This window comes from Malaclemys terrapin, chromosome 13 (genome assembly GCF_027887155.1).
Source record: "Malaclemys terrapin pileata isolate rMalTer1 chromosome 13, rMalTer1.hap1, whole genome shotgun sequence".
In the NCBI taxonomy this organism is placed as follows: domain Eukaryota; kingdom Metazoa; phylum Chordata; order Testudines; family Emydidae; genus Malaclemys; species Malaclemys terrapin.
Genome location: NC_071517.1, coordinates 24,310,647 through 24,454,825, shown reverse-complemented (window position 1 = coordinate 24,454,825; position 144,179 = coordinate 24,310,647). Strand labels below are relative to the sequence as shown.

General features: G+C 47.3%; 1 protein-coding gene across 1 annotated transcript; it reads right to left on the bottom strand.

Moving 5' to 3' along the window:
- Positions 1 to 51,857: 51,857 nt before the first annotated feature.
- On the bottom strand, positions 51,858 to 129,007 carry LOC128847881 (protein shisa-6-like). The gene is made up of 4 exons (XM_054047616.1): positions 128,981 to 129,007; positions 128,406 to 128,920; positions 111,549 to 111,709; positions 51,858 to 53,188 (listed from the first exon to the last, which is right to left on the bottom strand). The coding sequence occupies exons 1-4, from the start codon at positions 129,005 to 129,007 to the stop codon at positions 53,067 to 53,069; spliced, it is 825 nt and encodes a 274-aa protein (XP_053903591.1). The 3' UTR covers positions 51,858 to 53,066.
- Positions 129,008 to 144,179: the final 15,172 nt, after the last annotated feature.

The window sequence follows — 144,179 nt, the reverse complement described above, 5'->3', positions numbered from 1 at the left end:
CTAGACCATATTAAACATAGTGATCATCGAAATCATAGAAATGTGGAACTGGAAGGGACCTTGATAGGTCATCTAGTCCAGTCCCCTGCACTAAGGCAGACTAAGTATTATCTAGACCATCCCTGGCAGGTGTCTGTCTAACCTGTTCATAAAAGCCTCTAATGATGGTGATTTCACAACCTCCCTAGGTAATTTGTTCCAGTGCTTAACCACCCTGACAGTTATGAAGTTTTTTCTAATGTCCAAACTAAACCTTCCTTTCTGCAATTTAAGCCCATTGCTTCTTGTCCCGTTCTTAGTGGTTAAGGAGAACAATTTATCACCCTTCTCTTTATAACAGCCTTTATGTACTTGAAGACTGTTACCATGTCCCCCATCGTCTTCTCTCTTCCAGCGGAAACAAACCCATTTTTTTCAGTCTTTCCTTATAGGTCATGTTTTCTAGACCTTTAATCAGTTTTGTTGCTCTTCTCAAGACTTTCTCCAATTTGTCCACATCTTTCCTAAAATGTGGCACCCAGAACTGGACACAATACTCCAGTTGAGGCCTAATCAGCATGGAGTGGAGTGGAAGAATTACTTCTCGTGTTTTGCTTAAAGCAGTCCTGCTAATACATCCCAGAATGATGTTTGCTTTTTTTGTGTGTGTGTGTGTGTGTGTGCAAAAGTATTACATTGTTGATTCATATTTAGTTTGTGATCCACTATCGCAAGGGTTCTCAACCTTTTTCTTTCTGAGCCCTTCCCCCCCCCCAACATGCTATAAAAACTCCATGGCTCACATGTGCCACAATAACTGCTTTTCTGCATGTAAAAGCCAGGGCTGGCATGAGGGGGTAGCAAGCAGGGCAATTTCCTGGGGCCCCACACCACACGGGGCCTTGCAAAGCTAAGTTGCTCAGGTTTCGGCTTCAGCCCCAGGTGGCTGAGCGCAGGGCCCCGGACTTCAGCCCCATGCAGTGGGACTTCAGCTTTCTGCCCTGGGTCCAGTGAATCTGATTCTGGTCCTGCTTAGCGGCCCCCTGAAACCTGCTCATGGCCCCTCAGGGGGCCTCGGGCCCCTGGTTGAGAACCACTGCACTATAGCTCCCAGATCCTTTTCTGCAGTAGTCCTTCCTAGACAATCATTTCCCATTTTTTATGTGTGCAATTAATTATTCCTTACTAAGTGTAGAACTTTGCATTTGTCCTTACTGAATATCATCCCATTTATTTCAGACCATTTCTTCAGTTTGTCAAGATCATTTGAATTCTAATCCTGACCTCCAAAGTGCTTGCAACCCTTCCCAGCTTGATATCATCCACAACCTCTATACGTGTACTCTCTAAGGCCATTATCTAAATCATTTTTGAAGATATTGAATAGAACCGGATCCAGGACAGACCCCTGCAAGACCATACTCGACATGCCCTTTCAGCTTGACTGTGAACCATTGATAACTTACCCTCTGAGTATGGTTTTCCAACAGTAGGTTCATCTAGCCTATATTTATGTTACAGAATGTGGCCTGCATGAGTTGGGGACATGTAACGGAGGTCAGAAGCTGTCCAGTGCTTCATTAAACTCTTTTCTCCATGGGCTCAGAAGAGCACACATGGCCAGTAACGACCTTTGCTTGGCATTTTGATGGGCCAGACGTACAAAATGTACATTTGCATACAGATAAGTGGCTCTAATGACTATCCTGTAAATGCCACATGTTGTCAGAATGACTCCCATTGACTGCGTCTGGCTTTGGATCAGGCTCTAAAGGAGAGATCTCCAAGGCATGAAGAGCAGTTAGGTGCCCGGTTTCCATCAAGGGAGTTGGGCACCTAAGTTCCATTTTTGCCTTTGAAAATTCTCCCCCTAAGTTCCTGAGCTGATCATTTATTTCAGCACCCTCAGATGGACAGTGCTTCAGAAGAGCCCAGTGTTGTTATTGTCGAAGGAATGTCAAAGGAAGACTTGAGGGTCCTGCTGGGGAAGAGCAAAGGGATTCGGGAGGCAACTAGTATTTGCAGGGTACTGCATTGCCAGTGGACAGTGTGATTTCAGAGGTGGTGAAATAGCTGTTTTCCCACCATCATTCAATCCAGTTCTCAGAGAGCTCTAGATTCCCGAGATTTTCAGCCTGTGTTTTCCATGCTGGCAGGTATATTACCTGGCCGAGATCACTAACTAAATCTCAATGGTTGCTATTTCTGTGTTTTTCCATGGGGCCAATTTATCTGATGATTCTAACAACACAAACCTGCAAACATGAGATATGAATGGATTTGCGTGAGATTCCCTTTCTCTCAAGCTGGATGCCACAGAGAGGACAGATGGAGCTTTGTAAGATGTTTTTTAGCACTATTACATGTGATTCATCAAAGCAGCATTTATGGAACCAATAACATTTACTCAGAGCCAGGACAGAGAGGCAGAGCGTCACAATGTGGGTAGCTTATAATTGCACGTTTAACTATGTTTCATGCGTAAAATCATGTGGACTGTTTGCTTTGAAATATGCCACAGGACAAAATTCGCCTGTAAAACTCAGACAAAATTTTCTGCAGATCACATAGAATTTGGACAAACCCAGGCTCAGTTTCAAATGATCCTGGGATTGCCTTATGGCTTTGCTTTGAAATGAAATAAAATTCACGGTTGTGGTATGCAACCAGGAGAACCTCAATTGTTTCAAATGGGTTTTGCTTGGAGGTTGAACATGAAACAGAAAGCAAACTTCAGGTGGTAAGAAGGGGTGTGTGTGTGTGAACTCCAAATAGTGTGAAACTAAAGGAAATGTTTGCATAACCCTATGAACCCAGAAGAAACTAATGAGCTTTGCTCATCCCCCATTACTGTCTAAGAGCCATGCAGGGCACAACATTAGAGAACAGGTTAAATAAGTCCCAGAACTAATCCTAGATGTTCACCATGTGACTGCAAAAAGTGCTGCTAGTTTGCATAAGAGAGGACTTCTTTTTTATAGAGAGTGTCTGCAGCTCAATTTCCTGGTACTAACAGGATAGGTCAGACTGAACACAGAAAATGCTTTCTTATATGTAAATGAGGGATCACACTATTTCATAGAAATAACTACAGTACTAAGAAATTAGCAAATGTTTCCAGATCTTTGTTGAAGGCAAAAAAACCCCTCATCTAATCTTCCTGAATAAAAGTGACAGTAATTGAAAGTTTGAATCTATTCCCTAATGAGTTTTACTGTTGCATTGTAATTAATAACTACTTACAGCTAAGAGAACATGATATCACTTCAAATTAGGACGTTGCTTATAAATGTGTTAATATTTTTGCAGAATGATACTTAAAAATCATTATCTATTGCTCTTGTAATAATCACCTCCATAGTACGATGCATTAATAACATTTTAACAGATGTTATACAGGTTATTTTGCAATATACTGTTGAGGGGCAGCTGCAAAGGCCTCTGGGTCTCCCTAGAAATGATCTCATGCAGGATTTTTCTTGTCTATTAAAGAAACAAAGGCAGGCAAGAGCAAACCATGCAAAAGATCAGCCAACATGTAAACGTGTATTGCTCCTCAGAGATCCTTGCAGTGCTAAGACTAAAGCAATTCAGATCCACAACAGTGCCTACATTCATCTAGCCTCACTGAGTGCTTTAGGATCTAAGCCAGCTCCCATCAAACTCAAGTTGATTATTTTAATTAGCTTTGTTTCCAGTCAACCCCCTTTTTGCTTGTGCTTTCTGCTTATTATGGAGAGTGATTTAAAAGTTACCTCGTTAACCCAAATCATGGCCCAATTAAAAAGTCCAACATACAATTTTATATTTTTAACATCTTGACTTGAAATAATTAGCACAAACTGTACAATAATAAGTCCTAGTCATTATTTTCATCAAGTCTTCTGTGGCATTATGCAAATTAGCAAGGATCGCTTGCAGTTTTCACTTCTCACCTATAGATGGCACTGACCAGTTTTAGATTCCATTCAGGAGCCTGTTAACGGAGTGCAAGCCACTGAAAAGTAATGAAAAGGCACAGACTGCGATTTAGCAGAGAGAGCACTTAGGGTTAAGTAATGACTGCCCAGTGTGGGAGCGGATGCAGGGAGCCTTCTCACTTCTCTAGTGCCTCCAAGAATTAAGCAGACCCTTGTGGCTAGAAGTGCTCTGGGAGGGCTACCTAGAGGCTGCTTGGATGGAGGGCTGCCAAGTGCAACACTTACACTTCAGGGTGGGGATGTCATGGGATGGCAGGGGTGCAGCCACACCCTCACCTTCCACCTGCTGGCCTATGGCCATGTGGAGGGCAGGTTGACCTGCAGCAATTACTGTGTTCAGCATGGCTGACAGCACACCTTCCAAAACCAGGAGTGAGGTCCCCCCAAATCACGAGATTGGCACAACGTTCATGAATTAGTTTAAAATTACAATTTTTTTAAAAAAATGTGCTGTTTGTGGAGTCATTAGGGATCACATTTCCAGCTTTCCTCTGCCCCCAGTGTGCTTCTATTTTTAATTGACAGATGAGATTCTTCCAGAGTCAGAGGACTCCAGGTGCTGGGGCTTTAGGCAAACCACCGAATACTGTACTGTGAAACTCCGGATAAAATCGGAAGTATTGGCAACAGAGAATGCTCCCCCAGAATCTCTGAGGCATCACTCTCCAGGGATACCTGCTCCGATTGTATTCCTCTGTCCTGCCCATCCCAGCATGCTGTACTCACAGTGTCACACAAAAACCTTTAAAATGCAACCTGGATAGAAAGCATCTCTGCAAAACACTCATAGACTGGAGCTATTTTTTACAAACACCAGCTGGACACGCAGCCGTGCAGCACCCAACACAATGGGGCCCCAGTGGCCCAACAAGGAATAATAGTAGTGAATGGCATGCCATTTGCTGCAGCTCCGAGAACAAACTGGAAGCTCTGTTTTTCCTCTGGCTATCACGCCAAAGCGTGGTCTGTCTGTGGAGGAGAGTATACGGCTGAATGGGACAGATTTCTCCGGTCCTAAAGCTGGCACGTTTGACATGGAAAGGAGTAGAAGGTGGAATTAACCCTGCCTTCTAGCAGTAAGGGAGCACTGCAGAGACTCTAGACTCAGGCAGGAGCCAGTCGACAACATGAGATCAATAGTGCAGAGCTGCCTTCACATCTCATTCACATAATGAGAACATGGGAGCAGGCTCACACCACGGAGAAACATGAAAGCCAAGCATATTGATCACCTAATAAATCTCTGGCAACCAGCTGTGCTGGCAGCAGACGTACAAGGGCTGTGCTGCAGTCAGACATGAGATAATGAGGAAGAAACACTGACTCCTAGACCAAGTGGGCTTTGTTCCTAGGGAGAATTCCTGCTTGTCCCAGCTCCAGCTAAGATGGTTCGCCGAGGCTAATAGTGATTGTGGTTTTAAATGGCTGACTCTGTCTAGTAAACGATTGCTGTGTGACTACCCCAACCTGCTGCATAGAGCCAGTCAAGGAGTGTCAGTGCAGCATGAAGCATCAGGAGTTCAGAGCCGCACTGACGGAAGGGCCCACAGTTACATAATCTCTGCTTCACTTGGGCTTTGCTCCACGATTTGCAAAACATGTGGCATACAAGGTAAGAGATACATTTCGGATTAATACTGCTATGTGCAATTAGCCAGGCAGGGCAAGGCAGCTTCGGTGCGGGTGAAAGCAGAGGCCTCAAAGCATCCAGGACAGACTGCAGCAAAGGCACTGGGCTGGCTGCAGTTTAGATATTTAGGGAGTGAGTGAGATGGGCAGGGCTGGTTTAAGGAGTCTGGGGAGTCCCAGCCAGATTAGCCTCTGAGCCCCAATGCAGCATTGTTGTGTTTGGAGCTTCATGCCATTACTAGTCTTCTGTCTCATCAGTCTCTCTCCACTTTCCCCAGGGCCCCCCTCATCCTCTCCCTCCCCAAGACCCCACAGGCTCCCCATCTTCTCCAAACCCAGCCATCCCCGAATTCTACAGCCTACCTAGACTCTGCCGCACCGCCCCCGCCTCTGCCCCCTACCTTCTGTCACCCTAACCCCAGGGCTGGGGGAGACCAAGCGCCCAAACAGACCTGTCAATTGAAGTCTCTTGTGGTGCATGAAGCCGCCGATGGACCCCGCCCCACGAGGAGCACTAGCTCCCCCCTCCCATTAAGGGAACAATAAGAGCAGCCCCCACATGCAGAGACCTGCCAGCAAAGAGGCGCTCAGGCCTACTGGTTGTCAATGGCACCCACCCCAAACAACGCCATGGAGAGTTTCCCTGCTTGCTGTGTGCCTAAAGGGGGAGGGGAGTGGGGCCAGAGCCAGCCCTCCCAGCACTGACCCATCCCCTTCTCCTTGGCTTCTTCCAGAACCCCTGGCCTCCCGGTCTCCCTCGCCTCCCTCTTGACCCAACCCCGCCATTGGTCTCTCCTCATGACAGTGATATGGGGAGGGGCCTGGTAGCCATTGAGCAGAGCTGCCAGCCAGACAGGCCATTGCTTATTAACATAGAAAACAAGAATCAAAGCAAAGTAATGCAATCCAGTGTTATCGCCCGGGGGATCTTGCCTTAGTCCTCATCTCCAGGACTTCGTGGTCCACAAAGCCCTTCTTCCAGAGTTTCACAGCCAGCTCTTCCCTACAGCTGTCCTCTCCCAGGTCCTTTCCTGTCCCATGTCTCTCTTCTCTGCCCCTCTGCTTATGTAGGAAGATGTAGCTGTGGCTATCCACTTACTTCAGAGATTCTTGCATCTTCCGCTGAAGCAGCTTGCTGGCCACTGTCAGAGCCAGGATACTGGGCTAGATGGGCCCTGGGTTTGAGCCTGTCTGGCAGTTGCTACATTCCTCTGGCATCCTTTAGGACACATGACTGGAAGAAGGCTTGTGACTTGCAATGACAGCTCCCAGTTTTAAAGGGCTGTGTGTATACACATTATTAAACAGTCCTTGATTACATGATCACATAGTATATTTTCTACAGGACCCCTGCCTTATTCAGTGCACAGGACGGGTGGTCCTCTGGGGATGAAGCAGGTTTGGCTGTGTAGATAAGGAGGCTGTTGTCCGTAAGACCCCTGCTTCATTTATTGCAGAAACTGGAATGTGTGAGTAGATGAGGCAGAGGATTGCAGGAAAAGAAAGGATGGTTTCATTGTTAAGGCAGTTGAATGCTACTCTGCAGTGATGGGTTTTATCCCTACCCTTGCTACAGAGCACCTATGTGATGTTAGGCAAGAACTTTTACTAGTAGTTAAGTTGACTGAGGCTGAGTTTTGAACTTATAAAGTGATATAAAATACTAGGCTCTCTGAAAAATCAGCCCCTACATATCTCAACCCTAATTCTGGCACTTTTTAACTTGTGTGCCTGACTTTGCAACCTTACCATTCTTTCTTGTCCCTTTAAAAGTCTTCCTGCGTTGCAGGGGATGATCTGTCTAGCAAGGTGTAGTCAATTGAATAATACTTAGATCCTGTCAAACAGATACTCAGTCCTAGCAGAACAGGAGGAATTTTAAAGGCAACAGAACTGTAGCTCATGTGAAATGAAATGTCATGCAAATGTAATTAAAGTACTGCATGTTAGAACTGGATTTATCAACAGCTATTCTCTGTTCTGCAAATATGTTATATACTGGCCTTTAGGAATGTGAGGAGTTTAAAGGGAAAGTGGAGTGGCCGATGCTGGAGTGAGTGGTCCCACTGGAACAAACTCTCACTGTATCTGTCTCACCTGTGTCTTCCACAACAAATGGTATAGGCCAAATTCTGCTCCCAGTTACAGCTATTCAGTCCCATTGATATCAGTGGGGTTCCATGGGCTTTAAAAAGACAGAGTATGGCCCATCGAGAGCCATTTACTCCAAAAGGATCCAATGATCCCATATTTTGATAAGGACTCCATCTGGTATATATTTTCTATGTATAATATCTATATATTTATTAACTGTCATTATTTTACCATGTACTTACACATATTTCTAAAGTACTTCTCACTGTCATGAAAGCTCAGCCTTAACTCTGCTCCCTTGTGCTTAGGCCTTAATATAGGGTCTCACATTATAGCAATAAAAAAAAATCAATAAAATTATGTCAGTAAATGCATCAGATAATACAAACTTTAATTTCTTATTCTACCTCGTGTACAGTAAGTTAGAGTACTGTACCATACAGCTTTTAGTCTTGCTTTGTCTTTTAAGTCTAAATGAGGTCTACAGAACAAGTCATGTTGGAAGAAATAAGTCCCCATAGAATTTTCCAAGTCCACCCATGAGAATGCAAGAGCTTACTTTACAGTAAGAAAGCTCGCTGGATTGGGTACCTATCTGAGAAAGGTAAAATTAGTTACTAGAACAGAGGTCGGCAATGTTCGGCACACGGCTCGCCAGGGTAAGCACCCTGGCGGGCCGGGCCAGTTTTATTTATCTGCTGACGTGGCAGGTTCAGCCGATCGCGGCCTCCACTGGCCACGGTTCACCATTCCGGGCCAATGGGAGCGGCGAGAAATGGCGCAGGCAAGCGATGTGCTGGCCGCGGCTTCTCGCCGCCCCCATTGGCCCAGGATGGCGAACCGCGGCCAGTGGGGGCTGCGATCAGCCAAACCTGCCGCATCAGCAGGTAAATAAAACTGGCCCAGCCCGCCAGGGTAAGCACCTTGGCGAGCCGCGTGCCGAATGTTGCCAACCCCTGGATTAGTGGATAGAGTGCAGGTGAGGCAGGCGAAGGGACATGATAAATACATGTGTCACATATGTGACATATACATTAGGTATGTAGAGAGGGATCAATAAAGAGTGCTTTGTAAGTTCTTCCTTATACAGCATTGCTCCTTGATATAAAATTCTCAGTGAATAATCTGCCATTTCCTGTCTCCAGAGAAGTCTCTATAATGGAAGTGCTTTAGAAATATTTATGCCATGTGATGAAATGGGCTATGACCATTCCAGCAAACACACACACAAGGGATAGCTCAGTGAGGGGGAGGGATAGCTCAGTGGTTTGAGCATTGGCCTGCTAAACCCAGGGTTGTGAGTTCAATCCTTGAGGGGGCCACTTGGGGATCTGGGGCAAAATCAGTACTTGGTCCTGCTAGTGAAGGCAGGGGGCTGGACTCGATGACCTTTCAAGGTCCCTTCCAGTTCTAGGAGATGGGATATCTCCATTAATTTATTTATAAGCCGCTCCAGATACGCATGAGAACTTCAGTGGCTTTTCGAGCTCAAAGGAATTGTTCTAAGGTTCCCTTCCAAAGGAAACTGGTTCAGCTCATTATTTGCAGACAGCATCTGTCACTTTTTTTTATGCCAGTGGGTGCTGATCATCCTCAAAGAACACTGTACAAATGTGCAGACTGCTGTGTGTTGAGAGAGGTCTGTTATATCAATTTTCCATTTGAAAGCAGCAATAACAGCAAATAAAGCCAAAGCCACATGACACTGTTGCTTTCACTGATGCCCTTATTCTAAACTAAAGAAGAGCAGCAGGGGAGATGGTGTCAACATTTTTTTTTCTTTTGGTCAACCAAACCAAAAAAAGGGCCTATTGTAATAACCTTATGAAATGCAAAGCGTCGTAGAACCATAGGGTTAGAAGGGACCGGTTAGTCTAGACTAACCCCCTGCCAAGATGCAGGATTTGCAGGGACTCCTGGCCACTTCTCTGGGACTAGGCTGCAATATCCAGCAAGAATACAGGTACGATGCCCTAACGTTGATCAGAAGAGAGGCATTTTACTCACTAGACAAGTTCTGATTCCCCCCACCATCACCCCCCCCCCCCCCACACACACACACATATCTATTCATTGTTGTTTAAGGGCATTCGCCTATTTGCATTCTGCCCACCTAGGACAGATCCACCTCTTCAAATGAAGGAAGGGCCACTGAGCCCAGAAAACAAGATTCCCTCGGACAACAAATGACCCTGAAACAGGGACAGGAGTGAGGTACCAGTAGAGCTGGGGGACAGTTTTCAGCTGGAAATTTATTTTGCTGAAAAATGCAGATTCAGGTCGACCGAAACATTTCATAAATTTGTGTCAAATTTGCCAAATTATCAAAAATAATAAAAACCAAGGAAATGCAGAAAAATCAAAACGTTTATTTTTGATATTTGACATTTGGATTGAAAACCACTTTTGTTTTGAAATTTATTTCAATTTCATATGAAAGTTTTTTTAAAAAAGCATAAAAGAGTAAAAAACAAAACAAAACATTTTGTTTGACCCCAAACAACTTTTTGTTTCAACTTTTTCGGTTCAGCCAGTGAACCAAACTATCAATTATTCTCACAGTTCTAGGCACAGAAGGGGGACACTGAGCAGAGAACCCCAGACAACAATTACTGCTCCAGGGGAAGGTTTAAGGGCACTGGACTGACATCCGTGGAAGCTGACATTGGGTATAGTCGCAGGGGCTGGTCAGAAATATTCTTTATCTGCCCCTGTAAATTGTGATGAAAATGAAACATTTTTTGTTTTCATCAAAATTTTTCTATAGCTATTTTTGAATTTTCATAAAAATACCCAAAAACCTGAAAATGAACTTTTTTTTAAATTTTCAGCTGTCAAAAATTGAAACATTTTGAAAATGTTTCAGTTTTTGGCAACTGAAAGTCAAAAAGCTTCATCTGGTTGGGTAAAAGGTTTTGGTTTGACTGAAAATGTTTGCCCAATTGGCTGAAATTTTTCACTTTTGGTCACTGAAACCCCCAAAATATGAGTGACTTGGGGGGTTCAGTTTTTCTAATAGCCTTAGAAATGTTGTTGAAAGTTGATATTTCACATGGAAATTCCGGAAGGGGCCGCCTTTGTGGGTGATGGGGAGGTCAGTTAATAGATTCCAAGGCCAGAAGGGACCATTGTGATCAGCTGTCTGACCTGTCTAGCACAGGCCACGAGACTTCCCCAAATAACCCTAGTCCTTGGCCTCTCTGGCAAGTCTGCCAAACGGTGATGACATCAGAAGCAAATTAAAGCTGGGTTCTCTGCTACCATCATTGCAGGGGGTGTCCTGAATGAGGCGCTCCAGTGCTGGCCCTCCAACCTGCCAAATGGTGATGGGTACCAGGCTTTGAGAGAAGAGGAATTATGGAATGGCAAGATCATTCTCTTCCTCCAGGCAGATGGGGAAAGGACCCCCCCTCCACTCTATGGGGGTTCCAACCTCTCCTTCAGGCTGCAAGTTCCTCCTCAATTGTGCTCCTTCAGCCTCCACTCCCAGCTGTTGCAGAGGGCTCCCTGGCCTGCCTCCTACCTCTCTGCAGTGACAGAAGGCAGTCAGGGACTTGTTCTGTGTAGTGGGAATAGCAGAGAAGAGGGTGGGTGGGAAGCAGGCCTTGAAGGGGCTGCCTTGAATCCCTGCAAGGCTGGGGGCCGCTCATCTCATCATTCACTCCAGCCAGCTGTGGGGGTGTTTTTTGTGACAGGGAGATTTGTGAGCTGGAACCTGACTCCAAATCATGACAGAGATTTACTGTAGCACTTTGCTCTGTATTCGCACCAGATCTAGCATGCTACGCAGAGACATGCTCCTCAGAATGTCAAGGGACCTGCATGCTACAGGAAGGGGTGTTGGGGACTCAGTGGGTGACACACCAACCAAAGGTAAGGAGTGCCAAGTGTCTTGGCCTATGTCCAACTCCCTCTGCTATGTTAGTTAGAGAGCAGCAGGTTGTGAACACTCTGACATCAGAGGTTCTGTTCCCAGTAAGACAAATACTTCGCAGGCAGACAAAATAAGCACTGAGCAGTTTATTCTGTGGGGGCTCCTCTGATGAGCCCATAAGAACAGAGCTCACCTCGGGTTGTTTATCATTTAGTGGCACATCTGGTATAAGCAATGTCCTGGCCCCAAGCCTTCCCTACACATACTATTGTGATGGGTACTGTGCAGCAGTTGGGTGCAGCCCTCCACTCCAGGGCAGTATTTCAGAGGTGCCGTATACATAATGCGTGAGGTGCGTTGGGGTCTTCAGGATCTCAGCAATGTTAGGAGTGTACAATAGTATTAGCACCCCGAGGTGGCTTCAGTGATCTCTTCATCGCTTGTCAGATGGTAAAAGGTGCAAAGCAATTTGAGAGTCATCAGGTTAGGACACAAGGTGACATGGCTGACAGCTAAGATGGTCAGATTCAGACTAGGGTCAGCATGCAGTTCATTGACCTCAGAAGGAGGCCAGGCTTTCACCAGGGAGGAGAATTTGGCCCACGGTATGTTCACACAGAGCGCTGCTGTGTAAACCATACAATGGAGCACAGACAGGAGCAGCACAAGGAAGTGGACGGGCTATCAAACGGCAGTTCTTTTTTTAAAGGCAAAAAGGGGAAGAACAGACTGTCTGTCTCTGAAGTAATTACACCAAGAGATGGTTACAGCTGTATAATTGCATGGTTTGTGGTTACATTTGTCTAAATATTTGCTTTGTCACATCTATGTCCCAATATCACAGGCTCATCCCCATCATATGGCACCAAAATACTGTACCATGATGCTTGGAGGTAGTAATATTATGTGCTGCCATTTTGTGGGTGGCAAGGTTATTTTGACAGGTTTCAGAGTAGCAGCCGTGTTAGTCTGTATCCACAAAAAGAACAGGAATACTTGTGGCACCTTAGAGACTAACAAATTTTAAGGTTATTTTGAGGCCAATTACCTGTCCTGAGAGCTAAACTCAGGGTCTCCATGATACAACCAAGACTATTCCGGCTGGAGTAAATTTTGCAAACAGAGGGGACACCAAGAGCACCTTACTCTTGTGGTGGCTTTTCCAACTCTACCCATTTATTTTATTTTATTTTTTTATTTTTTTTTATTTAGGAGTGCTAAAGGTTTCTGCACCCACCCCAAAATGCCCCTAGATAGGCATCTGTCTGGGTAAAGGTTCAATGTTCTATTATTTAGGGGTTTCTCTAGTTACTGGCTTTGCTTGGATGATCACTGACACCAATGGTTTTACATAAACTGCTGTTGTGTGCGGATTATTTAGTAAGCATCTGATAATCAGTGCATACTGGAGAGCAGGACTGAGTGCTAGGGAGGAGGAAATGGACAGAGAGGGCATGTGCCTTGGCACAGCTGGGAGATCTGGCCTGTAGCTCCAGGGCATCTCTGATTTCCCTGTCAAGACCTATTAACCAGAACAAACACATGGGGCAGCATTCACTGTGTGAGGGCTGTGTTGTGTGGCCACATCTGTCAGAATCACAGTGCTGACTTTGACAGGACCATCATTAATTTTGATTTGCCATAACGCATATAAGAAATGCTGTGACCTGGCCATGAATATAATTTCTCCCTAAAGCTTCATGGTTTGCTACCCATTTGGGGTGGGTGTAAATTTGTGGCGTGTCACAGCATTTAGCAAACAACCATAGTGACTGTCACAGTTTTGTCCTACAGTCCCCTGCACATGGAAGGTAGAAGATAGACGAGGAGAGGGTTACAGATGTGAGGGGAAAACAGACACATAATGTTAGAACATTTGTGACAGATGATGCAAAGACACTGAAAATCAAATGCACAGCTACAAATTGGGGAATAACTGGCTAGGAGGTAGTAGTGCAGAAAAGGATCTGGGGATTATAGTGGATCACAAATTGAATATGAACCAACAAAGTGATGCAGTGGCGAAAAAGGCTAAGATCATTCTGGGGTGTATTAACAGGAGTGTTGAGTGTAAAATATGGGAGGTAATTGTCCTGCTCTGCTTGGCACTGGTGAGGCCTCAGCTGGAGGACTGTGTCCAGTTCTGGGTGTCACACTTTAGGAAAGATGTGAACAAACTAGAGAGAGTCCAGGGGAGATAAAATGATAAAAGGTTTAGAAATCCTGACCTATGAAGAAAGGCAAAAAAACCCTGGTCCTGTTTAGTCTTTAGAAAAGAAGACTGAAGGGAGACCTGATGACGGTCTTCAATATATTAACAGCTGTTATAAAGAGGACAGTGATCAATTTTCTTCCATGTCCACTGAACGTCAGTGCTGGAACTAGGAGTACTGGGGGTGCTACTGCATCCCAAGTTGAAGTAGTTTCCATCATATACAGGGTTTACAGTTTGGTTTAATGGGTCTCAGCACTCCCACTAGGACACTAAGTAATTGGCTTAATCCCTAGTAAAGAAGATTTAGGTTAGAAATTAGGAGAAACTTTTTAACTATAAGGATAGCGAAGTACTGGAATAGGTTACCAAGGGAGGCTGTGGAATCTCTATCACTGGAGGTTAAACATCTGTCAGGGATTGTCTAGGTTTACTTGATCCTACATCAGTGTGGGGTCATGGACTGGATTAGCACTTGAGGTCCTTCCAGTCTTACATTTCTATGATTCACCACTAGCTATGCACTGAAAATATATGAAGCAAGAGGGCCTAAATCTTGCGTAGTGAGATTTATAAACATGAATGGACATTAACCTAACAAACACACTCAGCACGTAGAAAGGGTTGGTCTAGATTCTCTTTGGGTTTGTAAGAGGGTTTGCTATCAGGGTCTGCCAAACCACTCTGGAGACTTTGAGTCCAACTGAAGTCAATAGCAAAACTCCCACTGACTTTAATGGAGCAGGATTTCACCCTTGGTAACCGAGGGGAGGCCAAGAGCATCTTATTCATGGTCTGTGCCAATCTCCATGTAACGCTACCACCTCAGATGTTCTGCAGATAGCCCTCCATGCACATTGCTAGGCGTGTACACACACACACACACACACTGTTTACTCTCTGTGGACTGAGTCAAACCTTGAACTTAACTAAGCCCAACACTCTTTCTGAGGTTGTAAAAAGTTAGATACAATCATTTTATTAAAATAGCTTCAATTTTTGCATCTCACTCCTCCCCTTCCTGGTATAGCTGGGCCTCGTGAGGCTGAAGTACCATGAGGAGGGCAGTTCTCAAGTCGTTCATACATCACTAAGTACCAACAAGCTGGCCAGTCTCTTCTTTATGCTCATTTTCCAAAATCTGTTTATTTTAATAAAGTAGCTTCTCCTCTGAGGCCAGATGATACCAGCATAATTCAAGGGCAGAGGGCAGAGCTAGAGCTAGCTCTGAGGGAGCTAATCCTCAGGGAAAGATGCTGAATGGAGAAACTGAGAGAAATATCTGCGTGAATTCAGTCCCAGCTAGACTGTGCCATTAGCTCCTGGGTAGACAGAAGAATCCATGTTCATCACTAACCACAGTAGCACAGCTACCCAGAAGAGTTTATGGAATTAACAGATCACTGCCTTATCACACTTCTACCCATTGGAGCTCTTATTGTACCCAGATTTGGCTTGCAGGTCCCTAAAGTGACTTTAAATATCCTCACTGCCGAGCTCCCGAGAACAACTGTAGAGCAGACTAACCATAATGGTGGAACCCCACTTCCGTGAAATATAGATTCTCACCCCAAAATGTCTGGCTGTACTTAGCCCATGAGCAGACACTGCTTCCAGAAACTAGTTTTTGCTTTGACTGAATTGTCAGTTCCTTCCTTGAGAAGGCAGCGACCCCACAGATGGACAGATGATGTCAGTTAGCAAGTAAAAGGGGCAGGGATGGAGGCATCAGGCATGTGCAGGCATCAGGGGTTTCATTATCTTCACCTTTTAATATGGAATATCATCCTATCTGGAGGAGCAAAAGCCATCCAAAGTGATCAGGCCTGTATAGCAAGCAAAGCCAAAGGCAGACTGAATGGCATGTCAATCCCAAACCCAGGGCTCTGCTGTCTGACACAGAGCGGTGTTCACATAGAAAAATCATTTCCAATTTGCATCAGTCACACTGTTAAAATGCATTCAAGAAATAAAGAGTCCAAGATAGGAGGAATGAATCCTGCCTCCCATAACTACAGTGTGAACGTGGCTGTTAGCCTGGCCTCAACCTACTCATCAACGCACAAACAACTAACTCTCCTGGGAAGAAAGGGGAGGGAATCCTACAAGACCAAATATGTTATGTCTCAACATTTGCTGCTCTAAGGAGGAATTCTGGGCATCCGCATGAAGGAGAAGCTAAGACCATCCATTCACAGAACATCCACAGTTACAGAAAATAAACCTTGTAAACAGTCATGCTTCAGGTTGTAACTGCTGGAATTTAGGAATAAACATCCCCTGGAAACATCTCCTTCAGGTTATTCTATAACTGCCAGTTTGGAGGTTTCTTGCCCCTTCCCCAAAAGCCGCTAGTACTGGCCAATCTTAGAGACAGTAAACTGGATTATCTGGACCCCTGCTCTGATTCAATACTGCAATTCTTATAAGCGAAAAGCAAAGCAAAAAGGCCATTCCAAGCCTAAAGAAAGAGTGCTTCGCTGCCAGGTCAAACTTTACACTGGAACATCAAACTGCCCCAGCCAGTGAGTCCCGTGGAACCCTGTGTTGTGAAATGGGTCACCTCAGACGAATAATGACAGAGTCTGACAAATCTGGAACCCCAACCCTGGCCTTTGACCCCATCTTCCCTTGTCTTCCATTTGATTCCCCACCCCGGTGCCATAAGTGGCAATTCAGTCTTTGCTCTTTGGCCTTATGGAGATCCCACAGGGTATTGCTGTGACGTTTTGGAGACCTCTGCAAATTAGGAGGGATGATTCTATCTGTGCTTTACCAGCATGCATGGAGCCATCCATGGCTATTAGCTCACACTACAAAGGGTTAGATGCTCTGCAGGGGATTTCCAAAGTGCTCAGCACTGGCCTAACTCTGCTCCCAGTGACATCAGTGGGAATTTTACCATTCGCCTCAATGGGAGAAACATTAGGCCAATGTTCAGCCAACCTCCCCCACTCGAACGTGTACTTGGTTTCTTTGGAGTCTCACACCAGATTCGGTGATCGCGAACCTGCATCATTCATCCACAGTCACAATTTGTAAGTGACATCACACCTGGAGGTTACCCTTTTTAAAGCTGCCAATCAGTTAATTATATTGGAAATCCATGTAATATATATTTATGCATAACACCGTTACGCAGTAATTACAGCTCTGTTCCTAATCAATGTTCAGCAGTCTTCCCACATGACACAATTTAATATTGAGGTGAGATTAATCTTTGCAGTAAATCAGCTCTGCAAAATTGCCATGTCAGCCTGCAACATATTCAAAACAATTGCCACTTGGCTCGTTTGCTGGAACTTTACTGGAATAACCTTGTGACAACAAATAAATGAAACTGGGACAATGTTTTATGAGCACAGGGTCCTATTGACTGTGATGCCAATTGCTCTCCATTCCTTGTGCAGACTTTGCAAGAGATGTGAGGTTACAGTTTGGGGAGAGGTGTCAGATCACACATCATTTCAGACATTCATCTTTTGGAGGAAATGGAAAATGGAGACCCACCTTTTGCCTTTGATTCTATTTTTTAACTGCGTTTGAGTTATTAAATATATTGTATATATATATAAAGAACAAACAAACAAGGGATCTGGAATATTTAGCCAGAACATGGGTTATTTCCAGTCTAAGCAGTTACTATCTGCCAAACTAAATTCCCTTGGCACTTTCAGTTGAATAGAGCCCTTCTTCACTGTTTGTCTTAAACTGTAGTATCAGTGTGCACTGTTAAGCAGCCGCTGTTTCCCACCCCACAGGTGGCTGCACTTCAGGTAGGTAGGATGATTGCTGTATCTAAATACCATACTGATTGTGAGGTGCTTTTAGGATGAAAGTCAGTGTATTATGTAGCGGGGCCACGGTCACAAGTGCCTGTACTTCAACCCAAGCTCAAACAAGGTTACTGTTACGGCCACCAGTAAGTTCTGTTGCAAGACATATCTGCCTATTGTTCTATCTCTGTATATCCAGGTATTTATATTGCCTCATCATCGTAGTACCTGAGTGCCTGCCAAGTATTTATAAAGAGAAAGAACAACAATATTTGTTATCTTTTCCTTCCCAACCTACAGGAGAAAGAGCGCGATCAGTTTATAGATTCTTGTGTATTTGCTTTTTTATTTGTGTGTGTGTGTAAAAATGAATGAGCGTGTGTCATCACAAGTGAATGTGTGTGTCTGTGTGTGAACCAGTGGTTTGTGTCTGGGATGGCACTGAGCATATGAATGAGTGAACGATTGGGAGTAGTACTGTGTGAAGACATTATTGAGGGAAAGCGAAGTCAAAGAAATGTGTTTGCATTTAGTTCTGAAAATGTTTAGTACCATGGTTGTTCTTATCTTTTGTGAGACTGAGCTCCATAGTTTAAATCCAGCTGCTGTGAAGACTGTCTCCTCCGTAGGGCAGTGTTCCATGGTTTTGGCAGAATATAGCTGTTCAGAGCAATGGAGACAGCTAAGGCTAATCCCATAGAGGGCATCAAATATCAGGACAGAGATCTTGGAGTGAGGTGCATTGGCAGAGTGCAGTGCATGGGGTGATGGCGTGTGGTTCAGCAGACAGGTTGCTGTACTTTGGGAAGCTTTATCAAGCGAGGTCTTTGTCCAATAGGGTGCGGTGCGACCTCCCGGCCAGTTGCAGGTGGAAGTGTTTTGTGTTGCCGTGGCTATTTGGACATCTGACAGCAATGAGGAGTTGAAAAGGAGCCAAAGGCTGTGGAATGGTTAACTGATCTGAGCGGAGATATCATCAATATTAGGGGATGTTGCAAAGGAGGCACATTTTTCAAAGCGCATCCCTCTTCTCCCAGCCCAACCTCGGTCTGCTCTGGCTCAGCATTAGACAGGAGCCAGCTTTGGCACTGGTACTGAGAAAATTGGGAGAGCTAAAGGAAATTCTCTAAAGGAGTCTAGTAAAATGACCTTGAATTTCCTGAATAGTGCTGAATAGTGCAGCAGCTACTGGGATGAGAAGATGTCTGTCTTGTCTATTTAGACTGCAAGCTCTTCAAGAACAGGGGCTGTGTCTTCCTCTGTGTTTGTACAGCACCCAGCACATCGGGGCCCTGCTCCTGATTGGAACCTGTTCTGCTACTATCATAAATAATAATTCATTCTGTGGGCTAGATTCTGCCCCCACTTTTGCCTCACTGCATTCAGTGGGCTTGCACGGAGGTAACAAAGGGCAGAATTTGCAATTGGAATCTAGGGCCAAACCATCCCTTCCCGTATTGCAAGACATGGAAGGCATGTGAGGGAGTGGAGCTATTGGGTAGAAAGGTGCTGTGATCACAAGGTCAGTTTTCGAAGTGGCCCTGTGCTTTACGGATGGTGTTGCTGTTAATGTACTGGAGTGGGACTAGGAGACCTGGGTACGATTCCTGCTTCTGTAATAGATTCTCTGTGTGGCCTTGGGCAGGTTACTTAATGACTCTGTGCCTCAAGTACCCAGCTCCAAACTGGGCATGGTATTCCTGCCTTTGTCTGTCATGTTTATAAAGGCTATGTCTACACTACCCACGTTACAGCGCAGCCGCGGTAGCACTGCGACGTGGGCAGAGTAGACACACTTTATTGCCAGGGGAGAGCTCTCCCAGCGATAAAGCACCCAGTCTTTCAGCACTAAAACTTTTGTCATTCAGGGGGATGTTTTTTCACACCCCTGAACGGCAAAAGTTTTAGCGCTGAAAGTGGCAGTGTAGACACAGCCTTAGATTGTAAACTCTTTGGAGGCAGGGACTGTTTCGTCTTATGTGTGCATACAGCACCTTGCACAATAGATCCTGGCTGGGGCCTCTAGCTGCTACTGCAATGCAAATAGTTAATAATAATAATAATGATAAGTACAAATGGAACCTTCCTTAGGCGAGAGCCACTGAATAATTCTGTGCTTGGCCTCTATTAGCAGAATCTTTCCCCAGGGTTTTATGAGGGAGGCTGATCATATATTCTGCTTCTAATTTGCAAGTTGGTGGGTGGCATCTGCAGACAGGCCAGGGTTCCTTCCATTTACATCAATGCTGCTGTCAGTTTGGGATGCTGCATCTTACCTGCTGGGAATAAAGATGTAAAACCCACCAGATATGGCTGGGAGACTGGTAGGTGGGGGAAGTATCCCCAAGCTGCTTCCCTGCAGCCTGTAATGATAACCATCCCCCCTCTGCACCTGTGTCAGCACAGGCAGCTCTCGGCCAAGGGAGTGGAGCAGCTCCCAAGGAAGCAGCTGCTGCAGTTCTCATCAGTTTCCCTTTTCTGAAGAACTGAAAGCAGGGGCTGTGAGTAGAAGTGGGCAGGGGCTGTGAGTAGGAGTGGGCAGAGGCGAACATCAGGCTCAGTCCCTCCGAGACGCAACCGCTAATTCATGCTGAGCCATTTCAAACACCGAGACATCCCCTGGGAATATCCCTCTAGAGCAGGGCCTCAGCCCGCCGCAGTTTTGTTCTTGGAGAGCAAAATCTCTGCTCCCTTTGTTGGGACTATTTGCTTAACTGAGGGTCTGGGCACAGAGAGTGGAAATAACCAGGTTAGGCCAGCATCTGCCCTGCCATCCCTCATGGCAATGCTAAATTGATCCAGCACCCACCCAGCCTCTCACGCAGCCTTGGTATCTGTAGCTTGGCAGAGAGACACAGGACTTGCCTGATTGGATCAGATTGTGAATCTGACCAGTCTGGGATCCTGCCTCTGCCTGCATTGATGCTCCACAGCAGAGTACAGGGGGCTTGCAGGAGTGATATTTATTGCAGTGCATGAGTAAATGGAGAAGGCTACAGCAATGGAGAAGGCTTTGCACGAATGGAAGCCTCTTGGCCCTAACTGCAGAGCTACCCTCTTAAGCAGACTCACCGTACAAATCGCACTGTCACTGGTGATAAAACTAGCTCTGTGGTCACCAATATATTCCTTTGGTAGGGTTATTTCCTTGGGGCCAGCACTCCCCAGAGAAAAGCCCCTGCAGTCAGTGGGGTAGCTGGCTGAGCAGGGGAGGGGTACAATATCAACAAGAACCTCAGCTTTTGGCCCTTTAGGAGTAAAAATAGCAGTTGATTTTAATAATTGATTATGATGATTATTTATTTGTATTGTGGTAGCACCTAAGAGCCTCACTCCTGGATCAGGACCCATTGTGCCAGGCACTGAACAAAAATACGCTCCCTGCCCCAGAGAGCTCACAATAAGACAAGAGAAAACAGATGGAGACAGGCAGACCAATGGGGGAGCATAGGGACACATGATAGGTAGGATGGGGAGAGGTCATTAAGTTTCTTGACAGTGAAGACAAGTAGCTTTGGTAGCATAGGGAAGGGGGAGCCAGCGGAGGGATACAAAGAGAGGAGTGACAGGGTCAAAGTGATGGGCTAGGAGAATGAGTTTAAAGCAGCATTCTGAATGGATATGAGTAAGGCAACATTGCCTTTGTCAAGGTCAGAGAGAAGGATGTTGCAGTAATCGAGACTTGAGATGATGAGACCAAGGCAGGTATAATTCTACTTCCTCATACAACATCTGTTTCTTCCATTAAATAGCTCTTTGAGCGGTGTTTATTGTAGAGTATCTGAACACACAAGTGCATAGCTTCCTTCCTTCTTCTGTTCTTGAGTGAAGTGGGTTTCAATGAGGTTAGGCTGGTGCAGCAGGGTTGTCTGCTGTTCTTTGAAGGCCGTTAACAGTTCAGATTTCTAAAGATGTGCTGATTTCTGCCAGTGCCTTTTCTCCAGGGCTGTGCAGGAGACCAGAGATCACAGATAAAGTGAGTGGCCTCTCCTGGAGCTTCAGGGTACCAATGAGCATGCCTCTCAAGAGGCCACAATGTGGCACACTCAATGTGTGAGAACAGCTGAAAACGAGCGACACAGAAATTATTCCTGTAGGACACTGAAAATGCTCTGGGGAGGGCTGGGCAAAACATTATTGTCAAAACTTTTTTCAGTGGAACCAATATATATATATATATATACACAAAATATAAACTATATATATATATATATATATATATATATATATAGTTGGCAGAAAGTGTCTCCTTTCTTTGAAAATTTTCAATTTTTCATTTGGAAACTGACACCTGCCCCCAATCAATTCCCCGCTCCCCCCAAATTTTAGCAGTTTTTTTACTCAATTTTTTGGTTTTGGTTTTGGTTTTTCATTTAAAAGTTGAAAATTTCTGTTGAAAAAAAAAAAAGCCATTTTCTGGACAGCTCTAGCTGTGGGGTTCTGTCCCTTAGTGTCAGTAGCTTTGCCTATAGCTTTTATGATCCTACATTTTTCATGTAAATAATTATTTTTCCAACAATAAAAGTGTGAGGACCCCAAACGAACATGGAAGATGGTTAACTTGGTGACTAAAAAGAGGAATGGGAGAGGTATGGTAGCGGACTAAGACTGTGTGCTTAAATTGAGCAGCTAGTTGACACACTGGAAGCTGTCCTATCTTATTATCTCTGGTGTAAATAGAGGATTGTGCAAAAAACCTTTATTGGAAGTGCAGTATCCCAACTGAGCAAACCCTCTGGGATCAGGACAGATTCCGAGGGCTGTGGCTGGATGCACAAGCTTAGAAGAGAATTAGCATTTATCTAGCATCACCTTCCCCATCCAGATGGGACTTACTGTATGTGATGGCACTTCGTCTCCTTCCCCCCAGACAGCAGGAGAGCCACACCCATACATACCATGGACAACCACACTCCACACAAATACCTGCACCAGAGAGACAGAGCCACCCCAGGGGCATGCCCTGCACACTGCCGCTTCCTATACAAACACACGCTGCACACACCCCAGAAGAAGGCACAGCCGCCCCAGAAACACACTCACCACATCCCGTACAAATGCAGGGCATGTCTACACTAGAAATGCTGCAGCGGCGCCACTGTAATGCTCTCATTTAGACACTGACTACTGCTACAGAAGGGGTTCTTCCCTTGCTGTAGTAAATGCACCTCTCCAAAAGTTGGTAACTAGATCGAGAACTCTTCTGACTTAGCAGGGTCTACTCTGGGCTTAGGTTGGTTTAATTACATTGCACAGGGCATGACATTTTTCACATCCCTGAGTGATGTAGTTAAGCTGGCTTCACTTTGCAGTATAGACTAGCCCACAGTAAAATTAAGCATGGAGAGCTGGATCTTGCTAAATGAACCCAGCAATTTCTGGGCTTGTTTTTCTTTCGCAGACTGCAGGATCCTATTCAACTATAACTCTGAATCTAGGATCCTGACTGATAACACTTTGATTTCCTAGGGTGAAATCACATAGACTCATAGACTTTAAGGCTAGAAGGAACCATCATGACCATCTAGTCTGACATCCTGCACATCACAGGCCACAGAACCTCACCCTCCCACTCCTGTAACAGACCCATAATCCCTAACGGAGTTACTGAAGTCCTCAAATCATGATTTAAAGACTTCAAGTTACAGAGAATCTACCATTTACACTCATTTAAAGATGCAAGTGACCCGTGCCCCACACTGCAGAGGAAGGAGAAAAAACCCAGGGTCTCTCCAAATATGGTGGAAAGTTAGACACTAAGCATGTGGGCAAGACCCACCAGCCGGAAACCTGGGAAAGAATTCTCTGTAGTAACTCAGAGTCCTCCCCTTCTAATGTCCCGTCTCCAGCTGTTGGGGAATATTTGCTACTAGCAGTCACAAATCGGCTACATGTCATTGTAGGCAATCTCATCATACCATCCCCACCATAAACTTATCAACCTCAGTCTTGAAGCCAGTTAGATTTTCTGCGCTCACTGCTCCCCTTTAGAGGCTGCTCCAGAATTTCACTCCACTGATGGTTAGAAACCTTTGTCTAATTTCAAGCCTAAACTTGTTGATGGCCAGTTTATATCCATTTGTTCTTCATGCCAACATTAAATAACTCCTCTTCCTCCCTGGTATTTATCCTTCTGATGTATTTATAGAGAGCAATCATATCTCCCCTCAGCCTTCTTTTGGTTAGACTAAACAAGCCAAGCTCCTTGAGTCTCCTCTCATAAGATAGGCTTTCCCATTCCTTGGATTTTCCTAGTAGCCCTTCTCTGCACCTGTTCCAGTTTGAATTAATCTTTATTAAGCATGGGAGACCAGAATTTCACACTGTATTCCAGATGAGGTCTCACCAGTGCCTTGTATAATGGGACTAAACTTCCTTTTCTCTACTGGAAATACCTTGCCGGATGTATCCTAGGATTTCATTAGCCATTTTCATGGTTGAATTACATTGGCAGCTCACAGTCATCCTGTGATCGACCAGTACCCCCAGATCTTTCTCCTCCTCTGTCTCTTCCAACTGATAAATAACCAGGTTATAGCAAAAAAAATCGTGTTAGTTTCTAAGTGCATGACCTTCCACTTTGCACTATTAAACTTCATCCCCTTTCTATTACTCCAGTTTTCAGTCATCCAGATCTCCTTGTATGATATTCGTGTCCTCCTCCGCATTGGCAATATCTCCCAATTTTGTGTTATCCACAAATTTTATTAGCACACTCCCACTTTATTGTGCCAAGGTCATTAATGACAATGTTAAATAAGACAGGTCCCAAGACCGAGCCCTGCGGAACTCCACTAGTTATCTCCCTCCAGTCTGCCAGTTCATCTGCCAGTATGGCTCATTGTAGTCTCCTCTTTAACCAGTTCCTTCTCCACCTTCCAACTCTCATATTAATCCCCATATTCTCCAATTTAACTAATAATTTCCCATGTGGAACTGTATCAAATGCCTTGCTAAAATCCATATAGATTAGATCTACAATAGTTCCTTTGTTTAAAAAATCAGTTTTCTTCTCAAAGAAAGAGACCAAGTTGGTCTAGCATGATCTATCTTTTGTAAAACCATGTTGTATTTTATCCCATTTACCGCTTACCTCTCTGTCCTTAACTACTTTCCCTTTCAAAATTTGATCCAAGCCTTTGCATACAATTGAGGTCAAACTAACAGGCCTGTAGTTTCCTGGATCCCTTTTTTCCCCTTTCTTGAAAATAGGTACAATGTTAGCAATTCTACAGTCATAGGGTCTGACCCCCGAGCTTAGCGATTCATTAAAAACCCTTGCTAACCTGGCCAATATCTGTCATTGATGAAGGGTGGAGAAGAAGTTCCTTCATCTCAGGATAGGTCAAGGCTACAGACCAAGGAGGGCTGCATGGCAAAGTCCAAAGACATGCCCATCAATTTGGCATTACTGTGATCTCCAGTGCTTGTGCTGAGCACTACACCACACTGACCACTCCAAATTAACACTCGCTTATCCAGTGTGTGCCAAATATCAAGCTTCAAAACCAGCTCACCAGTGAGGTATTTGCTTTTAGTTAAATATTCCAGGTATCCCGAAGTACTTTACAAAGCAATGTGGTAGCTACTGTGACTGAACTCCAATGCCTGTGCAGGCGAATGAAGCAGCCATTCTTCATTTGGTGGCTGCACTCATGTAGGCTTGAACCCATGTTTTAATAGGGGAGGGAACCTTGGTGAGAGCCCCAGGTCCGTCCCTTTACTGAAGAACCATGAGAGGTTTACCTTCCATGTGATGCTGTCCCCAGAGATGGGCAGCAATTACCTGAGTTGAACTTCTCCTTTGAAGGACAGCACTTCTCTCAGTGCACTGGTGCCCTCTGCCAGCACTGCAGGACCCCATTGGGGAGATTGGGTTGTCACACAGGTTTATATGGTTGGCCTGCACACACTCACTTGGATGCCTCTGCACACATTTGGCAAACGGCCTGCAGAGAAGAGTTCACAGTGTTTGCTAGGTAACTCCATGCACTAATGGTTCTGTCGGAAGCCTGAGGGTATCTATTACAGCACCTCTACAGCTCAGGCTGCGCTGTCTCTCATATGTCGTCTGAAGTGACCATATAGCTAAGTGACATTGAGTTGAAAAATCTATAACAAAGAATGCCTTTGCTATCCATCTCCAGGAAGTGTTAATGTCATCTTTAGCTCTTATTCGTGCCAATTAGGGCAAAACCCCTTGGAAAAGGACTAGATATATGATGTCAGCAAAAGCTGGTGTGTAGCATTTTGGCTGCTGCTCCGAGACCAGGGCTCAGACTCATCATTCATATTGCCAGTCACAGAGGTGCTCCAACAGTTCCATGTGGACAATGCTCATTTTAGTATAAACCTTGGTCTGCTGAAGCTGGCAATAAATCAACTTCATAATGAGGTGAAGCTGCTAGCGGAACGTTCTGTAACTACATAGACAGGGTCCAATAGGCTCTATTAGGCAAAAGAGATGTTTGATCTATGGTAAGTCTTCTGGGAGACCTTGTAACTGGTTTGCTCAATAGACAGAGCAAGATAACTTGGGATACAGAGAAAAGTTTGGTTGCTTTAAGAAAATTCAGTTAGAAATTTGCAAAATCTCTCAGCAGAGAATTGAGACAATAGCTGAAAACAAACAGCCGTATTCAGTAACCAATACTTTTGTTTTCCTGGAACAGATGGTGCTAAGTAAGAATGATTTTGAATTGACATGGCACCTTTTGTGCAAGCAAATCCCCAAGTTCCTTATAATGACAGTATCACAGAATCTATTTCCTCTTTTGGTAGCACAGGATGTGGCAATGATGGACATAAACTAAATATCCAGCCAGATCACCTTAAGGACCTAGCTAGAAATCAATCTCAGTGACACTCGATTTGCAAGGAGCGTATGTCCCTGTGGAATTTGCCATGATGCTCATGTTGATGATAGCACAGGGTAGCCCCAACAACATACTCTGTAGTGTCTTACCTGGTCTAGTTTAAGGATGGAATTGGTATTTCTAGGGATTTCTAGATATTATAGGGATTGAAATGCCCAAATCCCTTTAAATTTAATGGGAAATGAACATCCAGATTCCTTAGGCAGCTTGGAAAATGGCCATTGAAATGTCTCCAGAGATCAGATTTGCTCTCAGAGGCTATCCCACAACATTCTACAACTCCTCAACCTCCTCTCTTCTGTCCCTGCCCCACTTACTCCTACTCCCCTCTGCCCTGTCCCCCCACCAGCTCCTCATCCCCTCAGTGTCCTAGTCAAACTGCTCCTTCTCTTCACTGCCTGGGCCACGGCAGGGGAAGCACAGACAGCACAGGAGAGACAGTCTCCCTGCTCTCACTTTTGTTGCCAATCCAGCCCCTGGCTGCCAAGAGGAGCAATTATAGAGAAAGCCCTGCTCATCCCTGTAGCTCTGGGCTGGAGCAAACTGGGTCGCTCTGTGGGGATGGTGGATATGCAGTGCAGATGGAATGGTCAGGGAATTTAGCTGTCAAACTCTAACAAATCTCTACTGAGCGTGTGCAAACTGAGATTTGTCAGATGCTTGTAACTTTGCCAAATGTGATGTTTTTTTCATGGAGTGGCACAGGGTGCATCCCTGACACCAAGTTTCAGGTCCCGGCATCAAAGCATGGAGGTGCTGGAGTTTCTCAATGACATTGCTGTAAGAATGTTTTAATGGGCTAAACAATGTATTTCCCCCCCAATTTCACTCTCAGAATTGCTGAACCATTTTAGCTGAAACTTTCCAAAAACAGTCAGCCTGAGGCAGACACCCAGCATGGGGAATTTCAGCACGAATGGTTTACGTTAAGTAAAGTTATAAGCAACTGAAAAGATGGTCTTATAATGGGAAGTGTTAGGCAGCCTTAGCTGCAAGTGTTGTTACAAGCCCTGCCTACAATTTCTCTGTCCTCCACAGTGATCGCAAAGGGGTGTGAGAAGCAAATCAGCAGCAGCTGAGATCACAGTCCTTGAGTCATCCTCCCTGTGCAGAGTAGGATGGCCTAAAGGAGCCAAAGCTCCAAGATTAGCAACATTCAGCCCCCTCCACCACCAGCATCTGTCCCTCCAGCTGGCAAGGGGCAGTGTTCCATCAGCAGGTGTTACCAAGCCTCCCGACTGAATACTCAAGGCAGTTGTATGTCCTGAGTCTGTCACGTTCCTGTAAGGACTGGTGGGGGGAGGTGTGGAGGCTTCTTGTGTTCTCTTCCCCCACCCTGGGGACCAATGCAAGGCAGGCCCCTCCTGTGAGTGTAATTAACTACTCTCTTTTCCAGACCATTAATACAGATGTGAAGTGAGATGGGAGCTGATGCTGACCCCTCGTAGAACTCCATTACAGCCCTCCTTGTTAGCTGCTACACGGCAGTATATCATTACCCTTTGATTGCAGCCTTTTGGCAAGTTTTCAGGCTATGTGACAGTGCTAATATCTAAGACCATTTGAATTAATTTTATGTGAAAGGTTGCGTGAGAGTCTGTATGAAATGGATCTGACTCAGATGTCACACTGGTTTCCGCTGGTATGGCTGCATTCACTGCGATGAGGTTGCTTGCTGCTTTGCATTGCTGTAACTCAGAGCAATATCAGGCTTTGGGCACTAGTTTTATCATTCTGTCTGAAGAATCCCTCTTGTTTACGATGCATGATTTGTTCTTTGTGGCTCATACTTCCATTGTCCTGCATTCCTTGCAAACTACAAATGCCCACTGTCTCCAGTGAGTGCATGGGTTGCGTGGCCCTAATTGTTTACAGACCCCCACCCCCATCCTTTTATTAATATTAGTGCCATATTACTAAGGATGTGAGTCAGACTTACCAGACAGCCATTGCCAGGAACACTCATCATTCCTTTCTTGACCGTCGGTCCCGCCTTTGATTGTTCCAGTCTTCCACTACCTCTCCAGGGCTTTTCAGAAATCGTTGTTGGAGGTCTGGACAGTTTACTAGCTAGCGCCATTGACACATTGGAATGAATGCATGTCATCCAGAGCCGCTAATGAGATACCATGCGGATTCTTAGTTATTTTCTCCCCAAAAGAATGCACTCTATGGGAGTGCACCCTGAGTCAAAGATCAGAATGACACCCATGAGCTACACTCTAGAGCCCTTTGATCACTCTTTCGCCAGGGCCTCATGCAGTATTTGTGCATGGGAGTCAAGAAACCAGCATTCTGCTCCTAGCCCTGACACTGACACGTGTGACCATGGACATGTCACTTCACTCTCCGTGCCTTAGTTTCCCCATCTCAAAAAGAGGAATAATCAGACCCACCATTTCAAAGTACTCTGAAATCTTCAGATGAAAAGTACAATGCAAGGTATTGATATTATATATAAATAATCACTGCACTGTCTTCATTCTACCAGGCACCCAGTATCTCACCATGTAAAGCATCAGACCTTTGGAAAGCATTGGCTCTCCTAACCAAGGCCTCTCTCTGCACAGACAGGAGGTTGCAGTAATGGCTTCAGCCTTCCCTGATGGTAAGTTAACAGGGAGTTCAGCAGAAGCTCAAGTCATTCATATTTGCTGTTTGAAAGGGTAGGACAAAGTAAACAAAGTTTGAGGGAGCAGGTAGGTCACATAAAAAAAACAACAACCCTAAGCTGTTAAAGCTACAGTGAGTTGTTGGGAATATCCAGGTTTGATTTTTGTTTTTAACTGAAAGCAATTTATTGGACTGTCATTTCACAGCTTCAAGGAGTAAAATAAAACTTTTGTAAGTTTCCTGTCCCCCAGAGCATCCATCACTACCCACTGTGTATGCAGTGGATTGAAGCCTGTTTGAATTTTATTTAAAATACTCTCACACAAAGACATTCTTTGTGATGCACTAATTCTTCAGATGCTCCCAGACACTGCAGGCAAAACCCTGAATAGAGCTTTCACCATTGCTTCCTCCAACAATCAGGGCTTCTGGAATACAAGCTTCAAATAAAGCAGCGGCACGGGGAGATATTTAAAGAGGTTTTATTAAACTGCCTTATTTCTATTTGCACCATTGGGACTACTGCAGCCCTTCAGATGGAGCATAATGGAGTGCAAGATGCAAAAACTATACTCACATTGTGGGGAAACAAATAAACTCACAGTCCCTCTCTGTTAACAGGTTTTTTCCCAGATAATAATGGTTTTGCTTTAACTAATCTTAAGTTTTCAGGAGTGATTAGATGCTTTAGTTGAACAAATCCCATTATTTAAGCCTTTATTTCTCTCCTTAGCATCCATTCTGAGTCGCACATCTATTTGCACACATAGCGTATTTATGGAAGGTATTTTTTTCTTTAAAAACATCAATGAAAGGTTTTTCAGCGAAACCCAATTTGTGTTTATGGAAAATCTATAGTACCCGGTTGAACTAAGCGAAGGGTGAAGAGAATAGCCATGCTAATGTGAGCTGAAATGTGTCTTGCTCATCGGCTAAGAGGCTGAAACTAAAATATGGACCCCGATTAGGGTATTTGCAGGGCCTAGTGTAACCTTTAGAAGCTGAACAGGAAACTGAAGAGACATACGCCCAGTTCAGCAAAGCACTTGAGCATGTGCTGAACTTTAAGTTCATTGACTTCAATAGGGGAATTTTGCATGTGCTTAAAGTTCAGCGTGCGCTTGAGTGTTTTTCAGAGTTGGGGGCTTTAATAATACTGATCAGATCATGAAGATCACAGAGAGGGAGACAAAGAGATAGAGGACATCAGCAGCCGAGACTATTCAGGACTTGAATTCACACTAAGAGCTGAGCCAGGGCGAAAGGGGCTGTACTGTGTGTTTGTAACATAAATTCTGCTAAGACCTGTGTGAAGGATAAACTTTGGATAAGCTCCCCACATACCATGCACCCACCCACACAATCAACATGGGGCCTCCACCGCTGCTTCCTCATTCCCTCACTGCCACCTACGCACTGTCTTATTTAATTCTGCTCTCTTTGGCCTGAGACACCTTGTTTATTTCTCATTCTACTAGCAAAATAATTATCTCCCCATGCTTGCTGCAGTATCTTCTTGACACTTCTTTTTCCCAAACCAGAGTGTTTGGGAATCATCAGGAAAAAAAATCTATGTGAACTTGGAAGCAACTTGCAAAAAGGGTTCCTAAAAACCAACAACACAGACTCAAAGAGAGCTGGGAGGGAGGAGAAGTCACAGTGAGTGATTTGCATTCCCCTGATTTATCTGCATTTCCATTTAATAAAAGACATTAATTGATTCATTTTTTATGGCTGCACACAAAGCTATTTCTGGCTGGAGGGAGAAACTCTTAAATAGAATGAGTCAGCCTAGACCTCTTACGTCACCCTGGGACCCCGAAAGGTATAGCTTCAAAGAAATCAGCATGCTACACAGGGCTATTTTCTACTCACACATCAAATAGAGAGAGAAAATGCTGACTTCTGATGACTGGAAAGAATTTCTCCATGGCTATTGGCATCTGGCAAATAGTGACTGGACTCTAAAGCAAGTCTGGGGCCTCGTTCAGCTAGCTGCCTACCACAGAACACAAGAATCCCTCACCTACTCAGGCAGGGTATAACAATTCAGCAGAACACAAACCCTTGAGCCAGGGGAGTCAGGGATGGAAAAGTCCTAGCAGATCATCCACTCTGTCCCAAAACATTACTGCTCTTTTTGTCCAGACTACTTTTAAAAGCCCAAATCCTCCATTGTTTCCTCCAGAGGTTATTCCACAGCAGGTGGGTCTAAAATTTTATCTCAAAACCATTTTTCAATGGAAAATTTCAGTTTTGACTAAACAAAATGTTTATGAAAAATGTCTGCTTTAAACAGAAACATTAGCCTTTTGTCGAAAAACTACTCCAAACCTGTCAAGTGTCAGCTGAAAACCAAAAACATTTTACTGGGAAATGCTGCCTTGGTGCCTCATGGGACTTGTAGTTTAGGTATTTCATGCTCCCACTCTGCTCTATGAGCTAGGTTCCCCAGCCAGACATCTCCCATGATGTGCCATGGCAGCTCAGCAAGAAGGGATATCATACTGCATCATGGGAGTTGTAGTTCAGCCAGGGCGCTTGGCCCACAGATGACAGCGGGGGCACGTTTCACCCAAACTCCAACTCCCATGAGGCATTGCTGCAGAATTTCCAAATCAATGTTTTTGGTTTTAAACTAAAACTTTTTGCCCTAAAATGTTGAGCTTTCCAGCTTTCAACAAAAAGTCAAAAATATCCATGGAAAAGAGCTGAAACTCCGTCATTTTAGTCAAAACTTTCCATGATGAAAAAAATACAAACATTTTCCAACTATCGCTATTCTGCAGCCAGATAAATCGCACTGTTGGGAAGAATGTCCTGATAGCTTAATTACTGCCCCAACACTCAAAGCAGGACAACCATGGCACACAGGCAGCAGCTGTATCAGAAGAGGTCAAGCCTAAGGTGAGCTGAGCCTGCTGCACGTGTCAGAACTGTTTGCAATAGGATAAATGTCTGTGCAGGTCACATCACATTCAGAAAGTGATCTTTATGTTTGGGTCCCATGTCAGCCCTTGCCAGGGAAGGTACATCCTTTGCTCTGGGACTGTGACAATGTGACATCTTGACTGCTGGTTTCCTCTGCTTCCCCATCTTCATTTTGGTGTCTAATTCTTCATCATTTGCAGCTACTGTACATCAGAGGAGCCATCAAAGGACCTCAGCAAAGAGAGGCTCTTGTGTTCTATATGCAAAACAGAAGCCTGGGATTCTTTTGAACTTCCATCATGCTGGGTGGTGAGACTAATTTAGCAGCATATGCTTTCTAAATCTGTACGTAGCCCCTGCACAATATCAATACCCTGCTTGCTAGTGCTAAAATCCTTACAGTTCAGAAACACCAACCTCTGGGCATGTCCCCACTGTCTTCTTCCATTAGGGAAGTGGTGCAATAGAGATTGCTAACAAGCATGTTCCCCCAAGCTGCTAACGCAGGCCTGGCAATCCACAGCTTGCTTTGTACTGTGGGCTGCTGGTTTGCAGTGCTTCAGCCCTCACTCCTTGCAGAAAGGAACCACAGTGATGTACAGCAAGAAAGAACACTTTCAGGTAACGTTGCCCGCGGTTTCCCTTTGTGAGGAGGTTTGTGTTGACACATCTGGCTGATGGAATCTTAACCTGTCTGCTCTGGCGGCAATGCCCCTGCAAACGTGTGTGTGTGTGTGTGTGTGTGTGTTCAGAACACTGCCTCCAAAGTCTCCAAAGCTCCTATTTCCCCATGTCAACTTGGGAATTTAGAATTGTTTTCCTCCCCTTGAAGATTTCTACTCAGAAGACCTGGAATTCTGAAAGATCAGAAGTTACTGAAGCAGGTAAGGGATCAATGCAAGCAGAATAAACATACTTTGCACAAAGTGTGAGTAAAGCAACACCCTTCCTAGGGCTGGCTTTGCAGCCTCTGGTCAGTAATATTAGAAAGCTTTAAGTACAATGCCAGTCATAGGGTTGGGATAGTCTTGTGCATCATAGTAATGTGAGGTTTGCATTGCGATGCAACGTGATGGCAATGTATAGAAATGTTCCTATGTATCACATTTTGGGGGCCTCAAAAGCTAGTGTGAGGCCCACATGCGGCTTACAAAGAAGGGGGCTATCTGACAAAATAGGCATGGCTATGGAATAACATGGGATAGGGAGCCGCCCTAGATAGAGCACTAGGGCTACCTCCAAAAGAAGCCCAAAGAGCAGCATTCCATCATAACTTCAGGCAGGTCAGGAAGCCTGGGACTCAAGGCCTGGATTATTTCTTGTGGAGGAGTGAAATGAGTGGATAGATGCAGGATGAACACATTACCCTAGTCTGCTGTATTTACAGCGTATATAGTTACTGCAGCTTGGAACAGAGATGGTTCTCACAGAGAAAAGTCAGGGAGGGTTTCAGTTTATTTACTCAACGATGCAGCAAATCTTTCTTAGGATAAATTATCTATCCTCTCAGTCAGCACAAAACTCAGAAGGCTCAGAGGATCAATCCTGTAGTTACCCACTTCTCTTCAAATGTTCCTCCTTAGTCTATCCCCATCAGGTCTCTGGTCATCTGGTACAGGTCCTGCAGCAGAGTCAGCCCCCAGCTGTTCGCCAAACCCTTCTGCATAGTGTTGCCATAAAATCCAAAGAGCAAGTCATTCAGCAGCTCTGGGACTTTATGTTAGCACTTTGCTATTTCAAAAGGATAAGACAGTAACTCAATTCAGTCATGGTGGATGTGGCCCATTCCCAACAGTTGACAAGAAGGTGGGATATCTGTTGTGTGTGATATCTGTTGATACTCACACCTTCTTGTCAACTGTTGGGAATGGGCCACACCTACCATGATTGAATTGGCCTCGTTAGCACTGACCCCCCACTTGGTAAGGCAACTCCCAGCTTTTCATGTGCTGTATAATTATACCTGCCTACTGTATTTTTCACTCCATGCATCTGATGAAGTGGGTTTTAGCCCACAAAAGCTTATGCCCAAATAAATTTGTTAGTCTCTAAGGTTCCACAAGGACTCCTTGTTGTTTTTGCTGATACTGACTACCCCTCTGAAACCTATATGGGTTAAGACAATCGGGACCACATCACTAAAATTCCAGAATAAGAGTGGTTATACATGGAGTTAATCTGAATCCCTAATCCAGAATAACTCCAAGTATAGACCAGCCCTTTGAAGTCCTTGAGAGCAGGGTTGTGCTGCTTAGAGACAACCTGCAGTGGGGCAGAGAGCAGCCCTGATGTCATACTGACTGCTAAGAATTTTTCAAAACTTCATGTAACAAAGTAAAGCTTCAGCTTTAACTCCTGCCCAGTGTGGGTCCTGAACACAAGCAAAATGAGTGCCTTCCTCCTGGTGCAGTGCTTTGGGGTGGGCAGTGCCCTGGAGGCCTCTCTCCCTGCCAGCAGTAGAGCCAGAGAAGGTAGGAAGGGTCTGAGTCCCACTCCACCCTACAGACTGAAGGGGAAGGAAACTCATGGCCCAGTTGCTAATAGCCTGGAGACCGGCAGACTGCGAAGTAGCTTCTCACACTGTGCTATTTCTGTAGCCACCTCTTCATGGATCTGATAGAAAAGCCACAGCCAGGTAAGCCTATATAGCTCCTGGGTGGGTTTTTACCACCTAGAGCCACAGCCAGCCCTGCTGATTGAGAGACAGCCTGTGGGAATTCCCTCGCAGGCACCATTAACCTCACAGGCCTGGTCCCTTCTGATTTGATCAAGTATCTGAAACAAAACTCCCCTGCAGGCACATCTCAGCTCCACAAGGACTGCTTCCCGTAGGCAGGAGCCAGGAGCATGTGACAAGAGGGGTTTCAGCTGCAATCGCCCTGCAGCCTGAAGGAGAGGAATCACCTGTAAGCACCCATCCCCAGGGAAAGAGGCTGACTCACTGTGTCTCCTTTGGGTCTTGTTGCCCGCCCCTTTTCACTCAGTCTCCAGCCCCCCACCCCACCCCAGCCTATCTCTATTGCTCTCTTCCTCCTCACTTTCTTTTTACAATTCCCTCTTTCCCTCCATCCTTCTCTTTCCTCTCCCTCTCTTTCATTTTCTGCTTTTGAGGCTCCCTGTTGATTCTATCCCCATGTTTTTACTACTTCTGCCTGTCTTTATATTTAGGTCCTTGTACCACAGTCAGTCCTGAGTTCTAATCCTGCCGCAAGCCTGAGGCAGGCCACTTCCCCACTCCATCTCCATTTCCCGCTCTGGAAAATGAGGGTAACAGTATTCACCCCCCTGCTGGGAGGAGTTTTGGGAGAATAGCACACTGGATAAACTGATAAAGAATGATCAGTGTTATTGCCATTCTTGGTTAAGCATCTTTTTCAGTAACTCGGTGTAAATATTTAAAGATGCTGCCATCTTATCTGCAAAAGAGAAAGAAGTCAGCAGCCCATCAGTGTTTGTTTAGCGAAACCAGCAGCACGGCAGCTCTTGCATTTCCCCTCTGTTATTCAGGCGAAAGCTCCACAGTGAACATGAGGGTGAATGGCACAAGGGAGGTGAAGAGAGAGATCTCACAGGGAATGCATGAGACATGCTCGGGTTTTTTTCTAAAACCATAAAATGACGGAAGCTGAGGACACATTGTCCTGGTGGCTTTCCCTGCTCTGCTGGCTCTTACTGTCTGCATCCCTCACGCAGTGTCAGACACTGCATCCTAGCCGCACACATGTGAAGAATTACAATGGACTGCCAGCCACTTTGGGGATCCTGCAAAATAAGACAAGAGGCTTGTTGCTGTTCAGAATGGTCCCCCTGTGGGCAGGAGATGAGGGAAGCATTGCTGGGGATCTGACACCATCACCCTGGAATATGCGGAGTATGCGGCTCAGTCAATGGATGACATCAGAGCACGCTCAGAGTGCAGCAGGAGCAGCTGCAGCTCCGCATGTACCTGAAAAGAGAGGAGCTACAGGGATTGTGGGAGAGATTCCTGGGGGGCAGGGAGAGAGGTATGATTATTTTGCACTGGCTTTTACTATCCCTCACCAACAGACAAGTTGGAACTGACACTGCTTGGCTAGAGGCGTTGCTAAGTTGTGCACGGAGAGGGTGTATCAGCAGGCAGATATGGAGTCAATAGGCCATGTGTGGATTGTACGTGGCAAGTTCTGTGTCAGGATGTGCCACTGGGCTTAAAACACAGAGAGAGGCTGGGAACAGCCGGGGCACAGATCTGCCCACCTACCAACAACGACCAAGTATCAGGGTCTCTGTTTGGCTGCAGGAAGAGCAGCACAATAGAACACGGATGTCCCACCTCCTTTACTGTGCTTCACCCCCATACAGTATGTGAGCATGGAGTGGGGCCTCGCCTTTGCAGTGATTAAACTCTTCATAGGCAGAGCAGAGGAGATAGAGACTGCAGAACGTGGGGCCAGTACAATTCTGCATGGACGGGCCCTGGCAGGGTGCTGACGGAAGCTGGGCACAAACCCTGCAGCCCATCCTCCTGCCCCATCGTTTATCACTTCCCTGCAGAGCCCAAGCATGCCTGGAATTTGACTTGCAAAGTCACCGCACAGTTACAAATCAGCAGTTCCAATCCCCGAAGCCCACTCTCGGCACTCTGCAGTAACAAGACTAAAACCATCCCTTTGGGGCTGTGTTTGGCTTGTGTTTACTTTCTGCCACAGCGGGAAAAACTAGAAGATCCTGCCTGCCACTGAGAGGCAGAACACAACTGGCTGGGTCTCCAAAGCTGGGCAGGCCCATGGCTGCCTGCTGAGCTATGAACAGGCTTTAGAATCCATGGATTTTAACACACAGCAGAAGGGTCATGAAGTCAGCAACCCAACCATCCACCCTTCTGTTCCTGCCCAGAACTCAGACGCCAGTCCTCAGGGGCACTCACTAGGAACTGGAAATGCCAAGAGCTTGACTCCCCCACCCCAGCTTGCAGAGTGCCCAGCTCCAGTCTGACACAGTAAGCAGCACTTTCAGTAGGACTGAATTTCCCTGACTGCACTCGTAGATCAAACTCATGTTTTCTGCAGTGGAAGTGGTTGGGTGACATCACTCTCCCTTTGCTTCCAACATAGGGGTTGTTAGATGGGGCCAGACTGGGGCCCATCTAGTCCCGTGACTTGTCCAGTACCGGCTGCTTCAGAGGAAGAAACCCTGCAGTGGGAAGTTATGGGATTACTTCTCCCCAGGTAAATTCCCAAACAGTTAGAGGTTGGCTTATGCCTGAAGGAGGAAGGTTTCTATCCCTTCAAAAGCTCTAATTTTAATGTGTCCTATGAACACTCTGGATAATCTTGCTACCCATATAAATGTCCAATCTTTTTTTTAAATCCCACTGAATTTTTGACCTCAGTTATTTCTTGTGGCAGAGAGGTCCACAGAATAATTTGTGCACTGCATGAAAAAGTATTTCCTTTGCTCAATTTTAAATTTCCCAATTTTAATGTAATTGAATGTCCACTACTTCCTGTATCACAGGAGATAGAGAACAGGAATTGCTGATCTATCCTTTCTATCCCCTTCATTATTTTACAGACTTTGATCTTGTCCCTTCTTCTTTGTTTCCTCTCTAGGGAGCTTTTTCAATCTCGTTTCATATGAAGTCCCTAATTCAGGCCCCTAATTATTCTCATCACTTGCTTCTGAACCCATTTCTATTTCTGCTGTTTTTGAGCTGGGGTGACTAGAATTTAGCCCAGTATTCCAAATGGTGACATTCCATTGATTTATGTATCTTAGTATCTCTGCTTTGTACAGCACTGAGCACATCTTCAATAAATAAGAATTACTAATAATAGTTTAAACTAAAATGTGCAGCTTTTGTAGACAGTAAAGCCGAGTTACATGTGATGTTATAAGATTTACTCAAATATGTCCTTACAAAATTCAGATAAAACTATACTGAAACAACTCATTTCCAAAGAGATGCCTCTGAGTTGTGTGCACAGAAATGGCCTCATTTAAAGTACAGATCTGCTTAGAAATGTGACTATGCAAAACTCAGATGTTCTTATTCAGCAGATCCACTCGCTGTGTGCAGAGTCCTCCCTGCTGACTTTACTGGCTAACATTTGTAAAGTCTTTTGCTCCTCTTAGCCCCACAGAGCCAACCCAGCTTTGGGAGTAGGAGCTGGAGTCTATTCCATCTCATGCATTCTCAGCAGAATTTGAACTAAATTTGCAATTGGAAAATCTTTATTATTATTTGTATTACAGTAGCATCTAGAGACCTCAATTAAGATTAGGGCACTTATTAATAGTGATGATGCACAGCCAGAGAACCCAGTTTGACTCTCAGGTCCCATGGTCAGTTTCAAGGCTGGTCATTAGATAAAACATCTTTTTAATTATAAAGTAAGCACTTTTATGACAGAGCCACTGCGACACAAGACCAGGGAAATCTACCATTTTACAGTCACTGATCAGAGCAGGGACATATCTGAACAAAGCAAAACCTATTGCATGTTCCACCAAGACAGAAAAGTAGGCAGGTCTGGGGGATGGCCAGCTACTGAAATGCACAAGTGCATTTTCAACATAGGTACCAGGCCCATTGAACTCAATGTCAGAGGCTTTGGGATCAGGCCCATGGTTCGAATCCCAGTTGTGCTGCAGAATCTGGTTGCCTGCATATTTCAGGTATTATGAATTACTGACAAGCCCCAGGTTCTTTCTATCCATGCCTTTTATTGCACCCATCCCAATAATAGCCAAGTGTCAGATGCACAGTTACAAAGAGAACTGTTCCCATCTGAAAGCATCATACTCCACTGTTTGTGTGGCGTTTTAAGCGGGATGGGTCTCCATTGTCTGCCTCGAGCAGAAGTACTGCTGTCTGTTCTGCAGCTGTCAATATGGAGCAAAGGCCTGTGCAAAGTGACGTATCTTCCATTGTGGCTGGATAGCAGCAAGATGCAAACTCAGCCTGACCTCCAGCAGCAGAGAATCCCCCGCACAGGGGGACCTGCTTCGAAGGACGACCCTGATTCATCTCACTTCTACCTTGAGAAGGTAACTACAGCATCTCTGAAGGCACCTACAAAAATGAAGCCCTGGTCCATTGCGGGCTTTAGAGATCAGCACGAAAGCATTGGCATGGATATGGAAGGGGCTGGGGGCACGTGTAGTGTGTGGATGGTGGCATGCTGTGCTCCCAGCCATCTGTTGCACTCAGTAGGTGGTGTTGTTGAGGCTGCTGCATCTTGAACAATTGGTCCTCACAATCACTCCCTTGAAGGGGGCTGTCGTGACGATGGTATGGATCACCATGGATCACTCTGCTTTTGAGGTGAATGGGCGGGGTCTCCTAGGCATTTCCTGCTAAGGCTCCCTTGTGTGTGGTAGGAAGAGCCATGAGTCTAGCGGGCCCCTGGCAGTGGGAGGCAGACTCCCACAGCAGAAGATGCTCTGCTTTTAACAATTCAAACTCCAGCCATTCGAGAGCAACATAAATAACCACCAGCAAAAGCCATTGTGCGTCAAATGCTCCCCCATTCAAGCATTCTGACAGACCCAGGAAGTACTGCACGGCTCGTTCTGTGTCACAACACTCCTGCATTTATACTGTCCTCATGATGAATTCTACCTCCTGGTAACTGACTGGTCTCCACGCCCTCCACCTCTGCACTGTGCAAACAGCTGGCAGGGAAGGCTACTCAGCAGCAGCCCACTCCAAAGCGTTGGGAGAGAAACAGGAGCAACTTCCTGTCCCAGCACTAGAGGTAGAAGGGATGGGGCTGCGTACACTCAGCAGCAGTCTCCCTTCACCCTGCTGGCTTTACTCTCTGCGGCCCCACAACAACCCCTATTACAGGGGGCATCCATAGCTGAACTCCTTCCTGCTGAAAGAGGGACCTTGGGCAGCTGCTGCTCAAATTCCCACTGTTTTTATCTCCTTTGTTCCGGGCCTTGCAGTCAGTCAGGTCTGCATATCCCAGCGGTGCCAGCCATAGCATGTAGCGGAAGGAGAACATTTGCTATCACCAAAAGGAATTCTTACCTAGTTTTTCCTTCCTGGATGGAAAAGTAAAAGGCCAGGCTGGATTTTCACACTGCTCATTTACCCCACTGTCATGGGGCACGGGGCGCTCACATAGGATGCAGAGGAAGGTGCTAGAGGTGCCTAGACAGACAGACAGACAGACAGGAGGAACATCTACAGAGGCTCTACACTGAAAAGCAGCCACATGCCCATCGTCCTTCCCCTTGCAGAGAACCCTGGATCTCGAACCCCAGGGGAGGTGACCATGGAGCTGGCTGAATGGATTGGTGCAGCCTGTTCCCTTAGCTCCACCCCTGTTGGTGCAAGTATCCAGGCCAGAGTGCCTGCCAGCCTGGGCTCCCCCAGCCCCTGGACCCTTATGGCAGCTGGCTCTGCGGGCCTCCTACTCTCTGCAGTCAGGCAGCACAGGGAAGCGGCTGCTGGAGGACTTGCCCCACCAGGAGCAAGCTGAAAAATTCAGTCTCGGTTCTCCTTGGAAACAAATTCAGAATTTTTTCTCTGACAAACAATTTCAATTTTTGTCCTGATTCAAGAGGATTTTTTGCCCCCAAATTTGAAATTTCCATGGGAGGGAAATTTCATTCTCCAGCCTGTTCTCATTGGCACCGTCGTTAGTGCCCATCACCCCTCCTCCTTCTCTCAATATCCCTTCCTCAGCACTCTCCTATTGAACCAAATCAAACCCCTCCTGCTATCGCTCCCCAGGGGCCTGGAGCAGTACTGAGGAGCCTGCAGGTAAACCAGAAAGGTGACGGCTTTACAGAGAGATCAGTTCAGACAAACAGGCTGGGCTGGGAGTTCCTGCAAATTACCCAGCTCCTCCACCTCCACCCGGCTTTGTCCCAGCCCCACACCCTGTAGGACCCAGGGGGCTCAGCCTGCACAGAGTGTCTATCAGAGACAGGCTGAGGAGGAGCAGTGAGGACTGTGAGTTGACAGAGAAGTCAACAGACCTCTACGGGACCTCTACAGCCCTCCCTCTCTCCCCACCAACATCTGGCCACTTACTAGTAGTGCCTTCAGGGAATCTGCTGGCCTCTCCCCAACTCCCATCTCCTGAGGGACTCCTACATTGGAAATTGAGAGGGGCTGCAGGTGGCAGATATCCTCTGTCTTCGGGGGTTGCCAGGTAGGGCCATTGCCCCTCCTGCCTCCAAGCCCTGAAGGCATCCTTGGGTCCCAGGGAGTGGCTTGATCCAATTTCCCACCAGACAGTACTGCTGCCCCCAGTCCACACTAAAATCAAGGGTGGTCAGCTCCTCATAAGGTCTAGGTTCAGAGCAAGGGTTACAGATTGCCCTGTTCATAGCAGAGACCTCCCTCAACTTCCCATGTTGCTGTCTGTTAAAACAGCAATCATCTGATAGCCATGTAAGTTTGTCTTGGGAGGAAGGAATGGTAATACCAGTTCCCCACTTGCATGCACACACATGGGTGCACACACGCACACACACGGGTGCTTGCACATACACAGGCGCATACACACTGGTGCTCATACTCAGACATGGGTGCATACATCATAGAATCATAGAAGATTTTTAGGGCTGGAAGAAACCTCAGGAGGTCATCTAGTCCAACCCCATGCTCAAAGCAGGAGCAATTCCCAACTAAATCATCCCAGCCAGGGCTTTGTCAAGTCTGACCTTAAAAACCTCTAAGGATGGAGATTCCACCACCTCCCTAGGTAACCCATTCCAGTGCTTCACCACCCTCCTAGTGAAATAGTGTTTCCTAATATCCAACCTAGACCTCCCCCACTGCAACTTGAGACAATTGCTCCTCGTTTGGTCATCTGCCACCACTGAGAGCAGCCGAGCTCCATCCTCTTTGGAAACACCTTCAGGTACAGTAGTTGAAGGCTGCAATCAAATCCCCCCACACACATTCTTCTATTCTGCAGACTAAATAAGCCCACTTCCCTCAGCCTTTCCTCGTAAGTCATGTGCCCCAGTCCACTAATCATTTTTGTTGCCCTGCGCTGGACTCTCTCCAATTTGTCCTCATCATTTCTGTAGTGGGGCGACCAAAACTGGACACAATACTCCAGATGTCATATGTGCACACCCACCCCTCGACCCCACTTCAGAATCCAGCCTCTAGCTCTGCATCATCTATTTTGGTGGGTGGAAGAAGGCTGAGCTCTATTCCCCTTAACACACCATCAGAACTTGATCAAAACTCTTTGAAATGGCTTATGCAAAATCTCTAATGCTTCTTTGTCTGCCCCAGAGTGCAGCCCCTTTTCACCTGGGAATAGTGGCCCAGATACTCAGAGGTATTTAGGCTCCTGATTTCAATGGGTGTTAGGCACCTAAATATCTTGGAGGATGTGGGCCAGTGTCCCATTAGAAGGAGAAACTTCCTGGTCTATCTGAGCTGGGCCTAGTGCTGTCCACCTGTTAGCAGTCTACAACCTCGCTGCCCCAGCCAGGGCTGCCTCTCATTCACTTGTGGGCACAGGCTTTCAACCGCCAGCAGCCCGAGTTCCATCGCAGGTTGGAGCAGGCACAGCTAAATGGCAGCTGGACAACCACAGTGGTGTTGTAATGCCAGGCCCCATCACTATGGCAGGATTTGGAGCCTACAATCCAAGGTACACACAGAACAATCGGTGGCAACCAGTGGGCTAGCAGAACCTGGGTGAATCTGAGCTGAGGTTAGTTACTTCCCCAGAGAAGCTGACACGTCCTGAGGTACCTGTTCACTGTTCTTAGCAGGGAATCCAGGTGAGATGGACAAAAGGACCAGATAGTCAGAGAGTAGCTGGAGGATCAGGAAGAAGATCAGACACCAAGGCAGAAGAGGGAGCAGGAAGAAGGTGTCCTTTGGTCAAAATAATGTTCTGCAAGCCCTAAAACAAGCAGTTCACAGCCAGCCTCTGAATAGGGGATCCCTACTCAGTCACAGCCGAGGACACTGAAGACAGAGAGCATGAAAAGATTCACAGCCTGTGGGATTCGGCCTGGCCTGGCACAGCCAGAGAGTTTGGAGTGGTGGCCAAAGGAGTAACACAGCCTGAGGGAGCAGGTAAAAACAATGCAAGGTGCTATGGCCCCTTACTGGACACTTTGGGCCCAGTCCTGAAACGTGCTGACTCCAATGGCAGTTGAAATTCCCAGCACCCCACAGGGCCCTAGCTGTCAGGCAAGTGTGGAGAGCAGTAGCAGTTTGCTCTTCCTGGCTCCCCTGTCCCGTTGGGGAGTCCTGCCACCAGCAGCAGCAACAAGGGGTCAGACTCCAAGGGCCCGATTCATCTCAACCTTGCTCCTTGTGATCTGGTGGTGTTTGAAATATGCACTCACTTTGCCTGAGTGCAAGGCAGCGAGAATCAGGCCCTCAGACCCTGACCAGGAATATGGGGCTATTCTATTGAGTCACCATAGGTTCAGGCACGAATACCCTACTTTAATCTTCAGGCTAATTACTGCCAGGTCATGCTGTACATGGGTCCTCTTAGCTCCCACCAGGAAAAAGGGAGTTGCTGTGACATTTTAGGCTAGAACTAGGGCAGAAGGAAATCTCTACGAGCAGGCAAGTTGGGGGAGGGAGCTTAGGCTGAGGTTTATGGTGTGTTATCATTTGAGGGTCAAGCCCCGGGAAGGGGATGAGTTTAGACACTAACTCAGGCCCCGTGTCCACGGCTAGGAATGGAGTAAGGACTCAGCCGCATATTCATGACCACAGAATCTAAGCTTCAGCAGGAAAGGAGGCTCTCGGAGAAGGTGTTCAACATCACATCCCATGTGCTAACTTGGAAACAATTTGTGAGACAGCGCTGGATCTATAATCTGAACGGCCATCAATTCCCCTATCAAATCTCTTCACATTCCTGATCGGGACTGTCCAGAAATAACATAACACATTGTGGGTTGGCTGGGTGAGTCCTGGATCCTGTATGTTTCAATGTTACAAGGGTGAGTGGATCTTTCTTGAAAATCACTAAAAAATTCTTCTGTAATTTACAGACTGCCCCATTTGCAGAGTGACTACTCTTTGCAAACATTTGTGCAGTGAAGTTTTGCTGCTGTGGATGTTGGTGGAGAATGTAGCGAAGTCATTTAACCAAAATTTGTTTGGGTAAGATGTGAAAGTAGTTCATGAAAGTAAATCACCCAACTGGGGAACAGAAATAATCCCATGTGGTTTAGCGGACCACAGCTCTGTAACACTATGTCCCTTAAAGCCAACATCTAGTTGTAATGTGAAACACCTAGCAACACTGCTGGGCAGTGGAATATGGAGCTGACCTCTTGAGCCCACCTAGTAAAACAGCATTAACTCAGTAACTTAGCATGTGCCTGGATTGACTTTCCACCAGGCAGTATATGCTCCACTACTGACTCGTATATATTGATGACATGAAGGAATACTCAGATCATAAGCTTTTTGGGGCATGGACCATCTCCTGATGTGTTTGTATCCCACGTAGCACAATTCGGTCCTGATTCTTGATTGGGCCCTAGGCACTATCATGATACAAATAATAAACAACAAAGTATTCACAGCCACGGGTTCCTGGACAATAAAAAAAGAAAAAAGGCCATCTGCACAAACAGTTACAAAGAGTGAACAAATCAGCAAAAATCTGTCTGTTGGTAGAAAATTTGCAATCAGGTAACAGGGCTAAATTTGTTGAATGAACAGCCTATTGCCAGCTGTCTGCACAGCTCTACTCACACCTCTGTAACCTTTGCTTTATTGTACCAACTTTACAGCTGGTTAAACTGAGGCACAGAGCAGTCAAATCATTTTCCCGCGAGTGAGTGGCATAGCTAGGAAAAGAGTCCAGGCCTCACGGTTCCAAGTACTCTGCTTAGATCACTAGACAATATTCTCTCCCAACAGACTTTAAAACAATTCCAAAGAAGAATGGAAAAACAGTATTGGCTCATTTGGACGATAGACAATGATTTGTTAGTACAAAGTTTGCTGGTGCCTATGAAAGGATCTCCTAGGTCCTCTTAGACTATTTCAGGGTTCTAGGTGTGTTGGACTGATGCTTAGAATCACAGATTCTCTCATTCTGGGCCCTGAATGTCAAACATTCAACAATAGATCCATTTTTTGTGCTTTACAAATTGTTTTAATGCTGAAGAAGCCCTGGATGCCAGTTCCAGTTGAGAATTTTTAATTTTACTTAACAATCCTTTGTAGGCAAGCAACCAACCTCAGCTGTTAAATGATGTCAATGCAGGAAACAACAGGCCCATTTTTGTGACCAAATTTTAGCTGATAAATACAGAAAAATAAACTCTTCCGAAGAAAAAAACTAGAGTAAGTAGCTCCCTAGGTGCATGTATTGGGAGCATAACTAGGCAGGCTTTCAGCAGTCTACAGTTCCACATTTAAAGCTAAGTGCCAAAACAGCACTGAATAGTTGACAGAATCCCTCCTGCGGAAGGGCATTTAGTGGTAAGCAGTCATTTCTTTTCAGGTGCTGTAATTTATTTTGACATAACACACACAATGCAGAGGAAAAGAAATCCATTCTAGTGAGCTAGATTACTGTAACTATCCACCGAAAACACAGCTGTGAAGCCCTAGTGAGGATTACACTGGGTAAAAATGGAGTTTCCAGGACAAAGGTGTTTAGGGGCTTGCCTACACCGGAGTTATTCTGGAACTCTGTGTTTGGACACTTAGGGTACGTCTACACTATCCGCCGGATCGGGTCACTACCCGGATCGGCGGGTAGTGATCAATCTATCGGGGATCGATTTATCATGTCTAGTGTAGATGTGATAAATCGATCCCCGATCGCTCTGCCGTCGACTCCGGAACTCCACCACAGCGAGAGGCAGAAGTGGAGTCGACGGGGGAGTGGCGGCCATCGATCCCGCGCTGCAAGGACGCAAAGTAAGTGATTCTAAGTCGATCTAAGATATGTTGACTTCAGCTACGCTATTCTCGTAGCTGAAGTTGCATATCTTAGATTGATTCCTCCCCCTAGTGTAGACCAGGCCTTATTCTGTAATAAGAGTGCCTTATTCCAAATTAGTTTAATCTATTTTATTAAGCTAATTCAGAACAGAGCACTCTTATTCTGGAATAAGAACACCCAGACATGGAGATAAGCAGGAATAGCAAATCTGCTTTAATTCACACCTTCCCTTATTCAGATTAATTTTCATGTGTAGACACATCCTAAAGCAAGGCGATTCTCTAACCACAGAAATAGTGCTGGCTGGCTGAGATTGCACAGGTGATTTCAACAGGAATCGAATCTCTGCTTTCTCAGCAAGTAGGGTGGTGTCAGCCAGTGTCCAGCAGGTGTAGGTTAGTGAATACAATCCTGACTAAAATGCAGTAGGCAGTGGGCTACCATCAGCACGAGTTTGGCATGGTATATCCCACAGACTGGGTGAAAATCCCAATTCACTCACATTAACAGAGCATTTAATATTACATAAATTGGATACGTGCACATTATGTGTAAAATCTATGTCAACAGCTACTTTAGATACAAGCGCTAAACTGCGTTGGGCCTAAATCTGTTTTGGTGACATCCACATGATACCTGGTGCAGTGGGTGGTGCGATGGCTTTACCGGCACTCATCTGGGATAAGCTGCAGAACTCACCCCTGGGGAATGTGCCCGTCCCAAACAGGAGCTGGAAAAACTCCATGCCACACGGCCATGTATGAATATGTGCACACCCAGGGTGTGACTTGCAGTTTGTATTTGGAGCTGATAGTGGGCAGCTCCAGCACAAGAGCAGGTTGTTAACTGTTTCTTGGCTGAGGCACAAGTGATGAGCCAATTCATACAGTGTTCCCCAGTCCCCATTGATGATCTCCCAAATCCTATCTGTGTCGGGGGGGGGCACCTTTTGCTCATAATTAGGCCTAATTAGGGGGCAGCCAACAGGGAGTGGTGAGAGGCTCCTTGAAGGCCGTGTCTCATCACATGCATCACCAGGGCAACCTGAGGATGACATTTTCCCTTGTTACAGGGAGCAGGCTCTGGTCAGATCCCGCGGTAGAGTGACTGAGGGCACACAGCTCTATGTAAGTTTCACTGGGTCCTGCTTCACCCCATGCACCCCACTGCCTATTGTTCCTGGTTACTACCACTGCTCATTTCCCTGCTGTTTACTCAATAAAGTCAGAGAGGGTCTCCTCAGGCTTTACAAACTCCTTTGCCCCTCTGCCCATCACTTGCTGAGGTGGGAAGCACCAGTTTGGAAGGCCAGGGTCTTTTGAAATCTATCTAGACGGCGGCTAGGGCCACATTTTGTTATCTAATTGGGAAGCGCTCCTCCTGGGTGACCAAGGGGAGAAGATCAGGATACTTGAACCCAGCCTATTTTGCTGCCCAAAGCCCCCGGCCAAAGGCTGTTCCATATGGATACATTTCCTTACTTCCACATTCACCTCCTTCAGTGCCTACAGCAATCTGCTGGCAATGACAGGCTGCACTAATGCTTCAGGCAGTCTTGTGGTGTCGATGCCAGCTCCTGACCGATGACTGCCTCTGAGACATTCCCCTCCAGCTCTCCTCCCACCGGGCCAGTCACGGGGCTAAAGCAGAGATGCTGCCCAGACTTCGCTGATAAATAGTTTGTCACGCCTGAAGTTGGTTAAATAATTCAGGGAGTGGATTGAAATGCCCTATTGTATACACAAAATCTTTCTACGACGCTGTGAAGGGGTTTCAACATCCTAACGAGCCCATTTCCAAGTCAATACAATTAGCAGCAGCTACGCAATGGTTCAAATTAATCTGGAATCAGAATGCAAGCAATCTTCAGTGCACAAACAGCAAGATGCCATCAAAGTGATTAGTTATTATCCAGGATGGAAAGAAAATGATTCATTGGGATGCAGCTGGCTGCTGTTTGACATCCCACCATTGATCTGATCTAACAAGTGTTTAATGAGCACAGGGACTCGACATACCTAAACTGCAATTTTTGCATAACCTATTCATAGTGCATTCTGGATGTTTTCATGGAAAACTGACCCTTCCAGAGTCATCCTCAGTCACATTTAACTGGCAGCATATGAGTTATTTTCCTCCCTGTTTAAGGAGTCTCAGGCATGCTGCACGCACAGATTACTGATGAAAAGATACAATGGGAGGGTTGGTAATCTCCATCTCGGAGGTGTTCAGTTTGGTGTTTTGTATCCATGCTGTGCTGGGGGTGCCAAATGTAAGCCCTGGAGCACATTGGAGCAAAATACCTTTTCATTGATGGAAGGGATTTATTTTAATTGCAGATACAGAGCACAGAAATGGCCAGTGGTCAGTTCAGAAATTGCCAGCTAAAGGAATAAATCAATAGTCTTGGATATGAGAAAAGAAGTCCCCAGGCCAGTGGGCCACCAGCTATAACCACAGGGGAAACCTACAGCAAGGGGCCACCAGCCATAACCACAGGGGGAACCCACAACAACGGACCGCCAGCCAGAACCACGGGGGAACCCACAACAAGGGGACACCAGCCAGAACCACAGTGAGAATCTGAAACAGAGGCCACTGACCAGTATTACAGGGGGAATCTGAAACAGAGGCCACTGACCAGTATTACAGGGGGAATCTGAGATAGAGGCCACCTGCTGGTACAACAGGGAGCATCTGGGATAAAGGCAACCAGCTGGTACTACAGGGCAAATGTGGGATAGAGGCAACCAGCCGGTACCACAGGGCAAATGTGGAATATAGGGCCACCAGACGGTACCACTGGGTGCATGCAGGTAATAGCAGAGTATTGTTTTCTATGTCATATTGAGACCTGAAGCATAGTCAGGTGCTCAGATACCATACTGACTTTGCCTGCACCGATACTTTTCAAATGTTTCACCATTGCACAGCCACTGGTGCAGCCCCACATGGACTATTGCAGGCAGGCTGCCAGGAGTTTTACAATCACGTCATCCAGACCAGCACTGTGTAGACTCATGGGATTATGCACTAGCATTCCCACCTATTGCCTCAGGACGGTAGCAGGCACCAGTGCCAGTGTGAAGGTGGAAGACTTGCAGAAAAACGGCTTGCATAGACACAGCCAGCAATGAGCTACAAAGCTTGTAACATTAGTGATCTACAGCCACCCAAAACCAGAGCAAAATATTTCACATAGTGATTTCTGGAAGAGCTCAGTTTTGTCGGATCTGTAAGAGGCATGAGAGATGTCTGCAGAATTACTGGAAATAGCCTGGGGCAGAGTTTTGTGTGGGGACAGCTGAGTCATCCAGGTTTGTAAAATACATGTCTGTGTGTGATTTTCTGATTTTGTACCAGGCATTGTATCCCATTGAGGGTCTGGCTTGAACTGACAAGGTCAAAGAAAACTCCAGTAAAAGTACACTTCTACCCTAAAATGTGACTCTGTAATAATGTCATCGTAGGACTCCATATCCACTGTGTCTCATTGCTCCCAGATCTTTTGTGCTCAGTTTAAAAGTATCAGCCCCACAAACTCATTCTGGGATCTGAGAGGCAAGCTGAGTTCTTTATTTCTCAGATGTTCTGGAGGTCAAATTTCATCAGCTATCCCTGTGAAGTCCTAGTGTCTTCAGATGATGTAACCAGTGGCACCTGCATAAACCCACTTAAAACTAATTACAGTACACAGGTGCCAAAGGGGAGAAAGGTATTGCTGTGGTGTAAACTGAAGTTATAATTTGGGGTGCAGAATCTTTATTTCAAGCAATGATCAGCGAGATCAGAAAAGCCCAGGCTGAGTTTGTGGGGCTGGAAATAACACACTTTTACCTGCAAACTGAGAAAATCTGATTTGGCGTCATTGAGAATCAGTGAATATTGGAACCCACTTTGCCAGGTTTGCAGGGCTACTTTTCAGGGTGTGTCCATTCTCTGAGGTTATCAGTCCATACTTTGCCTACCCATGGCTCAACACATCCGGTAAAGCAAAGACCTGCCATACCTCAGCAGAGCAGGATGAATGGAATTTGTCCTGGGAATTGGAATATCCTCAAGCGGCTATTATCTGGTACAATCAAAACCACAGAGCTCCCAATTCAAGGGAGAAAATGTAAGCAAAAGAACATTCGTATAATACATTAGTTGAGATCTGACAAGTTCTAGTACTCAGTGACCGTTTCTTTGTTTCATTGGGTAGTTGACTGAGGAGGGAGATCAAAGAAGAGACTATACCTCACCAATAAGAAGTTCTGTGGTTTGAAAACTTTGGATGTGTCCCCCGATCCTCTGCACATGACTGAGAGTAGAGGCCTTTCCCCCGGTTTGGAGAATACATTGTATAGTGATTTTATAGACTTTAGTGTCAGGCAGTGATGCATCACCTGGCAGAGTGTCATACAAGAATCATAAATCACAATCTCCCAGGAACTTGTGAATGTCAGGCACTTGAATTCACTGATGTGGTATCCATGGTGCTTTGCCACGTCTCACATCCCCATCTCCTTCCCAAAATAGCCTAATTCTAAAATATTAGTCAGCACTTGGAGTGCTGCCATAACACAGGAGACAGTTGAGAAAACAGAGAAAATGTGTCTCCTAGTGCAAAGAAATATTAAGATGCACTTCCCGAGGCTCTGTTCAAACCAGAGACAGAAGCTACTGGCATGATACCATAATAAATGGGGCAGGAGAAAGCTGTCGGGTTAATAGAGGGTGAGGTAGTGCAGTCACCTCACACATCGGAAATCACCCATGATTAAGCCTCAACATGAAGCTGTATTTCTACAAAGAAGAATTGTATCGGACACTTTCAAATTTGGAAGCAAGTCTCTCAAAGCTACAGAATGCTTGCTGGGACATAGTCTCTTTTGTCTACAAGTACAATTATTCTGACAATTAGAGCCAACAGGAAAATTTCAAGCAAGAGCACAGCAGATATGCCTGGAAGGATTTTCAAAAGCTCCTAAGTGACTTGAGCACAAGTACCACTGAAAATGCTCCTAAGTCACACCTACCTGTTGCATCCAAAAAAATCCTGTATTCAGAGCACAGACAGACAATTATGACTGCAAATAGATAATGTGACACAGACACTTATGTGCCCACTTATTGATTTATACATGCAAATATGGCAGTTTGCATGTGCAATCAGTGCATGCACTTTTTAAGACACATCAGTGGTGTGCAAACTTGAAACTTTGCCCTTAAAAGTTAACCACACTGAAATACCATTTAAATGTGATATAAACCTGTAGACAGTTTAAATTGAATCCCAAAGGCCAAGGAAAACCAATAGAGAACACTGAGATGATTGACTTCATACACAACTAAGGCAGGCAATTTTCTTCAAGCAACAAAAGTTAGTTGTCCACTTTGAAGAGTATGTTCCTATCTTTGTGACTATCAGTTTACATATAGATCATCTATTCTCCCATCTTCTTATTGATGGGGAATGTATGGTGTGGAACTCCCAGGAAAGCCAACATCTGGTGTGTATAAATCATCTATCTGCACATCTAAGGAAGAATAGATCCCCCTGAGCCTCTTCAGTTAAGGAAGGAAGGTAGATTTTATTTTACACATAGAAGTAACTGAACAATATTGTACAGTAAATTGATTAAAGATCAACTAAAATATCTGAGAGGGAGGAGCATGTTGCCAGGCCCTGCCCAGGGGATCCCAGCAGTTAGTCCCAAGTGATCTGGACACACCATTCTGTGCTCTGCACACCAGCCTGAGTGCACTCCCCATGCTCATCATCTCAGCCTAAACACGTATCCCATCATGCTCAGTGTGAGCTCAGGCCCTGATAGGATATGAAATAACAATAAACCCCCATTTCTGAAGGAGGCCTTATGTGTCCCACCATCCACATGTCCTTCCTTGCCCCTTTTTAGCCCCCTCTCCCCTAGAAGGTTAGTGGTGTGTCCCTCTGCTTCCTCCTGGCCAGTGCTCTACCCAGGATGGAAGTGCATTACACGTCCCATGGGTGCTGCCTCAGCCTCAATAAACTTTATTTAAATACACACAGACATACACAGACAATATACAGATATTTGTTTCTTCTCTGAAAGTTCTACAGGACTGACACCGCTTTGGATGACACTCATGGAGAATTTTAAAAAGTGCAGCAAATGTATGAAAAATAAAACTCTTTTAATGGTGGTCATCCACGGAAACAACAATAGATGTACGTTCAACCAGGCGGGCACATGGACACGGCTCCACACATAGTACATTGGCTCTGTATAAGCATCTCCACATACATTGTGTCTATATAAATGTACAACAGTCTCATAAGTCAGCAAGGAACAAAATCAGATTAGTATGGACGTGGCACACCTTTGCACTCCCAGCGATATGATCCACTGTCCACATACCAATGTGACTTTGTTAGAATATGGAATGTAAACACAAAACTGGTTCAAACAAACATTCGCACCATCTACTATAGAAACCCCCGACATATGCAACAATATTATAAAAGGAACATTCACCTTGGGGTTCTGGTGACAAGTTACTCAACACCAGCTCCTGCAGTTTTGTTATCACCATAACTCCTAAACAGGATTATATGTTTGCTTATCTAATATAGCTACAACTATCTTTCAACATAGATTGTATATACAGTACATATACACAGAACATACACAGCACACAATATGTATATTTATGTGTTTTCATGTTTGTACAGTATATCACAGATTATGTGAACACAGAATATATGGACGTGGACCTGTAAGAAATCATTTTATAAAATATTTGTAATACCAAACCAAAAAAACAACAACAACAACAACAAAAACAAAATTCCCACAACCCGGAAATCAGTTGAATAAACAAAAATCCCCACTCTTGAAATGGTGCCACCTACCCCCTTGGGTGGCATTACAGACCTTTCTGTTCCCAAGATAAAAGCAGCAGCAAGAGGGTCAGTTTGCATCCATGCTCCCAGAAAACACAAAGCAATACAAGTTGTCGGATTGCAAACTCAGAGTGGTGTCTGTATTCCCTAATTCTGCACTCCCCCTCTTTCCCTCACTAGGGTGTAAGAGACTCTGCCAGCAGCACAATATTTAACCTGCAACAAGATGTGCTAGAATAAATCTACTGACTGCAGTCCAGGACTGTTATCTCCTATCACTTAGAACCCAGCTTCTGAGTTATAGCTTTTTATTTAAAACAATCTTTTTATTTAGCAAAAAATTGTTTCCACTGTACCCTTCACGTGTCCTCTTCCTAATGTGACAAACCCGGAGGAGATGAAATTATGGAGATCTGGCCCTCCACTTCGATAAATATCCTTCCCATAGTGACCTGCCAAGGCAAATGACAACAAGCAAGGCATTACTCAACATATCCATTACGCCATGCATCCACATTAGCCCCAATTCAATGAGAGCCAAAGCCCCGTCATATAGTGAGACAATAAAAGGAAAGCGAGGACGTGAGAGGCATAGAGAGTTCAGAGAGCAGGAATATCTAAACACAACACAAATAGAGTGTGAATTGCAGAGGAAAAAAACAGCGTGCCTGGAGCTCCCAGGAGTTACAAACACTTATGAATTACTGATAGGGGAACCTCAGAAGAGGTTCAAAAACCAAAACCATGGACTCAAACACCCCACACTTTAGGCAAGTAGGCCCATCTTTAGATCAAAGATTCAGCAGCATTAGGACAGGTATCCCAAAGTGATCAGAACTATCCAGACCTTTGAAACTGAGAAACTGGGCTGGAAATCATGTGAGAAACAGCTCTGATTCTTCCTGATGCCATCTAGGCTGGGTGAACCCTAGATATGCCATTCCTGATGAGTATCAGTGCTTCTGCTTCTGGTCTCAAATATTTTGAGCTTCCAGGCTTGTCTACACTGAAAAGTGACATTGGTATAGCTATGTTTCTCCAGGATGTGAAAAATCCAGCATGACCTAACCCCTGGTGTAGACAGTGTTAGGTCAATGGTAAAATTCTTCCACCAGCCTAGCTACTGCCTTTCGGGGAGGTGGCTTATCTACAGCAATGAGGTAAATCCCTCCCGACACTGCAGTAAGCGTCTGTACTGAAGTGCTAAAGCAACAGCAGCTGTGCCTTTGTAATGTAGACATAGCCTCAGAATTAGTCTGAGTTTAGTTAGAGTTCACTATAAAAGTGCAGGTGTCTCCCTACACTATCCAAATTGGTTTCCCTGTCCCTATTAAAGATATGGTTGGAGAACCTGCTTCTTAGCTTTGACCCATTCTAGCTGAGACAATGATACATCCATTGGAGGTGGGGGTCCCCAGACACCTTCTTACTGCTGTTGCTGGCAGAAAAGCACTCCCTTGGTGCTGCCACCCAGTTGTGACAGTGAACACACAGGAATAGCACACCCCTGACATTCGCTGCCTCTTTAATACCAAGAGATCCTGCCTGTGCATCCCCGAGACCATGTGTCGCTCTGACACAAGAGCAAAATCAGCTGCTTGTGAACGCCTCCCTTTTCCACGTTATTAATTCTTCTGTTCCTCTTCTTGAACAGAGTTGCAAATGAGACTGGAGCCAGTGGGAAGGGAGGGAGGCGGGGTTCAGAGGGACACAGCAGTTTTCTTTTTTGTCTGCATTTTCGTGATGCCTTGGAGTCTAGCTACAACAATGACTGACACTTTATCAGTGCCTAAGACAGGCAGATATTTTTTCATGTAAATAGGGATAAAAAAGAAATATGCACATATGCTATCACATCTAACTGATGGCTGTGATTTATACATCGCCTCTGAGAAACTGCTGGAGTCAGAGATCAGGCAGTGAAAGAGTATGAAATAGCGCAGACTGACTGGAAGATTAAAAGATTGTTTGCTAGTTTGTTCTCTGACCCTTGCCATCCCCTCTTTAGTGCAACATAAGAGTTAAATTAAGAGTTTCCCACGGTAACAAAACAACATCATTTGAACAGAAATCATGTTTCCCCAAGAGCAGCCTGTCTCAGGACAGTTCAAATACCAGTAGTTTTTCTCTTTACAGATATATTATGGGATGATGTGTCTATTTAATGTATTCCTTTATTCCCACTCACTTCTTGTCATTTCTCATGGCCTCCTAATGTAAAATTACTGATATATGAGTTCTCACTTTCAAAAGTGCCTAGAGGAGAGCTAGCGGGACAATCATAGCAGCTATTATTCACACAGACATTTTTATAATCACCACTTGATTGGAATGGTTCACACTGAAACAGAATGCCATTCCCACTCCATCCCTTCTCTGCAAGCCCAAGAGCTCGAGGAAGTACCCATGCGGAGTGTGAAGAAAACAGAGGTATGTGAAACACTCAGGGAAATGAAAAACCAGGCAAAATCCTGGCTTATTTCATATTTCGTTATCTACTCACAAATAGCTGCTTTTCTGAAAAAAATATGTTGTTTACAAACATGTATTTTTCCAAATGCAAAAGGGCCAGTTCTGAACAAAATATGATTTTGTGTCTCACCATTGCAGGAATTATCCAATGACTGGAAATACAAAAGTAGCCATTCCATTGATGTGCTAGGCACAGCAAGAGGGCAGAAATGTTCATGCCAAATCCCGCAAGATGTTGGATTTTTCCCAGCTCTCCTGGGCACCCAGCAAGTTGCATAGTGTGTGATACCACTCTCATCAGCTGGCATCAGAAGGGGTTGGAAATATGGAGAAGCACTGCCTGGAAGCATCACCCCCAGGTACAGCACTCCCAGGATTAAAGCTCCATCTTTGTCAGAGCCATGGTATTCTTGAACCAAAATGCAATTCTGAGATTCTCCTATGGGTTTGCAGCCATGAACAGGCAATTGCTGGGTAAGACTCCTCCAGAAATGATTACGATGTGTCTGTCTGCACAGCTCCAGTGCTGTGGAGTGACAGAGTGAGGTGGGTTTTTAAATTGTGTTAAATAATCTTCATTGGAAAATAAAGAGGTTTGGTTTTTTTAAGCACGGGCTGACCCTGGGACTTCTTGCCCTCTTCTCTGTATATTTTATGATTTCTGCAATTTCTTCCCTGTCAAAGCCAAGATGTTCCTCATCTTTGGCTTTAGCAACCAGATAGCCTGCCCTCCCTGCCTACTGTTGGTATCTGTCCCTTTTCTTTCACTTTTCATATCTTCTGCTATAAGCTGTGGTTCTATGGCAGCCTTTCTCAAATGCGGTGACCAGGGGATTTTCCTGCACTGCCCACCGGCTCCAGGGGCCGACTTCAGCAACCCCCACATGTCTTCATCCACAGGACTCTGGGGTCAGGCTTCAGACCCTCCACCCCTCCCTTCTTCAGCCACGGGACTCCAGGGGTGGGCTTCAGCAGGGCCGATCTTACCAGGTGCTGTGGTCAAGAGGCAAGGAGCGGGATGAGCCTGGGCTGTGAGGCCGCTTAGGTCAATGGCAGAGGATCGTCAGGGCCCGGGTGGTGCTGGGGAGAGCTAGCGTGTGGTGTATGGGGGGGTCCCTGGGGTGTGTGTGGGGGTCCCTGGGGATGGGGGGAGGCAGCGGGGACCAGGGGCACCAAAATACAACTGTACATTATTTTTATTATTGAGTCTTACATAAATAAATTAGAATGATTTGGACATGTCTGTGTGCGTATTTGTTTGTTTTTCCTAAAATTAATGAAGTATTTTAGGAAAATTTGTCAGAGCGGCCACCAGCAAGAGTTGCTGGCCACACACTGTGGCCACCAAAAAATTGGTTGTGAGACCCCCTGGTCTAAGGAGTTCTTAGGTTTTTGAGTGTGGGGCCATGGTGTCTCTTGGGTTCATCTCCCAGCTGTCCTGGGCGTGATCGCTTCCTGTTCCGGGTGCTGGGAAGGAGTGAATCTTTGCTTGTCAAACTGTCCTCCCCTCCAGCTCCCTACCCATAAGCCTGCCCGGATGTGGACATCTGACCCACCCAAGAGAGGGCAGAGCATAGGCCTGACACAACTACCCTGCTCCCATCCCCTCTGACCCAGAACAGAGTGAGCCTGTCCCTTTACCTTGGTCTGTCCTCTCTCTGTTGTCAGTCTGTCTTTCTTTGGGTGGCTGGGGACATTCTTTTAACAAAATCACAGCTTTGTAGGTAAGCTGAGCACTAGAACTGGGCAAATAACTGGTTGTTCAGCTCACTGGCAAGTTCCAAAGAAACGGGAAACATGTTTGGTTTGAGTTAAACCAAATCCAGAGTTAGGCCATAAATGACCATTGTGATCGGCCTGATCTCCTGCATAATACCAGCCAGAGACTTAACCCAGGGACTCCTGCATCAAGCTCAGTCACCACTAGAGCGTCTCTTTGAAAAAGACTTCTAATCTTCACTAAAGTTTTTGGCTGCCTTGTTTGCAGGTGCTGTGTGGGGTTCCTCCGGTCTGGCATGCTGGGCCTCCTTTGGCTGCTCACAGGACATTTTCCCCTTTTCATCTTCACCGCAAGAAAATTAATTAGTTAAACTTTAAACTATTGTATCCTACAGCAAGCTTCCACACAGAAAGCCACCCCCTTTGTTGTCCCCCCACCCCCAAGCAGTGGGCAGTGCATTCCAGTGGACAGGGCAGTTCAGTAGGACTCATAAAGACACAGGTTCTATTTCTGATACTGCAGCTGGGTGACCTGGGGCAAGTCATAGCACCACTCTGTGCCTCAGTTCCCCATCTTAAAAATGGGTTACCTCACTTGTAAAGCACTGTGGGGTCTATGCTGAAGAAGAGCTAGGTTTTATTATTATTAAATCCTACAGCACATTTTTCTTCCAACTCAAAGCAGTCACCCACATATCTTGATCTCCTTACAGGGAGTACAGTACTTTATTACACAGTATTCCTCTAGCCAGACTGAGTCTTTAAGTTCTAGTTCTTTCATTTCATGTAAAATCTAACAATGCTGCTTTTGATTACCATGTTCGACTCTGGCTCACTCTCCCCTCTCTCTCCATCACACACACACAAGCTTGGGAAGGCCAGGCTGTGGCACTGGAGAGAGAGAGGAGGTTAACCCTTATGTTACTGCAATCTTCAATACATGGAGTTCAAGCACAGAGGAGAATGACTCCCTCCCATAAGATGTAGGACCCAGGAAATGCAGAGCAGATGGGGGGGTTTGCTCATCACACAACAAAGGCAGACTCTTTAGGGCATACAGAACATTTCTTTGCAACTGCATCCTAAGTAAATTGCATATGGAATGAACTTGGTTATGAATAGCAATTACAACTCCAGCTCTGGGACAACAGAATTATTAGAGCTGAACTAAAATGCTGTTATCTACCTTTCGGAAATGTTATTACTAAATAAGGATTACATTACTCAGGAGAGGGGGATAAGGGCTTTCATGTATAGAAGAGAGGCACCTGGGTGAAAAATGTTGGAATTACATCCCACTGCTTATAGGATTCCCTAAAAAAATTATAAAACTAGGAATGAGAGGTCAGGCTCCAAATTGCTCAATGAAAACATTCTCACATACATCTTAGAAGAGCAAAATGTTTGGAGGGGTTTAGGGAATAAAGATGAAGCCCATCCCTGGTGCATCTCATTTCTGCTGGAGTCTTCTCACTGGGCAATTTTAAACATTTCAGCGACGGGAGACAAAGTATGTCAACAGCACAGACAATTCTAAGGTGTGTGTTAGATGCACAGAAAAATGCTATGCATTCCCTTGGAACTGAGAAATGACATCTGTTTATCTTGTCAATCAAACGTAATGATCTCTGAAGTTAAGGAAAGGTGCAACTCACAGAGCAAAATAAAATAATTCTCTGGGCTAGCACAGAGCTGCTGAAGAGCATGGAGCACCCAGGCAAAACAGTTATTGCAGCTGACCACCAATAATCACCCCTGTTTGTGGAAAGTAGCTGCAGTAATTGGCCAGCATTAGACAGGGCTCCTGGCTGAAGGCTACCCTCCGGCAGGGACTTGTTTATAGTCAGGTCAGACATCTTGCTATTTTACCACAGCATGGGAGGTAGATTACCAGAGATTACAATGATAACAAGGTGCCCCACAGGGATCATACAGAAGGCAGCTGTGCATTTCTAAAATTTTCTATCAGAAAGGCACAGTTAGGGTATTTCTCCAGGTTTAACAGCATTTGTTCCAAGATTGCTGTGCGGATCCCACGTGTGGAAATGCAGCAACAAAGAACCAAGGAGAATTCAGGGTAGGCTAGGGAGCTTGGCAACACTTCATATCCCTGCCCTGGATACTGGAGATGCTATTGTCAACACTCATTTCCCAGTGCACAGAGATGGAGGTGCTGGAGTTGTTCCCTAATCTAAATTACACTGGTAAAGCTGCAAGACAGCTTGAGGAATAGAGCATCTGCCCTAATTCACATACTCTGTGAATATGAATGACCATATCTGCATGAATTCTCTCAACGATTTCTTCCATCTTTGCCTCCTCCTTGAGCTTCCCTATCCTGCCTCCAGCTGGCTGCCTCCTCCCTAGAACCTTGAGTTTCTGCCCACCCCCCTCTGCCTCTCCTTTCCTCTCTCAAGTCCCCACCTCCCATCTACCCTCTACCCCACCACATCCCAGAGTTCTCCCCTCACGTGTTCCCTGACCATAAAGACCCTGCTAGAGCATTGTCTCCAACCTCAGCCCACCTGTGGCCATAGAGATGGGGCTTGGACCGCCACCTGTACAGCACCCCCTGCCCAGTGCTCCAGCCCTAGCTTTCTGGCTATGGGCATGTGGGGGGCTGTCCTATAGGCACAGATCCTGATGGTTCAAGGCCTTTGTGATTCTCATGAAACAGAAGACAGAATCCGGGGTCTGAGCTGGAGAGACAGAGCAGCCCTGCCAGGCTGGCCTCTCCCATGGACTGCCAACAGGAACTGTGTCCAGGGGCCTGGCCTGGCTGGAGTAGGGGTGCAGGGCTCAGCAGAAACAGTGACCCAAGGCCCTGATTTTCAGAGGTGCTGAGGACCTGTATCTAGCACTGACTTAACCTGGAGTTGTAGGTGCCTAACGCCTCTGAAAATCAGGCCTGTAACTTGGCACAAACTCAGCACAGGCTCACCACAAACTCCCTGACCTGAGCTTAGCTTTGGGTTCAGCACAGAGCCTGAAGGCAGGGAGCTCTCCAGCACTGCTAGCCACAGCCAAAAGCTTGCGTCAGGTCCCCACAATCATGAGACTGACCTGGAAATCAGGAGAGCTGTTGTTTTTAATAATGCCTTTTTTTTTTAGGGGTGAGGTGGGGGAGGTATTTGCCTGCTGTTTTCTGAATATTTAGAGAGCATGCTAGCATTTCTCTACAGCCAGCTGCTTGCTTTCACTGAAAGCTGGGATACGCACATCACCTGGGCGTTACGAAAAAAGCCAAATATTGCCAGATTCATGAGAAAGTCAAATGCAATGGCAACATGGCTCGTCCCTGGCACCGGGTTTTGTGACAAAAGGTCCAAGCTAGAACCAGTGCCAAAGCCACAGCCACATGCAGCACACCCAGCGCAAGCCAGATTCACTGCAATGGGTTATGTGAGCCAGTGCAGTACTTGTAAACATTCCTGACACCAGTGAGATTTTGTTGCAAGCCAGAAAAAAACGTGGAAAGTAAAATCAAACCGGGTTGGGATCTTAGTAACATTTCCCTTAGGCTATTGTTCCTCTCATTAGATACAAGGGAGATTCATAATCAAATTAATTATCTGTGGCCTGGTCTACACTATCACTTTAATTCGGATTTAGCAGCGTTAAATCGAATTAACCCTGCACCTGTCCACACAACGAAGCCGTTTATTTCAAAATAAAGGGCTCTTAAAATCGATTTCTGTACTCCACCCCGACGAGCGGAGTAGCGCCAAAATCGATATTGTCATTTCGAATTAGGGTTAGTGTGGCCACAATTTGATGGTATTGGCCTCCGGGAGCTATCCCACAGTGCACCATTGTGACCGCTCTGGACAGCAATCTGAACTCAGATGCACTGGCCAGGTAGACAGGAAATGCCCCGCGAACATTTGAATTTTATTTCCTGTTTGCCCAGCGTGGAGAGCACAGATGACCACAGATAGCTCATCAGCACAGGTAACCATGCAGGCCGATAATCGAAAAAGAGCACCAGCATGGACCATGAGGGAGGTACTGGATCTGATCGGTATATGGGGAAAGGATTCAGTGCTAGCAGAACTTTGTTCGAAAAGACGAAATGCCAAAACTTTTGAAAAAATCTCCAAGTGCATGATGGAGAGAGGCCACAATAGGGACTCAGATCAGTGCCGCGTGAAAGTCAAGGAGCTCAGACAAGCCTATCAAAAAACAAAGGAGGCAAACGGTCGCTCCGGGTCAGAGCCGCAGACATGCCGCTTCTACGCCGAGCTGCATGCAGTTCTAGGGGGGGCCGCCACCACTACCCCACCTCTGACCGTGGATTCCAAGGCTGGGATAATCTCATCAGCTACCCCTGAGGATTCTGCGGACGGGGAAGAGGAGGAGGAGGAGGACGACGAGCTTGCGGAGAGCACCCAGCACTCCGTTCTCCCAACAGCCAGGATCTTTTTCTCAGCCTGACTGAAGTACCCTCCCAACCCAGTATCCAAGACCATGACCCCATGGAAGGGCCCTCAGGTGAGTTTACCTTTTAAAATATAAAACTTGTTTTAAAAGCAAGCATTTTTTAATGATTACTTTGCCCTGAGGACTTGGGATGCATTCACGGCCAGTACAGCTACTGGAAAAGTCTGTTAACGTGTCTGGGGATGGAGCGGAAATCCTCCAGGGACATCTCCATGAAGCTCTCCTGGAGGTACTCCAAAAGCCTTGCCACAAGGTTTCTGGGCAGTGCAGTCTTATTCCGTCCTCGATGGTAGGACACTTGACCACGCCATGCTTGCAGCAAGTAATCTGGTATCATTGCATGACAAAGCCTGGCAGCGTATGGTCCCGGTGTTTGCTGGCAAGCAACATCCGTTCTTTATCTTGCTGTGTAATCCTCAAGAGAGTGATATCGCTCATGGTAACCTGGTTGAAATACGGGAATTTAATTAAGGAGACAGAGGTGGCCGTTCCTACTGGGCTGTTTGCCTGTGGCTGAAAAGAAATCCTTCCCTGCAGTTAGCCAAGCGTGGGGGGGGGGGAATTGGCCCAGAGCTTTTCGCGTTTGGCTAGCAGGGATCTTCCCTGATACCAGCCACGTGGTGGGGGGAGGGATAAAGCGATCATCCAGAGAATTGGATGGGAGGGTTTAGTTTGTTTTCTGCTGCTGAAGGTTAATAGGAAAACCGCAGCACTCAACGGGATTTGCTTGGTATGTGGGAAAGCAGGGCGCAGAAGCCGGAAGACAATGGCTTACCATGGCCGCATGCAAGCCGAATTCTGTTGCCAGGACCTGCGTCTGTGATCTCTAGCAGCAAAGCCACAGGCACTCAATATTAAGAGGCAAAATGCGACCTTGTACTGAAATCACATGTGCTATGTAATGTGAATAGTGTTGGTCACCGTGGAAGAGTATAAGCATTGTTCTGCAAAATGTATCCTTTTTAAAAAATTCTCTCCTTTTTTCCCTCCCTCCAGCAGCTGCAAATTTTTCAAGCCTCCCTCCTCTGTCCCGAACGCTATCTCAGATAAGGCGTCGGAAAAAGAAGACGCGAGACGAGATGTTTGCAGAAATCATGGAATCCACCCGCAGTAAAAGAGCTCATCTGAATGAGTGGAAGGATATGGTTTCAAAGTATAGGAAAGAAGCCAGTGAACATGAGGAGAGGAGAGATGCTTAAGATGAGAGGTGGCGGCAGGAAGATCAGAGGAGGCAGGATGCAACGTTGGGGCTGCTGCGTGAGCAAACAGACATGCTCCGGCGTCTGGTGGAACTTCAGGAATGGCAGCAGGATAACAGAGTGCTGCTACAGCCCCTGTATAACCCCTCTCCCCCCTCACCATGTTCCATAGCCTCCTCACCCAGACGTGTAAGAACGCGGGGGGGGAGAGGGGGAGGCTCCGTACACCCTCCCATTCCACCCCAGTGGACAGCCCAAGCAAAAGGCTGTCATTTTTTTAACCTTTTTTTAGTGGCCTTTTCCTTCCCACCGATCCTCCTCCCAAACCCCACCCGGGTTCTTTCTCTCTTTTTATAATCAATTAATAAAGAATAAATGATTTTTAAATGATAGTGACTTTATTTCCTTTGAAAGCAAGGTGGGGGAAGGGGGAGGGTGGGTTCCTTACAGAGAATGAGTCAATAAAGGGGGCGGGTTTTCATGAAGGAGAAACAAACAGAAATTTCACACTGTAGCCTGGCCAGTCATGAAACTGGTTTTCAAAGCTTCTCTGATGCACAGCGCTTCCTGGTGTGCTCTTCTAATCACCCTGGTGTCTGGCTGCACGTAATCAGCAGCCAGGTGATTTGCCTCAGCCTCCCACCCCGCCATAAATGTCTCCCCCTTACTTTCACAGAGATTGTGGAGCACACAGCAAGCAGAAATAACAATGGGGATATTGGTTTGGCTGAGGTCTGAGCGAGTCAGTAACGATCGCCAGCGACCTTTTAAACGGCCAAATGCACATTCTACCACCATTCTGCACTTGCTCAGCCTGTAGTTGAACAGCTCCTGACTCCTGCCCAGGCTGCCTGTGTATGGCTTCATGAGCCATGGCATTAAGGGGTAGGCTGGGTCCCCAAGAATAACTATTGGCATTTCAAAATCCCCAACGGTTATTTTCTGGTCCGGGAAGTAAGTCCCTTGCTGCAGCCGTTTAAACAGATTAGTGTTCCTGAAGACGCGAGCGTCATGAACCCTTCCCAGCCAGCCCACGTTGATGTTGGTGAAACATCCCTTGTGATCCACAAGTGCTTGCAGCACCATTGAAAAGTACCCCTTGCGGTTTATGTACTGGGTACCCTGGTGCTCCGGTGCCAAGATAGGGATATGGGTTCCATCTATCGCCCCACCACAGTTAGGGAATCCCATTGCAGCAAAGCCATCCACTATGACCTGCACATTTCCCAGAGTCACTACCTTTCGTAGCAGCACCTCAGTGATTGCTTTGGCTACTTGCATCACAGCAGCCCCCACAGTAGATTTGCCCACTCCAAATTGATTCCCGACTGACCGGTAGCTGTCTGGCGTTGCAAGCTTCCACAGGGCTATTGCCACTCGCTTCTCAACTGTGAGGGCTTCTCTCATCTTGGTATTCTGGCGCTTCAGGGCAGGGGACAGCAAGTCACAAAGTTCCATGAAAGTGCCCTTATGCATGCGAAAGTTTCGCAGCCACTGGGAATTGTCCCACACCTGCGACACTATGCGGTCCCACCAGTCTGTGCTTGTTTCCCGGGCCCAGAATTGGTGTTCCATGGATAGAACCTGCCCCATTAACAACATGATCTCCAAAGCACTGGGGCCCGCGGTTTGAGAGAATTCTGTGTCCATGTCCATGCCCTCATCACGCTTGTTGCTGCGCTGCCGTCGCCGCCTCCTCTTCGCCTCATTTTTCTGGTCCCAGCTCAGCATAAACTGCACGAGAACGCGCGAGGTGTTTACAATGTTCATGACTGCTGTCTTGAGCTGAGCGGGCTTCATGCTTCCCGTGGTATGGAGTCTGCAGTTTTCACCCAGGAAAAAAGGCGCAAAATGGTTGTCTGCCATTGCTTTCATGGAGGAAGGGGTGAGGCTGTATCCAGAACCACCTGCAACCATGTTTTTTGCCCCATCAGGCACTGGGATCTCAACCCAGAATTCCAATGGGCAAGGAAGACTGCGGGAACTATGGGATAGCTATGGGATAACTACCCACAGTGCAAAATCCAGAAATTGATGCTAGCCCTGGTACATGGACGCACACCGCCGAATTAATGTGCTTAGTGTGGCCACATACATTCGACTTTATACAATCTGTTTCCAAAATTCGAATTATATAAATTTGGATTAATCCTGTAGTGTAGACATACCCTAAGTAAATGTATCTAATTAGTATTAGATTTATACCAAAAATAATAAGGGTCATCTACAGGGGCTCCTGCTGTACCTTGTGAAAACCACATGAGATGGCCTGCAGAACAACCAGCTCGTCTTCCCTACCAGGCCTGGTATCTCCCAAAAGCCTGCCTCTGCAGCCCCTGACCTATGCAGATGTGTCTTGCAGCACACTCTGAAGGTCAATAGACTTGGGGTAAAATGTTCAAAGGTGCCTGTGTGACTTAGGAGCCTGAGTTGGCCTGAAACTCAATAATTCCCTTTTAATTCGAGGGGGAGCTGGCTTGAGTGCCTCTGCCAATTGCAAGTGTGGCACTACGGCCCCTTCCCTGCTGCAGTCTAGTAGTGGGTTATAGAGCATGCACAACTTGCTGAGCGGCAGGGTAGGGAGGTCGTGTATCAAGACCAATCCTGGAGCACTAAGTTGTACAAACACTAATGATGCATAAATCCCCAATCATTCTTATGCAACCCTCAGTGCATCAAATTCCAAAGTAAGTTCACATGGAGGCGGCTCAGACTGTACGGTTAGTTTGTACTTCAAGCAGTGCCTGGTTTATTTGTAAAATTACTATCTGTCTCTGCATTTTCCTTCCCATCAGACTCGCTCAGAGAACCCCAGATGTTTAAGTCAAAGTTCGTGTCCTTATTTGGCATAACTCAATTCATGTCTCCCTCTCTCTGAATTGGCCAGAAACTGAACCCAAGCCTCCAATGTGGCAGGGGAAACTTCTGAATCACCACTGGTCTGGACAGGTCTTGTAATAATCACACCTTCACATTTACTGTACAATATCCCCATGTGGACATTTAATAGAGATTGAGAACAGTTTTATACTAGTCCAGAGAATTTTGGATAAAAGTATCCACATGTTGGTTTACAAGTTCTATAGCAAAGATCTCATTCACAATTACATTCTATAGGTTTTACAGTGATGTCTATAGATCCCTGTTTATTTCCTCTAGCGCCCAATTGGTATCATCCACGTCACGTTCTATTGGATTTTCTAGGCTAGGATTTTCAAAGGCGCCTAATGGAATTAGGTGGCTAACTCCTACTGAAATTCTATATAGAGTGCAATTTGTACTTAGAGGGCCTCCGTGGTAAAAACATTAATCAATTATGCCACCAAGAAGAGGTTGGAAGGTAAAACTCAAATCAATGCAACTGTCCAAGCTGCTCACCTCAATTTTGTCATGAGTTGCTTCACCCGTGCTTGTTTGTCCCACTAAAAAGTTTCCTAGGTCAAAACAGCTGTTCTTAGCTTTTAATAACTTCAAGCGAAATACCACTGCAGGAAAAAAAATCCTTCCACCACTTATGTAAACTTGACTGAACATCTAGGAACGCTGTGTTATATTAAAATGTGATCAAAATGAGTCCTGTTCTTTACTCAGATATGGCTACGTTTTCTAGAGCTATGATTTTTCTTAAGGTCCAACCCCTGTTCTGCAGACATGAATTACAGGCACAAATCTGCGTAATTATGCAAAAGTAGTCTGATCTGTGCCTGCAGCTGAACTGCAGATGTCAAATGCACACGTAATTGAATTCCTCATGGAAAATGGGACCACAAATTTTGTGGCTGCAGTGTGTATCTGCAAAGGGGAAGCTTGACTTTCTTAAACTCTGGCTCAACAAAGGTTATCTCTAATGATAAACAAAAGATATCAATTAAACATTGTCTATGTTATGTACGAATGGTAAGCTGCTAAAAGTGGAAAACAACAGTTGCATAAGTGGCTTATCTATCCATCTTTCCTTTTTGAAAGAGACCTGGTGCAAGAGAGCATCCCTGTATTACAAATGGAAATACTTTTGGAAACATTAATATCTCTTACAATGAAAGAAACTTGTACATGAGATAAGTATCTATCCATCCATCCTCATGCACACCCATTATCATCTATCTGTCCATCTATAACCATACACAGCCATCATAAAAAAATAAGAATGGTCATACTAGGTCGGACCAAAGGTCATCATCTGGCAAACAGAGGCTAGGGCAGGGGTGGACAAACTTTTTGGCCCAAGGGCCACATCTAGGTATGGAAATTGTATGGCGGGCCATGAATGCTCACGAAATTGGGGTTGGGGTATAGGAGGGGGTAAGGCTCTGGCTGGAGGTGCGGGCTCTGGGGTGGGGCTGGGGATGAAGGATTTGGGGTGTAGGAGGGTGCTCTAGGCTGGGAATGAGGGGTTCAGAGGGCAGGAGGGGGATCAGGGCTGGAGCAGGGGTACGGGGGGGGGGTGCCTCTGGCTGTGGGTGCAGGGGGTTGGGCCAGAAATGAGGAGCTCAGGGTGTGGGTGAAGGATCTGGGCTGGGGCAGGGGATTGGGGGGTGGGGGTGAGGGCTCCGGCTGGGGGTGGGGCTGGGAATGAGGGGTTTGTGGTGCAGGAGGGTGCTGCAGGCTGGGATTGAGGAGTTCAGAGGATGGGAGGGGGATCAGGGCTAGGGCAGGGGATTGAGGCATGGGAGAGGGTAAGGGTACAGGCTCCAGGCGGCGCTTACCTCAAACAGCTCCTGGAAGCAGCAGCATGTCCCCTCTCCGGCTTCTATGCAGAGGTGTGGCCAGGCGGCTCTGTGTGCTGCCCCATCCACAGGCGCCGTCCCTGCAGCTCCCATTGGCCACAGTTCCCGGCCAATGGGAGCTGCAGGGGCAGCCCCTGCAGATGGGGCAGCGCGCGGAGCTCCTGGCTGCCCCTAGACGTAGGAGCCGGAGGAGAGACATGCCACAGCTACCAGGAGCTGCAACACGCGCACGCAGAGTGGCCCCCGACCCCGCTTCCCAGCTGGAATGCGGGAGTGGGGCAAGCCCCAGACTCCATTCCGCAGCGGGAGCTTGAGGGCCGGATTAAATCGGCTGGTGGGCCGGATGTGGCCCATGGCCATAGTTTGCTCACACCTGGGCTAGGGACACCATCCCTACCCACCCTAGCTAATAGCCATTGATGAGCCTATTCTTCATGAATTTATCTAGTTCTTTTTGAACCCAGTTATAGTTTTGGCCTTCACAACATCCTCTGGCAAAGAGTTCCACAGGTTGATTGTGCGCTCTGAAGAAATACTTCTTTTTGTTTGTTTTAAACCTGCTGCCTATTAATTTCATTTGGTGACTCCTAGTTCTTGTGTTATGAGAAGGACTAAATAACACTTCCTTATTTATTTTCTCCACACCAGTCATGATTTTATAGACCTCAATCATATCTCCCCTTAACCGTCTCTTTTCCAAGCTGAAAAGTCCCAGTCTTATTAATCTCTCCTCATATGGAAGCTATTCCATACCCCTAATCATTTTGTTGCCCTTTTCTGTACCTTTTCCAATTCCAATATATCTTTTTTTGAGATAGGGCAACCACATCTGCACACAGTATTCAAGATGTGGGTGTACCATGGATTTATATAGAGGCAATATGATATTTTCTGTCTTATTATCTGTCTCACATTGAATGGATGTTTTCAGAGAACTATCCACAATGACTCCAAGATCTCTTTCTTGAGTGGTAACAGCTAATTTAGACACCATCATTTTATATGAATAGTTGGGATTATGTTTTCCAATGTGCATTACTTTGCATTTATCAACACTGAATTTCATCTGCCATTTCGTTGCCCAGTCACCCAGTTTTGTGAAATCCTTTTGTAGCTCTTCGCAGTCTGCCTGGAACTAAAACTATCTTGAGTAGTTTTGTATCATCTGCAAATTTTGCAGGTAAGAAAGTGCAACACTAACGGTGACTCACACACTGGGGGTGGGAGTTCAGCAGCCAAAAGACAGACCAGAAACACAGCATCATCTTCTTTAAAAATCTCAGGATCTTTTGGCCCAAGCTCATGACTTTTAATCCCCATATACACCCATCATCTATCCCCATACAGACCTCTTTGACTACCCACCAGCTCACCTGTCTTCTGGGTGCCCTTTATGGTCATTTATGTCACCACAGGACATGCCAGTGGAATCTGCTTGGCACAACACATGGTCAATGACGACTGTCGTTAATCACTCTCTAGTCACTGACCCAACCATCCGTCCACCAGGTTTTGATCTGCCGGAAATGACAACTGTGTGGCCAATCTCTTTAAATGTTTTTTTTCTAATGACCCACGATCCAGCTGCGGTCAACTTCAGACTGCGTCACATATCATTGTCGAGTGCCCACTGACTTATTTTCACAGCGGGCTACTGGCTCTCCACCTGGCTGGGCACATAGTGCATATGCCGATGATAATCCATCCATCCATTGTATCCATCCCCGTACATATCCATCATCTATCTATCCCCATGCACACCCGGCATCCATTCATCCATCCATCCCTGTACACACCCGGCATCCATTCATCCATCTATCCATCCCCGTACACACCCATCTATTTATCTGTCTAGCCATTCCTATACAAACTCATCATCCATTCATCTATCTGTCCACATACACACCTATCATCTATCCAACCACCCATCCCCCTCCACAGTCAACATCCTATCTATCCTCATACACACCCATCTATCCCCATACACAATCATCATCTATCTAATCTATCTATCTATCTATCTATCTATCCCCATCCACCCCGTCTCTCTCTCTCTCTCTCCCCCTATCTATCCATCCCCCCGCACACCCATCATCCTATCTATCCCCATAGTAGGGTGATTTTATAGGGACAGTCCCGAGATTTGGGGCATTTTCTTCTATAGGTGCCTATTACCCCCCACCCCCATCCCGATTTTTCACACTTCCTGTTTGGTCACCCTACCCCATACACACCCATCTATCCCCATACATCTATCTATCCTCATATACACCCCATCATCTATCTATCTATCTGTATTGTGGTCTGAAGCACTAGGGATAGAGGGAAGGCAGCTCACTGCTCCCACCTGTTGGTAAACAGGAGGCAGCCCAGAGGAGTGTCAGAACTCCATACTGCCACAAGTTCCATAGGGGAAGAAGCTCTCTGCTGCCATCTACTGGTGTGTCAGAGGAAGACACAGAATGAGCCAGGCCTCATTTACCTGATTGTGATTTACCATCCCAGTGTGAACATTTTGGTCATTATGGTTAAAATTCATTTAAGTTTCAGATGTAGGGCTAATGAAATGTTATCACTGGCTGGGGATCTGCCCTGTGGTATCTAGTATTGGCAGCCTGGTCACAAATACATTTAAATTCTCCCAGCCATGATTTCCAAGCCAGTGCTGAAGAACATCCTGCGCTGTCGGGCAGACAGGTCAGTAAAGATTTCAGTCAGAGAAAAATCTGGTGTAGAGCCACCAAAAGAAAAGTCCCTTTGCTGATGTATTTATTTCATTTTCATAAATTCCACACATTTTATCCTCGGGCATTTGTGCCAAAACAATTACTGGCTCTGGGAGGAAGGAGCTTCTCCTCCACAAGACAGGTGCTCCCTCAGGCACCTATAGGAACCAGCTTAACCGGTTCTATTACTTCCTTCTCTCCCACCTTCCTGGGGGGAAATTGTACATCTCCAAGGCGCACACTTTCTTTTCAGAACACCAAGCAGGGAAACAGTGGCTGGCAATGCTCCCTTTTACGTCAGTCCCATACTTGTTCATGTTGGTAAAACAGCAAGGCGATCCTCTGCGTGCTCATCTCTGGATCCATTGATCACTGATCCATCCTTGCCACCACTCCTCTTTGCACAATCAATGTACGTGATTAACATTGGGACAAAGCAAGTTATCCTATCGAAGGGTTCATTCCCAGAGCAAGGTGGTTTAAATGCTGCTTCTACCCAGACTTGTATACCAAATCCAGCAGGGAGTCAATGACAGAATCTAAATTTACCTCCTAGGACCCCAACTTTGACTTAAAAAATCACGGCCAACCACATTTGTTTGGGATCAGTTTGTCTATAAATCTGTCTCTTAGGTCCCTGGAAATCCAATAAGCCAAACAGACCTTTAATTAAATACAATGATGTTAACTGGATCACAATAACAACAGAAAAATAAAGCAACAATAAACTGAGGTAGCCCAGTGAGCAAGTCTCTTATTTAAAAGCTCCATCCAGTCTCACTTCATTCTTGGGTTTAGTTTGGTCATTCCAACTGAAACTGCTGGCCATAGGTAAGTTTCTTGAGCTCTCATACACCACATATTCCAGACTTTAAAGGTACAGTCACCGCATACAAGTGACACACTATCCTTACATCTCCATTCACCACTTACATGTCCTCCTCATCTTGTTCTGTTCTTCCCCATCCTGATTAGATGACAGAACAAGGAGCAATGGCCACAAGTTGCAGTGCGGGAGGTCTAGATTGGATATTAGGAAAAACTATTTCACTAGGAGGGTGGTGAAGCACTGGAATGGGTTACCTAGGGACGTGATAGCATCTCATCCTTACAGGTTTTTAAGGCCCAGCTTGACAACCCCCTGGCTGGGATGATTTATTTGGGGTTGGTCCTGCTTTGAGCAGGGGGTTGGTCTAGATGACCTCCTGAGGTGTCTTCCAACCCTAATCTTCTATGATTCTATGATTACTGATTTCCATTCTCATCAAGTTTTGGCCCATACTGTGTTGCTAGGAAAGGAAGACGTTAATGGGACATAAGCATTAGCTCCAAGTTAAACACATACCTAGATGGCCTTCTAGTTAGGAAAGGTGAACTCACCGGGGCTACTGACCCAAGGCTATTAAGGTTTTTCGGGGGCTATACAAACTCCTATTGACATTGTAATGCTGGCAAGTGACCGGTTGTAGGAATGTGCTGGGGCGCTCAATGTTTTTTATAGCATGGAGCACACTTTACTACAGAGGGTGTCCAATGGATACTAACCCTCCCATTCACAGCCATGCAGTCACTTCCCATCCTGTTTGTCATGAGAGTACCTCAACTCCTGTGAACAATCTCATAACTTCCCCTATGCCAACTGCAGCAACTGCTTACACAGCAAAGTAACATTAGGAAAGTATTCACTATACATACACAGGTGTAGCAGCTAGAAGCAAGGAGGAGCCAAGCACCTTGTTATCAGCAAGGTCTCCATCAGTCATTGGGAACATCCTTTGCAAAAAGGAGCTGAACACACTAGTTACTAATTCCCGTGAGGCTGGGAAACCTCCAAAGGGTCAGTGGGTTGGTTGATCTTCAAATGAGCCAACCTTTATGGTATGGAATTTGGGTTGAGCATCTCATGGACTGAACATGCACTTTGGACCTTTACTTCCATGTCTTGACATCTCGCAAAAAAGAACTAAGTGAAAACTAGCTTTGTGCATGTCTTCGATACACTTTAAACCAGCGATTCTAAGTGGGCAGGGAGACGATTATAGTGGAAGAATTTTAGATGCACTGCCATTCAAATAACTCTTTGGCACTCAGAATGGATCTGGGCAGCTATGTCTCTGAGCTCCACATTGCCTCCCCATCTGGAATCCTACAGCTGATTATCTCATTTACGATCTTAGTGTCTTTCTCCCTAGTTCTTGGATCTTTATGCCACGTTAAAGTAATGTGTGGGGAGGGGGACGACGCTCAGGCAATATCCTGTATAACTCTACATTCCCCTTCTTCCTGCATCTCAGCATCACTCTTTGCCGAAGCACAGGCCTGAGTTCTGTCTTTCCAGGGCTTTCCAAAAAACATGGCACAGAGTTAAATCTCAGGGCTATTGTGTGTCAAATCCTGATAAATGGATGGTAATAGCTCCCAACTTTTCAAAGAGAGAACACTATACACTTTCTCAGTCAAGCAAACATTTAATGCACACAACACACATTGTAAATAGTACACAATATCGAACACTGTGAATAACTTCTACACCAAAATATTTGACAGTAAATCCATTGGTGTTCCTTAATCAAACGTTTCCCCTTCTGTTTCTGTTACAAAAACAGAAATCTGTAGCCGGTGTCCAAAATGGTGCAGGGATTGGGATCCAGACCTCACAGCAAACACAATTCTTGCTCCTGAGTTGATCAGCTGCTAAGTCCACTGGGCTGTTTCCAACTCTTTATTTATAACCTTCCTTCCCTCCCCTCCCATGTTCTGATTGGCTCAGCTCTCAGAGGGTGGCTCGAATATGACTTGCCACGTGGGTTGCCCGCAATGCAAACTTCCTACACAGCCTCAGAAACAGCTATTGAGCATGTCTAGTAACTGCCACACCCTGTTCTGGATGTTTCTGGGTCCTTCTAGCTGAGTTGTCCTGCCTACCTCTCTGCACCTGTGCAGTGACACCGAATAACCAACTAAAATCTATGTCTCCTCCCCACAGCCTCTCTTCCCCTCCCGAGGAGAAACAAAGTCAAACACTGCAATATAAAGTTGTCTCTTTACCCTGTTTCCCCGAAAATAAGACAGTGTCTTATATTAATTTTTGCTCCCAAAGATGCGCTAGGTCTTATTTTCAGGGGATGTCTTATTTTTCAGAAATGAAAAATGCCTTATTATCGGTGGATGCCTTATTATCGGGGGGATGCCTTATATTACAACGAGAGGCAAAACTGTAAGTAGGCCTTATTTTCGGAGGATGTCTTATTTTCGGGGAAACAGGGTATTAATCTCTTCATTGCTGGTCCTCTGCCACACCTGCTGCAGTGCCATGATCAATAACGGTCCTTTGAAATCATGGGTAGAGCTGGTACATCCCGCAGCACAAGGGGTGTTCACATGGACAGATCTGGAGTAGCCAGCAGCACAACTAGCACATCCCATTTGGATGTATGTGGGAAGTTCATAAGCACAGCAGGGGCATTCTCCCTGGAGGAATGTTTGGCATAGTAGCAGGTGCATTCTACCTGGATGTCTGTGCCACGTATGGAGGCAAGACACATTAAGCTGGTGTGAAAACAGTCTTTTAAATGAATTAACAAAGCAGAGTTTAAACAGTCTCAATCTCATCTGAATCTCCTAGTCTCCCAGCTTTCTGTTTCTTTCTAGTGGCTCTGAGCCCTAAAGAGACAGTATTCTGTACTGCAAGCGTATCTATAAGCTATTGAACTATTCCCTGTGCTGCTGTTCCCGGGGCTGTATCAGGAAACTGGGATATTTTCACATTCCAACATGGTTTGTATACGCAGTAGTTTCTAACTTGTTTGTTTTGATATATAACCTCAGGACCCATCGTCGAGCTTGCATCTTAAGATGGTAGAAGTAGCAGCAAATTGTGCTGATGCTGTCTGTTTACTTGTTTAAATGCTTTTAAAAAGTGACTTCTGGGTATTTGATCTGGTTTTATATGATAATTCCAGTGCTTACTCACAGAGATCTCCACTGCCGGAAGGGATGTTGGTAAACACAACTCCGCAGCATGCAGAACTCCACACTCCTTCAATGCTCCCTTTCAGGGGAGGTTAGATCTGCCGGGACATGGAGGGGGACATTTCCAAAATGCTAAGCAGTGATTCAGCCAAACAGCTTGTGCGGCTGTTAATGAGAGACATGCAGCAGCTAATTTCTGGTGCCATGCTTTGAAAGTGTGCCCCCAACTGACTTTCAGCTTGTGATGCTGCAAACCTAGTCTGCTCTCCAGTGATGCTTTGTGTAGGAAAGCTGTATGTAACATCTTCCATCAGGAGCTGAGCAGGATAATAACTTGGGAGACTAACTTTGTTCTCTCAGAGATTTGCTGATGATCTAATTCAGAGAGGATTTAATATTCTGCTTCTAATTAATTTGTTCTGTGTGCCTGTACCTTTGTTCTCTGGGAGCCCCTCAAAAATTAGATGCAATACCTGATGGAATTTAATTATATAGGCTGGGAGGAAGTGATTAAGGGCAAAGAGGAGGCTAATCACACTGCACATACTTAAAGGGTATTAGAAGAAGGGAAGGAAAGGGCTGGTTTCTGCAGCAGAAAGGAGGAAACGAAGGCATACTTGTCTATATCTAGAACACAGGGACATTCAGGTTATAAACAAACACTCCTTGATATTCACATGCCTTCCAAGGGGTTGACTCAGTATTGTTAGAGCTTTTCAGATGTCTTCTGGACACAATCCTGGATTGTATTCCACTCCCAGCAGGGCACAGCAGATCTTGGCTCTGATGGCCTATTCTCCTCTAGGGAGTTCTGTGCATGTGCAGTAGGGAAAGGACAGTACGAAGGCACATGATCCATGGGACTGTAGATTAATTGCTAGCCCCAAAATGCTCTTGAATGTCCCAGGTGCACTCTGAAGGCTGTATTTTGTTCTAGTGAGAAAACACAACTTTCTAATGAAACCAGAGCTGTGGAATACAGCCAGATGGCAGCTCAGTTTTAGCCCTAGTGAGTTACATACACTATAAGGCCCTGTTCTCCAAAGATCTCCTTAAAACCGTGTCCAAAATGTTTAGGGTCAGGTCCTCACCAGGTGCAGATCCACTGAAGTCAGTGGCGCTTTGCTGATTGACCCCAAGGGAGGATCTGGTTCTTAGTGTTTCAGTTCCCATGTAAACGCACTACTGCATCATCAGATGCATAATGAGTGTCTGGATGCCTGACTCTCCATGCTGCTTGTGCAAGGAACTGACCCTTGCATTGTCTGGGAAGCTGGCTCAAGGCCCCTGTGAGAATGTGGCTCCATTTGAACACTGAAAGGGGACAATCAATATAACACACAACTCTGGATTTTTTTCATCATAATTTGGTCATAAGCACACACCATCCCCCCTGCCACCCCCCATTACATCTGTGTATGTGTTAACCAATGGTACATCACTCACTATGACACCAGAATGACACCCTTGTGCAATGATTGTCACCTAGCAAAGCACATCTGGCACCTTCCTTCACTACACTCAGGTAATCAATCCCGGGGTTGTTGGCTTTCAAGTTCTTTTAATTGGTATAGGAATTTTCTCTTATTTTCACCCCAGGTGACCTCCCGCTCTGCTTTCTCCTTGTGATTTACGAGGATTCTAGAAGATGTATTTACCCATAATGAAATCAGCTCCTTTGTTCTGGGGCCTGAATTTGTCATGCTGGCAAGTTATAAAAGAAAAGCAATAATGTGGATTAAGGAAGGAAAGAGACAAGTGAATGAGGTAAACAGCTGCATAGGATGAAGGTCTGTGTCCGTACAGCAAGGCACAAGTGGGCCTTAGAGGGATGTTGCCAGAGACATGGGCCTGATGCACTGTGCTGTTTAGCACAAGCTGTACATTTGCTTTGCTGGTTTTTCTAGCTCTTTCCCTGTGCAGGAGTCCTAACTGATGGTGACCCAATGTGCATGCCAGTTCGGATACTGTTCCTATGGCAGTGACCCAGCTAACTGACTATGACTATGCGTCTGACAAAGTGGGTATTCACCCACGGAAGCTTATGCTCCAATACATCTGTTAGTCTTAACGGTGCCACAGGACTCTCTGTTGCTTTTTACAGATCCAGACTAACACAGCTACCCCTCTGATACTTGACTATGACTGTGGACTGATTTCTCTCCATTAATGTAACCAGCCACTCTGGTGTGGGAGCATGGTTTGCTTTGTTGAACGTTTCAAAAAAGGCAGATTGTAGTAAAAAAGAATATAATAGCAAGGACAGGCTACAAAGAGGAGAGAGGATTCAGGGTATGATTGACGCCAGAAAATCTTTCACCAGCATTATGGAGTGTTGTGGAAGCCACATGCATGAGTCAAAAGAAAATGCAGGACTTCTGGAGACTCATGCTAGTGTAACCCCTGAGCAGTGTGTTACAGGGCCCACTCTCTGCCTGACCTGCAGAGGATATGGGTCTGTTAGGGGATGTCTACACTGCAATAAATTACCTGTGGCTGGCCCACCTCAGCTGACTTGGGCTGCGGGGCTATAAAATGGCTTGGCCTGGAGCCCAGGATCTGAGGCCTTGCAGAGAGGGAGGGTCCCAGAACCCAGGTTCCCACCTGAGCCCAAATGTCTACACTGAAATTGTATAGCCCTGCAGCCTGAGCCCCTCAAGAGCGAGTCAGCTGACCTGGGCTAGCCACGGGTGTTTATTGCAGTGTATGTACTGTTACAGGCCAGCCTAGGCAAACTTGGCTCTTTAGCTCCTGCTGTTTTAGCTGTTGCTTTTACCCCTTGGCTGCTGCTCTCACTCCCTGCACAGGCGTGCACATATATCCTTTAGCTGTAGTATAACCCAGCTTCTCCATTAGAATCCTTTTTATTTTCTCTTGCCTTCATCCCTCCTTTCTCCAGGCTGGGATCAGTGCCCTGGAGCGCTCGGCACTTTACAGGCCCAGGCCCCAAATCACTGCTGTGAAGTGGCAGCAGACAATAGGTCAGTCCCAAAACACAGGGATCATAGGGCAGCCCCACCTAGAAGACCCACAGGACCTGCCCCCGTTTCCCTCCTGAGACTCCCCAGAGTCTTTCTGAGGGCAACCCTTGAGGAGTTAATCTAGTTCTGAAGTGCTGGGCACATAAATCATAACAAAACAGGCCCCAGCACCACAGCCCAGAATTCTGCCACAATACATGGAACATACGGTCCTGATGGCTCTGGCCGTGCCCCGGCTTCTCCAGCATGGTCCCAGTGGCCCTGCCAGGAGAGCATCCCTCACTCCCCTGACCCTCTCATAGTTCCTCTGGATCCAGCTTTCTGGTCCTGGAAATGTCACTGGGAAAGCTCCACTACTGCTCCCCTGTTGCCTTCTGTCTCTAGCTCTGTCCTCAGGGATGTCAGCCAGCAAACCCCTCTTGCTGCTCCCCTGCCTTCAGCCCTCTCCCAGAACCACCTCCTCCTTCCTACCAGGACTTCACCGGTCCCTAGCAGCTTTCACTTGCTCCTCCTGACTGAACCAGTCTGTTCTGACCCAATAGGACTCCCTCTTTTGGCTTCCTTCAGAGACCTCCTCCCTGATCCTGCAGAGCTCTCAGACGCTGTCCTGTCCCCTTAATTGACCAAAATGGGAGCACCTGTTCTGACATGGGGCACTGGACCTGCCTCATTCACAGGGGCTGCCCACTGCATGGCAGCGTTGTGTAACTGGAACACTAAACCGGTCAGAAAAGTTATAACTGCATGTTAGCACAACAGGATTATTAAACACTTCCGGGTAGTATCCTCACAGCTATAGCCACTGCTCTGTGTGGGGATCCCTCCACACTGGTGCCCTCTCACTCCCAGGACACTGCAGCAGGGAGGAAAGGGGTCCTTACCCAGCCTTGGGCCATTAATGAAAATCACCCAGTAACAAAGCATGCTACTCAGCTGGACTAATGACTCAATGTGCTCTCTCCAACTGAAAGCTCTCTGCACTCCTTGGCCACGCTGAGTCTACGAATTCATTTATTTCAAACCCATTAAAGAGCCCTCAGCAACATGTTCCTGATCAGAAAGACACAGCGCTTGATTCGGATGCAGAGTCACTCCACTGGTATCGGTGTAGTTACACCAGTGACATCCAAATCCGCCCCATAGTCTGTACTGGGAATCACATCGTAAAAATTCTGTCCCTGTTCCCAGCATTTCTCTCTCACATTTTAATTTAGCTAAATGCATTTACTTGCATTCTCGCCTAACCTCTCCTCTTGCCAGGCCCCTGATTAATAGCCCACTGATCCAGATTACCCTTAAATTGTAGGGCTCGAATGCTTTTCAGACTCAGAAAACAGTTTGAGCTCGAGACTAAGAACATCAGAGACTCCCCAGATCTGCACTGTCCTTCCCCACAATCACAGCTGCAGATTGAACCACCAGATTATTGCCCAGGAACAGAGGTGGGGAGATGGAGAAGAAAGGAGCCCAGAGAAAGAGAGGAGGGGAGGAAAGGGACATGGGAAGGAGAGGAGAAAGGGGAGATAAGGGAACAGGAAGGAGGAGGAACATTTTGGGAAAAGGGAAGCCAAAACCAGGAATGACAAGAAAGAGAGGTGCAGCTGGTAGGTTTGGCAAACCCAAGCTAAACATCAGGAACCAGCCCTCTCCAGCTGAACTAGATCATGGGATGGGATAGGATAGCTCCTCATCGCATCATGTAGACTGTTCCAGGCCAATGGGGGCTGCAGGAAGTGGCAGCCACCACATCTCTCGGTCCATGCTGCTTCCCGCAGCCCCCATTGGCCTGGAACGGCGAACCTCGGCCAGTGGGAGCTGTGATTGGCGGAACCTACGGACGCTGCAGATAAACAAACTGTCCCGGCCCGCCAGCGGATTTCCCTGATGGGCCGCGCTGATCCCTGCACTACATCATTGCCCTGGAAGGTGCTCTGGATCAGAGGACAGGACAAGGGCAATAGATCAAGAGATGCACTGTGCACCCCAATCAGAGGCCAGGGAATCCCATTGCCTGACTGAGAAGGTGCACGTTATCCTGGAGTGGGGCTGCCTGATGGTGCTGAGCTGAAGCGATCTCTAACTCTTTGGCTGAGAAATCGGGTTGGGTATTTTTGTAGATCAGGGTCCCAGTCTCAGTCAGGTAGGAAGCAGCCTGAGAACCTCCTTCCTCCTGGAATTGTGATGCTGCCACTGCAAGTGCAGAAAAGAGAACAGGGTGTGGAGTTTTTAATCCTGACTATAGGCTTTGGCAGGGGTTGCTTTGGGCAGAGATTTGGACCAGTTCATCAAAAACTGTTCTCCTGCCCCTATGGACGGTCCCAGGATTAAATCTCTCCCGTGCTGTTACTTTAGCCAGGCTTTCCTAATCAAATATTGATGGCCTCCTTTCTCTTTCTCTCTCAGCTGGGATGGGTTTGCTAACAGCGTGCAGACAGCTACTCTAAAGCAATCAGTTCTGTGGCAGCACCTCCCTCAGTTTCACACCTGCTACCAGCTGCAGCCTGTGCAATTATTTCTTTGCTGCCTTTTTAGGCCTACACATGGTTAGCATATTGAGCGCCATAGGTGTCTCACACAGATGATAATGTGGACGCTGACTGTCTGAGTTGGCAGTTTTGTTTCTCTGGATCGTGTGTGCTATTGTCTGAACCTTTTGAAATTTGACATGCTTTTCTTCTGAAGTCCGGAAAGAGAACTGACAGCTTTCCAGCAATCTCAAACGCTCTGCTCTGAAGTATATTCATAGCTTCTATTTCTTTCCTGATGTGCTACTTATATTCTGGCCTAGGCATTAGAAGGGGGCAAAATCTCCATTAATAACCTTCTTCCACCATCACTTGCAGAGGTGAGCGATCTGACTCGGCACTGAAGAGAATCTTGCTGTGACCCCCCCCCAAGGAGATTGCCTAGATTCCTGGGGCTCTGTGTGCTGGTGGCTTAGGGAGAGGCACACTGTCTTTGGTAGAAAGGGGGAGCCAAGGGCAGACTCAGAGTCTGCTCGGCTATCAAGAGGGAGTGAGATGCCGTTTCCAGGGAGCTCAGCAGAGGGGAGAAGCCATTCTGGAGCAGGCTGGAGCCAGCCAGGAAAAGGGTAGGACTGGCTGTGTGAGGAGCTGGTGAGTCCCAGGCCTGCATGCAGGGTTCCCCCCTGAGAACTGGCCCCTGGGGACCTGAAAGCAAGATCCCCTAGCTTGAGCATTTCCCGCTCCAAGGTGACTCCCAATGTGTAGAGAAAACGTTGTTGGGAAAACTTCCCCCAGACAGGCTGAGTTAGCCCTCCAGCGCCCTAGGTGAGATCAGTCACCCCATGTCCAGCTCTGCTCTGGCTGCTAGTCAAAGGCTGACCCCTGATATGAGTGTGTCTGAGCACTGGGGTGGGAGACCAAAGTTTGGCATTTAGTATTGTTTTGTAATCTGCACCTGGGGCCCTGCACCCTTTGTGGTGAGGGGAAATCCTGGCACCAGAAGCAGCGTGACTCCTGCATGCCAACAGCGATCATCAGCCCCTCTGCAGCGACTGAGGAGTCCAGAACCATCTCTGGACCTGAGGATGCACCATGGAGTTGAGAGTCACCATCTTTTAGTTAGCTAGGCAGGGAAATTGTTTGGGAGACCCCCTACTCCCTGAACTGTGTCCTCAAGCCAGGGGGGTCGGGGTTTGGGGATTTTGTTACCTGCTGCCTGTTAAACCTGCAGAGGGACTTCCCACCTTATCCCACTTGTGAGTCCTTTGGGCTGTACTGAACCCAGTCAGAACTGCATTAAAGATATTGTGTGTGTTTGTGTTATTTCTTGGAAGTCTCTATCTAGCAAGTAAGTGGGATTATGCTGATTAGAATTTTCCTCCCAAGCTGTCCCGGTGACCTTGCCAGAAAGGAGCAAGGGGGGTGAAGGCACCCCCAAATAAATTCATATCAGAAGAAAAAGAAGCTACACCCTGCTGAGTGGGTGGCAGGATACTGAAGAACCCAGGCCTGTCCATAAGGAGATTGGCACTAAAGGAGGTAATCGGGTGGCTAGGAAGCACTACATTGCCATTTCTCCAAGCCCCTTGCTACACAAGGATTAGTGGGAATGCGGGGATCTCTCTGAGCAAACATCTGTATACTAACGGGCTAGAGCTTAACAAAACCAGAGCCATGTTATCATTTTAAAATCAATGTCCTTGCTTGACAGCTGCCAGATGTTGCAGGCTCCCCCAGGGTAGAATGCATTTGCTCTGCTGCTCAGGAGCAATCCAGAAGTGTTTGGGTAAAATGTGCTCCTAAAACACCCCAAATTTGCCTATGAGGAGGGGCCCTGCTGCAGTGGGTACATCTATAATGCAGTAGACGACACGTGGCCTGGCCGCTGCTGGCCCAGGTCAGCTGACTTGGGCTCAGGCTGCAGGGCTAAAAATTGCAGTGCAGATAGGGGCTGGAGGCCGGGCTCTGAAATCCACGAGGGGGGAGAGTCTCAGAGCCTGGTCTCCAGCCCAAGCCCAAACATCTGCACTGCAATTTTTAGCTCCACAGCTTAAGCCCTGCAAGCTTGAGTCAACTGACCCAGATGTGATGGATTGGACCTCCCATTCTGGGATGCCACCTGATGTACTGTGATATCACTGAGTCTGCCTGCTCCACTAGTTTGGGCTCCCTCTCCCTGTTTTGCTGAATTAGGCTCTCCGGCCTTTGGCAGCACATACACACGGGTAGGGACGCACCACCTGTAGACTCACACAGCTGTAGACTCACACAGAGGCTGCAAACAGCTCTCTATGAGAAGACTCGGCTAGGAAATCACCCAGCACTCAAGTGCAGCTCCCCTCTGGAAAGTACACCCAAAATAATATTGTCTTGCACTATAGAAAAATCTATACAACGTAAGTTCATAAATTTGCCCCCTCCCTCAATGTGGAGGAAGATGTGCACAGCTTCTCTTCCCCCCACCCCCTGTTAGAAAGCACAAACTGGGTTTAATAATAAACAAAAACAAGTTTATTAACTATAAAGGCAGATTTTATGTGATTATAAGGGATAGCAAACATTATAAAGCATATTACCAAGCAAATAAAACAAAACACGCATACTCAGCTTAAGATCTCAAAGAGACAGGTTTCAAGCAGTAATTTCTCACCTAAATGTTATTTTAGGCAAATTGAAGAGTTTCTGTAGCTTAGAGTTCCAGATATTTCTCTTTACAGACTAGACTCCTCTGTCTCAGTCTGGACTCAGCCCTTGCCTTTCCCACAGCTCAGTTCCTTTGTCTCTTCAGGTACTTTCAGCGGTCTTTCCTTCTTTGTCAGGAAAGCAGTGAAGGGAGAGTCCTGATGGCCTTGCCTCCCAGCCTTTAATAGAATTTACAGAAGGTGGGAAGCCTTTGTGTCTAGTAGAAAAAGGACTAGCAGTGTTCAAGGTGGTATTTTGCATCAGATATTATCACCTAACTTCGAAGTGTTGAAGCAACCATGAAACCAGGTTTATTTGCAATGTCCACAGGAAGGAACTCTAGGAAGATGGGAGATTCACATCTTTAAAGACTCATTGTATTTTTCTAATTACCCATCAAGGCTGATTGCTTACTGTCTGGTGGGCATTTTCCAAGTATACACACAGTTGTCATTGTTACATAGATAATATTCCTTAATCCTGATACCAAAATGATACATGCATACAAATTGGATAATCACATTCAGTAAATCATAAGCTTTCCAATTCTCTCATATGACCCTTCTTGCATCATATCTTAGTTATGTCATATTCATATCATAACCATATTTCTATGAAGACTATGATGTGTAACATCACACTGGGCTCTGAGACTTGATCCCATAAGTTTTTATTGCAGGGTAGACATACCCATTCCAGGTGGTCTGAATCGCTCTCTAACACTCCAGGAAAGTACTTCCTGTGCTGCTATTGCTGGGTCCACATGGAATGGACCTGTTTGTTTCATTACATCACAGAAACCAAAGCCTAGCAGCATACAAGGGAGAAGCTCTGGAAATTCAACTCAGATTAGGAAGAAGCCTACACTAGTCTTCTGTGAAATGCTTCCGATTCAACATAAAGCACCAGCCAATTAGTTGTGGATTGGTCCTGCTTTGAGCAGGGGCTTGGACTAGATGACCTCCTGAGGTCCTTTCCAACCCTGATAGTCTATGATTCTATGATGGATTAGGGAAATACAGGCTCTCAATGCATGGGTGAGAAGGTGGCATTGGAAGAAGGGACCTGCCACTAAGGAGCTTTTTATGTTATACATAGTAGAAGTGACGTGCTCCGTGTTTACCAGAGTGGAAGCAGACTGCTAGGCAAAGAGACTGGAGAGAGTTGGGGCTAAGAGGTATTTAAAGGCAGGAGGTGAGGGATGAGAGCATTTGGACCAGACAAAACCATCCACTAGGAATGGCATCAACACAAGAGAAACCACATATCCAGTAGCCCAGGATAGCGCTGAACTCATAGCTGCAGCTGGAGGAAGGACAGATTGAGGTAGGTCCAATAGAGTCTCATATAAAGGGTTTGCATAACAATAGGTACATTGTCAATAAAAACCCAACAGCTGGCTATGAATCATGCTGTGGGGGACTGAGTGTGTGTGTGGGGAGGGCGGGAGTTATCGTTCCTGCTGAAGCACCTGGAACAAGCCACTGTCCGATACAGGATCTCGGATTAGATGCACTATTGACCTGACTTAGCCTGGCAAATCCTGCGTTCCTGTGCTCTGCTGCTGAATGCTCCAGGAGCCAGTAGGGTGCATACGCCTGGTGCTCTCCTGCACTCCCTAGCAAATACACCTGGTGCTCTCCTGCACTCTCTAGCAAATACACCTGGTGCTCTCCTGCACTCTCCAGTGTTTGCCACTATCATATAGTTCTAATGCCTAGAAAGCTTTGGCCTAACTGTGACCTGCAGTCCCAGCATGCTTTGTATTCATGCTAAGCTTTATTGTGGAAATGTATGAGCAGGTGAACGGTATCTAACCTTTGTTGTTTGTGTATGCTGAACCTGTCAGAAGCATGCCAAACAGAACCAGTGTGCTAGGAAGGGCTGGTTGGCTTTTAGGGATAATTGGTACAGGTGTCTTTAACTAGTTAAGATGCTAGAAATAATTGGTGCAGATGGTCTCTGTAACCTGAAAAAACAGGTACAGAACTAGATAAGAAAATGGGATGAAAGGTCTGTGCTAAGCCAAGGAGAATCTGGGAAATTCTCTGTTGTAAACAAAGGGGTTATAAATATGAGCAGAAGTAAACTCACACTTTTGGGATGGATTAACTGCTGCAAGATGGCTCCCCAGAGATTGGCAGTGTCTGAAACTCTCTATTTGTGCTGATTTTCTATGTTTAATAAACTGATTGAGCAGAGTTATTTGACATCTTATTAATAAAGAATTGAACTCTCAATGCCAGGTACAGAGACACAATGCTGCTTCTCTGCTACAACACCAGGCAGGCGCACCAGGTAGAATTCCCCTACAAACACTGAGTACACCAGGGAGGGCCTCACGAGATACTTTCACAGAATCTGAACAGAGATGCCAACAGAATGGCAGCAGCACTATAACTAACTGGAAGTGGACAACCAAAGGATTACGTTAAGGAGGACTGAAATAACCAGTACAGCTGATGTGCATGGCAGGGGAGCTCACTAGGTGTGCTAATTGCAAGACGTGATATGTACAAGTGATTAAATGACTACAGACTTTTACCAACAACATATCTTCTCCTATTAAAAAAAAATAGGCAATTCAATAGCAACAAACTTTGTTAACACAGAAGTAAGGTTGCTTGCTGATATGTCTTCCCCTTGCAGAATGCCAAGTCGAGCATAACTCAAATTTCTGAAAGCCAGGAGATACACAGTTAAGATTGCCTGTGCAACCTAGACTCTACCCTCTCTCTCAGCAATGCCCTAATATGGCTTGTTAACACACATACCTTTACTCTGCCAACCCCAGAGTTGATGAAATGTACAAGCTCTTCTCCTTTTCTAACCCATTCTTTGTCACCACAGAATTCCATTGAACACTATTAAAGGACAAAAAGGATTTTTAAAAAAAGGTTGCCCATGCCACCTTCTCTCTGCCCTCTTCAAGGAATGCTTCAATTTGCACTGTAAGATTCAGCAAGTTCCAGGTGGTGGTGTACACTCGCATGCTTAGTCAACTCCAGAAAGAATATCACATGTGTACAATTTCAGAGCCACTTCCCAGCCTTTTACAACTCCCGTAGTCTGAGGGCATGTCCACATTTGAGCTCAGAGGTGTGACTGCCAGCTTTTGTAGATGTACCAGCGTTACCTTTGCTCAAGTAGCAGTGCAGCTGGGTCGCATAGGCTGTGGCTTGGGCCAGCCACCTGAGTATGCACCCAAGGGTCAAGGCAAGTCTGTATTTGGGCGGGTAGCCCAATCCACTGCCTGTGATGAGCCCTCTATGGGGAAGTAGCCTGTGCCAAAGCAAAGTGGCTGCATCTCCAATTGTATGAAGATGCTGAGTCCAGCTCACCCAAAGAGCGGCTGCTGCTTTAGCTTCTCTCTGAGACAGCTTCCGTAAAGCAGCAGTGGGGCTGAAAGGTGCCCCCCAATAGAGACCAGGAGAAGTAGAGCCATCACCTGACCTCACCTGAGTCACTTTTCCATGCAGTGGACACGGCCATGCCAGTGCAGGGAGGGGCTGACCCAGGGAGAGCAGCTCCCCTGAATCCCCTTGTAAGGAACATGTCATTGTTCTCTCCTGCTGCACAACTCCGGGGCTTAGTAGGCGCTTTTCATCAAGAAGAGAGGATTTAACCCATTTGTCGGGCATTCACACCAGACTCACTCACGGGCACCATTGTAGCAGTAACATGAGCCAGTGGTAGCAGAGTTCTGCCAGCTGAACCCCAGGGGTCCCTCTCCCTGGCTGGCCCTGAAGAAGCCGTGTGCACTTGCCAAGGCTGGGAGTCACTCCTTATCTGTCTGAAAGTTGAGGGGACCATGCACCCACCCTCACAGCCCACAACTGAACAACAAGCTGGGTTCTGGGGCAGATTCCTTGCCAAGTTGCTTTTAAGGATGTTTTCTGGCTGAATTGCTAATGCCATAGTAATTACTCAGGAAAATTCCTAAAACAATCATATTTGCAGAGGTAATAAGCAAATAGGTCAAGGAGAAGAATGTCACTCTCAGGCCAGAACTGGAGAGAAAAGTGTTTGTGCAGCTTCTCTGAGCATTTGACCGGAGAAAGCAACAATTAAATGCGACTAAAGGATCCCTCTGGGGATCCGTGGGATCTCCGCAATGCACACAGCCCTTTGGGGTGCTAGCCAGCACAGTCCTGACACACACACAATATCAAAAGCTCATAGATTTGAAGCAGATATTTCCCTCCTTCCCTGAATGAATCGGATGGTCTTGGTGCCTGAGGGGGTTTCCCAGGTGAAGCCTGCTTGCCAATGTGACAGTAAGAAGCCTCCCCTGGATCCTGTGTCTAGCAAATCAGGAGCATAGGAGCCGTGTGAGTGCAGGAGGTGATGACCACACAGCACAACATTTTCATCAATTCCTTTTAATCTATCTACCTAAAACTAAAGATGGACGGGGCGTCACTGGGCCTTGTATTCCCAGCCAACCACTCTCTGTGTCACTGCCTCTCTCCCTGTTCGTCCCCATCCTAATGTCTGCCCCTTCCCTTGGTTATTAGAAGCATCTCTTCCAGCAAACATTCTTCCTACCGTCATCCCCGAACTCCTCTTCTTTTTCTTGCGCCGTGTCCCCAAAAGGCCCTTGTGCCAAGTTTACAGCAATACCTGTAAACTTTTCCAACCCTGATATTCTATGATTCTATTGACAAAGCCCTGGCTGGGATGATTTAGTTGGGAATTGGTCCTGCTTTGAGCAGGGGGTTGGACTAGATGATCTCTTGAGGTCCCTTCCAACCCTGATAGTCTATGATTCTATGAATACAAATTTACCTGCTGACCCATCCCAAACCCAAAATAGCCTGTTTCAACTCCAGCCAGGGAATTTGCTCTCTGTATCCTGCCTGTGTTTTAGTTTGACTTCTCCTTTCTCGGCTGTGCCTGTCACCTGGGGTTCTCTGGGATCCGCTGATTGTCCTATCTGCACTTGAGCCTTTTAGACAGTTAACAATCATTCTTTCAATCTCGTTATTATTATAAGATATTTAGTGAGCACTGCAGAGTTCTCAGAGCAGCACACAAGGAGCAGAACATGTCGGCCTTCGGGAGCTTACAGTCCAGTAAGATGAGCAACAGCCAACAAATCAAGCCCATGAGCGAGCTTCTGCCTGGGCTCCCAGCCATGGACTCAGTAGGGTTTGGCTGAACCGAGAGTCCCCAGGTGTGGGTTCTGTTTTTAACGATTGAGGAGTAACCATGTTCCAGGTGGCAGACTCCGATTGATAGGCTGCCCTGTCAGCACCTGCTCTGCGGAGGAATTTGATGTAGAAGGTGGAAGCCTGTTCTACAGTGATTTACATCTCACCACGTCTCCTGAGTCCTTAGCACCCCACACACTGCTTTTAGGCCCACTGGTCATCTGAGATCTTACTCATCTCTTCACTCTCCGGGAGGTGACTGTCTTGGTGTGCAATCCAGACCCCAGTCAGGGTTTGAGTCACTGCCTGCCCTGTAACTCTGGGTGCCTGAAAGGCTTTGCTACAGCAGTTCCCTGCCTGGAATTTTCACAGTCAGAAACAAGCACACAGGTCACACCCTGAATGTCCCTGTATAACTGCAGCCCTGGTCCAGCATGTCGGACTCCAGCAGCCTACCAGCAATGCACCAGTCAGACACCCTGGCCCCCACCAGCCTGGGTTACCACTTGCAGGGTGACCCCAACACACTCCCAGGCCCAAATGTTCCTAAAACTGTGTGCTCTGTAATGTCCAGTCCTCTCCTGGACAGTTCAGAGAAATAATATGGTTGGTTTGTTCCTCTGAAGACACAAAAGCACATCACAGCTTATTCACTTCACTGGGATAAATATGTCCTTCCCTTCAAACACAGCACTGAGTTGGGTTATAGTAAAAATAAAACAAAAGTATTAACAGTAGGACATAAGTCAAGTAAGGCCAAGTAAAAGGAATACAATTAGAAAGGGTTGCAAGCAAATCAAAGTGAAAACATGCATCTCGAAATCGAGATGGCTGGCCCATCATTCCCTCCTGACAGCTCTGTTATTGGATTATATGGTGCTGGTATTGGTGGCTTTATAATCTCCCCTTCTGCCACTCACCTCCTCCCCACACGCCCCCGCTGGGGTAGATGACTGCACAGTGGCCATGCAGATGCTTCTGAGAGGATCTGCTCCTCATGATTCCACTTTTCCTCTGCAGTTCAGACTGAGGGTTCTGCCCCTCAGGGCAGACACAGATCACCATTTGGTGCCAAACAAATAAGTCTGGAATTCACAACTTAACATTCCCATTCACCATCATCTCTGCCCCACATGGGGCTCTGGTGCCTACAGCATGGGGGTGCCATTTGCCAATGCAAAGGTATCCCAAAGAAGCAGGGGATCCAGATTTACAAGGGACCAGTGCAATCAGTCTCAGAAACACTTCAAGTGCATAAATTGGGAAAGGGCTGGCTGCAGCCGACAGTGAAACATTAATGATCTTACAGCTGCTCAAAGGTAAATATTTCACGAGCTTCATCAAGTACCACTCTAACATTTATGTTAAACCAGTGTTCACAAGTGTCGTGTGGAAACTTACAACAAAGCTGGGGCCGTGTATGTACAGCTAGAATGAAGCAAGGCCCGAAATGAACAGACAGCCTGGGTTTCCACTACTGAGAATCTGAGTGTGCATGGAGGTGCATGAGTGTAGACAGGTGTGTGTGTGTGTGCGCGCGCGCGCCTGGATGAGAGTGCATGTATGCGTGCGAAAGCACAGCACTAAAGATGTGTATGCAAACTCTAGTTTAGAAACCTATTTCTTTTCTTCCCTATGTCTCTCAGGAAGGCAAACTCTAGTTCTTATCAAGTTTTCTGAGTTTTACTTTTTTTTTTAAACCTTCAGAGAACTTTGACAGCTCAGTATCTTTGATCATCTGGGTACCTGTGCCATAGAAGAGCCCAAATGAACGCACACAGGAAAGTCAGACCCACCATACATCTTTCCCCAGTAGCCAGGATCATTAAATCAGCTGTTAACATAGAATTCCTACATGCCATCAAAACATGAGCAGACAGGATTAGGCCTGTTAAACTCATTGCACTCTGCAGAACTGAACAAACCAGGTGACATCTCCAGGTCACTGCTCCTGATTGACTAAGAATAGCACACAGCTGAGTATATTGTTACCAAGAGGGCTTTGGATTCTTCGAACATGGGATGTTGTTCCAGGAAGAAGGATGGCTAAGAAGAGCTGGGGTCCACTAACGAAGAGAGGGAAGAGCATCTTCGCAGGCAGGCTTGCTAACCTACTGAGGAGGGCTTTAAACTAGGTTCTCCGGGGGATGGAGACCTAAGCCCGGAGGTAAGTGGGGAAGCGGGATACTGGTAGGAAACACAAGGAGGAGGTGCAACAGGGGAGGCCTCCTGATTCATACCGAGAAAGTAGGGCAATCAGCTAGTTATGTTAGGTACCTGTATATGAACACAAGAAGCCTGGGAAACAAGCAGGAAGAACTGGAAGTCCTGGCACAGTCAAGGAACTATGAGTCTATGAGAATAACAGAGACTCAGTGAGGTAACTCACATGACTGGAGTACTGTCATGGATAGGTATAAACTGTTCAGGAAGGACAGGTGGGGGAGAAAAGGTGGAGGAGTTGCACTGTATGTAAGAGAGCAGTATGATTGCTCAGAGCTCCAGTATGAAACTGGAGAAAAGCCTGTTGAGAGTCTTTTGGTTAAGTTTAGAGATGAGAGCAACAAGGGTGATGTCATGATGGGCGTCTGCTATAGACCACCAGACCCAGAGGATGAGGTAGATGAGGCTTACTTTGGACAACTAACAGAAGTTTCCAGATCACAGGCCTTGGTTCTCATGGGGGACTTCAATCACCCTGACATCTGCTGGGAGAGCAATATAGCAGTGCACAGACAACCCAGGAAGTTTTTGGAGATGTTGGAGACAACTTCCCGGTACAAGTGCTGGAAGAACCAACTAGGGGCTCCTCTTGACCTGCTGGTTCAAACAGGGAAGAATTCTTAGGGCAAGCAGAAGTGGGTGGCAACCCGGGCAGCAGTGACCATGGGATGGTCGAGTTCAGGATCCTGACAAAAGGAAGAAAGGAGCGCAGCAGAATATGGACCCTGGACATCAGAAAAGCAGACTTTGACTCCCTCGGGGAACTGATGGGCAGTATCCCCTGGGAGGCTAATATAAGGGGGAAACGAATCCAGGAGAGCTGGATGTATTTTAAAGAAGCCTTATTGAGGGCGCAGGAACAAACCATCCCAATATGCAGAAAGAATAGAAAATATGGCAGGCAACCAGCTTGGCTTAACAGAGAAATCTTCAGTGAGTTTAATCACAAAAAGGAAGCTTACAAGAATGGAAACTTGGACAGATGACTAGGGAGGAGTATAATGATATTGCTAGAGCATACAGGGATGTAATCGGGAAGGCCAAAGCACAATTGGAGTTGCAGCTAGCAAGAGATGTTAAGGATAACAAGAAGGGTTTCTACAGGTATGTTAGCAACAAGAAGAAAGTCAGGGAAAGTGTGGGACCCTTACTGAACGGGGGAGGCAACATAGTGACAGATGATGTGAAAAAGCTGAAATACTTTTTTTTTTTTTTTTTTTGGCTTGGTCTTCACAGTCAAGGTCATCTCCCAGACTGCTATACTGGGCAGCAGAGTATGGGGAGGAGGTGAGCAGCCCTCAATGGTGAAAGAACAGGACTATTTAGAAAAGGACTATTTAGAAAAGTGGGACATGCACAAGTCCATGGGGCCGGATGCAATGCATCCGAGGGTGCTGAGGGAGTTGGCTAATGTGATTGCAGAGCCATTGGCCATTATCTTTGAAAACTTGTGGCAATCCGGGGAGGTCTTGGACAATTGGAAAAAGGCAAATATAGTGCACATATCCCTTAAAAAAGGGAAGAAGGAGAATCCAGGGAACTGCCAACTGGTCAACCTCACCTCAATCCCTGGAAAAATCATGGAGCAGGTCCTCAAGGAATCCATTTTGAAGTACTTGGAGGAGAGGAAGGTAATCAGGAACAGTCAATATAGATTCACCAAGGGCAAGTCATGCCTGACCAACCTGATTGCCTTCTATGATGAGATAACTGGCTCTGTGGATATGGGGAAAGTGGTGGATATGATATACCTTGACTTTAGCAAAGCTTTTGATACGGTCTCCCACAGTATTCGTGCCAGCAAGTTAAAGAAGTATGGATTGGATTAATGGACTATAAGGTGGATAGAAAGCTGGCTAGATCGTTGGATCCAACGCATAGTGATCAACGTCTTAATGTCTAGTTGGCCGCTGGTATCAAGTGGAGTGCCCCAGGAGTCGGCCCTCGGGCCAGTTTTGTTCAACATCTTAATTAATGGTCTGGATGATGGGATGGATTGCACCTTCAGCAAGTTGGGGGAAGAGGTAGATATGCTGGAGGGTAGGGATAGGGTCCAGAGTGACCTAGACAAATTGGAGGATTAGGCCAAAAGAAATCGGATGAGGTTCAACAAGGACAAGTGCAGAGTCCTGCACTTAGGATGAAAGACTCCTATGCACTGCTTCAGGCTGGGGAATGACTGGCTAAGCAGCAGTTCTCCAGAAAAGGACCTGGGGAGTACAGTGGACGAGAATCTGTACATGAGTCAACAGTGTGCCCTTGTTGCCAAGAAGGCTAACAGCATATTGGGCTGCATTAATAGGAGCATTGCCAGCAGACTGAGGGAAGTGATTATTCCCCCTCTATTTGGCACTGGTGAGGCCACATCTGGAGTACTGTGTCCAGTTTGGGCCCCCCCACTACAGAAAGAATGTAGACAAATTCGAGAGAGTCCATCGGAGGGCAATGAAAATGATTAGGGGGCTGGGGCACATGACTTATGAGGAGAGGCTGAGGGAACTGTGCTTATTTAGTCTGAAGAAGAGAAAAGTGAGGGGGGATTTGATAGCAGCCTTCAACTAGCTGAAGGGGGGTTCCAAAGAGGATGGAGCTCGGCTGTTCTCAGTGGTGGCAGATGACCGAACAAGGAGCAATGATCTCAAGTTGCAGTGGGGGATGTCTAGATTGGATATTAGTAAAATCTATTTCACTAGGAAGGTGGTGAAGCACTGGAATGGGTTACGTAGGGAGGTGGTGGAATCTCCATCCTTAGAGGTTTTTAAGGCCCGGCTTGACAAAGCCCTGGGTGGGATGATTTAGTTGGGGTTGGTCCTGCTTTGAGCAGGGGGTTGGACTAGATGACCTCCTGAGGTCTCTTCTAACCCTAATCTTCTATGATACCCCACCTCTGCCACTCCAGCTGGCTTCTTTGTGTTGTGTCTTGTCCTTTAGTCTGCAAGCTCTCTGGGGCAGGGACCATCTCTTACTGTATGTGTGTGCAGCACCCAGCACTATGGGGGCCTCACCTGGCTGAGTCCTCTCTGTGTTACTGCACTAGCAGTATTAACTGATAACACCAAATGCCTGTAGCTAGCGACCATTGATTGCATGTCACTGGCAGGAGGGGTATGTGCACGGCTGAATCGGAGAGCGCCCCTCTGTAAACGTCTCTACTAGGCTGAGAGCAGCAGTGAAAGCACAGTGTTCCCTGCTGTCCCTGGAAGCTCAAAGGAGAAGTGACCCATTTTACTGAGCCTAGGCAGCTGAGCCCAGCTAACCCCCAGGCAAGGACTGGGACCTGGATCTGAGGATAACCTTTACACCACAGGAAGCTCCTGGTAAAGGGGCCTGCACATTAAGCCCAGAAGCTCATTCTTCCTTTCCCAGACTGGACCCACGTCAGTTACACACTTTGTACAATTGCCCCAGAATCAGTTCTGGAAGCCTCGGCAGTGCACCAAATCCCCTGCTCTTGGGATAGCACAGCTGTGAGACTGAGATAGCTGCATCCCCGAACCCACAGTTATATCTCCTGAGTCTACATCCACTTCCTCCTCCCGCCTGCAAGGAGAAACCACCTGTTCCCCTTCCTACACAGAGCTAACGTGCTCTCCTTGGGCCAGAACAACGCAGATCCCAGGATTTTGCAGGAGTGAAGTGTCAGACATTTGAGGCTGTGAGTTTGCCCAGGAACAATGGGCTGAGCCCAGATGGCTGTGCAAGCACCATTGCCTGTGGTGCAGACTGCTAGGTTCAGTTAGAGATGGGCCTGAGCACAGAGGCCAGGCTCAGGTCCAACTTCTGAGGTGCTTGGATCTCCAGGTTTGGTTGGGCCCATTGCAGAGTTCAGGGCCAACAACACCATTTGGCTGTGGATCAACCAACACTCAGGGGACTTGCTTCCAGCTGATCTCTTCTGTCCCTGTCTCACCCATGCTGACTGCTGAGGGTGATCCTAGGACTAGGTCAGGCTGCTCCAGCCAAGCTGCATCAGGCACTGGAAACTGGCTTCAGCACCTTGTCTTTAACTGGGCAGAAGCTCCTAGCTCACCCCCCCCACCACAGGACAAGGAGGGTTTGGGGGAAAAAAGACCCTGCACGCAGGGGCAAACTTGGGGGGCAGGAGATAAGGGGCAGAATCCTGCGATGTCTCTGCAGAGCCCAGGAAGCTCCTGATAGCGCCCATTTCCCCTGGGCATGCTCCCCTCCCCAAGCCAAAAGAGCCAGCCTGGGCAGTGGTGTCTGAGATGGCACCTTTTGAATTCCCTTCACTGAGCTCCATGCACCTTTGTAGGGGCTGATTGTGCCTTCTAGCTCCAGCCCTGCACTGGGGCCAGCAGGGACCTCCAGCAGGAATACACTCTCAGCAGGCACAAGGCCTCCTGGAGCTCCTCACTGCTAGTCTCTGGTGGGGAGATCACACCCCTGCTCCATGTCTGATTGGTGCACTGCAGTGAGGGCCCTGGCCCCCCTCCTCATGCCCCAGTGGAGTGCCTAAGAGAGTGCAGTGACTGCACACAGGGGAGTGCGGGAACACAGCCTACCCAGCGATCAGGCAGGTGCCCAGGAGGAGGAGGGGCCTAGAGCAGCTGGATGCAGCCCCACTCTGTGACAGGAGGGGAATCGCTGGGAGGAGACCAAACTGCTAAGGCCCTGTCTGTGCTGTGCAAGCAGTGCTGTTCCCTGGGCACTCTCTGGAAAAGCAGCGCTTGTCCTAGTGTCCCCAGCTTACAACCCCTGCTCTCTGGTTGCCCTGTGCCTTGCTGGACGGGGCTGCATGGCAGTGGGGAAGCTGCCTGGTACAGCAATTACATTTCTATTTGTAAAGCAACTGGGGAGCCTGGGACATGCAAGGCCCCACAAGCAGGTAGCGCCCCACTGGCCTTGGCTGCTGCTGGTGATGGAAGCTGCCAGGAGCCTCGGAGAGGCTGACTATATGCAAACATGGCGTGCCTGGTGCTGCGTGGGGCAGTTGCAGTGCTGTGCGCAGTCAGGAGGTGGGGCCTTGCCCATCAATTCCACTTGCCTAGAGGCAGCCGATGAATTGGAGTCAAAGTCAATGAGGAAACAATCCCACTTCAGCATCTGCCCTTCCCGAAATGACTTCTGGGCCTGTGCAAAATTTATGGTCCACTGGCATGGTACACAGAGACTTGTGCAGGCTTCACAGAGCCAGGGAAGGGCCCACTGGCACTGCCCCATGGCACTCAGCCCTTAGGACAACATCAAACCCTTCCTCTCAAGCCCCGTGTGCGGATCCCAGGGCAGAGCTATGTCTGGAACCAATTAACCCTGAGTAACATTTTTCTCTGTGAGGCAATCCAGCCCCAGGAGGGTCCCTCTCAGCACTCGTACATACCAGGGCAAACTGCAGAGGGCCCAGCAGTGTGTCAGGAGGGAAGACCCATTCCAAGGCTTACGCGAAGTCTCCTGCCAAGTTTGCCTTTTGTACCCCGGGTAAATGGTCAGCATTTGGTACCCACTGAATTGCCCACAAGAGCCCCTGAGATGTTAGAATTAGGGAGTCTGTTCTGTTCTCAATCACACCCCATGCAACCCCACTGGCTTCCCCAGAGGTGACTGAGAACAGAATTCAACTGCCCGGGTGTCAGAAGACAACTCATCGCTATAGATGCTATATGCAGAGCCCTCTAACAGGACAAGCCATGTCCACAAATACACAGGCAGAGGCTGCTCTGGGTCTTTTGACCATTAAGGCCTGCCATTGGTGTAAATAAAGGTGATGGCTGGAGAAGAGGCAAAGCTGTGAGCAGGAGCGTTTAGTGGAAATAACACTGCCAGGGAACAGGAGGTGTGACTCTGTGGGGGGAGGTGTGATACTGCAGGGGATCATTTTCTCCTCAGTCTCAAAGCTCAAGTGACCCCGGCAGACACATACAAGGAGCGTGTTTGGGGAAGAGCGTCTCTTACAAAGCAGGATGGGCAGTCTAGGACATGCCGCAAGCCCAGCAGCAATGCACTGGGCTAGCCAGCCCTGCCCTTCCAGGGAAAAGACTCTCCCAGGTTTGAATGGAGACAGCCTGATCTCCCTGAACAGCTCTATTCACAAGGGAAGCAGGGACGAGCCCATACAACAGAAATCATTCAGCGCTGAAGGGAGGAGTGGGAGATAAGAAACTGCAGCAGATGCCATGCCCTCCAGTGCTCAGACAGGGGAACAGCGAGCTGCACAGCATTCACAGACAATGTGATGTGTATTTGTAATATTAAAACTGGCAGTCCCTCGCTCTCTCTTCCCCCACTGTGGGATCCAAGCACTATGCCGGAGCCGAGAACTAAACTGCTTTCTTCATTCACAAGGAGGAGCGATCGCAGACTCTCTCCAAGCATCTGTCTCTATGTTAATTGCCCTCAGAGGAATCCTGCTGCCTTAGAGATGCCCCGTGGCCACCCGCACCAGGAGAAAGGAGCGAAGTAGAACATTATGCAATGGATGGGTGAGTGAGCCATTACAATTTCCTGATTGCCAAGGGAGGGTTGTAGGATGTTGACAACGTTGTTCCACACCAAAGCTGAAAGGCTACTAGGCCCCGAAAGGACAAAGGCTAAGCCAGCTGATGCACTGGAACAGCCCCTTGATGTGAGCTTTTGAGGGCAGGGTCTCTGACACACTAGAACTCACGTCCCACATTGCTGTGATGTAGTCCATGTTTGTGACCATTCATAGCCTGTATAGTAATTCTCAAACCCATCAGCCAGGGGCTAACAGCAGCTCCTGACAATTTACCTTCCACCACGCACTATTCCCCTGTCTAAATCAGGAGAATAGCAACCATTATTCACAAGCCTCTCTTATCTATCAGAGCTCTGTGATAGATAAGCACGGATATAACTACGTTAGGTGAGCGGAGTCCCACAGTATCATCAATTTGTTGTCTCCTAGGACTACTCTCAATAATGCCACAAGAGTCTAGTGATAAAAAAAGTAAAGGAGGACAAGACAGAACTCTAAGAGCCCCCGTTCCACTTGAGGCTCATCAGAGCCAATCAATCCTACGTCTAAGAAGCCCTCTACAACCGTCACCGCTTCCTTATGTGCCAATCCAGGAAAGGAAATGCTTCTTCTGGGACTGCATCCATAAGAATGGATAGAACATGTTCTATTTGCCCACACTGTGTGGCTTTGATAGTAGGCAGCTCTTTGGTGAAGTAGTTTATTATAGCTTCTGAAGTAGAAAACACAGCAAAATCAGAAACCTGAAAGCCTCCAAGGTGCCTTGATGCCCAGCCCCACAGATTAACTCACCTGGGATGGGACGGATAAATTCACCTGAGAACAGACTCACAGCAAATGGATGCAAGGACACCCTGCTAGCCCATCATATTCATACTCTTGTATATTGGTCACCCTGTAACCAGTTTTCCCTCCCAGCAGTAATGCTCAGATGATTGTGAAAGGGGCACCCCCAATTCCCAGGCACCCCCTTGTAACTGTGGCCCTGCTGTGGCCTGCCTCAGTTTCCCCCTCAACAATGAGGTCACTTTAACAGCCCAGTCAAGGAGAAGCTGAACTCGCTACTTAACTGCAGTGTATCTCCATTTACTGAAGCATTCCAAAAGGAGCACTTGCACAATGGTTTCAAGGCTCTTACCTCAAAGCCCTGACAAAACTTAAAAGTCCCTAAACAAAAGTCTCTGGATTCTAGCAGCAGCTCCTTCCTCTGCAAGGCACCAGGCCTCTCTGCTGCCTGTATGGTCCTGCAGCCTTTCCCCAGCTAATTCAGGGCCTCCCTGCCTGGAGAGCTCTGTAATCCCACTCACTGACCTTGTAGGTAGCAGCTGCCTGCTGCTCTTTTATTGGGCATCAGACCCTCTGCAGGTAGCTAATTAAGTCCCACACCTCTTCTGAGATGTGACAGGCAGGCTAATTAGTTGGGGCTAGCCAGTTCCAGGCAGGGCAGGCTGTTCCTTTTCAATGAACATCAGCCTTTTGCTCATAATGAACTTTAAAAGTGTGAAGGAAATGAAGCTGGACCCAGTCCGTGCAGAAGGGATTTAATCAGGCCTGTATCCTGAGAGGCAATGGCACAACCCTGAGAGCTTGCCGCGAGGAGCCGGGAGGTGGAGTAGGTACTGTGGGGACAGAAAAGGAACATGGCTGCTACGGGGCGGAAGCTGCAGTGGTGTTGCAGGTTGGGCTGGTTTGCTGGGCTGTGGGGCAGAGGGAATGCCTGATAGAAAGTCCCAGGGCTGAGAAATAATATTTTGCTTGTCATCTCTCAGTGTGATTGTTCCCACGCCGAGTGTGGAGGCCTCATTCTGTGAGGACAGCGAGGGAGGCCTTTTCCAACATTCCCACAGGAGTATTTTAGACAGAGATGGCTATCGGCAGAGGCATTTTAAGACCAAGAGATATGATGCTAGCACAGTTCATGGGGGGGCTGACAGAGCAGTGACAGACTTTGTGGCAGGGCTGAAAACATCCATCCACACAGCCAGAATGCAATGTTGCTGCTAATTCCCCATCATTGTGTTTGAGACAGTATGGCGTGTGATGGGACTAGCAGTCATGGAATGGGGGACAAATCACCAAACAGAGGATTCTTAGTAAGATTTAATATTTCATAGTATCAGATGCAATTTGTCCTATTATTTTTCAATTTAACTGTAGTCAATAGAGGTTACTAACTGTCTTTAATAACCTTTCAAAGTGTTGTTTTCTGTAAATTGCTCTGATTAATGGAAGAAAACCTGGGGATTTGCCTTTCACTTAAAGACCTCAACTTGTTCTAACAATCAATGATTAAACTCGTGGAAACTTTGCAAGGTAGATAGGGAAAAGTTCACCCAGCACTGAAAAGCATTCTTGTTCAATGCCGCACAACAAAGCTACAGGAAGAACCGGAGTTGGTTGGCAAATGGGACTTTTCCTTGGAAAATGTTAACTTTTTGGTGAAAAATTGAAAACTGAAATATTTTGATTTTGATATGCTGCTCCAGTGCCTCATGGGAATTGTAATTTGGGTGTCTCAGGCTCTTATTCTCGTCTATAGGCTGGACTTCCTGGTCAGACCACATCTCCCATGATGCACCCTCATTCCTAGTTCCCAGATCTCCTTTTCTCCAGAGCCTACCTGTTTCCTGTTTGGCCCAGATTTCCTGGGCTCTCCACTGTTCTCAGGGGCAGGGTATTCACTGTTTCCAGAGGAAGGCGCTGGGTGCTGGCCATTTTGGAAAATCTGGCCACTCAGATCAAGGGTCTAAATAGGAGCTGAGCACTTGCCCCAGGAGATGACGGCTTCCCCGTGGTGGACATTTATCTCTCCATTTTGTCTTATCCCCACTTTCCCTTACCTCCTCGCTGCACGATTTACTAGAACTGGTTAGAAGTGTCTAAGAGAAGCATTTTCTGTTAGAAAATGTTGATTCAATTGAATTGAAAGACCCACCCTGTCCTGCCCCCACCCCCAGGGCTTTACATGGACCTAGTCCGCCCTGCCCCCACCCGCAGGGCTTAACACAGATCCACCCTGTCCTGCCCCCGCCCCCAGGGAGTAACACAGATCCACCCTGTCCTGCCCCTGCCCCCAGGGCTTTACATGGACCGAGCCCTCCCTGCCCCCACCCCCAGGGCTTAACACAGATCCACCCTGTCCTGCCCCCAACCCCAGGGCTTTATATAGACCCGCCCTGCAGTGTAGTAACACAGACTAACACGGCTGCTACTCTGAAACCTGTAGTAACAGACAGGCCCAAGGCCACCCAGTTGAATGGTTATTGAATTGGCCAGCCCATGCTGGCACCTGGCTGTGCGACCCTCCTGCAGACACACAGGCAAGGCGTTGTCTAGCAGGGATGTTCTTGGGCCCAGCTGGATGAAGCTAGGGCCTGGCGTCATTCATGGAGAGGGAACTGCTGGCTGGGGAGCATGACTCCCGCATGTGGGAACTGCGCATTTCCAGGGAAGGGACGGGAACACATCATGGGACTGACCAAACCAGCTCGCATCTGACTGCTCACAACCAACTGCTGAACAGCTCCAGCCAAGAGCGGGCCTTTGCCACGACACGAGGGGGAATTCTGGAAAGCTAATCGCTGTGAGGAAATTACTGCAGCATCGCAGTCACGTCAGGAGCCGGGATCCCCAAAACCATGAGACTGGCTTCAAAATCATGAGGTTTCCTAAATACTAGACAGCGTTTCCATTTGCTTTCTGGTGCTTGACCCGTTAGGGTGCACTCAGGTCAAGTTTTTAAGCCTTTTTTCACAAGCTTGAGGGCTAGAAACTTCCTCTTTTTTATTATATGAAAGCTGAGATTCTCTCACGATCACCTGATTCCAGGAGCTTGACGAAACCCCCCAAATATTGTGTGAGTTGCAACAAAATCGGAGAGTTGGCGACACTGGCTGACTTTGTGCAGACAATGCGCACACAGAGAAAGAGGGAAAAGCCCTGGCACAAATGATGTTGTAGAAATGGTGTGTGCTGCTCTGGTGTGGAGAATCACAGGCCCAGAACACCAAGCACTCTGGGCCAGTCTACACAGCAAAATTAAGTCAACGTAAGTTACATCAACATAGAGCCCATGCAGTAATTGAATCGATTTTTCATGTCCACACTATGCTGCTTCTGTCGGTGATGAACATCCTCACCAGGCACTGACAGACTGCAGCCCTACTGCCGGGGCTGACAGCTCAGAGTGTCTACATGGACACTGCGTCGACCTAACTACATCGACCTAAGCGCTACACCTCTCATAGAGGTGGAGTTATTAGGTCAGTGTACTGGGCAACTTACGTTAGCGGGAGCGACATGTTAGTGTAGATCAGGGGTCTCAAACACATGGCCTGCGGGCTGCATGCGGCCCACAGAGTTATTTCCTGCGGCCCACCATATGCGCCAGCTCCATTGACAGCCAAGCTCCCCTCACCTCCCATCCCTCCTTCTCCCCCACCCCCCGAGGGCGCCGCGTCCCTGCTCCTCCGCCTCCCTCCCAGCGGTTCCTGCTGCCAAACAGCTTAGGACTTTCCAGGAGGGAGGGGGGAGGAGCGGACATGCAGCATGCTCAGGGGAGGAGGCAGAGAAGAGGCGGGGCTGGGGCGGGGATATGGGGAAGGGGGTGGAATAGGGGCGGGGAAGGGGTGGGAAGAGGCAGGGCATGGGCGGGGCCTCACGGACTAGAAGAGCAGTCGGAGGTATGAAGTTCAGCATGTATAATTCTTTGCTGTGAGTAGTTGGGGAGAATGTTTGTTAAAAGTGACAACGTATCTTGTATGAATAGTTACTTTTAAAAGTTCCTGCCATTACAGGTATGTTGATAGACTGTTAGTGTAGATCATCATCAGTGTTACTGACCACATAAGGAATAATTACAGGTGTTTATATTTTATTAAAACCCCTCTTCGCATTACAGTTTTAAAAAGTTAATACATGGGCTTTTAATAGCATACTATATTACTCTTCATTTTTTTCATTTTTGACTATACTTTTGTATCGTTGTATGAAAAGGTTTCAGTGATGCGGCCCTCGGGCCAATGTACTAGTCCTCATGTGGCCCTCGTGGTGATTTGAGTTTGAGATCCCTGGTGTAGATGCTTACAGAGTTAGGTCAACCTAACTCCACAGCGTAGACCAGGCCTCAGTAACAGCAGGAAGAACTAGTTGCTCTGCCTCTCCCACGGAGAAGGGGTGGCTTCCTTTTGACATGATTATCAGAGAGGGCGGTGGGGCCCCAGGGCATGACACATGTTGGCCGTGTGGCTGGGGAGAATTGGGAAGAATGGACCCACCCCACCCACAAGCCTGCCCGGTCCTGGGGTGACCTCCCCCTGCCCATTAGCCCCCCAGTCCCAGGGTGACCTCCCTTTCCCATCAGTTTCCCAAGCTTAGGGTGACCTCCCTGTCCACCAGCATCTGAGTCCAAGGGTGATCCTCCTGCCCCCAAAGTCTTTGAGCCTCAGGTAACCTACTACCCCTCCCCTCGTTGCAACTTGGGGTGAATGTCGGGATAACAGGCTGTCTCAGGCTGACTGCACCTTCCAAGGCATTGAGTGCTGGGGGGACCTGCTGCTAATTTTAACCGAGGACCCCAGCATTTCCTGGGGGAGGGAATTCCTTCCTTCACTGCCCTGTCTTTCCTTCTCACACACAGGGGTACTGAACTCCAGCCTTTGTTCCTACCACACTTCATCCCATGGTGTCACTAAGAGATCCTCTAGGTTAGAGCTGGGCCAGACCCCCACACCACAGTGTCTTACTTGTGCCTTCTGCCCCTCAATCTGGGGGGATGGGCTATGAGATGGGGCAGAGCCCTGCTGTTTCGTGCAGGAGAGATAGACAGTCTGACCTGAACCTTTGCTCAAATCTTTTCGGGTTCAAATCCCATGCAGGTAACTGCTCCACTCCCCATCCCAACAGTGTTTCCTGGTTCCAACAAGTAGCAGATGTGGTGAAACATGAGGAGAAAACACTCCCCATGGCAGTGGGAAACAGAAGAAGCCTCAGAGACTCCCAGCCCAGCTCTGGAGACGCAGAGATCTGAGTTGTTGGGATAAGTACCCAGACTCTTAGGGTGACCCCTCTGACTGTGCAGACAGATGGAGCTCTGTGCCCCCTCCTCACCCCACACACACACTCACTGGGAGTTTGGTCAGTTTTCTTCCTTCTGCTCACGCCTCCAACGTGCCCGTTTGCTCTTACTCCTGGCCTGGTTCAGACAGGAGGGCACACACATACGTGCCTCCTGTGGCTGTAAGGCCAGATGCCCTTGTGCAGTGGGCAAGAAGCAATGCGACCCATGTCTGTGGGGGCACTCCATGTGTCGGACACACACCCCTCCATTGTGGTGCTCCCAGGACACTCACATAACACCGAGCACCCACGAGGTTGTCAGGTGCACTTTTCCATCACAACCAGCTCTCTCCTATACGGGCTCCTGCTACCAGGAACGCCTGGTTCAATTTATTTCCCATGTTCTCCTCATGGTTTGTTCTGTTGTCTGGAACAAGTCACGTCTCACTGTGATACTCTGTTTCAAAGTAAATCTATATTCTTCAGCCACTCGCCCTCTCACTACTTTTATTAGTCTCTCTTTTTCAAACAGATATTGTTGCCATAGTAACCCACCATTTCTAGCTATCCTTGCTCCTGATAAGAGCTGCAGAGCCTGGCCTTGTGGCTTGAGGACTGCCCTCTGTGGAGGGAATGTTAAATTCCTTCACAGTCTCTTCACCAGTGGCATGATCATTCATCCCTTAGCTTCATCCTTTACATTGGGTCCATGGCTCATTAGTGTATTCAGAGCCACACTTATTACTACAGAAGTGTCACTTTTCTGGAGCAGTCAAACAGTTTTGGATTATTTCACATATTATCCATTTTGATTGATGAAATGCTTGCCTCACCCCTGAGTGAGGTTCCACCTTGCAACCCAGGCACCGGGCTGTGCCAGAGCACTCTCGTTGCCTGACAGGTAACTTTGAGAATCTGTGGTTATTTGTCATGCCTTATTACATAATGTCACTGGAGAACACATCCTTAGCAGGGAGCTTTTGCCACCTGGTGGGTCATTTTAGTGGCTTGAAATCAAAACACAGATTTGTGATTTTTTTTTTTTTTTTTTTTCAAAAAATGTTAAGTTTTTAAAATTGTGAATTTTAGGCTTTTTCCCTCTTTTCGTTTTCCTCCCGCACCTTTTGCCACTGCATGCAACAAAATGAGTAATAGCCAGGATTTTATTCCCCATCCCTCTGTTTTTTCTATTACAAAGTAGCAAAGGGGAAATGCAACCCAAACTCTGCTGCTCTGTGACTTTCCAGGCTTCTCCAACTCTGGAAAAATGACATGGCAGCAGTTAGAGTTCCATCTTACCTTTTGCTGTTCTGTCATCTTTCCAAGTTGAAGAAGTTTTGAAAAGTTCCAGAGTGGGAAAAGGAAAAACAGGAAAGTGAAAAACAACCAAAACCCAACCAAACCTCTCAACATCACTGATTATGTTGCATTCACTGGTAACAAGGAATAAAGGGGGAGAAAGGAGAGAAAAGCGGTAAACCCCCCCAAATTTAAACTTTTGAAATACTCTGTTCCAACGAAAAACAGGAATTTTTTGAAATAAAACAGAAGGTTATCATGGAAGTGTGCAGTCAGAAAACAAAAAGTTTGTTTCTGTCAAAAAAATAAAAGAAAGTTTTGAATGAAAACTGTTGATCAGCTGTACTTCCATGTCATTTTCATGGTTTTAGCACCCAAAGCCAGGGCCTTTTCAGCAAATACTCCTGTGATAACACCAAAAGCTCTGAGATTTTGATGACAGTGGCAGAGGCCCGAGTCTCAGGCCTTGTCTACACTAGAAAGGGTTTATTTCTACAGGCTGAGCTATACTGGCAAACCACACTAGTGTAGACATGAGTACTGTAAAAGACATGAGTGGTATAAACGTGAGTGTTTACTGGTACAGCTTATACCAGTTCCCTGAATGAAATAACCTATACCAGGAAAAGGACTTTTTTTCCATGTATAACTGCACCTACACTACAGATTTTGCTGGCACAGCTCTGCTGGTTAAGGGGCCTGTAATATTTCCACACTCCTAACTGACACAGCTATGCTTGTAAAGCTTTTAAATGCAGAGCAGGCTAGCCCCAAGAGCAGAAGCCTGAGGCTAGGAAAGGGAAAAGTAAAGAGAAATGAAATCATTTAAATCTTTTTTAAAAGTCTAACTGAAATAATAGAATTCCCATGATGCAAGATAACCTCATTGTTCATTCATGCACTTTTCTGGTCCATCCCTAGCTGTGTATTTTCTGTTTGGATGGCACTCTCCTTGGGGAAGAGACCTTGCCTTCCTGTGCTGCTGATGAAATAGCAGGCAGGTTTATGTTGATAAAGGAGGAGGAGGCATTGTCATCTGTGTGTTTGGTGGTCTGTGTGTGCAATGAGTTTGTGGTCTGGGTCCAGTATCTATAGCACAGAACCAATCTCCATAGTTGGTACTTAACGTCGCCCCATCAGACAATCTGAATGGAAAACACGGATGGCCTAGGGTTAGGGCACGAGCTTGGAACTTCAGAGAGAATAAGAACTTTCGATATATAGGCCAATGATTCCCACCCAGGGCAACTCTCAGCTGGGCAGATCTGGCTGCTTTCTGCTCTTTGCTGCTCAGGAAATACAAAAAGGCTGAAATGCAAACCAGATCTTGCCCCAGAGAATCTGCCAAAGCTGTGGAAACTCTTCAGTGGTAATTTGGGGCTTTCCTGAGGAGGGCTGGGGGGCAGGCTGCAAGAGACACTTGGGGCTTGGAGCAAGAGAGCTGTGATTGGAGGACTGTAAAGCAGCGTGGAGTGGCTTTGAACAGAATCAGCCTTGTTCAGATCTCCCAGGTGTCAAGGCAGACTGGGTTTATTTCTTTCCATTTCAAATGAATGAAAATTGAGACACTAATAAAGTGAAGTGAAATGAAATGTTGTGTTACTGGAGCTCCCTGGGGGTTTTCCATACCACGGGCCTGATTCTTGAGTCATCACTTACATTAAGCAAAGTGGCTGTAAAGTGCTAGCACTTGGACTGCGTATCGTTTTCTACCCACCTTGAACTCACTCTGAATGATGACACAAACTGCAAAGCAGCAGAGAATCGGCCCCACGTCTCTGATGCACATTTCTGGATTGATCCTTGGAAACTTCATTAGAACAAAGTCACAGGTGCATTATCAGCTCCAGGTTGTGGGGAGAAGCCAGAGAGTTGATTGTACAGGCTAGGGAAGGAAATCAGAGGCAGGGACCCAGCTAGAGACTTGGGAGACAGAGCAGAGGAGAGCGAGAGAAGGGGAAGAGGGAAGAAGACAATTTCCAAAGTTTGGATGAGATCAGAGAACCTCCAAAGAAGCATTCAGACTTTGAGGGGTTCTCTGCCCTGCCCACCATTATCCCTTCCTATACAGCCAGTGTTCACTCTGGACTGCCATCCCACACACAGCTAGGATTCAATGGCAATTATTGCCTCATCTGTGCAATGATTGCAATGGCAAATGTCCTGTGCTGCTCTGCCTGGGTTTGGCTAGACACGTTAGTTACAATTTCTGGAAGGACGGAGAGCGTCTCCGGCACTCCTTCGTATGCAGAGCAAGCTCAGAATATGCCCTTAGGTGGAAGGAGCTGCTGAAAACAGCACTTTGAATGTGTGCGTTTCTGGAATAGCCTGACTCAGATGGATTATTAAAAGCCTTTCCCAGATATACCAGGCTAATCAGAGCTTTGACCTGTGTTGTTTTCTGCATTCAAAGTGGTAATCCCATCAATAGGTTGCTCTTCAGATATGCAGGTGCCAAAAGGCCTAATGTGGAGGCTGGCACAGGAGATTTTTAACACTATGAAATGGTCTCTGGCTAGATGAACCAGCACCTCCTGTTCCAGAGGTCGAGCTCCCCACCTGTGTGCCGGCGCTGGGTTCAAACTGAGTTCACTGGGTTTGTTTTGTGAGAACAATTGGTATCTTCAGGATTCTGGAGCCCACAGGATGTAAAGCTCTGACTCCCTGGGCCACATTCTCTTCTCCCGCCAAGCTCCATCCAGCACAGCCTGGGCGCTGGGAGACAAAGGTGGTTGCCTGATCGTGAGGCCAGTCAGAGGCCTGTTTGGTCCCCTGCAACAGTTATACCCAGCAGCCATGTCCCCATGTGCTAGCAGTCAGCGTGGAACCTCCCTGGGCATTCTCCCTACATAGGGGGAACTCCCAGGGCTGGAGTGGTGTAAAGCAGGCAGAGAGGACCTCCTAGCACTTATGGATTGTCCTCTTATGTGAATATTACACAAACGTAACTCCAGGGGGTCTGAGTCTCCGCTCCCTTACAGCACTGCAGTCAGTGGGAAATGCTGGTGTATGAAGAAGCCTCAGAAGGGGCCAGGATATGGCCACAGAGAAAAGACTGTGTGCAAATTGGCACAGGTCACTAACGTCACTGGAGCTACGCTGATTTACACCGGCTGCGGATCAGGCCCACTGACCTCGCTGGAGCTCTGCTGATTTACACCAGCTGCAGCTCTGGCCCAAGGCACCTTTTGGAGTTTTATTTTGGGGGTGGTTGTGTGGGTTTGGTTTAGGAATGGAGAGTCTGTCCACACCACTGCTGTGAAACCCTCCCCCACCAGTGGGAGACCTGTGCTGGTCCTCTCCTAAGGAGAAGCTCTGTTCAGAAAGCTCCTGGCTGGCAGCATCTTGGCAGTTCTAGCCTAGCCTGTGGTTTGGTCACCCACTCTTTGGGAAGGTAATCTGCCACGCCAACCAATTCTCTCCATTCTGCCCTCTGCGGTGTCTCCGCTGGTGAAGCTGATTTGAGAATCTGGGCCTCATTTTCTCCATTAGTTCTCCTGAGCATCAGCACCATTGTCACAGGAGCTTTCATAGTCTCTTCCCCTACCCACTTCTCTGATGTTGCTTCTAACGTGTCACTGATGTCTAGCACCAAACAGTGTAGGGCCTCTCCTATGGAGCTCAGAGATGCTCTCATCATGTTGCTATTCATATACTATGTTCTTCAAACACCCGGTGGCCCAGCAGATTTCCCACTGTTCACTCATTCTTCCTTATTCCCGTCCATGATTCTCAGCTACGAAGGCCCAAATGTATACAACTGACTATTAAACAGGTGTCAGAATACCAGCAACAAGCAAAGACCATGGCTGAGGAGAAAGAAGTTGACAATTACACAGGATTGTCTGTTTGACATGTCTCCAGGTGCCACAGTGATGGATGCATTAGGAATGCCAGTAGCTAGCTGGATTAGATAAATGCTCTATTGGGCTGGTCTACACTGGGGGTAGGGGGGGAAATCGATCCAAGATACGCAACTTCAGCTACGCGAATAGCGTAGCTGAAGTCGAAGTATCTTGGATCGAATTACCTGGGTACACACAGAGCTGGATCGACGGCTGCGGCTCCCCCATCTACTGCGCTACCGCCGCTCGCTCTGGTGGAGTTCCGGAGTCGACAGTGAGCGTGTTCGGGGATCAATATATCGCGTCCTAACGAGATGCGATATATCGATCCCAGATAAATCGATTGCTACTTGCCGATACGGTGGGTAGTGAAGACGTGGGTGTTACCTGTTGTTTACAACAGCACACCGTGAAAGAAGAAGACGTCTGGGTGGGAGGGAAGGAGAAACACTTCTGGCTGCAGTGGGTGCTGTAGCTCATACTGATCAGATGGTGCACAGCTGGAGAGGTGTGCGCCTGCCCAACCAGTCTCAGGCCCAGCTTTCACCTCTTGGCAGCACGGCTCCTAACATCACCAAAAATGGCAGTGGTGGGTTACAGCATGGGAAACAGAAACCACAGCTGCAGGGAAAGGGCATAAGCCACTTCCCTGCCAATCCAATCTGCAACGAACTTGACAGGAGGAGGAGGAAAAGAGAAGTAGCAACATTATCAGCTCTTTTGCTGCTCCCCAATTGCTAGGCCATGGAGATGTCCTTTACACACTCATGGCCCCAGGCCTGTCGAGAATTCAGAGGGGAAAATAAATCCTGGCTCCGGCAAGATAGCCTGCATTCACCGTTCCTGGAGAGTGTGGCAGAAGCAATGTTGCACAGGGAGGTTTAGTTGAGAATGAAGGTTTCCTTCCTTACAAAACGGACATAGGGTTTTTCTCCCCAGGCCACCTTTTCTCCCAAGAATTACATCAGGCTTGGGCCCAGTGTGCCTCAAAGACCCAAAGAAAAAAGAAACCAAAGGTGGGAGAAACCATTGGAAACCTAGTGCCACCTCCTTAGATCCAAGGCCCTCACCTCTCCCATTGGGATGGTGGGTACCCTGTGGCTTCTGTTTGCTCTCGGTGGCTTGCCCCACATAGAGATGGCAATAGTTCCCATCAGCCATTGCACCTGTTCATGTCCTCAGCAAGCTTTATCTGAATTGCATTTCTTTATGGTCAGTTCCACCACTTCCTTGAGAGGTTTGTGGGCATTCTCCATATCCCATCCCACCATTGCCAAGGCCTCTTTCAGCCCCATCTGTGTAGCAGGAGCTTTTCTCCGCAAGCTCTTTTCCAATGGCATTTGCTAAAACATGAACAGAATCTGAATCAACTTCCCCTCCTTTGCACCCATTTCTGTTCCCTGGTTCCCGCTCTGCCCCACTCCTCCTGCAAGAATCGCATTAGACCCAGCACTGGATGTTGCACTTTAGTGTGTAGCCTGATGTTGCACTAGCAGAGAAATAACCAATCAGAGAGCCATGAAACCCTACCAGCCTGTCATCTTTAGGCACACATGAAGCTAGTGTCTGTGCTTCTGATCCTGACCTCCTACTGTACCTCTGCTGACCTCCTAGTCACTCCTTGGAGCACCCACCTGACCTGTCAGCTCTTGAGGAGACTCCAGAAGCTGAAAACACTGGAATCAGCTAATTCCCTTGCAAATCTTCCCTTTTTCCCCTCTGGTACTTTCCATCTGTGATAGAGCCTTAGTATTGCATCTAACCCAGGCTCACTAAGTCCAACTGGTCTCTTCTGCATGCAGACTGGAGTTCCTTGTTTCTCTTTCTGATTCTTTGTTGGCCTGGCACTTCCTACCAAACAAGTTCCCTGCCAAATTATCTTCTTCTGGGGACAACACATTTAGTTCACTAGCCTGAAAGGAAAGCAATAGACCACCCTGCCAAGCCCAAAAAAAGCTCAAGCCAACTGAAGACCCTGTGTACAAAACCAGAGCACCATGTCCTCTTTAATTCTTGTGGTTGTATCACCCCAAAAGAGTTACAAAGTCCTTTAAGTGCCAGAGCCCTGGCCACCCAAGCACACCCTGCCTCCTATAGATGATTCAGTGTGCAGTCCCATTCTCCACCTTGAATCGTTATTACTCAGTTTATTTCACAGGTAAGATTCCACTGGCTAGTTCTGCAGGGTTCTTTGGTCTCTGATCAATTAAACAGAGGAGAGAAAAAAAGTCCTTTCTCCTGGGACCTCTCGGGCCCTTTGTTCTTAGCAACGTTTGGGAACTCTAGAGCTCATGGTCAACTGATCCAGTCTCCTCAGGATCACGACATTGCTGTGCACAGCGTCTCTCTAACAGTCACCACGACACAGCCATGGAAACCTAATAATTGATTCATGGATACTACCACCAGAAGGGACAATTATGATAATCTGATCTGGCCTCCTGCGTAACGTAGGCCATAGAATTTCACCCAGTGATTCCTGTATAAAGCCCCCAAATTTTGGTTGAACTAGAGTGTATCTTTTAGAAAGACATCCCAATCTTCATTTAAATAATTCATATAATGGAGAATCCACCACATGCTTTGGCAAATTGTGCCAATGGTTAATTATCCTTAAAACTTTGCACCTTATTTCTTGTTTGAATTTGTCAAGTTTCAACTTCCAGGCACTGGATATGCTGGTTTAAAGAGTCCTCTACTACCAGAAATCTTCTTCCCATATATAAAATAAGCAACAACAACAAAAATTCAACAGCACATATAGGGAAAATACAAAAGTGAGAAACTGGCAACAAAATGGAAACAGCAATGTGGGATGCATGTGAAATTCTTGCAACTATTTCTGTTTAAAAAAATGACACAATTGCAGAAGTACAGACTTTGGGCAGGTGCATTTAAAGCCGAAGGAATACAGAGTAAAGTGAATTTATTCTCCAGGTGGCTGGCTTCCCAAATGTCAGCCAGACGCAATGGGGTTACACTCTGGGCCTGGCTGACTCTGGGCTATATTCAAATCTGGGGCACCCAGGGTTCATTGAAGAAGCCCTTACCAGTATTATCACCAGTGGGGCAACATTGTATCCACAAGTTTCAATCAGTTAGGGTTGTACTGTATGTGAATACCATGTGAAGACTGTATGGTCTTTTGTATGACAGTGATGCAACTCCCATCCAGCTTTCCTAGTGGTCTTCTTCATGTAGCAGAAGGAGCATCAAGGTAGATTAAAAGAAAGTCCTTAGATCATTGAAACCAACACTTAATACAATCAACAGCAGTATGGGCCCAATCTCACACATTACTGAGCACCCTCGGCTCCTATTGGCTTCCATGTGAAGGTCCCAGAAGGAACCATTATGATCATCTGATCTGATCTCCTGTATAACAGGCTGGAGAATGTCACCCAGTAACTCCCGCATCAAACTTAACAACTCCTGATTGAATGAGAGCGTATCTTGTGGGAAGACATCCAAACTCAATTTACAGAGTAACAGCCGTGTTAGTCTGTATCCGCAAAAAGAAGAACAGGAGTACTTGTGGCACCTTAGAGACTAACAAATTTATTAGAGCATAAGCTTTCGTGGACTACAGCCCACTTCTTCGGATGCATAAACTCAATTTAAAGACTTCAAGCGATGGAGAATCCTCCACATCTCACTTCACAACAGGTGCTTAGCAGCCATGATGATATTTAAAAATCTTCATTGTGATTATCTGCAGGTAACGAAATGACTAACCAATCCCTCACTCTTACACAGTGCTTTTTATCCTGAGACCCCAGCGCACTCTATTGATGGGGAAGCTGAAGTGACTTGCTCAAGCACACCTTGCAGGCCCAGCACAGAACCCAGATCTCTTGAGTGCCAGTCCAGTGCTCTACCCTCTAGGCCATGCTCCTCCCTGGGATCTGTCATGTGCCTGTATGCTCCTTCCTAATATGAAGATCTGGGTCACAGCCACACTTTCCACATGTGGCTTTTCTCTGACTGGATGAGGTATCCTAGCTTGTGTGGATTCCTTCCTTTCCAGCCGCAGTATTCATGGAGCCTGGGCAATATTTCACACTCTGTGTGTTGAGTTGGGGATCAGGGGACAATGGTAAATTCTCAGCAAACCTCTCATGTACTTGCTGCTGATTCTAACATTTCTAAAATACCTGCATAGCATGACAAACTAATTTAGCAAATGCAGCTGGATGACTTACAGAACCATCACAACTGCTTCTTGCGATACAGTTCTGATCTGATTGCCTCTTAGAGACAGTTTTTACCCAGCACGTTCAATGCTGTTGCCAATAAGTGGAGCAGTGTAATGTACTTTACCGCTTCTCTTCTGCTCATATTCAACATGACATTGGAGCAATGGACTGGGTAAGAACCAAGTGGAATGGTGACACTTACCTGGATTGCTTTTAGAGGTGCGCACAGGGGTGTAGTGGTTTTTGGAGGATGTTCGGACAGGCGTGTTTTCTTTGGGAGGGGTATCTATGGCCGAGATAGTCTCTCTTTCACAGTGTGCTATTGGGATTGGCCCCTGCTGCCTTAGGATGTCTGCCAGAGCCCTGGAACGCAGAAAGAGGACACAACATGTTCACAAAGCAGCAAGGCTGACATTCAAAGGTTTCACTTGTTCATCTACAGTCTCTATTTGAACCCTCTGGTGCTTTGATTTGTTAAGGAAAAATACAAAGGCAACAAAAAACCTTGTGGCTTAAGAGCTACATGTCTTTTCGTGGGTACGTTACCGGACAAAGCTCCATTTGTTCACCGGAGAGTTTGGCTATTGTTTAATCTTTCACATGCTTCCACTAATTCACTTAACCCTGAGGTTGTGTTCTCTCTCCATCACTGCCCTTGCTGTCGTTGCTATTGCTGTTGAATTGCTTTCTGTAGCAGAAAGCCCTGCTTTCATAAAAATGATTACTGGGCAGACGGGATCCCCAGGCCAGGTGCAACATGAGAAGCAGGAGTGCAGGTTTCCCTCAATCTGCTTCCACCCAGCCCCAAGCCAATGTTCCTCAACCCTGATCCTGGAGGTACCTCCTGGAGGTGCAAAGGGGAGTTCAGTCTCATTGCTCATTTAATCCTGGCTTTTTCTGCCCACAGGGGGACCAATAAGCGTTCATGGTGGTGTTGGGATTTGAATTAGGGCCAGTGCTGAGATATTTCACATGGGCTATAGCTATCAGAGCTGCAAGCTTATCTGTGGCATCTTCCCCATTAGAGACTTGTCTGATGGCATCAAGATTGAACAAGGTTCTCTGTGGGGAAAAAATATCTGCATTCAACACCGTAGTACTAAATTGCATCTAGTGATTTCCCCATGCAAGCAGGAACACTCGAAAGATATTTAATCTGTGAGTATCATACACACAGTGGAATAACTATAGCATGAAACACACTGATTTTTTAGTGCAGCCAACAGCTATCTCCCGACCGGCAGGAGAAAGGGCAGGACTGTTTTGGTTGTAAGGGATGGCGGAGTTTTAAAGCTGATTGAGATTGAAAGGTTCAATTCTCTCAGACAGAGGGAACATGCCTAAAATCACCTCGGGTACCAACAAAGAAATTCCTCCATTGCATATGCATAAGATTGGTGTTGCTCACATTTGCTATCTTTATTGGAACGCCTTATCTATTGTCCGATATAAGACAGAGTTTAGAACCTGAGTCTGTTCCATTTTGAAAATATTTCAGTCTATGCCATACATGTGCACAATGCATTGCAGGAATAATTTGCACTATACAAGAAATGCTCTTCTTCTAGGCTCAGTCCCTCTTTATGGGGTCGGTTCTTTGATTCCTTCTGTCAAAGAACCCACCTGAGGCTTTCAAAGCACTTTAGTTCACAACATCCCTGTGAGGAAGGGAAGTGCTACAAAACTCAATGTCCCAGAGCACCCCCTCGCAGCCCAGTGGAGCCCTGCAGCAACTTTGCCTCAGTTTCCCCTTGGTCTTCCACAACTGCACCCAGCTGCCACTGCCTTCCATTGAGCCCTCCAGCCAGAGGTGAAAGTAAGCCGATCTGGTCTGGTACGGCATACTGGCAAGAGTCAGTACACAGCAACTGTACCGGCAGGAGGCAGCTTCCCCAGGCCGCCAATTTAAAAAGGTTCTAGGCTCCCGGCAGCGGCTGGAGCCCTGGGTCCTTTAAATCACCACCCGAGCCCCGCTGCCAGAGGCCTGGGGTAGCGACGACGGCCGGGAGCCCTCAGGCTCCGGCAGCAATTTAAAGGGCCCAGGGCTCCCAGCCGTCGCTACCGCAGCCGGAGCCTCAGGGCCTTTAAATCGCCACCGGACCCCAGGGGAGGTGGCGGTGGCCGGGAGCCCTTGGGCTCCAGAGGCAATTTAAAGGGCCCGGGGATTTAAAGGCCCCACCCCGCCACCTTGCTCAGGACCCCGGCCCTGCTTACCGGTAAGTCCCTTAAATTACTTTCACTCTTGCTTCAAGCTAAGAAACACTGAGTCTCACCCCTTCCAGGATATCAGTGTCCACAGGCCTTGCACTGAGGCCTGGAAAAATTTCTTCTCCCCTGTCTCAGGGCCCACCATGCACCTTCTGCTCTTGATGCTGGGTGTCCTCTGCAGCTCACTCTTAGGGTCTGTGAACAGTCCTCTTCACTCCTCCTTAGCTCCAAGCAAACCCTGGCCCTCTCACTGGTCTCTGGCCCTAGGTTTATTCAGGCTTCTTCCCCAGGCCCCTGCCAAAAAGAGCTCTAATATCCATGCCTGTTCTCCCTCAGGGCTTCCAGCAGAGAGACTCCCTACTCTCCCCTCCCCTCTACAGCAAGCTCTGGCTCTCAGGAAGGAGCAGTCAGTCCACACCCCTCCCCTGTCATCCTCTCCCTGCCACGCTTTCTTCCTTCTAACGCCCACACCCTGCCCAGGTGTGGCGGGGCAGGGCTAACTGAGCAAAGCTGGTCAGCCCCAGGCCTCCCACCAGGCCTCACTGTGACAGGAAGTATTTTTAGCTATGTTTAGTTATGACTGATTACATGTAGAGCCCCCCCACCCCCCCAAGACTAGGTCCCAATTGTGCAGGGAGCTGTAGGCATACACATGCAGCATGACACAGACACAGAGAGGGGAGAGTGAGATATGCTCAGTGGAGGGTGGCACCCATTCATGACTCAGTTACAGCTCCCTAATCCTCTTGGCCCTAGCCTGAATTAGAGCAGCCTTGGGAGTTACACCAATTTACAACAGCTGGGGGTGCACTCTGCCTCACCCCCTGCACTAGAACTGTAAGTAGCCAGTGTAGGAGCCAATCACACTAGCTAAGAGCTTCCCCATGGCAAGGGAAAACTAGTTAGGGCCTGAGCATGGCAAAGAGGCCAGAACAGGGGAAGAGAATCAGGCCCAGAGCACTTAAGCCCCATGTTTTCAAGTGTGCCCCTTAATCTTGGGTGTCTAACGGTTTGAGTGCCCAACTCCAGACACCAATGGCCTGATTTCTCAAAGGCTCTGTGTGCCCACACGTCTGCCAGGGCTGGCTCCAGGCACCAGCCCCGCAAGCAGGTGCTTGGGGCGACCAACAGAGAGGGGCGGCACGTCCGGCTCTTCGGCGGCAGGTCCCTCGCTCCCTCTCAGAGGGAAGGACCAGCCGCCGAATCGCCGCCGAAGACTGAAGTGGCAGCGGTAGAGCAAATAGCGATCACGGCTTTTTTTTTTTTTTTCTTTTTGCTGCTTGGGGCGGCAAAAACCCTGGAGCCGGTCCTGATGGCTGCCATCGACTGCACGCTGAGTTGTGGGTGCTCATTGCCTCTCAAAACCAGGACTGAGGAGACTCAAACTGGCCACCCAAATCCTGATACACAATGAATTGCAATATGGCCTTTGGTGACTGGCCCAAGGTCACCCAGCAAGCCAGTGACAGAACTGGGAACAGGAGCCAGGGCCCCAGGCCCTGCCCTGCCTTAAACATTAGTGCACGAGTCCTTCCTGATGGGTGGATTCGTTCCTCCCACTTGTGATCCCTTGTTGCTGCACAATGCAAACATTTCTTCCCACTGCATTTGCAATCCTGCATGCTGGCGGGCAGGGGGACCTGGAGCCAGATTTGTCCTTTCAGGACCAATCCTGAAAGTCCAGGGCAGGGGGAGCTCCCCCTAAAGTCAATAGCTGTTCCACGCCGACCAGCATCACAGGACTGGGCCTCGGGCACACGTTTCTGAGGATTATTCAGGGATTGGTTAGGGAAAAGCATCTGTGCTCCGGAAATGCCAGGAGTCGCTTTTCAATCACAGAGATTTTGACATTATTGCTATTTATTTGCAGTGACCCCCACCCTGGGCTAGGTGCTCCCCAAAAACTCAGGGAGGATGGTCCCTGCTCTGAGTGAGCTGATGGTCCCAGGACAGACAGAGGTCAGGAGATGGGAAACACCAGCAGTGGTGCTGGAATAATTTTTATAGTGGGGTGCTGAAGGCTGTAATCACGTATTTGGGTTATTACTACTTCAAGCCGGGGGGTGGCAGCACCTCTAGTTCCAGCACCTATGAACCCCAGGAGGCAAGGTGCATACAGGTCAGATCGATTCTCTGAAGGTGACACAGCAGAAGAGGGGCTTGCAGAGGAGCTCAGAGGGGGCCGTGTGGGAGAAGGCACAGAGTGTGAGAAGACGACAAGCAGGGAGCAGAATCTGGGCACGCTAGCGCAGTGGAGGGGGCAGGGGTGATGCTCTATCACAGTACAGGACACGTTGTTTCTCTCAATACTCTTGTTGCTGGTGATATTCTTACTCAGAGCTGGTATTCGGTGTTCGACTGAGTGCTAGAAATGGGGCTGCCCAGCCTCCAAGATGGAGAGTTTGCTTTGATTCCCTTAAACTAATTGAGGCAATTAAAGTGAATATTCTCCAAAGGGATCTGAGTCAATAAGAAGTGCCTGACCCTCTCAGTCATTGTCTACCTGAACCAGAAGACTACGTCAGCTCCTCTGGGTGAGCGCTAAGCCACGTGTTGGGAATCTAGTCTGGTGTGTGAATCGTTTCCAAGAAAGCCATGCGTAGCTACTCCTCTGCTCCAACCAGGAGCTGAAATCCCTAACCCTGATTCTAAGTATAAAGCAAACTCACATGCTATGCGAGGAAGAGCATTCAGCTGTAATCCTTTATTAGTTTCCATCCTGAAGGTAACAGTGAATGAGCAAAACAGTCGCAGCAAAACGGGGGAAACCTGTACAGTACAATGCAGCCAGCCTCAGGGTAGAAAAACAGAGGCTGTTACACTGAAAAGAAATGAAGAAACTGGAAATTCCAGTCAGGGAAAAGAGGTCTTCTTTTCATTTGGTTGCACCTTCAAAGTCTATGTTAGAGAAGCTGAACACAACCATCGGAAGACACCTGGGATCCGAAGCGCATTGGGACTAAAATGATCTTGGATAAACATGAATGAAAAAGCAACCTGCCAAAAAGTGCCTGCTCCATACAAAACGGGCTGCTCTAAGTGTTTACCACTCATTGCTCTTCTTTACCTCCTGGGAGGATGAGGGAAAGCTCTTGATACCATCAAACCAGAATTAAATAGGCAGAGCTACAAGTGCAACCTCTGGATGTGCTGATTAGTTGCTTTTTAATTCATCTGTAATGTTGTGTGTGATCAAAATTATTCCTCATAAACCGCACCATGGGCTAAGCTTCTCCCTGTTGTATCTCTAGTGCAGTCAGACTGAGGATGAATTTGGCACCATGTAAATAGCTCTATTTTATCTGTATACTTTCCCACTGTAAAAGCTACAAGAAGGGTAATGGAAGGAGCTGTAAATACTTGCTCTTACTGCCCTTATCATGTGATTAGTCCCACTACAATCAAATGCATCCTTCTCATCTGAGTGAGGGATGCAGAATCGGGGTATGAAGCATCGTAAAAGGCTTTTCATGCCAATGCCGTCTGATATCAGAACAACAAGTCTTGCTCAGCAGGATGCTTTACCTTTAGTGCAGCAGATGGGATAGTCAGAGTTGCGTAACTGCACAATCATATCCTGAGAGGATGGTCTATGATACAGCTTTTATTAGCACTCGATTGAAGTGAGATCATTAGGGACCAAATTCTGCTCTCAGCTACCCCCCATGTAAATCCAGCCTGACTCTACTGTCATCAAGAGAATGATTCTGGATTTACACTGGTGTAACCAAGAGCAGGATCCAAACCTAGTATTGGTAGGTCTAGTACAGAATTGTCCAAATTCCTTAAAGAAAGCACAGGTTAGATCCTGCTGTCAGTTACACCAGCATAATTCCAGAATAAGAACAAGAGCACCCAAGTCACTGGAGTTACTTTCGATTTAGACTGGTGTAGCTGAGAGCTTCTTTGGAAGGAAACCCAGGTGTGTGTGTGTGTGGGGGGGGGGAGATGAACAAAGATGACTATGGCTGTTGGAGCCTGTCCCTTTAAGAAGGAAAAGGAAAGGATGTCGGAACTGCCCAATCCCAAGTAGGGTGGGAATGCGCAGGAGAGCAGTGAAGTGGAAAAACTATAATGACCCTGCAGCGATCCCCTGAGGAGGAGAAAAGCAAGGAACAGACAGTGCTAAAGTGTCAACTGAGGCAGGGGAAGGCGAGAACCATGGAGAGGAAGTGCCCTGAGCTGAAGGAAGAGAAAAACAGAACAAAAGGAAAATACAAGGCGCAGAGGCTGGAAGAGAAGAAACTGACTCAAACATGACAACAGAAAGAGCACAGGGGGTGAAATCCATACAAGAGGCGGAGTGGATCCTTAGCTCACTGCATTTGTTTGGGGGTGGGGCTGCTCGGTGGGCCAGTTAGGGAGATGGTATGTCAGCATAGCAACACTGACATCAGCAGCAACACAAATTTATACCACCCGAGGATCTGGCTCCATGGCTTGAAACTCGGCAGAGTCATAGGAGCCCTTCCTCCTCCACACAGGCTGTAGGTACTACAGGCCTGACTGAAGCAGTGATTTCAGTGAAGTTCCTGCAGACTGAGAGCAGAGCCAGACCCGAGGAACCCCAGAGACCTTCCTCTGCATGGCTCCTTCAGATGAGAGCTCTTCAGAACCGATGTCCTCTCTGCTTGCCATGGGCACTAATGAGCCTTTGTCTCTCCTTGGGTTTGCATAGGCATCCCAGGCCCTCCCTCCTGCTATTGTGCAGGGAACTGCATAATGCCAGTTGGTCAGCTGTCTGCTGCCCTGCAGCGAATGCATTTCAGACAGGCCACATATCAATGGGAGTTTTGCCAATGGTTCAATAGGGTCAGGATTTGACCCACACTGAAGAAGAGCGAATATTTTTCTAAATGCTGGTGAGAGATCTTGGTTCTGTCACTTGCTGTTCAGGCTGCACTGCCATGGACATTCTTTCACCTCCACTACCTGATTAGATTCCCAGACCCTTCAGGGGCTGGCTTCTTCAGTTACAGACAGGGGGAGCTTCAGAGCACACAGCCACCTGTCCCGGGTTCAAAGAACATCTGGGGAGACCGAGAAGGAACAGCTAAGAGCTCGGGGAAGAGTGAAATAAATATTGAATAAGCAGTGCATGGCTGAACTAAAGGAAAAAAACCACAGGAGTCAAACTCCCAGAGACTTTAATGGGGCCAGGATTTCACCCCAAGGGAGCTTAAGATCCCCTACACTTACTTGATTGGTTATGAAGATTGACAGCCTAGCTGCTTCCGAGACCATTCACAGACAACAGGGCAGCCCCCTGGAGAGGATGGTCCCCTCCGGAGACAGTGGAAAGCATGACCAAGGAGGAAGTCATTTGGATGATGCTCATATATTAGTCCTAGATTGATTTGTCATCCATCTCCAGACCATCTGGGTGCCATGGGAAATTTCAAATGCGACGGCCACGTGCTGCCCTCAGCTGAGCAGAATTTGGCCTATATCATACTCTGGTGCATACATTTCCCACACAGCAAGCTCTGCTAGCTTAGTGTTAAGGCTGCCAGACTTCATGGCTCAGCAGTGCATACCATGAAAAGCAAGGGGATGAGCAAATCAGTCATTCAACATCACATCTACACTCCTCTCATCAGCTCCCTTTCTTGGTCTCAGCTCCCTTCCTTCTACCCCATTTGACCATGTTTTGTGATTATATGATCATGTGATTCGAGGAGGACTTTCAGAGATCACACAGTACACAGTTCTGTACACAGATTTGTACTGGTGTACGGCAGAAGTGACCTATGGGATCAGATTGCCAATGATGGCTGGGAGATGCCCTCTATAATGTTTAGAGTTCAATTTTATGATTGTTCGTTTTCATGGATCACAACAAACCAGCATAAAAATGAACCATCTCTCTGCAATGGTTATGAGAGGTTATGGCGCTTGGCTGCCCATTGGCACCAGGGACCCAGGCTCTACAGCAATGGAGGTGGCCCAGGATCTTCCAGCTTTGTCCTTCTCTCTAGACCTGTTTCCCAACTCCACTCCAACCTCTGTACTTCCCCCACCCTACTCATTTCACACATTAACTGAATCTCCCCTTGACCATGCTCTCACCACATAGGTCCCTCTCTCACCCTTTTGAAGCCTGGCAGCTGAGTCCCAGTCCAACAGGCTTCCTGAGGGCATTGTATCAGACTGAGGCCCCCATCTAATGAACACAGGAGACTGGTCAGAGGGAGCAGCTGCCTCCATAGCCAAGCTGTGAATCGCTGACAACTTGGACTCCAATCCCCCTTCTGCATGCCTTCTCCATTAGCCCTGGTTACCAGCAGGGGCTGGGGTCGAATGGAAATGAACAGAGAGGAGGAAAGCTGGAGTCCACCTTGTCAGAGACCCCCAATCTGCAACTCTGCTCCAGAGACAGCTGCCCCCTGCAGCATCAGAAAACAGAAACAGCTGGTCCATCTGAGCAGTCTTTTCATCTTTCCTTGGTGTAGCTCAGTTAGGATCTCCTGAATGACATAAAGAGCTCTGCGTGTTGTATTTGAAATTGAAAAAGTGGACTACGTTTGAGATGTTGTTAATGTGTGAGCACGTGTATGAAGTCTGTGGGTTCTGTAGTTTGTTTAGCTAGAGGAAAGTGGAAATATTCTCAAAAGGGAGAAGTTTTCACTATTTCCAATGCAAAAGTTAGTAAATATTTTTCTTTGAAAAACTTACATGGGAAATTCAATTGTCCTTTGAAGAGTCACTTTGCCAAATTCAATCATTTACTGTGAAACTCCAGAATTTTAGCCCTGCTTTAAGTATAAATCTCAATGAAATCTTAACTTTAGGCCCTCTAAGGGCCAGATCCTGATCTCATTTACCTTGGTTTTACACCAATGTGATTTGGAAGTGACTCACAATTTACACTGGTGTGGTAGAGCTCAGAACAAAGCATTTAGGTAAGGTTATAGCTAACTAATATTCTTGTATATTATGAAGCAGTGAACATGCAAATGAGTTAAACTGGCAAATCAACAGAGAAATGAAGAGAGTCTCTGTGAGATCATCACAGACCAGGCTTGTTCATGACTACACTGGACAGTGGTAGGAAAACACTCCTCATATGAGGACAGCTGCTGCTATCTGGCACGACTGTGCAAAGCAAGACATAGTGCCAACACATATAGCACCTTCAATCCAAGAAGCTCAAAGTGTGTTGTACATAGTAAGTAGTACAGTAAGCCTCCAGAGACCACTGTGAAGTAGGTAAGGACAACTAAACTCTCAACTAAAATGCTACTAGCCCTGGGGTGGAACACAAACAGCTGTGTAACAGTGACCAACACCATTATATACCAATTTAAGAAAGGCAGTGAAAATTGAAACTATTGGTGGAGTTTGTCAGCAGAGTGCAATTACTTTGGATGGAACATGGCCAGGATACCAGGGCTAATAGCCTCTCTCTCACAGAAAAATGCCCTGGGCTACTTAATGACCACAGATGGCCACAAGACTTTGGATTTGCATCAGCAAAATAGTGCCTCCAGCAGCACTGTTCCCTAGCAGCATTCTGGAGTAGTATGTGTGTGCTGAGTCAGAGAGAACACTGCCACCTACTGTATCAGCAACACTACTTCCTGCAGTATCTACCTTTTCCTTGGAATACACCTGTCAAAATATTAATCCACCAGATCCCTACCTAGCTTGGGAGAGCCAAAAGGAACACAGCACAAGGTGGCATGGCTGAAGGAAGTGACAGATGTCTAGAAAAGATAAGATTCAAAGCAACTGAAAAACAGTGTCCCTCCAGAGAAGAGCAACTAAGTATGAGAGATAAGCCAAGAGGAGGAGGAGGAGAAAGGGAATAGGAGGCTTTCCAAGGAACTTCAGGATTATGAAAACTGCATGAATTACACTTAGGCCCAGATCCACAAAGGTATTTAGGCTCCTTACCTCCACTGAAACCAATGGAGGTTAGGAGCCTAAATACCTTTGTGGATCTGGACCTAAGCACATACCTGATTGAATGTTCAGAAGACAGGTGTCTATACTGTGCTCGTACAGTAGACCTGCTAGGGCATAATAGTAACTGTGCATGCAAAATATGCAGCTCCATGACTCAGAAGGTATTTGCATGGATGAACATATGTTTGCACAATTATCTGCTTGGATATTTTGTGTACACAACTTAGGGGTGTGAAAATAGGACCTATCATGGCAAAGAAAACTAGGCTTATTCAAAAGAAAACTATTTCTTATGCTGCCATGATAGCTAAGAGAAGATTCAAAAGTCACCCAGAATTAGAAAAGATATTTTTAAAAGGCTTCTGGTCTTCAAAGGGTCAGAGATCAATTAGTAGTTAAGAACTTGAGGAGTCCAGTATACCAAAGGAAACATCATGATTGGAAACCAAAGCTGAACTTGAATCCATTGTTACCTGGTGATCAGCTATTAGCAGTAGAGAATGGTAATTAGAAAGCAGGTAATTTATGAACTAAATTGGATTCAAAGGCTTATATAGCAGTCAAGAACAGGAGAAACAGCACATTCAAAGCCCTCATACAGGTTTATCGCTGAAGAAAACAAAGTGGCATCAGTGTCATGAATAATACTGGAGTCAGGAACTTGGCCTTTGAGAATGACTACAGAAAATCATGCTACATCTGGGAGAAGTTCAGGAAGGGAGGCTGCAGTTAACCAACTTCCACTACGGAACCAGAGCCCGATTCTTCAAAATGCAGCAGCAGAGGAGAAACCATGGCAAACAGTAATCATTGGACTGTGCAAACTGTGACCAGAGATTGTGGGCGGCTGTTTAAAGTCTCCTGGATGCAGAATGAAAAACTACTCATACATGGACACATGCACAAACACACATATAGGGGGCCTGATTCTGATTTCATGTGGTTTTTTTTACAAAACACTTAATTCCACTGACTTTCCTGGAGATCAAAATTAGGCCTATAGCTTCATTTCATCTACTACTGTGCAAGTGTGAGAGAGGAAAGTTATATTTACTAAAGTGAAATGTAACACGGTTCACATTGAGTGACAAACTTTACCTTTCTTTGCTAGTTAAGCAGTGATTTCTGGTTGATATACCATTTTCTTTAGAAAAAGGATGGGATACTGAAACCATAATGTTCCTTTAAGGGTGGGGCTTTGGAGTGAGCAGCTGGGAATAGGCAATTCTGAATAGGCAGTTGGAGAATGAGAGGACTGGACTAAGTGTAGTGAGGGCAGCAGGACCCTTTGGAGAAGAAGGGAACCAGGCACCATCAGTGAGAAACAGTTAGTAGGAAGCGGGACAGAGTGTGCATAAGAGACAGTTAGGTGAGTCAGATAAATGAGACACAGTAGAGGAGAATGTGGGATGAGCAGAGCATAAAAAGAACTCAGCAGAAAGAGGAAGAAAAGAGCAGAAGTGACAGAGAAATAAAATCAGCTGGAAAATCCGCCTGAAAAGATGTGTGTTCTTAACTCTCTTTCATTGCTCCGGGGAGGTGCTTGGCTTGACGTGCTGCTCCCCTGATGTTGACTAAAGAACCATATACAAAACCTGTGTCCTTCAACTGTCAGGGTACAGATAACTGGACATTGGATCTGAACCAGTCCTGGCTTGGGTTTTGCAAAACCAACCCTGTGAATACTTTTACCCATCTAATCAATAGGTGAGCTAGAGGCCTTGAAAAATCCATCTGCCTACGCACTAGTGGTTTCCCTGACAAGCGTGGAGGCTTAAGCCATCAAGCAGGATGTAAGAATTAGGAGAATTCTCTAACCCATTATTTACTCATGAAGAAAACCTTCCAAATGTGAACCAACTCTGATATGATACAGTGCAGTCTTCCTGAATCTGCAGACAGAAAGCTCCAGTGCCTCTGATGTTGCTCAGAGCTTTGCCTCAAAGCAGACGAGTTAAATTGACAAGAGAGTGGTTCATTTCACTGCGGTTACTGCTGCTGCTACTTGAGACAGCAATGAGCAGTTATAAAAACAGCCACTGGATTTAACCATGGAAAGGAGGATGTAAAAACCAGAGGTGGGGAGAGGTAGAGTAGCAGAAACATCTCTCCTCTTCCCTCCTTGTACCAGCCAAGATGACATGGAAGATGGGTAGAGTAGTGGCAACCCTATGCTTTCCCAGTAGCAGCAGGCTCTTGAGTTACTATTCAATGTGTGCAGCTAAAATAGAATAGAGCTTCAAATTTATCAGACATGTAACAGCCAGAGGTGGATATGAAAGATGGAGCCTCCAAGCAGGATCCAGGGCTAGCACCCTGGTAGAGTCCAAGAAGTCTCCCTTCTTCTCAGCAATTGGGGGAGGCAGGGAGAGCAGATCTGAGCTTCTTACCAAGGTATGGACCTTGCTGGTATCCCAGTGCAACCATAACCACCCTTGTCTTTCTTATCCGGCTCTGGCTAGTGGAGGAGGTGCTTTAGTCCTCAGGATACCAGTCTGGTAAATTTCTCAGACCTGGCCACAGAAATATAAAGAGTTTTTTGCACTGTCCCTGAAGCAATGAGTGGAGCAGTTACTTCTGCTGAACGCTAAATAAGAGTCATGGGGCAATACTACTAGTACTGAATTATTTATGTACTGCAACATGGGAATTTGAGGTCATGACTCTGAGAAGAGGAGATTCTGGGTCATCCATATATGCTCCAGAAACAGATTCTGGCTTTTAAAAACAACAACTGAGCTTCCTATTTTGTTGTCATCAAGGATTCTGTAACTGGCTCTCTTCATTTAAATGAAGACACGGCCATATGTAATTTAAAACAGAAAAAAATTGCCATCATCCCTGCACATGTGTTTGCAGGGAAATCCAAGAGAAAACACTGGTTAGACAAAAATGTTAGAAATCAGCAGCAGTTTATATCTAGAGCACACCATGCATTAGTGATGACTGCATAACTCCAGAGTGGTGAGGTGAGACCAAGCCACGAGTCAGTTGTTCATAGTTAGGCAGAAAGATTTTTTAAAAATTCTAAAAGTCAACTCATTTGAAATAGTCCAACTGCTTCCACAGTTTTGGGTGTATTTTAGCTTCTGCTTATCCAGACATGTTATTTTTACAAATCAACCATAATATTGTCATTGTGTTTGCTTATTTGAAAACCACAGAGGCACCACTAATTACTTTACAGGTATCATCCTGGGGCCTTATAAGAAAACCAAGATCAAATTTTCAGTTGTGAGATGCACATGCATATAGCTCAATGAAGAGTCAGCCGCTTGTTTCCTATGGTAGTGCTGCATGCATAAACCAGCCATTCTATCCAAAGCCACACATGAGCCTGTTACGTACAGAAAAGCTTCTTCTAAATGGGCTAATGCTGCTGCTGGAAAAGATAGCTGAGAACTTTCTCAGTTCTCACATGGCATCTGCACACTGCTCTGTTAAACCACCCTCTGTAGCTTTTCATTGCAAATTGTATTTTAGGGTTTGATCCTGCTCCTGTTGAAGTCAATGGGAATCTTGTCATTGACTTCAGTGGGGCAGAATTGGGCCCATCTTGAGCTATTTCTGGGAATGTTCTGATTTCTGTTTAAACTGTCATTCACCTCACTCGGAAGATTTTGGTGGGATGCACACCCTAATATTTAATGTAAACTGACATCTGTCCAGTGCATTATTCCAGATGTTAAACACAACTTAGATTGACATGGCCCCAAATGTATGTATATATCTGACTACACTGTTTTTTCCTCACTATTCCATCATTCAGCTGTAGTTCTCAGGGACAAAAGGTGCACAGTTCTATTCTATAAATTTACATTATGTTTAGGATGCAAACAGCAAAACTGCATAGACCATGCATCCCCCTATCAGTTGGAGATATGCTTCATAATATTTAAACCTGTGTGCCATGTTGATCAAATTTAGGTTAAACATCTATGAGAGGTATAATCTTTATCAGCTATCACATTATAATAATAAAAGTCAAACAGTTCTTTAAAATGCACTGGAAATCAAGCTTTTCAAGCACTCAATCTGCCATTCATACCCCTCATCCACACGCAGGTGATTCATTTTTACCAGTACTTATCTAAATAAAGCAAAGGAGGCATCAAAGGAATGGAAATGACAAGAATAACTTAGACAAGTCTAGCAACACTGCCTATTATTCCAATGGGTACAGGAGTACACTAGCAAAAATAACGTCAGGGGAAGCGTTGGATTTCAAAACGCCTCCCGTGAGTGGGAAGATAGACCATTATTGGGACCCAAGTCCGCATCCCCTAAAGTAAAGGGGACTCATTAATGGGAGTTGGATCATGCCCTACACTTATAAATTACAGATTGCTTTAGCTGGCATGAACGGGCGTAGCTGTGCTGAAGCCAATGGAGCTATGCAATTTACTGCAGTTGATAATCTAGTCCTCCTAGAAACAAATATACAGTACAAGAATCTATTCCTGATGCGACTGCTTTTGGAACCCTGTATTGTACAGACACAAATGACCAAAGTTCAACAATTAGAACCAAAGGATCTGTGCTCAAATTCAGACACTGCAACTTACTTAATAATGCAAAGCTTTTCCTTTCAGCAGTCAAGTTTTTGGTTGGGGGCTCCTCAGCAGGTGTGAATCAGGATAGCTCTGTTGACTTCACTGGAGCTATAGCAATGTGCGCCAGCTGAGAATTTGGATCTCAGAATTTATGTATGAGAGGCAGTTAGAGACAGAAGATATATTTTATTTTAAACTCCTATCAAATACAGAACTCCTCTTTGTGCCGCTTTACATTTTTTTCTCTGCATAAGAAGCTAAAATTTCCACTCCCCAAACTATGTGGTTCACATTTTTATTTGAAGGTTTAAAATGTGGTCAGGGTTTTTTGATAAACACAGTAAATGAATTTTTAATTAAGATGATTGAAATTAAGCATTATCTGCCAAAGACACTTGCTTCTTCCCATGAGAGTATGTTCCAATGCATTTTTCAGAAGTAGTGTCCCATTGTTTTCAAGTTTATATTTGAGAACTCTAGGAACACGCAACATTCCAGCATTAGACAACATTCCAAGGTACTAGCTCACCAGAAATTGAAATCAGCTAGGGACATTCCATAAGGAAAAGTGACATGGAAATCTGACCTTTATATTTCCAAATGGACTTATATTAAGCACCACCCCAACGTATTAAATTTGTCTCCTACAGTTTCTCTATTAAAAGCATTAAGCATGTCATATTTTAAAATAAAAATGACACTAAGATACCTCCCTAACATCCCCCCCCCACACACACACACACACACAGGACAGGACCTGTAGCTTGAGTTATTTGGAAAATACCCTGACATTGTTTGTCCCCACATGCTATTTTGGCATCTCTGTCAGGGGCATTTACTAAGAGGCAAAGTGGGAACAGGCCAGTTGTTGCTTTTGTAACTTCTCACTTCAATGTCCTGACAGTGTACCTGACAGCAGGCTCGGGACAGTATAGGGGCCAAGGGGAGAATTTTTCAGTGGCCCAGCCAGAGAATTTGGGCTTAGTTGTTTGGAGCCCAGTGTACCCTAGAACGTGGGGGTGAGAGGGTGCAGAGAAAAGCACAGGGAGAGGGCCAGAGGGAGAGAAGATAGCTCTTCAAAGGTGGGAGCCATGGAGAGACCTGCAGGGTGGAGAGGACAGGAGAGGCTGAGCCTGCGTTCCGGGGCCAGGGCACTGGACTTTGCATCCCGGAGCCTGGCTGAGTAGTATGTGGGGGGAACTGTCCAGCAGCCCGGGTGCTGAATGACAAGCAGAGGGGAGTGGGATGAGTGGCAGCAGAGAGGAAAGTGCCCTAGGTGCGGGGCTGTGGGTCCCTCGAAGGACGAAGAGTGCCCCACACCTGAGTGCGTTCATCTGCTGGGGCACATGGAAGGGTGGGAGGTGGGGAGTGGGAGGTCTCCCCCTCCCCATGGCTGTCTCACTGCCTCTCTCACCTGTGCATGTTCATTCACCAGAGAGGGCAGGGAGTCCTGGTGGGGGCAGGTGAGGGTGTGTGTATCAGTGGGAAGGGGGGAGGTGTCTCTGAGCTGCAGATGTTCAACCTCAGGGCAGGCTGGGGGCTTAGGGTAAGTGTATCCCAGCTGGGGGGTATCCCAGAGGGGGCGAAGAGGAGAGGTTCCTTTGGCCTGGGGTCTCACCTCTGGTTGATCATCTCTGGGGTATGCTTTGTGGAGGGAGGGTTGGGGTGGGTTCCCCATATAGCTGGTGAGGGGGTTCTGAACTGTGGAGGATCATCTCCAGGGTGAGGTTGTGGGAGGTGTGTCCTGGAGGGAGCAGGCTGTGTGTGTGTGTGTGAGAATTAGTGGTGTCCCAGAGGGGGGCATTCTGGAGGAGCCAGGCTGTGAGGGAGGGCACTCCCCTGTGGATGTTCATCTCCCAGGGTGGACTATGTGGGGACCTACAGGGTGTCCTAGAGGGAGTGGACTGTGTTGGAGGTTGGGGGCTGTCCCAGAGGGGGGCTGGCTGTTTGGGGGGTTAGGGGAGTGTCCCATAAGGGTCTCACCTCTGGATGTTCATCACCCAGGGTGGGCTGTGTGGCACTGTCCTGGAGGGGCAGGTGAGGTATCCCAGATGGGATCTCACCTGTGGATGTTCATCTCCCGGGGTGGGCTGCATGAGTGCCAGAGGGTGTCCTGGAGGGATGTCCCAGCGTGGGAGGGGATGTCCCTGAGACCTCTCAGCGGCAGATATTCATCTCCGGGGGGCAGACTGTGTGGGGACTGGGGGTATTCCATAGAAGGCAGGCTGGGGGGAGAAGGGGGCAGAGGGTGTCCCCGACAGGGCGGGAGGAAGGCTCTCCCCTGTGGATGGATATTCATCTCCCGGGGCGGGCTATGTGGAGACTGGGGGTGTCCTGGAGGGGGGCGGGCTGCAGGGGAGATTGAGGGATGTCCCAGACGGAACTCTCACCTGTGGATGTTCATCTCCCGGGGCGGGCGCCGCGCCTTGTCGTAGGCCACCTTGGCGAAGACGCCGGCCACCAGCACGAAGGCCACGGCGCCGCAGGAGATGTAGACCGTGGCGTTGGTGCTGTCCTTGGCCGGGTCGTACTTGTCGGGCTGGTTGCCGTCGGGTGGCGCGGGGCGCAGGCCGGGCGTGGTGATCCAGCCGGGGCTCTGGTAGTTGCGGCACTGGCCCTGGTCGAGCTTCTCGGCGCGCTTGTTGCAGCAGAAGCGGTAGTAGCAGGTGCCGCAGCAGTAGCGGAACCCGCTCTGGCTGTTGTTGCACTCGAACTCCTTGTCCCACTGCCCGCTCACGTCGTAGTAGCCCCAGCACGTCTCGTAAGCCGGGCCCGGGGCCGTCCCGCCGCCGCCCCCCCCGCTCACCGCCACGGGCGCTGCCGCCGCCCCGGGCCCGGCCAGCGTCTGGTTCAGCTCCTTGGGCGGGCGGGGCGGCCGGCGGGCCGCGCCCTGCGTCCGGTTGCCCTTGGCTCGGGGGGGCCCGGCGGCGGGCGCGGCCAGCAGCAGGGCCAACAGCTGCAGGGCCAGCAGCAGCAGCGGCAGGCGGCCCATGGCGGGGAACTGGGCGGCGCGGGCCGGTCGGCGGGCGGAGCGGGCGGAGCGATCAGGGGCCCCGGCGCCGCCGCCCCATGGGGGGCCCCGGGCACAGCAGGTGCCGCCGCCCGGCCTCGGCGCTTCACGGGCGGGCGCCAGGTTCCGACGCCCCGCTCTGGAGAAGCCCCTTCATCCCGACAGGAAGCGAGAGGTGCTGGCCGGAGCCCTGGCCGGCTGCTCGGCGGAGATCGGCGCGTCCAATTCCAGCCGCTGCTCCTCGGGCCACGGGCTGGGGAGAGACGGAAGAGGGGGGTCAGAGACGCGGGGTCAGACGGGGGGAGGTGGAAAGTCAGAGCCTGGGGAGTGCGGGGGGGGGGGGAGAGGGGATGGTCAGAGAGCGGGTTCTGCGGGTCCGGGGGGGGGGAGCTGGGGAGTTGGGGAGCCGGGGACCAGTGGAGCCGGTTGAGGATCTGGGAAGCTACAAGGGGGAAAGAGGGCAGAGAACAAGAGCTGCACCACCGAGCACCCAGGGGATGAGGGGACCCAGCCCTGCCCCAGGGAGGACTCCGCACTAAGGAGAAGGGTTTGCGGGATGGGGGGAGTCAGGGCGGAAGGGGAGCAGATGGGGCAGAGGGGCGCTAGATGCAGGGGGAGCTGCTGGGTGCAGAGACTCGGGGAGGCAGGGGCCGGGGCCAAAGGCAGGCGGGGTGTGCGGGGCACGAGGGTGGGTAGGGGAGGGTGAGCTGGGGCAGAAGGCGGAGGGAGGCAGGGTAGGGCAGGGCGACGGGGTAGTTAGCGGTAGCTGGGGGTGGTTGGGGCAGGCGGCAGAGACCGGTGCCTGAGGCGCTGGGCTCGGCAGCGCGGGGTGGAGGATGCCCGACTGGGGGATCCCCTGACTCGCTGCCCCCGGGCGCTCCGCATTGCCCCTACCAGCCGCGGAGGCAGGCTCGGCTCCCCCAGCCCCCCTGCAGCCCGCCCGGGCAGAGCCCGCGCCCCGCTTACCATGCCGCCCGGAGAGGACTGCAGCGGGCTCGGCTCGGCGGCGAGTGGCGGGGGGAGCGGGCGGCTGCCTGCGCTACAGGCGGGAGCGGAGCCGAGCGCCCAGCCTTAGGTCCGCCCACCGCTGCCAGGCTCGCTCCTGACATCACTCTGGGCCCGCGTCACCGGCACACGGGGCGCTGCTTAATAAACATGGGCCCAGGTGCGGCGGCCGGGCTGGGGCAGCGCGCGCCCCGGGGGTCCCCTGCCCGGGCTCTGGGCTCCCCCCGGGGGCGGAGGCGGGCGAGCGGCACCCGTCCCGGCAGAGCGGTGTCAGGGCAGCAACAGGCTCCCGGTGTGCGGCTGGGGCTGCCTGGCCCGAGGGGTTGTCCCGGGGTCGGGGCTGTGCAGCGCTGGGAACGCTGGAGAGGGCAGGTGGGGAGAGACATCCACGCGCACCCGGGGCTTGCCCTGACCATCTGGGCATGGGAGGAGCGGCCGGGGCTGGGCTGGAGCCCGCAGTGACCCCCTGGGCTGGAGAGACTGTCCCGGAACCCAGCCACTCTGCACAGGACAGGGTCTTGCACACCCGTGCCCAGCCAACCAGAGCAGGGAGGCTGTGAGCACAGCGCTGACAGGAAGCTGTGAGGGGAAGGGTGGCTGACGGTTACCAGTCACTGGAGGTCATTCCCCATTGGGGCTGGGTGGGACCCTCCGCCCTTTGCTGGTTTGGTTCCCGATGGGCAGGCCCCCTCACTGCAATGTGTTGGCAACCTCAGCTGAAAGCCCATGGGTTGAGTGGAGGTGGGGACTGTGCTATGGGCTTCTCCTAGTCATGGTGCAGCTGGGGGGGGGGGGGGGCTGCTGGGAGAAACTCAGTTTGCTCCTCACCTTGTTCTGTGAGGGCACTTGCTGGGGGTTCGCCAGCACTAAACTCCTTTCATTGCAAACCATTATTGACCCTATGGATTTCTGTTCTGACAGGAGCCAATGTCGTTACTGGTCTAGTGGGAGCCTTCCCAAGCCAACCTGTATTACTGGATTTATCCATCATAGTGAGAGAGCCTTTAGTGCCAGTGGAAATGCTGGATTGACAGCTCAGGATACCGATGGCCTCAGAATAGGTGTGACATGGGCAGCAGCAACAATTCAAGCTTCCCCACCTCCACCCATCAGTTTGTGTCATCCTGGCGAGAGAGGGGCAGGGGAGGGGGTGGTGTTTATGTGTGATGTGACACGGGAATGTGGTGCCCTTCTGTGCTTGACTTGCCCTCTGAGATTTAAGAAGGGCCCCAACTATGGTTTTGTACTGGAGAAATCTGCCCTTGGGGAATGTGAATTGAATCCCCAACTGTCCATACAGGCCATTGCACAGCAATCATGACTGTGACCAAGGCAGATACTTAGAGGTGAGAGGGTTTGTATCCTATTTCCATCCCCAGGAGCCATCCAGTCCCCTCCTCAGAATTTGCTCTAACTAGGTCACTGACATTGTGCCTGTACCAAAAGTTGACCTCTCCCCCCATTGAAAACTAACTCAAACACCTTTAAAATATTTTCTTAAGATGCAAAAGAAATCAGCAGCTTTAAGGACACTCAGAGGACACTGGAGAGGATCATAACAAAGAGAAACACAGTGTATAGTGGAACTGAAGTGCTATCCCGAGAGCTGTACACAAGCAATCTGTCCTCTGTTGGAGAGAAGGAGGAAGAGAATGGTGAGAGAGAGGGGAGGATGCTTAGAAAAGGTCCAGAAGATTCATTCGCCATGGCCTCATACTTTATAGGCAGGGCCCTGCCAAATTCACGGCCGTGAAATCTGGTCTTTTGTGTACTTTTACCCTATACTATACAGAGACTGGTGTTTCTCACACTGGGGGTCCTGACCCAAAGGGGGTCATGTAGGAGTCACACAGTTATTGTAAGGGGGTCATGGTGTTACCAACCTTACTTTGGCACCGCCTTCAGAGTTGGGTGGTCAGAGAGTGGCAGCTGCTGGCCAGGTGCCCAGCTCTGAAGGCAGCGCCCTGCCAGCAGCAGCGCAGAAGTAAGGTTGGCAATACTATACCGTGCCATCCATACTTCTGCATTGTTGCCTTCAGAGCTGGACAGCCGGAGAGCAGTGGCTGCTGGCTGAGGTCCCAGTTCTGAAGGCAACAGCACAGAAGTAAGGGTGGTAATACCATATCATGCCATCCTTACTTCTGCACTTCTGCTGGTGGTAGCACTGCCTTCAGAGCTGGGCGCCCAGTCAGCAGTCGCTGCTCTCCAGCCACCCAGCTCTGAAGGGAGCACTGCCAGCAGCAGCACTGAAGTAAGGGTGGCAGTAGGCACGACACCCCTACAATAACCTTGTAACAACCCTCCATAACACCCTTTTGGGTCAGGACTCCTACAGTTACAACACCATGACATTTCAGATTGAAATATCTGTAATCATGAAATTTATGATTTTTAAAGTCCTATGACCATGAAATTGACCAAAATGGACTGTGAATTTGGTAGATCCCAATTTATATGTCATGTCCCCTGGGCATCATGGGTGTGTAACATCCACGGATCAGGGGGATAGCATTTTACACCCACGTTGCACAGCTGTAAAGATTTATTCGGGATATAAGGCCATGGAGAATCAGGCTCTGAATCTTGCACTAGAGGGTCTGAGCAGGGAAGAAGCTGGATAAACATTTTCTGTGGCAAGGACACAGTTCCCCTAAGGAACAGGGTCTGGTGAAACATTCCCAGAGTGGGACTGGGAGATCCTTACCTAGCATTGGTTTCCCAAAGCGAATATCAGATTCCATAGCTTGGGCCTTTCCCTCAGACTCACAGCAGTACCCACCAGAGCCTGCAGATTACAAGGGAAATGGCTGATGTGCTCATAAGAGGAAATGACCCTACGATCAGGGTCCTGGAGCCCAGAACAGGCTTTGCTGTGAAAGGGATGGTTTAGGTAAGATAATCATGGCTGTAGCTCTGCTTTCCTGCAGCCATTGCTACTTGGGGTTTGATACAGGATCTGCAGCTGGACCAGCACTTCCTCTTCCACTTGGAGCCTCCTCCACCCCAGATTGTCATTTTTTAAGGGTTGAAACCTAATGCCAGGCTGCCATTCCTACTTCATGGAGCTCCATTGCTCCAACAAGCTCCATTGCTCCTAGCTCCTCCAAGCTCCAGGGCCCTGATCCAAAGCCTATGGAAAAGCAGGGGCTTTTGGTCAGGTCCCAGCCTCAGTTGTTTGCAAGTATTTTGTTTGTTTTATTTTGTTTCCTACCCAGGGAACTTCAGTGTTCTGTTCTTGTTCAAAGGTCTGGCTGCACATTAGACTCCGTCTGTAAGTAACAGCTGGCATTGCTTTCGCCTGGGTGTTTCCTTGCCTCCGTGAACTTTGGAATGTCAGGAACCGTACCTGTCACTGTTTGAAGACTCTCACTGAGGCTGAGGCAGGAAACCTCTTGTTGGTGCAAATTAGGGAGCTGTAACTTCTTCCTGATAGGGCCTTTCTCAGCCCTTCTGAGTCCTAGAGCAAAGGAAAGTGCAGATTCAAGGAACAAGAGACGCCATTCCTCACAAAGAGCCCATCATTTCCAAGGTGAAACATTTAAAATGTAGCCTAGCAAGGCTAGGACATGCCTTTATTTCCCGCTCTCTCTAAGACTACTCACTAACAATACAATAGAACAATGGTTTTGAACCTGTGACCCCTGAGGGTCCACAGACTCTGTATAAGGGATCCATGGAAGGTTGTCATTACCATAGAACAGTGGTTTTCAATCTGTGGTCCGTGGACTCCTGGGGGCCCACAGAGTATGGCTAAGATTTCCAAAGGGGTCTGCACCTCCATTCAAAATTTTTTGAGGTCCGTGAATGAAAAAAGGTTGAAAACCACTGCTATAGAATTATGAATTCAGAAAAACAGTGAACAGATAAAGGAGCCGCTCTGCTCATCTTACATCCAATACCAGGAAGGGATCATGGCTGGAGTTAGATGGTTGTTCAGATGATGACAATAAATCCTTATTTGACATGCAATGTGCAGAGAGCATCCTTTGAGACTGAGCAAGACTCTAGGTCAAACAGGCAAGAGAAGTATGGTCTGGTGTATCAGGCCCTGAATTGGCTGCAAGACATCTGGGTTCAGTTCTTGGTTCAATGTGCCTTTGGGCAAGTCACTGCAGCTACCTTGTGCCTCAGTTTCTCATCTATAAAATGGGGGAATATCCTCCTACTTCACTGGGCCGGTGTGAAGATTAACTGTCTTAAGTCACTCAGATGCTATGGTGATGAAGGCCAGATGGCTAGAAGGAACTTCATGTTCAGTAACTTCTATTTAATCATTTGTCAGCTATGCAAATTAGCAAATCAAAATAGTTTACTTTTTGCCTGCGTATCTTCCTGCCACCTGTTGGAACTTGATGACTTGTAAGGAGTTTGTAAGGATCACTATGTGCTCCCAGGCTGATTCTTTCCTGCCAAAGGATTAAACTGGGACCATGGATTTTTACTAAAATGAGCACAGCACTTTGGACATAAATTTTTCTTCAAAAATGAATGTATCCATAAGACACGAAGATTATGGTTATTTAGGGTAATTGTGACTAAACTGAGCACCCTCTTGTTTGCATAGATGTGGGCTTGTTTTGTAAGTTGTAGAGAAAGGATGGGTGTGATTGTGGTAGCACTTACAAGCTCCCATCATAGACCAGGACCCCAGGGTGTAAGGCACTGTACAAACACAAAACAAAAGATGGTCCATGCCCCAAAGAACTGACAATGAAAGTATAACACAAGAGACAGCAGCTGGCTATGGGCAGACCAACAAGGGAGTACAAGGAAACAATGAGACAGTGCTCTCAGTTCACCTATGGAGAAACATAGTAACATAGAAATTGCCAGACTGGATCAGACCTTCTAGTCTGATGTCCTGTCTCAGAGAGTGGTCAGTGTCCTGGCTGGAGGTTCAGCAATGTAGTTGAAGTTGCAGCAGGGATGCTTTAATCTAGAGAGAATTAGTCACTGCAATTAAACAGCAACTTGCTTAGAATAAGTCACCACACTCTCTTTGTGGGCCATTCGCAAACAGAACAAGGGGAAACTCATCCAAATAGTGATTGATTGCCTGTTATTCGCCCAGCTCTGTTTGCAGAGAAGGTTGAGGAGCCCAGACCAAAGCTGACACACCCCTTCAGACACCTGTGCAGCTCATCGGATCCCTAGGAAGCCAGGACCACATGCAGAGAGTGCAGTGGATTCACATTTCCCCTGGATGAGGAAGGGGTTCTGGGGCAAAGATGCATCCAGCCCCAGGTGTATCAGCTTTTCTGACTAAAGTCTGTGGGACTGGAGGAAGGACAATGTACATCCCCCAGTGGCTCATACATGCCTCTGCTGCCCCACCCAGTTTCCTTCCCCTTCTGCAGTGTGACCCTCAGAGCACCAGGGAGGTATCCAGAGGAGAAGGGGGTGGTGCTGTGGGAATAATTGAGCCCCCTTCTATGCAGGGGAGGGGAAAATCTACATGCAGAGGGCCCCTCTGTGCACAGATCTTGGAGTGATGATCCAAGCTCTACTCCTCCCTTCCTTTAGCAGCAAAAGCCATTCTCTCCCTGAGTGGAAATTGTGATGTATTGAAGACTGTGTTGGGATTGCAAGCCAACATTTTAAGAGTGGGGGATTTCTTGATCTGCTTGCAGGGTGGGAGGCTCTGTAAGGAAAGTGTGTGAGCAGCATCAGTGTGGAAAGAGCCAACTTACAACAAGGTGGAGTAAGTTGTGCCTCTCTGCTTTAGGGAGCAGCCTGCTTTGTCTCTCTCTGTTCTGGGATTCTTGTGTGTTATCGTTCTGAATTCTAAGAAAGAAAGTTATATTGCAGCCTTTCAGCAAGAGGATTTTTATGTTTTTATCTAACGTCTCTATGTGTATACTATGAAAATGACAGAAATCTCCCAGTGCTGTCTGCATCAGCAAATGTGTTGCGGAAGTCTGTGACTCTCCAGAATTGGAAAATTATGCTACCATCAAAGGAGAGCCTTCTGCTCCTCATGTCAGGACATGGCAGCTCTTGGTGAACTAAGCAGAGCATAAGGGAAATATAAAAATACTCTGCATAGAGTCATCTTCCTCCCTTATACCTATTGCAGAATTATTATTTCAGAGCTCTGTCCACTCTCTCTGTGAGCCACACAATACCTGCCAGTCTAACTTCTCTTCTTGGCTTTGTTGGTCTGTAACCACACAAAAGGAAGTAACAAATTGAGTCTTAACTATAACTAGGCATATTTTAGCCTGTCATTGGAAATCTGCCAGGCAAATATTAGCAGATGAATGATTACAGTGGCTGGCCCATGCATTAGATATTGAATGCTGGTTTTCTTCACACTCCTGTAAGTGTACAGGGAAAAACTGAATGGGAACATATGAGGAAAACTGTTATTTAACAAGAAAAAGGACCAGGAACTTGGCACAAGGGGGTCAGAGGTTGGTAGAATGGAGGCTGTAACTTGTCAGAAGAAATGGATTTTTGGTTCAGGCTACCAGGCTTGCTTTGCGGTCAGGACTCAGTGGTGCAGATGGGAGACTGTGCTGCATCGACCTACAATGGCGCTTTAAAAAAATATAAAAGTCCTAAATCTGTTTTGTCCCAGAAATAATGAGATCGAAAGTGCTTGCAACAGGTGTCGTGCAGTGCAGCATTACAGCCTGTAACCATCTTGCTCCGGCCTCCCCCTCACCCCCCGGCGGTGGAGTAAGGCAGAAAATGCAGAGTGACTCAGAGCCACAGCAGAAGAGACAGATATGTCGGCCTAACCTCAGAGTTGATTGTCAGGGAGGGAGTAGGGCCAGTGGATTGCACCTTTCTTTCTGGCTAGCTTGAGAACAGAAAATTGCATGGTGCCCAAGATGCATGGCTCTGTGTGTGTTCCAGCAGCCCGCTTGTTAAACGGATAGTGTGTTTGGAGGGGCCAGGCCAAGATAGTCGAGAAATGTGAGTCCTGCTGCTCAGTGGGTGTAAATCGGTCTAGCTCCATGACTTCATTCACACCTTTTGGGATCTGGGTCTTGGTGCCTTATTCCAGCTGCCCCCCTTGACTTGCCAACCTGCTTTGCTGGGAGAACACCTTGCTCCCCTGTATTATTCCTCATTTTTACTGGCTGTGATAAAGCCTTCCAGGAATCCCCTGCCCCAGGGAGCCTTCCCCTGCTCTCTTTACTCTGCTGGTGAGAGGAATCTGCCTAACCTCCCATGCTGGAAACCAAACCCTTCCCAGCAGTCCAAGTCATACTCTCCATGAGAAAGCCCAAGAGGAGGGGACTGAAGGCCCTGGAGACACGGCAAGGATCTGCCCAAGGGGCTGCCTTCCCATTCCCTCACTGAGGGGGGAAGACAGAAATGGGCCTGGGAAGGATATGGAAGGAGCAGCGATTCTGGGTCCCCAAGCCTACAGAGTCTGATGACCCACAAGGAACAGTGCCTGGGGCCACCACAAGGGGAGGCTGCATCTTGGTGATGATTTGCAGTCCCTGCCACCGCCTTGGCAGTATGACTCCTAGAGAGCCACATGGCTACCTAGCCAGTCTGCCTATTGTGCCCATCACCATGGTATCCATTAGCTGCTTTCCCTGCAGCTGCACAGTACCAGCCGTAGAGGGGAGCCTGCAGGAGACAATGCTGTTTGGAGCAATTCCATCTCTGGAGGTGTCTGCAGGCTTTGGAGGGTAGTATGCTGTGGAGTGAGGCTGCTCACAGGATTCACCCCCCGCCCCATCCCTTGGAGCCCCAAACCTATGCGGGCCCAGGGCCAAATGGGATAGGCTATGTAGCAGCTGCTCCTGCACCCCATCTGGCTCCCTTCTGCACACATTATGGGGGTGGAGCAGCCAGGGTGAGAACTAGCCCTGAGTGCTCCCAGAAAGAGTAACAGAGTGGGGACTGGGAAAGAGCGCTGCTACCAAAGAGGAATATTTCAACCTCTGGGAGAAACAATGCAAATCTGGGCTTGACTCTCCTCCCACCTGCACCAGTGGGATCTATTGACTGTAGTGGAGCAACTTCTGCTTTACAGAGACTCCGGCCAGTCACTGCAATCTGGAAGCAATATGCCCGCTGCAGGCAAATGAGACAGCAAGACAGATGGGTTGGGGAAGCAGCTGGGCCTAAAGGGACAGTTCTGACTTCACCCCGGTGAGGGTAACACCTTGTAACTGTTTACCACAACAAATACAGATGCAGCAACCTGTCATTCTGATCTGATGACAGATAATGAGGCTATTGAAAAAAATAACCCCTCCTTCATGTAGGACCTGACTGCTTCCCCACTCAGTTATGCTAGCGTGAATCAGGAGTGGTTCTACGTAAATCCATTGAGTCAGACTGGTGGGACACTGGTGCAAATGAGAGGCACTGCCCTTTCTACCATGAGGGCTGCAGCTACATTGCTATTTAAAGCTGAATTTTGCACCTTCTCTCAAAACCACAAGAATAGTCAGATCATCTTAAGAATTGATAGGGCAGGTGACAGGTAGGAATGGGGGAGGGAAGTTTGTGGAGGAATTCTGAAGTCCTCTGATGAAGAGGTTCCCAGGAGAGAGCACTCTAGAATTGCAGATGCTTTCAAAAATAACAAAACAAACGGCAGACTTCTGAAACCCAGGAAATGTGCAGGTAACGGAACACTTGCTGCATTGCCCAGCCAGATCACCTTTGCTTCACCTATGTAGGGGCGGCAGCATACAGAGACATGGTACCTTTGTGTGGAACAGCAGAGTGCTGAATTGACGTCCAGGATACCTGCAGGCACGGACCTGTTCCACATCCCCATGGCTTCTAAGAGCCATCACTAAACCCTGGTGCTGCTGCCAATCTCCCCCTTTAATCAGCCAGGAGCACACAGAGTGTTCACCAAGCCAAGGGTTCAGCAGTAAGAATGGAGAGGAATTGGAAGGTTTGGAGGAGGAAATGGCATTTGATGAGAGCCCAGGAGTACAGGAAGAGGAGAGGAAAGGAGTTGGATTAGACATCCAAGGTGACAGGGACTGCAGGAGGAATTACTGACTGGGGTGGAGACAAGAGAGCATGATGGGGGAAACTGCTCCGCTTTCGCAACATCGCTTTTAACTTAGAGGGACCTAGTTTCTGATGGGAACATGGGCTTCCCAGCATTGGATACACAGAACTATGGGCATGCAGGCTCCCCAGTATCAGGTCAATGCAGCTCCCGGAATGTGGTCTGCTAAGTATTAGATTAATGGAGCTCTGGTGACCTTGGTTGACCAGTTCCAGGTGAATGGACCTCTGGTGACATGGGTTGCTCAGTATCAGGTGAATGGGACTCTGTGGATATGGGCTACACTAAATTAGTGGTTGGAGCTCTGGGCATACGGCCTGCCCAGTATTAGGAGAACTGGGAACAAAAGATATGGGCTGCCCAGTGTCAGGTCAGTGGAGCTCTAGGGATGTAGGCTTCCTGGTATTAGTTGACTGGAGTCGAGGGGCATGGGCTGCCCAGTGTGATTAAGGGATCTCTTTGTGCCAACTGGCAGAAGGCACGGGGTGCATAAGGGGTACAGGGATCCTGTGGGTCTGGCATCTGCATACTAGTTTGCCAAAGGGTGTTATGTAAAGTTTCTACTGAAAGCCTGTGCCACAGTGATCATCATAATCATTGTGAGATGTATGTAAGGATAATATTGAAGGAGATACGTATAGCTACTGAAAATTATGTTCTTAAGGTCTGTGAGTTGTGGCCAGTCACCAGAAGTTGATAAACAAGTTTCTGTCAGGCTGAAGATGTTTATCTTTTGCTCTGCCTACATGTAAATTGAGTGTTGTGTACTTCACACTGAACACCTATTTAAATTCTGAGCCAAATTCTAATCAAGTGATTGCAAAGTCTCCAGGGGGGTTTCTAGACAGGAAAACACTAGCAGCAGGTTTATCTTGTTTGTATCAATGGATTATTGGAGTATCATTGCAGAGAAAAAGACAGACTGTGCATCTTTCCACTGAGGAGGCTAGAGGAGAGTATGATTTATCTCATGACCAGAAGATCACAGCCAAGCTTGGCAGTAACACACTGGAAGGATTTGGGGTGAGCTTTGGCTCTAGATGACATGACAATGTCTTATGAGTTAAGTTAGGGCTCTATGGGAACCTAATGTCAGGTAACTGGAGCCCCAAGGTTGTGGGCTGCTGAGGAGAATGGAGATCTGTGCACATGGGCTTCAAATGTCAGGTCAATGAAGCCCTGAATATGTGGGATGCCCAGTATTCATCAAAAGGAGTTCTGGGGATAATTGTGACCATGAATTAGGTAACAGGAGTTTTTGGCATATCACCTGCACCCGTAATAGGTGACTGGAGCTCTGGTCATATGGGCTGCCTAGTATCAAGTGAATTGGCTCTAGGGATATAGGGTGCCCAATATTAAGTGATTGGAGTCTAGGGACATGGGCTATCCAGTGATGGTCAATGTAGCTCTGGCGGACTGGGATGCCCAGGATTAGATTGAGTATTGGGGAGGTGGGCTCCCCAGTATTAAGTGACTGGAATACTGGGGATGTGGGCTGCCCATTATTAACTGAATGGAGCTCTGGACACATGGACTAAGAAATGCAGTTATAAATATGTGGGCTCCCAAATAAGGTGAATGGAGCTAAGGGAACCTGAGATTTCCAGTATCAGGTGATTGGAGGTCTGGGGATATGGGCTGCCCGGTATTAGATTAATGGAACTCTGTGTGTCTGGGGTGCCCAATATAAGGTGAATGGAGGCGTGGGGAAGTTGGCTGCCCAGTATTAGATTAATGGAACTGTAGGGACATTAGCTGCTCTAAATTAGGTGAATGTAGAACCAGTATGTAGGCTGTCCTGAATTAGGTGAATGGAGGTCTGGGGATATGGATCTCCCAGTATCAGGTGAATGGAACTGTGGGAAACTGGGCAGCCTAATACTGAGTGAATCAAGCTTTGAAAATATTGGCTGCCTGGTATTAAGTGAAGGGAGCTCTGGGGCATGGACCACCGGATATCAGGTGAACGGAGGTGAAGCTAAGGGGATTTGAGAGTACCAGTATCAGGTGACTAGAGATCTGGGTACATGGGCTGCCCAGTATTAGGTGAGTGAAGCTCTGGGTATATGGGCTGCCCAGTATAAGGTGAATGGAGCTCTGGGTACATATCCTACCATGTGTGAGGTAAATGGAGGTCTGAGGATATGGGTTCCCAGTACCAGGTGAATTGATCTCTAAATATGGGCTGGCGAGAATTGGCTGAAAGGGGTTCTGGGGATGTGGCCTGTCAATTATCAGGTGAATAGAGTCTGGTAACATGAGCTGTCCAGAATCAGGTGAATGGAGCTCTGGGGATGTGGGTGCTCATTTTGGGGTACATGTTGTTCTGGGGACGTGAGTGTGATGGATAGGGAAATTTCCTGCAATATCCTGGACAAATCATATCAAATTAGGTTGAAGTATTTGGGGATTTCATTGTATGGAGTTGGGATGATCTCTGGTAAGCTTATTAGCATGTGTGTAGGTTCACTTATTGTTTTAATGTGTTTTCTCTGTTATGCTCTTAGCTTAAGAATAAATGTGCTTGCTTAAAAAGAGTTGTGTGGGCAATTGCCCTGTTCAAAGCCTTTGAAGAGAAAGCAAAGCAGAGATACTGGTTTGCTCAGGCAGTCTGGCTTTCTGGGGAATTCCCTGTGCAAGCAGGGAGCTGTGCAGTCTGGAAATTCCCCAGTGAGTCCACCCAAGAGAGGTGATGTCTGGGGAGCCAGAAGCCTGCAAGGGAGTGCCCTTGCTGGACTACAAGGGAGGAATACAGATGCAGTTGCTATGAACTGTGACAGTGGGCTTCTGAGAATTAGCCGTATGGATCTCTCGGAATGCACATGCCCAGTGTCAGGTGAAAGGAATTGTGGGGAAATGGGGCACTCGGTGTCAGGAGACTGGGACTCTGGGGACATGGACTGCCTAGGATTAGGTGAATGGATCTTTGAGCACAATATTAGATAAATGGATTTCTGAGTGTGTGCGATGTCAAGAACTGGATGAAGAAAAATGCAACAGATTTTGTACACCTGGATTTAAACAGACTTGTTCACTGTAGTGTGGCAAGCAGATTTCTGCAGCTCTTCCAAAGCTAGGTGTGATATATGCAAATAGAGAAACAGGGAAAATCAGCAAAGGGTCAGCATCGTCCTGACTCAAATACAATCCATTTGCAGTTGGAGCCTCACTACTGGAAGCCAACCTTTCATCCAGAGCTTCCTGTTCAGGAGACAACTTGCTATTTAAAGTAATACTGGCAGCTCTCCCCTCTGAAAATGCATTACTCTTGAGTTCTTTCTCTCTGGAACATCACAAAATGACCAGCTTGCACTGTGCAGATCTTCTCACGTGAAACCAGAGACCTGATAGTGTCATGAAAATGGTAAAAGTCACCGAAAGAGGTGCTTTCTTCTAGCACTCAACAAGGAACTTTATTGGAATAAGGAAAATGGTATCATCCAAAATGCTCTTTCTTTTTCTTGTTCTGCTTTTTCAAAGCCTTTGCTCGAACCTTCCCAGCCAACTACTGTCTGGATTCCCACTAGAGATTTAAAGAAATAGTACATATATCTTTTCAAAGGTAGAATTTGTGAATTGGGTCTGTGAGGAGGTTTGCCACGTCTGACAGCAAATGCTGTTTTCTGTGCTGTAAACTTGACAATATTTTTGCATAGTTCTGGAAACTAGAGTAAAAAATAGTTACAGCATGAGCTGAATGTGAGCTTCCCCAAGATGCTTTCACAGAGCAAGGGCTGGGGAGACATAAATGGATTGTCTAGTACAGCAGTTCTCAAACTGTGGGTCAGGACCCCAACGTGGGTTGCGACCCAATTTTAATGGGGGTCACCAGAGCTGGTGTTAGACTTGCTGGGACCGAGGGCTTCAGCCCTGGTGGCAAAGCTCAGGTTATAGGCCCGCAACCTGTGAGGCTTCCCTGCCTGCGGTGGTGGGGCTTGGGCCCCCCTCTCTGGGGCGGCAGGGCTCAGGCTTTGATCCCCCCTCCTGGGGTTGTGTAGTAATTTTTGTTGTCAGAAGGGGGTCACAGTGCAGTGAAGTTTGAGAGCCCCTGATCTAGTAGAAAGCCCTGCCCCAAGAAGGAAGGACTCTGCCCTTGTCATACAGGTGTCTGAATTTACCTTGAGTAGCTCCACTAACTGAAGTGTGATTGCTCTGCTAAGCCAGCTATTCCCCTCTCCTGGTCATGCATGTCAGCCTCTCTCGGTTTGTCTACTTGCTGGATTTTCCAGTGTAATGCAGGGGTCTCTTTGGTTCTATCTTTTCTAGTTAAGCCCCCCTTTTATACAATCATAGAATAGCAGGGTTGGAAGGGACCTCAGGAGGTCATCTAGTCCAACCCCCTGCTCAAAGCAGGACCAATCCCCAACTAAATCATCCCAGCCAGGGCTTTGTCAAGCCTGATCTTAAAAACCTCCAAGGAAGAAGATTCCACCACCTCCCTAGGTAACCCATTCCAGTGCTCCTAGTGAAAAAGTTTTTCCTAATATCCAACCTAAACCTCCCCCACTGCAACTTGAGACCATTACTCCATCATCTGCTACCACTGAGAACAGTCTAGATCCATCCTCTTTGGAACCCCCTTTCAGGTAGTTGAAAGCAGCTATCAAATCCCCCCTCATTCTTCTCTTCTGCAGACTAAATAATCCCAGTTCCCTCAGCCTCTCCTCATAAGTCATGTGTTCCAGCCCCCTAATCATTTCTGTTGCCCTCCGCTGGACTCTTTCCAATTTTTCCACATCCTTCTTGTAGTGTGGAGCCCAAAACTGGACACAGTACTCCAGGTGAGGCCTCACCAATGCCGAATAGACCAGGAATGGTCAGGGTTGGCTTCTGCATGTGGCCCACAAGAAGCATTTGTGGCACTGTTGTGCAAAATGTGAACTTTGGATCCCTGGTGACTGGAGCCCAGTTACACAACATGAGCGTGATGGTGGAATAAATACAACACCCCACCGTCATGCTGAAAATGCAACTGCTGCCAGCAGGGAAAGCTTGAGGCTCCTGGCTATTCAAATAGCAATTTCACTGCTCAGAGAAAGATGCATATGGCTCTGGGATCATTTGTTATTGCTCCATTGTGATCTGGCCCCTGCTGGGGAGCAGCATGGCCCAACCTGGTTCAGAAGACTTCTGGGGCAGATACCC

Excerpts from the sequence above, each read along its gene's own strand:
- LOC128847881 (XM_054047616.1), bottom strand. The coding sequence starts at position 129,007 with ATGGGCCGCCTGCCGCTGCTGCTGCTG. Across the intron at positions 111,710-128,405 it reads CGGGAGATGAACATCCACAG|GGCTCTGGCAGACATCCTAA; the intron begins GTGAGAGTTCCG and ends TCTGCGTTCCAG. Across the intron at positions 53,189-111,548 it reads CACCTCTAAAAGCAATCCAG|GTCACTATGGGAAGGATATT; the intron begins GTAAGTGTCACC and ends TTGCCTTGGCAG.